Source organism: Periophthalmus magnuspinnatus, chromosome 3 (assembly GCF_009829125.3).
Source record: "Periophthalmus magnuspinnatus isolate fPerMag1 chromosome 3, fPerMag1.2.pri, whole genome shotgun sequence".
NCBI classification, from domain to species: domain Eukaryota; kingdom Metazoa; phylum Chordata; class Actinopteri; order Gobiiformes; family Gobiidae; genus Periophthalmus; species Periophthalmus magnuspinnatus.
Genome location: NC_047128.1, coordinates 12,751,666 through 12,867,549, shown reverse-complemented (window position 1 = coordinate 12,867,549; position 115,884 = coordinate 12,751,666). Strand labels below are relative to the sequence as shown.

Sequence of the window (115,884 nt, the reverse complement as noted above, 5' to 3'; positions counted from 1 at the left end):
TTGCTTAAGTTGTATTTAGTTGGACATATTTATTTGAAAGTATTTGCGTTTGCTCTATAAATCTCACACACGTTGCAGCAATACTTTTTCTACGGAAGATATATATTACAAACAGATATATCTTATTGTCAAAGGTGCAATCCCAGCTGTGTGTGTTGTTGTGTCATTGGGCAAGACTTCATCCCTTTGGCTTTAAAATTAATGTGGTGTTAGTTCTTCCTTGGGCTGGGCAGCTTTGCAGTTACATATAAAATGAGATATTCATTTTAATGTCCATGAATGTCTAAAAAGCACTAGGCTTCAATGCATTTATAGTATTTTTTATTTTTATTTTTTTGAATGAATTTGATCTATAATTTAATATGCCAAATATTTCACAACCAATTTGATGTTTTACCAGTTAATATAAAGTAAATATAAGGAGCCCATCTTGGCCTATCGAGCTACAAATGACCACATCTGACAGTTGATAAGATGCAGCATTTATGATTTAGTTAAATGTGTATGACCTTAAACGTTTGAAAGTATTTTATTTTGAAAACTCCACCAGTCCACTTCCGCTCTGTCCTCTTCTGAACTGCGCCGGCTTCACGTAACTCCGCGCATGCGCAGGAGTCACGGACGCAGACTCCGCTTTTGAATGGACCACATTGAGTTTTACGGGACCGTGCAAAGGTTCTGGAAAAGACACGATTCAAAACGATCTAACGCGTAACTTGACAAAACGCAACATCGCTTTGTTTACTCTATAACAAAAATCTGCAGGAAATATACTTTGTTAGCAACAGTTTACAATAGAGTCCATCAGACCGTCAACTTATAAAATCACTGTAGAATCCTGTTTAAAATGGAGCAGATGTGTTGACTTGGTTTATGGTTAATATCTCTGTAATTACTGGGCCTATCCACATGAAACAAAAACTGGCATAAAGTTCAACGTCTACTCTGTCAGTATAAATAAACAAAAGTTAAATATTTTATCACAATAGCTTCAGAAAGTGGTGCCATTATATCATTTTTGTCATTTATCTATCATTTATTTATACAGGCAGAACCCAACAGGGGTGTCGGACTGGGGGGGGGGGGGGGTAACGTGTACTGTTTACCCAGGGCCCAGTGCAAGGAGGGGCCCCCCACAAAGTCTTCTAATATGCATTTTTAATTAGACAACATGTAGTGTGGGCCCACCAAGATGATTTGTATCTAAGGCCCAAAATTTGGTGCTAGACCTGTGGAGCCCAATGAGAGTACAGAGCAATACAAACAAAATCAAACAAAACACATAACTGCATAGGTCCATTTAAAACATTAAAAACAAACAAGGAGCAAGTGTAATTATAAATGTTTATCACCAGACTATTAAAGTGCATTAATGGCACCAATGTATCCAGTTTTGCATGTCCTTGAAACTTTGAAGAAGCTTTTTTTTTCACCATTTCAGTTCTACAACGGCCAGTTTATAGACACACAGACAATCGTGAAATCTTGTATTAAAAGTTCCCATATCAAAGTTCAACAAACAAGTGAGACATTGAGGCAGCCTATCATCGTAGTCCCTTAAATAAAATACTAAATAAATACTTTTTATACAGTGTTGTTCTCTTCTGACAGATAGCGAGCGATGGGCAAACAACTTTTTCATATAAATGCTCCTGCCCTCCATCGGAAATCATAACATCCTCAGCTGTCTTTAAATCTTTGGTTCAACAGTTTAAGCGTTGAGAGAAGGTTCGCATTAAGCCGGATGCCCTGGATGCTGAAGTGACACGTGTACAGAGGATGGTGTTTGTTTCTTACATAGACATGTCTCTGTTCTGTGGAGTGTGACCTCATCCTCAGAGCTAACGGGACGCCCCGCACAAATGGATCAACATGGAGGACAAGTACAGGAGAAGGGCTTGTAAGGGAGGAAAAACAGATCCATCAGGGTGAAACGAGTAGCCTAATCTCTCCTCCTCTATATCTCTCTTTCTCTCCTCCTCTCTGTCTCAGTTTCTATCTCTCTCCTCCTGAATGAGCTCCCTTTCTCTCTCCCACCCTCTCATCCTCTATCTCTGCTTCTCTCCTCCATCCTGATAGTAAGTGATCCTCCCCCTCTCTCCTCTCCAGCATCTTGGTACTGGGTGATTCCCCTCTCCTTCTCTCCTTTTCTCCTTCGCTTCCACCTTCTCCTCTTCCCCTGCTCCCCTCTTGCCCCCTCTTCCTCTCTTTCCTCGTCCTCTCTTCTCCGTTCTATTACTGAGTGATCCCCAGCTCCTCCTCTTTCCTGTTCTCCACTCCCGTCTTCCTTTTTCTCTCCTCCTTTCTCATTTCACCTCCTCTCTTCCACTGTAGGACTGTTCACTCATCCTCTCCCTCTCTTCTCTCTCCTTCTCTCTTCCTGTCTCACGTCCTGTCTCCCTCTGGTACCAGGGGTATCCTCCTCCTCTCTCCTCCTTTCCTGTCCTCATCTCTCCTCTCTCCATCCAAGAGCTGAGTGATCCTCTTTCCTTTTCCTCTCCTCCTCTCCCTCTCTCCTCCACCCTGGTACTGTGTCATCCCCCTCTACTCTCCTCTCTCCCTCTCTTTTTCTCCTTCCTCTCTCCCCTCTTTTCCCCTCTTTTTCCTCTCTCGCTCTTTGGCACTGGGTGATCCTCCTCTCTCCCCCTCTCTTCCCTCTCTATGGCACTAGGTAGTTGCTCTCTCTTCCTCTCTATTCCTTCTCTCTCTCCTCCCTCTGTCACTTTCTAGCACTGGGGTGATCCTCCTTTCTCTTCCCCCCTTTTGTCATCTCTCTACCTCTCCTCTGCTTTTCCTCTCTCCCCATACTCCGCTCATCCCGCTCCCCCACTCTCCTCCCCTTCTCCTTCTCTTTTTTCTCCCTCTCTCCCCCTCTCATCCTGTCGCCCCCTCTCCTCTCTCTTTCTTTCTCCCCCTCATTCTCTTTTCTCTCCCCTCTCTCCTTCTGTTTTCTCTCCTCCCTCTTCCCCCCTCTCATTCTCTTCCTCTTTCTCCCTCTCCTCCTCTTTTCTCTTCTCCATCTCTCTCCCTCTCTTCCCCTCTCCTCTTCTTTTCTCTCCTCCTTCTCTCCCCTTCTCTTCCCCCCTCTCCCTCTCCCCTCTCCCCCTCTCTCCCCCTCCCCTGTTCTTTTCTCTCTTCCATCGCTCCCCCCCTCTCTCTCTGGCTGTGGGTGGGTGACAGTTGATTTAATTGAATGTTGGTTGGGTGACATCCATTTATCGTCCTCATCACTCCTTCAGCACAAAGCAGCTCTGCACTGACAGATGGTCCCCACCTCCCTCCTCGCCCCCTCCCTCTCCCCCTCCTCCCCTCCCCCCGCACTAAGCCCCCATCCCAAACAAAGAGACGCAGGGTTCATGATAAAAGCGATACTTGAGTTCAGACAGTTATAGTTGGTCTGGAGCACAGTTTGGAGCACAGTGTTTCAGAAGAACAGACAGAGGAGGAGCATCTCTCTCTCTTTTGAATATCTATTTATTTATTAGTTATGTTAAACAGGGACAATGCAATGAGACACATGTCTGTCACTGGCTCATATTAGCACCTAGTTTCTTGTAACTGTAAAAAAAAAAAAGCTAGAGCCAGCTAGATACTTGAGCTTGACAAAAATAAATAAAATGAAATTGTTAATGTTGATATATTGGTTAAGTTTTTGTTTTTTTTGTTTGTTTTTTTTTTGTCACAAGTAGCAAAATATAAGACATGTCCCTGTAAACCTACCAAATAACTCAAATAAAGAAAAAATTTTTTTGCAGTGTAGACCTGGTGCCTGTTGATTAATGCTCACACCTCAGTCTGTTTGTCCCCAGGCGGCCCCCAAAACACCCCCCGCACACCCCCTGACACCCCCTCACATCCTCCTGCATCCACATGCACATACATAGATCCGTAGTCCTTTTTCTCCTCTCTGTCCCCACTTGCTCTCTTTCTGTCTCTCTCTCACTCTGTCTCTCTCTTCTTTTTCTCATCTTTCTCCTCACATACCCCTCTCTCCTCTCTGTTTCTGTCTCTCTCTCTCTCCTCTCACATACCCTTCTCTCTCTCCTCTTTCTAACATCTTTCTCTCTCTCCCCTTTTCTAATTATCCTCACATGTCCTTCCCTCTCTCTTCTCTCCCCTTTACACACACATATATGCACACTCGCACACACAAACACCCATACATACATGCATAAATACATAAATACATACATACATACATACATACATACATACATACATACATACATATATACATACATACATACATGCATACATACATACATACATACATACATGCATACATCGCCCCTTCCTCACATACCGTCCCTTCCTGCCCCGCACCCCGTCCTCCTGCCCCACAAAGACTCTACTTCCCTTTGCAGCAAATCAATGTGATCTGTGAAAGGCCCAGCTGACACACACAGATATGAAGAGATACAGAGACACAAGCCAAACGAATGTGCTATTACTACATCTTCAGCATTCTTATCTCCATATAAAAACCCACTGTTTTACATTATATTTACCAATGATTTTTGTTTGTTTAAAGGTACACTGTGTCACTTTTCTGGTAGAAGAACCACAATCCACTCGTCTCCATGGAGATGTCAGTGCTTTGCCTCAAGTGCTACGCAGCATGACCTTAAACCAATCTCCATGGAGATAAGCAGATGATGCTTCACCAATTAAACAGATGAATTATGAGACGTGTTTGACGCCATACTGTGAAACGTACCAGGCAAATCAGTTAATGTCTCCATGGAAACAAGTGGGTGTGCACCGTCCACCAGAAAAGTGACATAGTACACTTTTATTACTTTATATACTTTTATAGAGTGCTTTTTCACCTTCAAGTCACTCAAAGTCACTCTCTCTCTCTCTCTTTCTCTCCCCCTCTCTCTGTTGCTTTCTCTCCCTCTTTTTCTCTCCCTCTCTCTGTCTCTTTCTCTCACTCTCACTCTCTTTCTCTCTGCCTCTCTTTTTCTCACTCCCCGCCTCTTTCTCTCTGTCTCTCTTTCTCTCACCCCCCTCTCTTTCTCACCCCCTCTCTGTCTTTCTGTCTCTTTCTCTCACTACCCCCCTCTTTCTCTCTGTCTCTCTTTCTGTCTCTCTCTGTCACCTTCTCTCCCTCTCTCTGTCTCTTTCTCTCACTCTCCCTCTTGTCTCTCTGTCTCTCTTTCTGTGGCTCTCTTTTTCTCACCCTCCCTCTCTTTCTCTCTGTCTCTCTTTCTCTCACCCTCCCTCTCTTTCTCTCCCTCTATCACTCTCTCTTTCTCTCCACCTCTCTCTCTGTCTTTCTCCTTCTCTCTATCTCCCTCTCTTTCTTTCCTTCTCTCTCTCTGTCTCCCTCTCTCTCTGTCTCTCTCTCACTGTCTCTTTCTCTCACTCTCCCTCTCTTTCTCACCCCCTCTCTCTCTGTCTCTCTCTCTTTTTCTCACTCTCCCTCTCTTTCTCACCCCCTGTCTCTGGCTGTCTCTTTCCCTTTCTCTCCCCCTCTCTCTGTATCTCACTGTGTCTTTCTCTCACTCTCCCTTTCTCTCACTCTTCTTCCTCTCTTAATTTTGGTTGTCTTAAATCTTCAGTGCTTCTTCTTTGTTTACTCTGTGTTCTCTCTCTGTGTCTCTGTGTCTCTCTCTCTCTCTTTGTCTCTCTCACTCTCCCTCTCTTTCTCCCTCTCCTCCGTCTTTTTATCTTGACTGTCTTAAATCTTCAATATTTCTTCTTTGTTTATTCTGCATTTTCTTTCCCTCTGTCTCTCTTTCTCTCCTTCTTCTCCCTCTCTTCATTTTGATTGTCTTAAATGCTCAGTTTTCTTTTTTGCTTACTCTGAATTCTCTCTCCCTCTGTCTCTCATTCTCTTCTTCTTCCACCTCTCTTCATTTTGATTGCCCTAAATCTTCAGTTTTGTTTCCTGTGTGTTGTGTGCGTTGTGTGCGTTGTGTGTGTGCGTTGTGTGCGTTGTGTGTGTGTGTGTGTTGTGTGCGTGTGCGTGCCAGTGGGTTGTGCAGGTTTTATATTGGTCTTGGACAGTTGTGTTGAAATGTGCCTGATGTGCAGTTCATATGTGCTCGCTCAGCTCCTCCTCTGTCTCTTCTCTGCACTTCAGGGAAATAACACAAATACTCACCCATCCCTTCCACTTCACATCACAGCGCCGCTATAAGAGACGACGGGAGCGTAAAGGAAAAAGCCATATGTGTAACACTCTAGTTTAGAATAGAATGTGAGAAATTTACATGCATGAAATTCAAAGTGGTGTACAGAATAACAAAGACATTGAAATCGCAACAAAAACAGATGCAGAATAAAAACCTTTCAGTCACATGCACAGCTAAACGGAACGCTTTTTGATTTAAACATGGTCAGAGCAGAGGCCTGTCTCACATCTTAAGGAAGACTTGCTGTTTATCTGGTCACATTAAAGCCACACTGTGCAACTTTTAAACCAGAAAATAGACTAAAACAAAAGCACGTATTGCATTTAATTGTGTTTACTGCACTGAAAAACATGTGTCCACTGTAAGGGGGCTTGCATCTCCTTAAACCTGACTCTAACTTGGCCTAGAAGAGAGCTTTTTCCTGTTTATTTCCATGGAAATATCATTAAAGGCACAGTACAAACAACACGTTAATGTTGAAATTCTAAAACTAGAAAACATCAAGTGAACTCATAGCAAATTCATATTTCTACCTCCACAGTCACTGGACTGAGGTGCAAAGTGTCTTGCCCAAGGACAGAGTGATAATATGTAAAGAAGCCATTTTTTGTTACATGATGAAGACTACCTGTGTCACTCTTCGGACATTAGTTTAATTACTTTGTTTATTTATTTGCATTTAAAGTGGGACTAAACATCTAAACTCCGCCCACAACCATATTTCGAACATAGCCACTAAACTGAGCAGTACCTGGAGGACTAAAGGTGAGAGTGAGTGAGGGGGGAGGAGGGGCGGGGTCAAGGACAAAAGGAGATGTAAGAGACAACATCATTGGTCTAACAGGTATCCACACGTCAAACTCCGCCCCTGCAGCCAGCTGTTTGTAATCAAAAACACCTGCTGGGAATCAGGGTATTCATGTGTAATGTCACCAAGTACTGGAAACTGATATTTTGCAGCTGATGCCATCAGCATTCCCTAGGGTGTGATGCTAACTGTAGGCATGCTCTGTCTGAGGCTCTGGTAAACTTTGAGCATTGTTTTAACACAATCTGGCAGTGAATAACTGACTTAGCTGAACTAGAACAGGTGAGATGATTTGTGCTGTTGAACAATTCTCTCTCAAATATTAGCATTAGCCAACACTTTTTCAGTTAGTCACCTTTGTATTGAAAATATAACATTTTTTGGCTGTGTTTGCTAATGTGTGCATTGTCACCATAACAACTGTTGAACATTCTGCTATACACATACATGCACAACACCCCCAACATGATGTCACTGCAAGGTATCAATTTCAGAGGTCACTGAAGGCAGCACAACTTATATTCTGGAGTTTTTGAACAGAAAGCTGCAAATTGACCCAGTTTACACTAACGTTCTAAGACCAGGAGACTCTGCCATGTGCACAGTTTAGTAGTGAAAATGAGGATTTAGTGTTTAATGCCACTTTAAACCTGTATATGACACAATTCACATTACAACATATGACAGAACATGTCAGAGAAACATGGAGGTTTAACCCTAAATCTTTCTGACTCAGACCCTAAATCTAAAGTAAACATGTTTGTTTTGCCTGTGTGGCTCTCCCTCAGCGCACTGCCATTTAGTGAAATAAAGACTTAATGAAGTAGAGCTCGGCTGTCCTCCCTCTGCTTTAAACACTGCTATTAAACTGCACGGCACATCGCCAGGAGACACACAGACACACACACACACACTCTGTCTCTCTCTGTCTCTCTCTCTCATATATATATATATATATATATATATATATATATATATATATATATATATATATATATATATATATATATATATATATATATATATATATATATATATATATATATATATATATATATATATATATATATATTTTTTTTTTTTTTTTTTTTTTTTTTTTTTTTTTCATGCTCGGGTCCTGAGAGATTGAGGGTTCTAAAGTATTTTTGCTGTTCCTAGCACTGCACTTTTGGAGGTCACTGCCCCGAGTGCTCCGTTGACCACAGACTGATGCCTTCACCTACCAGGCCTTCTCCAGCTCTACTTTGAGCCCCTGGCATTTCTAAATCATCTGACTTACCAGTTATGAAGGACCCGAGCTCGAATCCCCCTCTAGGGCGCAATGAGCAATTACCAACTGCCAGCCTTGGGGAAGACCTGTTTGCGCTGCTGCCTGTCTCACACAACGACATGCCCAGACGTCGCTCGATCAAACAAGGTCCGCGTCAGGTGTTGGAGAAACAGAGCATCGTGATGAGACATGGGCTACTGGAACAAGAAGGAAATGGGCGAGATGCGAGAACAAGGCTCTATTGGAATGTTACTACTCCAGTGAGTAGCAGCCAGTCAGAGGGGTTACATGAACAGGATGGGGGGAATACATAAAAAAATATATATATTTATTTGTACATAGTGTTCATGTAAGATTTAGTTGAGAAAATGTCTTCTTTGTCAACTGAAATAAAACTGGGGAGAGCATGGAGAAATGAAATAGTCACCAGTGACTTGCCTGTGCGAGTGGCTCCCTCTTGTGGTTATTATAGCTAACTCACAACAAGCTTGAGAGGGATGTTATTTTTTCCACACGTACTGAGTTTAGTTAACAATGAAATCAGTAAAACATTCACTGTGTAAAATGAATGAATGAATAGATATATACATACATTTTACTGTATTAAAACTTAAAGGTGCACTAGGTCACTTTTCTGGCAGTCTGCTAGTCTCTATGGAGATGTCATTGCTTTATGTGAAAATCTCAGACAATTCTCCACTGTATGGAATTAAACTGATCTATTTTGCATTTATTCAACTATGGGCATTTTATTGCCAAGAAAAAAACAAAACTCTGAAACATGCAACTATAAAAGGGCTCCCTTCTCCACAGATTTGACCCATAACCAGGCCTGGTTGCGTCACCTGCTTTTCTCCATGGAGACAGATATATTTAATGCCATGCTTTGGAACATTTCAGCCAAACAATAACATTGTGGCAAGCAGGTGATGGACCCTCCACCACAGAAGTTACGCTTTACATTTTATACACTTTATAAATACAATACTTGTTTCCTTAGTCTATGACAAAGTTTAGCAATAGTTTTGTTTTTTGTTTTTTTTAAATCACACAAGGCTGAAGCACAATGTTTGAAAATCTCAAACTCTATGAAAAGAAATAAAACAAAGAGTGAATTCTTAAAGATTTGCAGGAAGTGTTTTGGTTCTGATTCAACACAAAGGTCAAAGTGGGGTCATGTTTTTGTGTAGAGAATGAGGTCATACAGTTGCTGATAACACCCTCTACAGTGTTTATCTACAGTTTCAGTCTGATTTTCTGTGAAAGTATGTGAGAAATGCTCCTCCCCTGCAGGTTTATCAGAGACGCTGCTGCAGAGTGAGGAGGCTGTGACCACCTCCAACCATCACATGGCACTTTGACACAAATACGTATAAATAAGTACATAAAACTTTTAAAATACTCATCAGAATGCAGATGACCATAGTACTTTTTCATTGTATTTAACCTTTATTTAACCAGGAAAGTCCCATTGAAGCGATTAGCTGGCTCTGTCCACTGCCTCATCTTTAAATATTTATTCATTTTAGTGTGACTCTGCAAAGACCTGATAGAGATTAAACTGGACAGGAAGTAGTGGCGCTAACAGTGAGGCTGCCAGGTGCTGTTGTGCACAAAGTTTATTCTATTCCTTTTCAAGGGAGTTCTGGCCAAGACAGCAGTACAGATCAAACAATAGATCAGCAAACATTTAGACATTTACATGAATTAGTTAAAACAATTCCAAACATATATGCTACATATAGATATCATTTCAAAACCTTTTAGCATTACTTTAAACTGACCTATTTGGACCAATTCTTATAGTTTCCAGTCACTTTGTAAATGATTCCACGACGTTGGTGCAGAATACTGTAATCCTTTACCAGTTTCTGAATGAACACCCGTTTCTGAGATTAAAAGACATCATTCAAACGCTATGGTTTGAAGTCTTTCTGTTTTATTGGTTTTGCTCTGTCAGTTACAAACGCATCTCAACATCTCAGCATTTTAACATGACCTCTATTGTATGGATGTTTTGATCAAGATACAATGTTGAATTTCCAGGATAGAAACCACAGTTAGTTTGGTTTTCTATTACAAATTATGGGGAAAAAAAATTATTTGGCTTGAAATTTAATTTAAACCTCACAAATATTATAATTTGTGGTAAAATATGTACTATATCTGTAGGCCTAGATAAAATAAAATTGTATTGTGCCGTCAATATTTCTACATTTGTCGAGTAAAACCATAATAATCAAGTCTTTTTTTTTTTTTAAGTGTGTGGAGTAACCTGTTTGAAACCAGCCTCTGATCTCAGTTCATTGGTTCTGTATGATTTTTGTTTGCCAAACTCACTTTAATTTGCTGTATTTTGTGTATTTTATCCCAGTTTCCCCATTCAAATCTCATTATGTTCCACTTCACTTTAGCCTCCAGTCTCCTCTATTCCAGAGTTTGAATGTTTTTAAGGGTCTATATAGTTGCACTCTGACAATAGGAGAATGGACTATGGAGAGTTTAAGAGAGGAAACAAAGCAGACACAGATGAGCTGAAAAACTGGCTTAAGCTTCATTCCACAGACCACAACCAGGAAGAGTGTTTATGAACGCCGGCATAATAAATAAACTATATTTCATGCATTACAATAATACTCATTTTTCTATTTAGGTGTGCAGGATCCGCCACACGCTTTTCTCTGTGATGATTCTATTGCTTTGCCTGAGGGAAGGATGGAGTGTGAGACTGGAAGTGTCTGGGGTGAGGGAAGTCTGAGCGTCCCTGTTTAGACTGCTGCTCCCGCGACCCGGTCCTGGATAAAGGGAAGAAAATGCATTGATGGAGTGTATCTTTATGGTGACTTCTGCAGTTCTGAGGTGGTGCAGGTCCTTTTTATGTGAAGATGTTCTCAGTTCAATTGCAATTAAATTTCTTTTTGTAAAGCCCAAAATCACAACAGCAGGTGCCTCTTGGGGCTGTACATGTCAATTAATTCAACCAACAGAAAGTTAGAAAATCAACAATGAAAGAGAAACAGTCAAGCAAATGAATCAACAAAAAACAAGCAAATAAATAATAACTGTCCCAAGAACATCCTCTGTCCTTAGACTCTCCTTCTCTGCAAGAAAAAAAACAACAAAAAAACCCCAGTGACAAAAAGAGAATCTTCGAGGAGAACCGCAGTGAAGGAGAAATCCACTCCCATGGACGAACACGCTGCAGATGTGTCCAGGACTAATGTGCATCCATAGAGTTCAATTCTATATTCTCAACTAAGGGACAGAGAGGGGCCCACCCACGGCAAGACGGGAGCCACCCCAGCCAGGCACTAGGTCATCCAGCCAGGTGTGGGAAGGGAGGATCGGGGTCCACAGAACAGGATCAGGGCACAGGAGGGCGTCTAGGGTCCAGTCATCACCGGGTCCTCTCATCTCCCTGTGCAGGTCTCCTCCGGATGCTCTGGCTTCTTCTACCACTAAATTCATGCACAGTAGGCTCCTCCTCTCTGGACCAGGACTCTCCTAAAAAGACATTCTCAATCTGAGTGGGTCTGTTACTATGCGCGGGGCTGTTGATAAAATAAAATAAAGCTCATGTCTCGTGAGTGAGCCACACGCGGCTTCTTGAACCTCTGCTGGCACACCGCTGTTCCCCTGAGCTGTTCCCCTGAGCTGTTCCCCTGAGCTGTTCCCCTGAGCTGTTCCCCTGAGCTGTTCCCCTGAGCTGTTCCCCTGAGCTGTTCCCCTGAGCTGTTCCCCTGAGCTGTTCCCCTGAGCTGTTCCCCTGAGCTGTTCCCCTGAGCTGTTCCTCTGAGCTGTTCCTCATTCTCAAACCATGACACCTATTCTACGCATAACTTGTTTTCTGTTCTATGCTGTGTTCTGAGTGTGAGTTTATAAATAGCAGTGAAGAATATGGGTCAGTCACCTCTGAGTTGCTGTGGTTGAGCAGAATGAACTGGGTGTGACTGCTCCTTCATTATCTCCACACTCACTTTGGTTTAGTTTATCTCGAGGCCTGTTCATTTCCTGTGGCAAATGTAATGACATTTCAAAATGAACAAATCCATTGAATACGGAAGATAACAATAAAAAGATCGACATGAGCAGTTTCTTTCAATGTCAACAGTCATTTCCTTGTTGATCATTCTGAATATGCTTTTCTTTAAATGTGGTGAAGCAATGACATCTCTATGGAGACAAGCTGGAAATGTTACACAGTGCACCTTTAGTGAACTGAAATCTGAACTGAAGTCAAAGTGTTAGTCGGTAATTCTGAGGTCATGTTGTTGAGCGGTCTGATGGAGAGAAAGAGAGAGAGCGACAAAGAGAGGATATGAGGGAGGTAAAGAGAGAGGAAGGGAGAGAGACAGGGAGAACAAGAGAGAGAGGAGGCGGAGGAACAGGTTGATAGGAATGCAGCCACTCCAGTACACTCTCTTTCTCTCTTTCTCTTTCTCCCTCTCTCTCCCTCTCCTCTCTTTCCCGCTCTCCCCTCTCCTCTCTTCTCAGTCTCTAACTCTACGAACCGAAGACAGCCGACCCATCACTCTCTCCGCTCTGTGCCGTGTCTTATGGGCACTCACATCGACATGAGCAGGTTCAACTGAGCAGCACTAAATATACAGAGTAAGTACAGTTTATACCTACTTGTGTAACTGTTATAATTTTGTTTTTGGTTGATTGTTCAAAGCTTTGGTGTGGTTGGTTTATTTAAATGATTTTAAATGAGTTTTTATCATGTGTTAATCTAAATTTTGTTACATTTTTGGCATCAGATTTGGCATGTATTCTTATCTATTAGAATTAGAACAGTTTACACACAACATAATGCCATGGGTGTCCTATCTTTATCTAATCAACTTTGTCTTCTTTAAAAGTGTTTCATCCTATAGACATGTTTCAGAACTTGTTTTTGATTTATTGTCAAGTTTTTGGTAATTTTGGGTATACTTGGGAAGACTCATTTTGGATTTAAAGGTTCTATTTTACACAAAACTGAGTAAAATGTTGAGGAAACAACATTATAACATAGATCAGACAATGGAGTAATATGGTCCCTTTAAAGAATCATTTATGATGGAGACTTGGGGACAGTGTACGTTTCATTTATATATATTTCATTTTCTATGTTCTATTCACATGTGATTTATTATCGTGCGGATGATTGACAGCTCTCAGACTCACACAGTCACTTGTTGTTTCTCACATGTATCAGTTTGAGCGAGTCCTCGTCTGTGATTGGCTGTTCTCTCTGTGATGTCATGGCTCTGTGTAAACTCCCGTCTGTCCACATTCCAGTCTCTCTCATTTAGATGAATGGACTCCACCTCTCACACATCTGGCACACTGTACACAGGCTGTACTTGTTTACTTATCAGATCATGTATTTTGGCAGCATGAGGGCAGCTGTCTGAGCAGGCACTCCTGACTTCCCTCTCCCCAGATGTCCTCTCTCTGTGTCCTTAAGGCCAGCGCATGCATCAACACACACTGAACACAGTGTGCCATGGCTCTTAAACAGGCTTTAAAACTACTTTTGTTGTGTTTTAAATCATAGTTTCCTCCGCAGATCACTGACACAGTGAGAGTCCAAATGCTGCACACAGCCAGACAGACCATAACGAAGTCACTTTACCTGCTGTATATTCATTTATACTGTTCATGTGCTGTACTGTTCAGAACTACGGTCAGGCACTCAGCTTCACTCTGATGACTCACTGTTGTGTTTTATATCTGCTATAAATCTTTAGCACCTCTTATCTTGCTGATGGGTTTGATTACATTCTCCTGCTGTTCTTGACCTTTGCCTTGCAACACTGTAATTACCCAATGTGGGACAAATAAAGGTTTATCTTATCTTAGATAAAGTTGTATCTTTGAGACAAAGCTGAGGCTGTGTGAGGAGAGGAAAAGTCCTGTATGGAGCAGGTGGAGACAAGCAGGAGAGGAGGAGGCAGTTCTTTTTCCAGCAGCCGTGTGTTCAGTGTATGCTGAGAGAAAATACGGTGTTTTGCAGCGTGTCAAAAGCTGCAGGTTGTGTTAGTGTAAATGGCCTTCTTCTTCTTCTTCTTCTTCTTCTTCTTCTTCTTCTTCTTCTTCTTCTTCTTCTTCTTCTTCTTCTTCTTCTTCTTCTTCTTCTTCTTCTTCTTCTTCTTCTTCTTCTTCTTCTCCTCTCAGGTGGAGCAGAACGACTGGGTTGCAGGTCTGGGTGGAGGTGTAAATGACGCTGTTCTTCTTGTCTTTGTTCAGGTGAAGCAGAGTGACTGAGCTTCAGGGTTAGCTGAAGGTGTGAATGTCCCTGTTCTTCTTGTCTTCTCTCCAGTGGGGCAGAGGAATGGAGCAGCAGGTGTGGGTAGAGGTGTGAATGATGCTGTTTGTCTTGTCTTCTCTCAGGTGGAGCGGAGCGACTGAGCTGCAAGTGTGGGTGGAGGTGTGAATGTCCCTGTTCTTCTTGTCTTCTCTCACGTGGAGCAGACTGATGGAGCTGTCAATCTAGGTGGTGTGAATGAGCTTGTTGTTTTTGTCTTCTCTCAGGTGGAACAGAGCAGTGGAACTGTCGGTCTGGGTGGTGTGAATGACCTTGTTGTTCTTGTCTTCTCTCAGGTGAAGCAGAGCGATGGAACTGTCGGTCTGGGTGGTGTGAATGACCTTGTTGTTCTTGTCTTCTCTCAGGTGAAGCAGAGCGATGGAGCTGCAGGTGTGCGTGGAGGGCTCTCTCAGGGTGGTGTGTGGTGGTTCCCTGAGCACCACCTGTCAGGAGGTGGTCATTGCTCTGGCTCAGGACCTTGGTAAGTGCAAACCTTCATTTTATTTGATCATTTTATTGCAGTAAAGATCATTTTAGTTCCACACTCTCTAGATAGTGTAGTTTATCAAACCTCACATGTAAATGGGTCAGAGCATGAACATGGTTTATTCATCCAAAAGACAATACGTCCTTAACTGTCAACAGTCACCAATGAATTGATATTTTGTAGTGACATCACGCGGGGTGTTCTGCATATATGTCTATGGCTGAATGGTCAGTAGTTGCCATGGTGACACAATGCACACATTAGCAACCACAGGCAAAAAAAAGTTTTAAGAAGACTTGAAAACTCAAGAAAAAATATTTTCTTTTAAACAGCACATTTTCAGGAGCCTGTGATCCATCCGAGCCTTCATGGTCGTGTTTAGGTGTTCAATTTTCAACAAAAAAGGTGACAGTGACTAACTGAAAAACTCTTGGCCAATGCTAGCTAGCTTGTGACTGTGATTTTAATGGGTGAGAGACTTGTTTAACAGTACAAATCACCTCACCTGCTGTAGTTCCAGCTCAGTCAGTTCTTCTTGTTCAGACTGAAGTGTAACTTGAGTAACAGAGTTTCAGACAGAGCAGTGCCTCCAGTTAGTCCCCAGGGAATGTTGATGACATTAGCTGCAAAGTATTAATAGACAAGCTTTGGTGTCTATTATTTGGCATCATTATTAAAAATGTGATAACATTTAAAATATGGCAATAGTTTGTTGTAGCTTGATTGACTTTGAACTGCTGTTTACCATGTGTGAGTTGATTAGATTATAGATTAGATGAGCCTTTATTGTTTCCTTGGAGAAATTCTTGTGCACAAAAACATGTCAAAACACAATAGACAGCAGACAGAGCAGTCCTCTACACTCACACCTCCAGAGCTACAAGAGAAATACAACGGTGGAAGTTAAAAGAATGTAAAAAGGACTGACAAGATTCCATACAAAAACATTTCTCAAACAATTCATCAATACTTTCTATCCCGAGGCGCCTACAAACTGTGTCCAGTCCTCCTGCTAAAATGAATAAAATAACATTTCCCAGCTATGGAAACATTGGTATAGTCAGCCGTCTTCTAAGTGGTTAGCAGCCTCTATTTTTATGTTTTTATATTGTTTGTGTGTGTGTGTTTTCCCTATGGCCCACAATCTATAAATGCTTCTTAAAAACAATATGCATGAGTGAATAACTAAAATATAATGAATCTACTCCTATGTTCTTATAATTATTACCGTACATAAGGATGCAGCTCTGATCTGTGAAGGTGACCTAAACAGCTCCAACAACGGTTCATCCTGGAAATGCCACACCTAGCTTTCTTAGAACTCTAATTAACTCATTGTTTCTAATTGTGTCTCTGTTCAGGTCAGACTGGTCGTTACGTCTTAACCCTGAACCTCCATGGCTCCGAGAGGCAGCTGCTCAAAGACGAGTGCCCGCTTCAGGAGCTCTCAAACCTGGGTAGAGAATCTGCAGACGCCCTCCTCATCCTCCGCAGAACCGGACCCTCCACAAGCTCCCTGCCCACCCAAAAAACCAAGCACCGACCTCGGACACGCACGCCCGACCCGTTCCCCTCCAACCTCTCGAAGGACATGGAACCAAGCTCTTTGTATGGGACCTATCCAAGAAAAGGCAAAACCAAGAAGTCCAAGCCTCCTGCATCATCTCCGCAGAAAGATGTGGTTTATTTACAACTTCAGCAACAATCCAGAACTTTACAAGAGCTAGAGGAGAGCTTAGAAAAACATGAGAGACAGATCCAAAGCTCAGAACTCAACCAGGACTTTGGACCGGGTCTGGACCGAGACCTAAAGAAGCAGCTGGATGCTCTGGAGGAGAGGCAGAGGCAGAATGAAGAGGAGCTGGGGCAGGAGCAGTACTGGAGGGGGCAGTTTGAGGAGGAGAACCGCAAAGCGAAAGGTAACTACAAATATATTTAAATTTGAATAATACATAGAGATCATGCTTTTATGAGTTTCAGTTTCCTGTTATATGCAATATTTTGAGGGCTTTGAAAAATATAGACTAATATTTAGTTTTCAATTGTTAATCGCTGTGGTAATGTTTCATCATTCAGATACCTATGCACAGTAGATTAACAGGTTCATTATTAAGTAAATTAAGTATCAATCTCAAATATACTTCACATTTTGTTAAACTGGAGGCATTGCAGATACTTTCATTCTTGAACCGGCTATTGTAAAAAATAACTTCATTTTGTGCATTTATACTGACAGAGAAGACGTTGAACTTTGTGAACTTTGTTTCATGTGGATAGACACAGGAATTACAGCTCATAAAACACAAACCAGGTCAACACATGTGCAGATTCCATCATAGAGTTCTGATGTGTCTCCAGCTCAGTTTAGAATTCAGAGATGCTTCAGTGTGCGGGTGTCTCCAAGTCAGGTTAAACTTCAGGGATGCTTCAGTGTGCTGGTGTCTTTGTTCAGATCTGAGCTTTCGTCTGGAGCAGTTGCAGTGGTCTGTGCACCAGCAGAACCAGAGGTTATCCTCCCTCCTGTCCCGCTCCCACGGCCTGGAGTCAGACACTCAGAGACACACTGAACAGGCTCTACTTCCCCTGGAGGATGAACTGCAACAGCGCCGTCAGCAGGGAGAGAAGATCACTGCAGCGCTGGAGGAGACCGAGAGGGAGATGCACAACGTGAACAGAAGGATCAGGGTGAGGGTTCTTCTTCAACCAAACATACATATTCCTATTACACCAAACAATAATACAATTCAAGATATTTTAAAAAGATATAGAGAAAATCAAAAACAAAACAAAAAATTAGTCAAGGAACCCCTCTACTGTTTCATTTCAATATACATTTTGTTTTGGAGCAGCGGCTCTACTGCGAGTGTGCCCTAGAGCTGTTTTAATTCTATTTGTTTTTGTTGCGCCCACATAATACCACAAAAGCAGTTGTCCCGCAAAACTGTTGATTTAACCAAAATAAAACAATGAAGCTAAGGTGGTCTGCATATCAAGAACTTAAAAATACATTTTCTTTGGGAACAGCGGCTCTACTCCGACGTCATGACATTTGATTGAGTTCCTCTCTCTAGCTGTTACACCTATGGGAGTTGTTTATCAGTCATTATTATTATTATTATTATTATTATTATTATTATTATTATTATTATTATTATTATTATTATTATTATTATTATTATTATTATTATTATATTAGTCAGTGCAGCTTTAATGTGAGTTGCAATGTGAACAGGGCGTAAGGGAGCATCCAGCCAACCTGCAGAGGAGGCTCATTTTGTGTCATGTTGGTAGAGTGTTTGACCAGTGAGCTGAAGGTTGTAGTTTGTTTGAACCTTGCTCTCAATATAAACACTATTGAGTGGTCCGGTCCACTGACCCATAGATTGGAGGTGTGATTCCAACTCCCACAGAATGCTGTTGTTGTGTCCTTGGACAAAACACTCGCCCCCAGTGTCTGTGTACACTGGTGTATAAGTGTGTGCGAATGGGTGAGTGGTTCCTTGATGTAAAGTTTGAGTGCCTTGAAGGTGAAAAGGCGCTATAAAATCAATTATCTTTACCCAAAGCTCATGACCCTAGGTGAGAGTAGCAACAAAGACGTAAACCAGGACTAAACCAGGACTAAACCAGGAGCAAACCAGAATCAGAATCTTTGCCTTTTAACTCTGTTCAGTCCTGTGTATCCTTCCTTCATTTCTTTCCTTCCCTTTCAACCTGTTCACTAACTGTATATGTAAAGACAGTGAACAATACCTCATGAGATACCTGAACTCCTCCACCAACTGGAAAATATTATATGCAAATCGTGGAGTTCTTGTCGTCCCCGTACATTTGTCTTTGTCTTTCTCCCAACAGTTCGTATGATGGCACATTTCTAACCCTGTCCTCTCTCATTGACAGAAGCAGAGGCAGATGATGGAGGAGCTGAATAAAGAGCTCAGACAGTGTAACCTGCAGCAGTTCATCCTCCAGGCCTCAGGCTCCACCCCCTCTGACATCATCGTCCAATCAGGAACGGGTCCCGTCTCCTCTGACCTGTTCGTCCAATCGGGACCAGGCTCGGGACCCTATGACATAACCAACCTCCGGCCAGGTTCAGAGATTTACCTCAGCAATGCAGGAATCCTTGACTAGAGCTTGGTGATATGACCACTCCGCCTATTCACAGGACAGAAATGAACCTTTCCTGAACAGCTTTAGAATGACCTTGAGCTGTATCAGAACAAGTATAAGTCACACAGATTAGTACACACCCACGGACCACTATGGAACCTACCTGGACCACTGAGGGATTACACAGATATAAGGCCACATGGGAAACTTCTAAATCTTAATGTCTAACTAAAGAGTGTTCTTATTATCATCGTGGTATCGGAATCGGTATTGAGTATCGAGTCTGTTCCTTAGTATCAATAAGAAGTTGGCTTTAGGAGAACTGTGCTATGTATTTTTTTGTCATGGTCTCAAAGTTTGATCAAAAATGCAGCTCTTTGACGACATCTGGTGGTGACCCTGCAGATGTTTTTTAAATAAACCTTGTCATGACCTACATAGGCATAGACAATACTTTATTAATTTAACAGTTCATTTTGCAATTCTATGTCTTGTTTCATTATTTTACTAGCTTTGTTTTCTTCCATTGTTTTATGAATTTTGTAGTGTAATGGTGAACGGGCTCATATTGCACTATTTTCTAATCTGTGTCATAATGTTGTTTCCTCCTCACAAACAGACCTGGAGTTGTGTTTTGTTTCATTCACACGTTTAATGGACAAACCCTGCATATTTAGGCTGAGTTCTTCTCTCAAACAGAAAACACTCTGTTCCACCTTGTGATGTCATGTGGTAATACAGGAAGTGCTCCACTGTGTTTTTAAACTCCATACACCTTCACTAGAATCATTTGGATAATTTCAGCCCTGGAATTGCCAATCTTTACTGAAATAAAGGTAAAAGGAGCTGTTAACTTGAAAACTACCACTGCATGACATCACAAGGTGGAACAGAGCATTTTGAGCTTTGGAGATGTAGACACAAGAAATAATAAAGGGTTGTGTGAGTGAAACAAAACACAACTACATGTATGTTTCTGATGAGGTAGAGTCCACACTGTGTAATATAGGACCTTTAAAACAGAAGAATATATATATTTTTTTGAAGGAGCTGTGGATGGCCCGTTTGGACTAAGCATAAACATGAAGCAGTTAAATGAAGGTGTCAATATGACTGAAATGTATTTTTATAAATATGATGGCGCTTATATTGTATCTTTTGTACTATGCGTAGTTCATGTCTTTTTTATATTCTTAAAATGTAATATAATAAGCTATTCCACAGAGATAACTTGGACTTTTACTTCACAGGAGATAAGATACAGCTAACACAATGAAGGTAAATTACAACATAAAACATTTGCCCATTGTTTTGTTTACCAAACTTTATACTTTAGTGCACCTTTAAAAGTCATGAAGTTGAATTTACTGTATGGGAATGTCCGTTATATCTGTGTCACTGTTATTATTATTAAACTATTTTTCTTTAACTTTCTGAGAATTTTGTATTTGTATTTCAGTCAAGAAGTTTTCAAATTTGTGGTGTTTGCATGTTCTCTCAGTATCTATGTGTCGTTTGCATGTTCTTTCTGCATCTGTGTGGAGTTTGCATGTTCTCTTTCTGTCTGTGTGGAGTTTGCATGTTCTCTCTGTGTCTGTGTGGAGTTTGCATGTTCTCTCTGTGTCTGTGTGGAGTTTGCATGTTTTCTCTGCGTCTGTGTGGAGTTTGCATGTTCTCTCTGTGTCTGTGTGGAGATTGCATGTTCTCTCGGTGCTCTGCATGCTACCAGAATATTTGAGTTAAATTTCATATGGATTTCTCAAAGGAACAAAAAACTGTGGAAATGACAATTACTGTTTTATCAGTGGTGGAACATAGCGTAAGTAAAAGTAGTTAAGTACTGTACTTTTTACTTTTACTTTACTCATTTCAGAGCAGGTATCTGTACTTTTTACTCCATTACATCTTTGAACTGGACTGAAAAGTAAAAGTATTTTGTATTATTGTTTGAGAGCTGCTGAAAAGTCTAAGGGTTTATTTTTAACATTGAGTGGAGTTTATAATTTGAGCAAACATAAAATATACAAACAAAAACAGAAAGACAAACAACTGAGTCAGTTGTTTCTGTTGATCAAAATTCAGCACAAATCACTACATCTGAAGCTTTATTAAATCTAAAAATCTGCACAAAATAATTTATTCTCTAAGTACATTTTTATACGGGTACTTAAATACTTTTACTTTAGTATATTTTTTCATGTGATACTTTTACTTTTACTTGAGTATTTTTGCTCCGGTATCTGTACTTTTATTTAAAGGTGTATTGTGTAACTTTTCTGGTCCGTCACCCACTTGTCTCCATGAATATGTTACTGCTTTGCCTTGATTATTCCACAGTGTGCAAATAGGTTGGTTATCACAATGGAGACAAGTTTAAGGTCAGATCTATGGAAAAGCAAGCCTACACATACTAAGATTTCATGTTTTCTAGAAATGTTTGAGCTATAAAACACCTGTACTTGAATAAATGTGAGACAGATATGTTTAATGCCATATTGTGGAACATTCCATGCAAAGAAATATCATCTCCATGGAGACAAGCAAGTAGTGGACCCTCCACTTTATAAGTTACATAGTGCACATTTAAGTAACAAAATTGAGTAATTTTTTTCCACCACTGTTTAACCCAATTTAAAACAGTCCTCAGAGTTAGACTATAACAAACACATTCTTTTTATAGTAAAAGCCAAAAGCACAAAATCTGTCAACTGGAGAAAAAGTTGTCCAGTTACTTTGGTTCAGACCTGGACGCCTGAGGGAGGACACAGACATCATTTGTTTTACAGTTTGTTCTTTGTAAAACAGTCTATTGACCTAAAACAACTCAATAATTAAAAAGAGGTACATAGACTTTTTGTTTAGAACTGATATACCTGTTCATAGTGGCATTTCATAGGAACAGGCTACGGCTTTACATTTTTTAAATTGTTTCAGTATATTTGAACCCTACATGTATGAGCTAGAGTATGAATTGTTTGAATAATAACCAGTAAGTACAGAACAGTGGGCGGAGATAGGGGGTCGGTGGCGACAGACATTTTTAGAACATTAAAACTTCAAATTCAGGGCAGTACAAGATTACTCAAATGTGCATGAATCGATCTAAATACAACTTTGAGCAAGATAATGATGAGGGAACACTTTAGGACATTCAAGTACTCCATGGTGACAGGAGTCAGATCCTCCACTAGAAAAGTTACACAGTGCACCTTTAAATGCCGAAAAATGACAAAGGTTATGTGTGTGGCTTTATTTTACAGTTGTCCACTAGAGGGCATTATCAGCCTCAGTTTCTGAAGCTGATTTCCTGAAGAGTAGATCAATTTGTTACACTGTTGGGGAAAAATGTTTATTACACATTCAAACAAGAATTACTGTCATTTGGACACATTAAATACTATTTAGGATCTCTGATAATGACCACTACACACTCAGATAACTGCACAAAAATAGGACTAAACCAGGTTTAAACCCAGATACATCCAGGTTTAAACCAGAACTACAACAGGACTACATCATGCACAACAGATAAAATCCTCCAGTTAAGGTAGTTCTGACTCGGAATCTGGAGATGGGTCCCTGGGCGCTGCACTGTTCCTGCCAAGTTGTCTAAATGGCTTTAAAGAATGGGTCAAATGCAGAGGCCAAATTTTCCAACAGGGACATTAAATGTGCCAAGTCTAAGTCTAAATCAGGACTAAACCAGGACTAAAGCAGGTCTAAACCAGGTCTAAACCAGGTTTAAACCAGGTCTAAACCAGGTCTAAACCAGGTTTAAACCAGGTCTAAACCAGGTCTAACTCAGGCCTATACCAGGTCTGAAATCAGTCCTAAAGAATCTCTTATAGATCTTGACCACAGCTGATCAGAAACAAGTCCCACTTTTTTACATACTTAAATCCAGTTAAATCTAAAGATCACAATTTGTGAAAGTTTCTTCTATCTGTACGATTTCCTGCTTCCAACATGTGCATTTGGCAGATTCATATATATGTTTCTAATTCTGACTTAAGTGGGATATTATCTGGGGTTAATCTTCATCATAGTTTTATATCAGTTAAGTGGCAGTTTGTGAAGAAAAGTAGGAAAATAAAGGAAGGAGCAGTGAGATCTAAAAAAGACACTATTTCCCCAGCTGTCACCAATTCCATCCAAGAGACGATTTATGCATAAGAAAGGCATTTTTCTGACAGTTTAAACACTGATTAAGCTAAATAAAGGTGCTGCCACTTATTTGTCAAATCAGAACTATTGTGTTGAGCTTTGGTCCTTGTTTACATCATAGACTGTGTATATAAATGGACACAGCTAACCTGTTAGCCACCGCGCTCTAAATAGGAAGTGATTATAGGTGCACTTCTGGCACCATCAACTCTGGCTCCAATTCACTTTACATTAGCTCCTCTCTCAGTAAATGCTGCTGTCAGGCTTGTCATTTTGGTCTTAAAATGTTCATATTAACCCGCTCTACATGAACTAGATATTTGTATTTCACTGTTGTGTCCATAAATCAAGATATGAACATTAATAACAGACAAATCAGGTGCCTTCTTTCCCGAAATTACTTCCACTAGCGGTTGATTAACAGCATTGCTGAGTGCCAGCTCCCTGTTAAAGCAGTGGTGCAAGTGGGAAGGGGAGTACCTTCAATTTTTTGACACTCACGGTCAGAATTCCTAATATGGAACTTGGCTCCAAATTGGCCCCTGTAGCTGCTAGCCTTGACAAGCTCACTCACTTATTCCACTTCTTTATACAGTCTATATTTTTTACAATATGGTTGCTAGGTAACAGTTTTGGAATTACCTCTACGTATGTCACATCTGCTGCAACCAGGAAGTAAAATTATAACCTTCACCAAAATTACAAGACTAGAAAAGACTAGGCTAACCTAATGATGTTAATTATGTTTTCGAGAAATGAGAACTCATACCTGTCCTAACTTTAACCTTTTGTTTTCTTTTGACACATAAATAATGTCCTCAGTTAGCAACAGATACAGAATACTGTGACGTCATTTGAACTCAGCAATTCCTGTTGAGTTGTCAATCACAAACAATGTCTTTCCAATGTCCATCATATTTGTCCACATAACAAACAGCACTAGTTCATGTCATATATTGGTTGTGGAGTATGTGGTGGAGAAGTTATCCATCCTGAATCGCTGCACATTTTTGCCTTTGGGTGGAGGTCCGTATAGGGGGCAGCAGTTGAACACTTCCCGACATGCTTTTCGGAAGTTTTCGGAGAGAAATGCGTAGAGGATGGGATTCACGCAGGAGTTTCCATAGGATAGACAGTGAGCCACGATCCGAAAGGCGAAGGAAGCGTCGTTCAGGGGGAAGCGGCCGAACTCGACCCACATGGCGATGATGTGGTGGGGCATCCAGCACAGAGAAAAGGCTGTGACAACCAGGAGCACGGTCTGAGCTGTCTGGGAGAGCAACAAAGAGAGAAACAAAAGGCATTTAAAAAAAAAACTTATAAACTGCTAAATTATTAAAACATTTAGCCAAATCTTGCATTTTAAATGTGCTTTGTGAACTTTTTATCATGGATATTTGAATTTTTGAAAAATATATGTAAAAAAGTAATAGAAAATGTACTTTTGGAACCAGAGTGGACTTTGAAGTGAGGAGGAAATTTGAGCTCCATTGCTAACACATAACATATTTAAATCACCATGTCAGCCTTATTGTTTTGAAAATTCTATATTCACCAAAAACATCGTCTTAAAAAGTTGAATTCTTTCACTTTAATTTTTAGCCCTCTGTCTCTCTGCCGCTCGCTGTGGGGACATGTGGTGAGAGCATGGGGAGTGCTGCCCAGAGCTTCCTGGTTAAGTAGACTTGTGGGTGGAGCCTTAGACAAGGGGCGTGGTCTAGTACACCTAACAGTAAGGAGGGCTCAAATAGGGCCGGGATAGGTTGCAAGATTGCTCAAAAATGCATGAATGATTTAGAAAAAACACTTTTGGCATATTTCTGCTGAGGGAATATTAATATGAAAAACGCTGTGATAAATGAACCATTAAAATGACAAAAGACAGTAAGGTGGTACAATCGTTAATAGGAACATCAACATGATTTGGTACATTAAGAACACTTTTGTGTGCGGAGTTTGCATGCTCAGCCTTTTTCAATTAAATCTATTTCTGTAGATAGCCCAACATCAGAACAGCAGTCACCTCACCGCGCTTTAGAGAACTGCTGATTTAAGATACAGAAAGGAAAAAAAAAACAATGAAACAATGAAGGTCATTGGTCTGAGTTTCCTACTGTTTATATCTAACATGTCTAATCCTCCAGATATATCCTCCTGACCAAGATCCTGTCTCAGACTGTGGTCACTGTCCCTGTTTAACACCCGCACAGTTAAGGATAGGTCAATGGTATAAGACACAGTTTTGTTTTGATGGTAGGTATTGTGATTTTGATCCAATACAAATATCAAAAACTGAAACTACTATACAGAGAATTTTATCAAGTCTTTTAGAGGCTCATTATCTTTGCTCCACCCATAAACTGTATAAAGAAGTGCATTAAGGGAGTGTGATGTCACCCACAGCGTACATCTCCAGTCATATCGAGGATTAACAAACTGATTTAAAAATAGATATAAATATAAATATATGACATTTTAGGTATTGTATTTTTTTATATTCAGTATCGATAAATGTATGTTTTGGCATTGATCCACACACATCACTTCAGACAGAGAAGTGAATCAGGGTGGAGCATGCACCAGTGCACATGTGATGCAGACAACACTCAACGTAGTTTTCATTTTTTGCCCTGTTTCATTTCATTTTGTCTTCTTTTCTCTTTGAGAGGCCGGCAATGCCACACACCCACAATAACACCCACCAACACTTCAGTCTCCATTGCAGAGAAGAGAACATCAGCAGGTGTTAGCATCAAAAACCGATCCCAACCCATAATGTGAAACAGACTGTAAACAAAGCCAAGAAAGCCCTTCTAAAAGAAATCCTTCCAGTTATGATTAACAGGCAAAAATGATGAAGAGCTGAAGTGGAGAACGGAGGAATACGGACAATCATCTGATTTAGCAGTGAACCCACCCACACTGCAGTGAGTGTGCACCCAGCTCCATGTGTGCAGTGTACCCAGCTGCACGTAAGAAGATGGAAAAAGCCAAGGGGTGGTGTATGTCTGTAGGTAAAGGACCGATGCTGTGACCTAAAGTATGTAACTGTCAGATATCTGTATGCCACACAATGAACTTTTGTCAGTGTTGCTATGACCCTTCTATTTGTTCCATGAGATTCCACAGCTTTTTATCAGTGTTGTTTACATACACCCACGAGCAGCAGGTGAATATGTACCAGTGGATGCCATTGCATCCAACAGATCAGTGTGTGGATGCAAAACAACTTTCTCCAGCTAAACTCAGACAAGACTGAAGTCATCATCTTTGGCCCACAGAAACATAGAGAAAGTGTTAGCAGTCACCTCCAGTCTCTCTCTCTAAAACCTTCAAATCAGGCTAAAAATCTAGGGGCAAAAATGGACTCAGACTTGAACTTTAACAGCCACATCAAATCAATAATATCTGCAGCTTTTTACCATCTAAAAACATTGCAAAAATCAAAGGTATATTGTCAAAGCCAGACTTAGAGAGACCTGTCCATGCATTTGTCTCCTGACTACTGTAAAGGCCTGTTCACTGGCCTCTCCAAATGAGCGTTAAGACAGCAGTACATCCAGAACCCTGCTGCTTGGGTCCTGCCTAGAACCAGGAAGTACGAACACATAAGTCCTGTGCTCAGGTGCTTGTGTACAAGTCTCTCCATGGCCTAACTACAAACTACATCTCCGACATGTTAATGTCATATGAACCATCTCGCACATCTTGCTGGTGCTCAGAGTCAGGACTAAACATGGAGAATCAACGTTTCAGTTTTATGCAACTAAAACCTGGAACAATCTTCCTGAAGATGTGAGACAGGCCTCTACTTTGACAATATTTAATTCAGAAGCAAAACAGTTCCATTTAGTTGTGCATATGACTGAAAAGTTTTTATTCTACACTCTTCTATATTAATGTTAATTTTATGATGATTATTTGTGATTACTTATGTTTTGATTTGTGTAATTTTAATGTCTTTCTTATTCTGTAAAGCACTTTGAATTACCTTGTGTACAAATTGTGCTATGCAAATAAACTTGCCTTGCCAAATGCCCCCTCCGCCTACAGCATTATGATGTGGTACAGAAATGAATGTCTCTCTTACCTGATGCACCAATACTCTTGCTTAGAGACTTTAATCATGTCTCCCTGGAAAACACCCTCTTCAACTTGTATCAGTATGTAATCTGTCCAACCAGGCGGGAGAAAACAGTAAAAGATGCATATAAATTTGTGCTATTGTCCCTGCTTGGATCCGGGGATCGTAACTGTGTGCATCTGTTGCCTTCTTACAAAACTGTGCTTAAGAGAGAGAAAAAGAAAATTAAAGACTGGAATAATGAGGCAGTGCTTTGCCTTCAGAAGTGTTATGAATGCACTGGTGTGTGTGGTGATAACTTTCATGAGCTTGCTGATGTCACTTGTTCTTATGTTGTTTTCTGCGGGGATATGATTATATCCTCTAAATTAGTAAAGATTTATCCTAATAACAAAGCTTGGGTCACAAAGTCTGTTAAAACCAGTTTACAGTCTGAAAAACAGGCACACAATAATGGGAAAGTAGAAGATGCCAAGAAAAATGACAAAACTAGAGGAAAAGATGGCTAATAAGAGTCTTGGATCTGCATCTGTAGAGTATGAAAATTATTGCCGGATTTCAATAAACAGTCCAAAAATAGTAGTACCCATCTGAATTAGCAAATTGCACTTTTGATTATTGTCAAGAAATAGTGGAAATAAGGCATAAAATGACAGACAACCAGCACTTTTTTATTTCCCCAATATAGTTTGAAAAATCCTTTCGTGCCTCTTAAAATCTTGTGCTAAGGAGCTCAGCTTTATCTTCCAATACATTTTGAACGTGTCTTTGGAAATGCAGATTGCTGCAAAGATGTGGAAGAATGCTGTGGTTGTTCCTGCTCCCAAAATCAGTTATCCAAAAACCCTCAATGATTTCCGGCCTATTGCCTTGACGTCCATTGTTATGAAACTATTTGAAAAAAAAATGCTGAGAATTGAAATCCTTAATGAAGAGCGACCTGATTTGGACCCCATGCAGTTTGCCTATAGGTCAAAGAGAGGGGTTGAGGATACAACATTTAGTTTAATGAATTTGCTTTTCAGACACCTTGAAGGAAAGGAAACACACTTTTATTTGTTGATTACTCATCTGCTTTTAATACAACTGACTTATGCTGGATTAATAGAGGAGAGAACCATCCTAAAGTACGGAGGGGACACTGTCAATGTCAGTCTGCTACAAGAGAGAGTGTGCATGACTGTAGGACAGACTATAGGACAGACTATAGGACAGACTATAGGACAGCGACACAGGTCATGGCTCTGTTGTCGACAACTTCAAGGACTGGAGTGAAAAGTCTTTCCTGCAGATGAACATTCTAAAGACCAACGATATGCTCATTGACTTTCGGAAAGGTGCACACAATAAGGACTTAACCATTTTAAAAGGTGAAACCGTTACCTTACTTCACAGCACTTATATCTTGGAATGGTCATTGATAACAAACTTACCTTTGAGTCCAGTTGTGAAGCGGTGTGTGCGAAAAGAGCCACCAGAGCTTTTGTCCTTTCACATTGACCAAGCCTTGTTAACCATGTTTTATTGTGATTTTATTGAATCTGTTTAATTCTTTTGTTTTGTTTCATGGTTTGGTAACTTGTCTCTGAAAAATGCAAACTGTATGAATCAGATGGTAAAATGGGCAAGCGAGTTGAGCGGTGAGTCTTAGCTTTATCTTGTGTCTCTTTACTCTGGGCAGGTACAGTGGCTGGCAGAGGACATTTTAAAAGACAACTCCCATCTTCTTAATAATAAGCTCCAACTGCTCCCATTACAACGGAGGTTTAAAGAGCCTCTATGTAAAACCAAGCACTACAAAAGCACTACTACTTTGTCCCAGCAGCCATCAGTGCCCTGAACAAGTGATGTTATTATATTTTTCTTATTTATGCCCCTTTGTACATGTGCAGTATTTGTACTCTTGATTTTAATGTATTGTTTTAATGGGGTTTTAGTTCTTTTAGTCATCACTATGCACCATTGTCATGTTTCCAGATGATGGTATATGTGTGAATGAAAGAATGAGCTGAAACACTGCCAATTTACCTTTTGGTGGGTACCAATAAAGTACCTTGAACCTTGAAGTGTACCCAACTCCATGTGTGAAGTGTACCCGGCTCCATGTGTGAAGTGTACCCGGCTCCATGTATGAAGTGTACCCGGCTCCATGTATGAAGTGTACCCGGCTCTATGTGACCAAGTGAACTGTACCCAGGTCTATGTGTGAAGTGTACCTAGCTCCACGTGACCCAGTAAAATGTACCCAGATCCATGTGACCAAATGAAGTGTACCCAGCTCCATATGTGAAGGGTACGTGGCTCCACTCCAGCTTTATGTGTGAAATGTATCGACTCTCCTCCAGCTCTATGTGTGAAATGTACCCAACTCCATCTGTGAAAGGTACCCAGCTCTATGTGTGAAGTGTACCCAGCTCCATGTGACCCAGTAAACTATACCCAGCTCCATGTGACCAAGTGAAGTATAACCCTCTCTATGTGTGAAGTGTACCCAGCTCCATGTGTGAAGTGTACCCAGCTCCATGTGACCCAGTAAAATATACTCAGCTCCATGTGACCAAGTGAAGTGTACCCAGCTCAAATGTGTGAAGTGTACCCAGCTCCATGTGAAAAGTGTACCCAGCTGGCCTGTCACAATTACTATTTCGATTTAACGTTCAATATATGAAAACTGGAACAATATTTTTGGGGGCTCAATATAAGGCATGCACATTTTCTCTGTGCTAGTGCTTTTTAAATTTATTTTTTGTAGTACCATAAGACTGGAGCAGTTGAGGGTCGAGTCAACTGTATGATTGATTATAGATACAGCTAATGATCTTTAATTTTTTTTAATTTTTATTTATTTCTTTATTTTTTACAATATTGTACATTTACAATATTTTATAGTCCTGCTGTAGGGTTGTTGTGTCAGTGGCATAAATCATATAGAATATTATTGTTTATATATTTTCTTCAGCAATATATCACACTTGAAAAAGTGTTCTCATTACAGGCCTCTACCCATCTGCATGTGAACCAGGCTGCTCAGAGCCAGGAGGGCCTGGTTGTATTACAGAGGCATGGTGATTACAGGATAACATTATAACATTAAACTGAGGAGCAGAGCACACTCCAGATGCCAAACAAAACTTGGGTCTGGTCCAGCGTTTAGTCTGGGTCATTTATCTGCTGCTTCTGCTTTGGGTACAGGCTAATTCCTGGAAAAAACAAAGCAGTTGGCAGGGTATTTATATAAACACCTCATAACCACTTAAGACAAGCACTTAAACTCAACTCCAAAGTGCTAAAATGGAGAATTTGGTACACATATTGCTTTTAGTATGAATGGCATTTGAGATACTTAACCTTCTGTTCACTCTTTAAAGAGCCTAACTTTTGTGCTTTGGGGAGGTTTTGTATCCCAAACAGCCACAAAAACATGTTCCATGTTTTCCATGTTTCATGTTTTTGTAAAAGTTAAAAACATAGATTCTCCATGGAGCTAGATAAGTTTATGCCAGACTGAGGAATATTATAGCCAAAGGAAGAACATTTCCATGGAAACAAGCAGGAAGAGCCCAAATAAGAGTTTGTGGAGATGCAAGCCTGCTCATAGTATGAATGGTACTTGAGATACTTAACCTTCTGTTCACTCTTTAAAAAGCCTCACTTTTTACATCCCAAACAGCCAGAAAAACATCTCATATTTGTGTAGAATAGATTTGTAGAAATATTTCTGCTTGAAGCTATTATACTGTTTGCTATAATAATTACGCTAATGTAATTCCAAAAAGTTAAAACCATACATTATCCATGGAGGCAGCCAAAGGAATGCCAAAGAAGCAACATTTCCATAGAAGCAAACCGAAAGAGGCAAAATACAGGTTTGTGGAGATGCAAGGATGGATGTTTTTCAATGTTTTTTGCAGAAAAGACATCCTTTTATTTTTTGCTCCAGTCCTCAGTGGTCCCCCATCCAAGTGCTAACCAGGTCCAGCCCTGCTTAGCTTCTGAGATCTGATAAGATCAGGCATTGACAAGGACGTTTGGCCAAATAAAAACAACCTCTTACTTGACAGCAATTAAAGCTACAGTAAAAGATCTGGCCATCGTCACATCTCATCACATCTTAATTCAGGAAATCAGCATCTTTGAAATGTCTCCAGTGGTGCAGTTATGAAGGACATGCTCCACTATTTAAACAAACAAAAGACAATAATTGACCCAATTCAACAACAAGAGTTTAGTCACCACAGTTTGTCCCTGCAGGGCTGCCGTAGGAGTGCACAGGGGACCAAACCAATTACAATCTACGCTGCTGATAAACACTCCACTTTATCTGCTCTGCTATAAAAGCACGCTTATTCTTTAATAAGAACCGCTTCAGGAGGTTTTCAGAATCTTAATTTTTCAGGCCATGAGCCAAGATGGCCACAATAGACCTGGCTCACACTCCACAAATGTACTGTTTCTAAGTTAGAAAAAGCAGAAGATTTGCTTGGCCAATTTATGGTTTTCCCACCAGAATATATAAAGACTATTTGACATTTAAAAGTTATGTGTAAAGGGTGATATGGAAAAAAAATATTCAAATTATTTTTACAAAGCATTTGGATTTTATTTTAACCAACCTCATGTAAATCCAAGCAGGTAAAAGAGCGCTTGTTCCCCCACACGAAGGTTAGAGGATTGATCCTGCTCGGAACAAGCTTTGGGGTTGTGTCCTTAGGCAAGACACTTCACCCACACAGCCTAGTATGAAAGTGAAGGTGGTGTGTGAGTGCTGGTTGTAGTCAGAGGGTGTGACAGAGCAGATTGGCAGTCTCCCCCCGGACAGCTTTGGCTACAATAGAAGCTTACACTGGACATGTTTTGTGAAGAAGGCAATTTGAGTGCAGAAAAAGTCTGGTAAAAGTGTTTGGTCTTTAACTGTGCACTATAAAACCTATGGTCGTCTTGGAGATGTTAATTACTGGAATGTTCCACAGTGTGAAATTATACCACAAGTTTTCAACTGCAGGTGTTTTTATTGTCCAAAAATACAACGAAAACCATGCATTCTTAATGTGATTCGGCCCTGTCTCTATGGAGATAGATACGTTTTATGCCAAATTGTGGAAAATTCCATGCCAAAATAACACGGAGACCTTCAATATATCGGCTGATCAGAGCATTGACATAAAGACTCATCTTCTCTGTTTGCTGATGCACCGAAGTAACCAAATCCGCCCATTTTAGAGGCAGTGACTCAGAGCGAAAACAAAACCTCCACCCACAGACTACTCCACAAGGTCAATATAGAGAGAAGAACCATTAAAACTACTGTCTGCTCCACCGGGCTGATATAGAACTCAAGAAATATACCACCAGCCCACTACAACTAACTACAAACTATCTGCTCCTACAGGCCACTACAGAGCATAGAACCATGAAGTACCCACAGAGGAGCTCACTGGGCATCTCAATCAGAAGCTCTATGGCCTCACAGCTCTGTTATCTCACATTTAAAAGACATTTTTGAAAGTAAATCCATAATCCTTACACTCACCCTGGTCCTAACCTTAACCAGAATCACCAGAGCCCCTAACCTTAAAGTGGTTAGTCAAGCATGCGTGAATGAAACAAAACAAAATACAACTCTGGGTATGTTTTTATGAGGTAACAACGTTATAACATGGCTTAAATCTCAGAAGTGTCCATTTTGAATAATATAGGCCTTTTAACCATAATCTTACAACTCGACAGACATGGGAACGTAGAGCCATGGGAGAGTTGACCCCAGAAACCCATGGTGTTTTTTCCAGGGTCAGTTATGTATTTCCTTTTTTTTCCATAAGCAATTTCAATGACCCTGATAGCTAATTCACCTTGCAGATAAGGGCGGTGTTCATCTAAAAGCTTTACAGTTTAATTGGGAGTGGTATATTCATAATCACGGGTCAACAGCCACCCTCTACCTGTCAGATACTCTTAAGTCTTTAACACAATTTAAAACTTCTTCTCCCTGGCTTTTAAAACTAGCTGGACAGGATATCTGGGTGTTTTATTGTTCTTTCCCTATGTATCATGTTATCTATAAATTCGTTTTTTTGTTGACTTTTATGTGAAGCACTTTGGTCAGCTGAAGTTGTTTAAAATGTGCTATAGAAATAAACTTGAACTGAATTGAATAGTGAAAACAACACTTCAATTTCTATCACTAATACATGCTGTTGTTTTTTCTGACTGTTGCAATGCATTATGGTCAATACTCACCAGTTTAGTGACTATCACAACACCAAAAATGGCAGGACCACTATCTGCTGCTCTAGGTAGGAAATAGTGTGGACATTTGAGCACAGTCTTGTATTGTATAGAATTGGTTTTGTTTAGATAGTCCTTGCACCCATTGTCCTATTATGTTTTTTTAGAGCTTTTTTCCTGTTGTAATTTTTTCCTCTTCTCATTTAGCCTCTCTGTATTTAAAGTGATTCATGTTTGAGTAATCTTTATTCACCTGTATTCAAAACGTCATTGCTCCGACCCGTTTTCACCTCCACTGGTTCATGCCCACTGTCACTTTAAAGGACTATTTTACGCAATTTTCTGATCTATGTTATACTATACTATGTTTACACTCATCAAAAATATGCCCAAATACCGTTACCTCTTTAAAAACATATCCTGGAGTTGTGTTTTGCTTCATTCAAACATGTTTCACACATGCATTCAAAACCTGCATATTTAGGCTCTGTTCTTATCTTAAACTGAAAGCACCTAGTGATGTCATGTGGTAATGCAGGAAATGTCCCACTGTCTTTTTAAATGCCATACGCCCTAACTAGAATCATTTGGATGATATCAGGCCCATTCTCTACTCAACTAAAGATAAACTACCACTTCATGACATCACAAGGTGGAACAAAGCATTTTGAGATTTGGAGATAGAAAAACTAATAATGCAGTGTTACTCTAACATGTGTGAATAAAACAAAAAGCAATTCCAGGTAAGTTTTTGAAGAGGTAACAGCATTATAACATGGCTTATACTGTGTTTAGACCACAGTGTCAGGGGCGTCAAGTTTATGTCTATGGTGGCTGTGTGTCTAGGTCATGCTGCATTTCTGTGGCGTGTTTTCAAGCGTCAGAATGGCGCGAATCTGGCATTGACATGGTGTGTCTCGTTTGCATGTCCAAAGCGTCAGACACCAGAGTTGAAAAAGCGGAACTTTTGCTGTTTGAAATGACACGTCAACAAATCAGAGACTACGCTGCAGTGGCGTAGCGACATCATTATCCAGAAGAAGGAGAAAGACGTCAGCTACAAATTAGCGGCGGCTTAATTATGTTGGGCGCATCGGCAAGCCTAAAACCTATTCATAGACCCAGACCCACTGCCGTCTGGACCACAACTGACACCCTGGACGTCATCCATGATGCACATCGGAGGCATCTGCCCTCAAATGCAAAGGTGTCCAACTAGAGGTGTCTGACTAGGAGCGTCCCACTAGAGGCATGCCACTAGAGGCATCCAATGCAATTTTGACACCGTGGTCTGAAAGCAAAATTAAAGCTCACGATAATCCATTTTGTGTAATATAGGACCTTGATCTTTGGACATGGAATATCACTTTGTTGGGTCTTCAAGTCGCACCTCCTGGGAGAGCTTCTTCAAGATCTCAGAGCAGGCTGGGGATATGGATTCCAAGTGGGACATGTTCTCCGAGCATCCGAGAGGAGCTGGAGGAAGCGTCTGGGGTGTGGGAAGTCTGGGAGTCTCTGCTTAGGCTGCTGCCCCCGCAACCAAACCCCAGATAAGCAGATGAAAATGGATGGAGATCAATATTGTGATTTTAAATGTCCAAACTCTAACATAACAATCCACAGGTGTCATAGATTATATCTACCAACCAGACAAAAACACAATATGTCTTGTTTACTAGCTCATTCTCCGTCAGTGCTTACATTTGTGACATCCATAATCCCGTGGCTTTGTCTCCTTAATCTGCCCAAGACTCACAGTTCTGACAGAAGAGAGGCCACTGCTGCAGACCCACTCATTTTGAGCAAATACTGTGATAAGATTTAGAGTGAAGCGTCGCTTCACAGCGCGCATTTTAAACCAGCACCAGTAAAATATGAACTGTTTAAATAATACAAGTATTCTAAACTATAGGGTTCGCAGTAGTAGTAGTAGTAGTAGTAGTAGTAGTAGTAGCAGTAGTAGCAGTAGTAGTAGCAGCAGTAGTAATAGTAGTAACAGTAGTAGTAGTAGTAGTAGCAGTAGTAGTAGTAGTAGCAGTAGTAGCAGTAGTAGTAGTAGTAGCAGCAGTAGTCATAGCAGTAGTAGTAGCAGTAGTAGTAGCAGTAGTAGTAGTAGTAGTAGTAGTAGCAGTAGTAGTAGCAGTAGTAGTAATAGTAGTAGCAGTAATAGTAGTAGTAGTAGTAGTAGCAGTAGTAGCAGTAGTAGCAGTAGTAGTAGTAGTAGCAGTAGTAGTAGTAGTAGCAGTAGTAGTAGTAGTAGTAGTAGCAGCAGTAGTCGTAGCAGTAGTAGTAGCAGTAGTAGTAGTAGTAGTAGCAGTAGTAGTAGCAGTAGTAGTAATAGTAGTAGCAGTAGTAGTAGCAGTAGTAGTAGCAGCAGTAGTAGCAGTAGTAGTAGTAGTAATAATACTCCTCCCTCCCTGCCCCGGCTCCAGCAGCTGCTTGTTCTGTTGTGCCACATACACAGACCTTTATAAATGTGACAGTTATAATGAGAGTGAATCAGCATCAGTCACAACAGTGTCACTCCAGTGCTCAGACACATCAGAATAATACAGGACTATTATGGGATACACGGGTCATCAAAGCCTCATGTTTATTCCACTGTGAGACAAACTGTTACAGCATGTTTTTCAACATATAAAGTCATCTTGTCCTGGAGGAAATGTGTGTGACACAGGCTGCCACACTGAAAAATGCACATAAGACAAACATAGATCAGGCCATAGACATGAGGCTACATACAGAAAACACTATCACTATGTCCAATTATTTTCAGGATATATTTTCTGGCGGAGAGTCTAAACAGTCTCCACAGTGAGGTATTTTATCTGACTCCATGGTGTCGCCACCAGGCCAAGTTACAAGTCAGGTAGAGAAGCCAACTTACCCAGCCATTAACAATGACTAATCTCACCCTACATCAGAAATTAAGCAGGGCTGGGTCTGGTTAGTATTTGGATGGGAAGCCAGTATTACTGTCTCATCAGGAGCCACAGTGGAGCAGTAATAGCACTAATGGGCAGGACTGTTGGACTACTATTGTGTCCTTAGGCAAGACACTTATGAATGTGGTGTAAGAGCGTTGGAGGTGATTGTAGGGGCCCATGGTGCAGATTGGCAGCGTCACTTCTGTCAGCCTGCCCCACAAGTAGGTGTCTAACCCTCTACTAGAAATGCTACATAGTGTGCTTTAATTTGAATGGTTTGCTTTCCTACCATATGCGCTTAAAGAACACAGCATTGAGAGAAGAATCTCAAACTATTTTAAACAATGGTGTCCACCTCCTGGTTTATTTCAGTTCTGCTCCGGAGGCAGATGGCTCCACTATCTCGTCCGCAGCTGTGGGACTCTAAATATTTGTCCCAGGATGGAGCGTCGTGTGCTGGGTGCTCTGATGGATGACGTGCCCCGCTCTGGTCCCTGGGTCTACTGCCTCTGCCTCACTCCCCTCACTGTCACAGGGGAGGAGGGTACTATTCCCACGCTCACAATGACATTACAAAACTATGCTGTGAAAATACATGGGTATTTATTTAGTACAAGTTAAAACTTGTACTATCTTGTGAGTCCATTGCCAATGTCAATCTTTTCATCACATAATAAGAATAATGCATTGGGTTTATATAGCACTTCACTATTCGTTCACTCAATACGTAGAGGTGTGAAATTACTATTGTAGCCAGAGCTGGCTTGGGACAGACTGACAGAAGAGAGGCTGCCAATCTGCACCATCCACCCTTCCAACACCGACACCAACACACACAGTTTTTGCTACTGCTGCCCCACTGTGGCACCTGGAATTCCCAGCAGACTCCCATCCAAGTACTAACCTGGCCCAGCCCTGCTTAGCTTCAGAGATCAGACAAAATCAAACTTTGACAAGGAAGTTTTGCCATTATTACACAGGAGAACAGGGCTGGTGCTACATAGTCAAGGGACAGAACTGACGAAATAGCACTTGCGATTAAAAAGTCAATCAGAAAGCCCTAAGACTCAAAATCACAAACCTTACTGCTCTTAAACTTTGGCACGGAAATATCTGCACATGAGCTTAATGAGATGTGTTGTGCTAGTAAATAAATACGTGAATTAATAATTAATTAGCCCGTGATTAGCTCTGCAGAAAATCAAGCAGTTCAGGTCTGTCAACTCAACAAGAGAGCGTGACAGGCTTTTATGATTCTCACATTTTGAATATGTTTGGTGGGATAATACTTGTTGCAAATATAAATGATATTTTTACATTAATCAATAAGAAATCTGCAAATATGTTGAAAATAAAACTGGTCGAAAAATTTGAGGAAGTAGAGAGTTCTTAAAATTACTGATGGCATCACACAACGGAGGATTCTATGGTAAATGGTAAATGTCCTCGTTTTTATATAGCACTTTTCCACCTTCAGGACGCTACATTACCCTGGTCATTCCCAAAGTCTGCACAGCTTTTAGCCGCTCATCATTTCAGTTCTCTAGAGCAAGAGACTGGAACGACTTACAGCAGACTTTAAAACTTAGTTCATTTTTTACCTCTGTCAACTTCTAAAAACTCACCCCAGGGTATTTTTCAGGATCAGTGCACATGCCTTTCACACTTTTATATCTTTAATCTGCGTACCTTTCACTGTTTCATGTTCGGATTCACTGTTTAACATTACGATTGATGTGTTAGTGTTTGTGAGTGTATTCTGTGCTGTATTGTGCTGCCACTTGGCCCGGTCGTCACTGCAAATGAGAAGGTCTTTTCAATTAACTTACCTGGTCAAATATTGAATAAATAAATAAACAATATTCAAAGTGCTTTATATCAAGGAACCACTCACACATTCACACAAACTGCCAACCTTCAGGTGAGTGAACAAACACTTTACCATCTTAGCAACTGTAACCCAAAAGTTAGGCACAGAAAACTATTTTAAGGTGGGACAATATAGGTGAATAGGAAAAAAAAAATTGGAGATAATTAATTTCTTATGTGATACAATTTGAGAAAACACAGTGGCAGCTTATAAGTTTAAAAATAATATATATGCATGACCAGAATCAGAATGGGTTTCAGCTTTAAAAACTCAGAAAGTCCAAATGGTCAAGAGCACTAGACTAATAATGTTATTTTAAATATACAGCTTTCACAATGCCCGAATCAGACAGCTGGCATTTGTACTTTTACCATAGATCAAATGTGTATTTTGCAGCGTTCTTTTCCCTGTAGCTCTTTCTTTCTCCTGCTTTTAGTGACACACGACAGCCCCGGGTCAAAGTTTCTCCTCAAATCCAGACCAAACAAAACCAAAAGATCTTCAAACTGAACAAAAAGTAAAGTTTGACTCTCATCTTGTGCCAAACGATGTCCTTAAAATGATGTTGTGAGACATGAGAGTGACAGTGTTTCAAAGCTCGGCAGCAGGAGGTGAGCCCTGTTGTGTTCTGTGGATTTAGTTTGATGATATTCGCAGATTTTTTTTAGTTCAGGGAGTTCGCTTTTGTGTGCTTGCCTCTTAAAAGCTTAGGGGCAAAGTGGCGGGCTTAGTCGGATAAGGGCAAAAAAGGGTCTGTTACTAAAGAGTTAGAAGATTTGAGGAAATAATTCTATTGTTCTCCATAAAAAGGCACTCTACGTGGTCAATCAGTCTCCAGGATCTAAACGTACTCTAGTATCCAACCCAATCACTAAAAGAGTATTTCTATTTCCTGTCACGGACAACCAACAGCCTGCTACCTTTGCCTTTCAGTCAGTGACATCTGGAGACATTCATAAAAATATACTCTTTCCTCCATCATCCTACCATTTCAGTCACAACCCTCCTCTGCAGCAGAACCCTCAGCCTCCTCAGCCTCTCCCTATTCACCTTATTCTGGAAGTTGCCATGGGCACTGCCATTGTTATTCAGGTTGTGTTATTTTGCATGGAGCTGCTGATCTTGAGAGCAAATACATTCTATAGGGACTACAGAGCCGTTTTAAAGGCTTAGAGAATCGGTGCAGTGCTGACTCCACATAAACGCTGAATGTTTTACACAACTCAACAATACTTGATGCCATATTTCAGCTGCAAAACTTTTCTCAATGAATTAACGATTGAAACGAATGGATTTTTGCTTAACTGGAATTGCCAAAACACACACACACACAAAAAAGCACAGTTTAATTGCATTTTATAGGCAAAAGATGGCCGAGTTGAATAAGGTCAATAACAAAACTACTCCTTCATCACATCACTGTTGTCCTTTTCTGCTCCTCAATTTTGGTAAATGGTCTGTGGAAGTGACTGAGTTTGGCTGACGATAGATTACAGATGGTGGGGAAAGCTCAAACACATGAGGGTCGTAGGTCACACAGGGGTCATAGGCGACAAAAATAAAATCATTCTACAACCGAAGCTGCAAATGGTATCAAGCAATATGTGATATTGTAGGATCTTAGTCGCATTTTCGAGTGGATTGCTTTTATACAGTCAAAGAGTTAGTGTTGTTTAGTTGCGTGGGTTTTCTGAGTTTGATCTAAACCACATTTAGTATGAATTCATCAGTCCTATGTGGTACATTATTCATTCAGTCCATACCATAGACTGTATAAAGAAGCGTACAAAGTGAGTGTGATGTCACAGATAGCGTCCGGCTCCAGTCAAAAGCAGCTCATCCAGGCTAGCAGTTATAACGACCAGTTGGAGTCGAGTTCGATATTTGGAATTCTGACCAGTAGTATCAGAACAGCCAAAGAGCCAATCCGGAGTGAGGCTGTTGAAGGTAAAGCCCCTTCCCACCCACACTGCTGGCTTAGGAGGGAGTGGGCACTTAGCAACGCTGTCACTCAAACCTGTTGGTAACACTAGCGGGAATGTGGCCTCGGGGAAAGAAAGCGCCTGATTTGCCTTTGTTATTAATGTTCAAATATTGATTTACAGACACAATAGTGAAATAAAAACACCAGGATCATGTGGAGTGGGTTAATACGACCACTTAAAGACCTTCTAATATGTTGGAAAAACAAAATGTACAAGAAAAAGCTTAGGTACTACAGCTTTATATACAGTCCCCATACTGAAAGGTGGTAAATGACTCCTCCTATAGCCACAGCTGCTCCGGGACAGACTGTTACAGCTGAGGATAATCTGCCCCAATGTCCTCTCTGAGCACTCTCACCACATACATACAAAGACAAAGTGTGTGACGTATTCTGGCACCTGTCGAGTCACATAAATGCACTCTCTCTCCCATCCATTAAGCCCCCTTTGCCCCAGACAGCAGCAGATCTCCAGGAATCATTTTAATGTTGAATTTACTTGAAACCAGGCGTCATTCATCTCACTTGATCTCTCATATAGTCATAATGAGCCTGAGGTATAATGTTCCGTATATGATTAGTTTTATGGATTTCACATCCAAAATGAACCAGGAACACCAAGGCATCAGAGAGAGGTGTCAAGATAGTGTAGAGTGAAGCTTTGAATAGAGTTGAGTTTGTTAAAATTTGAGGGACTAAATATTTATATAAGGCTTGTTAAAATGATGAGCTGAATCCTTTGGACAGACACTTGACTGAAGCTCATGTGAGAGAAAGAGCTATGCTAAATGTACAACGGGCGACACACTTTCATTATCACGTTTTATTGTAGCTGAAAATGTGAAGCTAAATGGGAAATATCTCATTGTGATTTTTCTGACAAGCATTGAGATTAGATTTGCGATGCATGTTTTAATAATAGCATTCTGTTCAAAGTTCACATTTTAAACACGTCCAGAAGAATTGACAAAAAAACTGAAATCTGAAGTGACAAACTAATACAAGAATCACATTTCAGAACATGTTTGTACCGATCTAAACCACAGGGTTCGATGTTTTTATGCAAAATAAGACAGGAGAGTTTATTGTTCGTCAAGGAAGTTATGCTACTTAAAAACCGCAGTCTTTGCAAAGTCTATCCAGTTTGAATGTGATTTCAGTTTGAATGTGATTAATCTTGCAGAAGATGTGAAGCAATGGAAGTGTAATAAGATCTGGAAGATGAACCAAAGATGTGTCGTATAGTTTTCAATGGCCTGGGCTCATTGGTGCATGGATCCAAAAATCTTTCAACATGGCTCACACCTCCCACCAGGTGACATCAGAACGTGCACCGCATCACCAGTTCTGACCGATCAGGTGCTAGCTGCCAGAATGGAGCTAGTGTGGAGTGGGGCTAGACTAAATCTCACAAAGCTAACTTGTACGCACTTTGAGGATTTAACAATTCTAAAAAGTTCATGATGTGAAAATACAGATGAATCTCTACAAAATTCAGTCTTTGTGAAAGCTGTGGATGCCCTGTCAGCTGAACAAAATGCACTGTGCTATCTGGGAGAATTCTCTCTGGGCCGAAACTCTTGGGAGCTGCAGTATCTATGGAGCGGCCACTAATCGATCTGGCACAGGAACAGATCCAGTATTAATTATAGAACCATGTGTGAAACGGGTCTCTGCTAGAAAAAAAGTACTAAATCTAAACTCAAAACTATAACTGCACTTTTCTCTTAAAAGAAAATATTGTGCTTTTGTCTGTCAGTCATAATCGTACAGTTTAGACCTTTAAATCATATATTAATAAAAGGACTTCCTGTTGAAAATTGCTGTGCTGATTTCCGCCTGCCCTTTTACATTACGTCTCCGTCATCACCATCAAAGTGTCAGATCTTAACATAAGACATTGGTAACACTGAGTTATTTCTAAACATCATTGCTTTTGTCTTTTTGTCTTTAAATGTAATGGCTATTTATTAACATCCATTCATTTTTTGTTTTATTTTGCTCCACATTTATAGTATTAATAAGTTCACTGTAATTATGACAACTATAAAGGACATGCTTTAGTGATGCCTTAAATATATCTTTAATGTATCTAATATAATGTATGTACTGAACAGTTTCGGCCCCAAAGCAAACCACTGGGGGCACATCACAAGCAACATCAAGATCTACAGATGTATATAGCCCCATATGTGCATACTGCACTCTTTACCCCTCTACCCCCTATTATGATATCATAATGTTTGAGTTACCATTTTGAGCAGAAACTGGAGCTGTCTATCTTTTGCAAAAAATTTTACACCTGACTCTGCAATGTGCTACAGACATAAATGTTTCTCGCATAGTTTGGATGCAAACTGCTGAAGAAGTTCATGCACCGGGGGAGATGGAGTATAGACACTGCTCCTCCAGCAACACAGCCTCTGGCGTCTGATTTAGCCTCATTCTCTTTACATAAGTGGCATCTGGACAAATGACCTCACTTCATTGTTACTTAGAGCTTCTCTATCACCAAATGTCTTTTGAGTTATACGGTATGTTTGAGTGTTGTGCTGGAGGAACTGTATGTACGATTATGATTTTAAATGTTATAAAATTGTTCTCTCTGTGTCACCCGATATGAAGTAAACATGTTCAAATCAAATATAGCTTTTACTGATAACAATTCTAATGTTGATTTATTCTATCCATCCATTTTCTTCTGCATTATCCGGGGCAAGGTCATGGAGCAGTCTGAGCAGGAAGGCCCACACTTCCTTTTCCCCAAGGCGTTCCCAGGGCAGCCGAGAGACATAGTCCCTCCAGCGTGTCCTGGGTCTTCCCCAGGGCCTGCTCCCGGTGGGACATGACCGGAACACCTTCCTAGGGAGGCGTTCAGGAGGCATCCGGAACAGATGCCCTAGCCACCTAAGCTGGCTCCTTTTGACGTGGACGAGCAGTGGTTCTACTCCAAGATCCTCCTGCATGACCGAGCTCCTCACCCTATCTCTAAGGGAACACCCAGCAACTCTGTGGAGGTAACTCATTTAAGTGCTTGTATCTGTGATCTTGTTCTGTTGGTCATTGCCCAAAGTTCATGAACATAACTGAGGGCAGAACATAAATCGAGAGCTTTTTCTTTGGACTCAGCTCCTTCTTTACCATAACAGTCCGATACAGCAACCGTAACACTGCAGACGCTGCACTGATCCAACTGTCAATCTCATGCTCCATCCTTCATGCTTACATGTGATTCATTCTCAGTTACAAAAATATTGTACACAATGTCCCATTTATTCTAATATAATTTGGTATTTTGGTATTTTCAAGCTTATTATCCAATCAGGTAATCACAGAATGAGCCTCACACCAGCCTCTCATTTGAGTTTTCAGTTTCAAAGCTTAAATCCAGTTGGTTGAAACCTAAAAGGACTCTCATCTGAATTACCTGAAGCCTAGCTGCAGCCAGTCATGAGTGCTAGTGAAGCCTCTGCAGCTCAGTGAGTTCTGGAGGTTCTGAGCTTTCACACAAGGCCTGTCCATATACTGAGAATGAGGAAAACCTGTATGTGTCCTCTATCTGCAGGTTAAGGCTCTGGACACACAGGGAAAATAAGATGATGCAATTTTATGTAACTCTTTCCTCCTCCGCATCATTTGACTCACTCGCTCCTGGCTGATCCTGTCTGCTCCTGTCAGGCTCAGCAGGTAGGACTCAGGGGGGGATCTTTCTTTTGGTCTTTTTCTCTCTCATCGTTGTTTGTTGACAGGGTTTTGCTGCAGACACTAAGATCATTTCAACCTCCCAGCAGGAAAAATATCGATCTGTAACATTTTTATGTTGTTGTCCATAAAAATGTGGTGTTTGGCTGTCCCACTGTCCCAACCTCTGCAGATATATAGGGCTGCTTTTCACTGGAACTTATCTGCATATTTAGATAGCAAATTTAAAGGTGCACTATGTAACTTTTCTAGTAAAGGATCCGCCACCTGCTAGATGTTATTGCATTGCCCGGAATGTTCAACAGTATGACATTATACTTATCTATCACCAAGCCAAGTTACAGGTCAGATCTGTGGAGAGGCGACCCCACTGACAGTAGGAATGCATGTTTTTCAATGCGGTCCTGTCTGCTCCTGTCTGCTCCTGTCTGCTTCTCCAGCTCTGCTCCTCTGGCTCTGCTCCTGTCTGCTTCTCCAGCTCTGCTCCTCTGGCTCTGCTCCTGTCTGCTCCTCTGGCTCTGCTCCTCTGGCTCTGCTCCTCTGGCTCTGCTTCTCCAGCTCTGCTCCTCCGGCTCTGCTCCTCTGGCTCTGCTCCTCTGGCTTTGCTCCTCTGGCTCTGCTTCTCTGTCTCTGTTTCTCTGGCTCTGCTCCTCTGGCTCTGCTCCTCTGGCTTTGCTCCTCTGGCTCTGCTCCTCTGGCTTTGCTCCTCTGGCTCTACTCCTCTGGCTCTACTCCTCTGGCTCTACTCCTGACTATGCTTGTCTGCTCCTCTGACTCTGTTCATCTGGCTCTGCTCCTCCAGCTCTACTCCTCTGGTTCTGCTCCTCCAGCTCTGCTCCTATCTGCCCCTATCTCCACTTGCTCCTGTCAGGTGCAGCAGATGGGACACAGGGGGATGAGAGGTGGAGGGGATATAGACCTTTCGTTTGGTCTTTCTCTCTCCCACCGTTTGTTGACACGGTTTTGCTGCAGACAGTCAGGTAATTTCAACCTCCCGGCACGAAAGCTATCAACCTGCGGCACTCGCCATTTTGTTGTTGTTCATAAAAATGTGATGTTTGACTGACCCACTGTCCAGCCTCTACAGACACAAAGAGCCGATTTTCAATGGAACAGGCTTAACTTATTTAGATATTTATTTACCGGTAGATAGAAAAGGTGCACTATGTAACTTTTATGGTAGAGTATCCACTGCCTGCTGGAGATTAGGGCTGAACAATTTGTGGGAAAAAAAAAGATGAGATTTTAATAACACAGCCCTAGTTGGGATGTTATCATGTTTCCTGGAACGTTCAACAGCATGGCATTATCTATCTCCATGGAGATTTTTCCACCAGGTCAAGTTACAGGTCAGATCTGTGGAGAGGCAAGCCCGCTCACAGTAAGAATACATGTTTTTCAAGGTATTCCGGGACGATAAAAATACCCATAATTAAACCAGGGCAGAGTTGTGCTGTCACAATAAAGCTAAAAAATACTAACATGCTAACGCGCACCTTGTGATTATGGACAAACGAAAAAATACATTATAATTAGATGCAGATAGAACACAGTGGACTTATTTTGACCTCAAGAGCTGCTTATACAATATATGTACTGGGACATATTTTGCTCAAACACATGGAAAAAAAAACGACAGGGCCTTCAATACAAATTACTTCTTCTTTTGTGTTTTTTTAATGTTTCTACCAGACTTAAAAATATGAAACTGTGCTTTTGTGAGTAAATTGTACTTGTCAGGAATGTTCAGACTTATTTACTGTAAAAGAGTGTGTAAGCCCCACTGTGTAAGAATCACACTGTGTAGCCTGTGCTGTTCTCCACGCTGACAAGTTGACAGAGTTTTTTTTTTTTTTTTTTTTTTTTTGAGGCACTGCTTTGGAATTAGTTCTAAAAATAAAATGTTACAAATGTGACAGCCACTAGTCTGCTCCATCTGAATAAACAACCACCCTCTCCAAGGAATTAAAGGATGATGCAAAATCACCCTCATTATTTACTCCATCAAGGTTTTATTTAGAGTGATTTGTGCATGTTTGTGTAATCCCTCAGTCATTCAGGTGTGATCCAGTTTCTGTTTGTTGTTTCTGTTTGTTGGCTGGGTCTTAGTTAGTGTAGGTTAGGTTAGCGTAGTTCAATAAGCCTAGCCAACAAACAGAAGCTGGAAACACGTAGGTGTGTTAGTTACAGTGTAGTTAGCTCCTCCCTTCAAATAGATATAAGGCAGTGTCCACCAGTAATCTGACCAGAACTGAGGAAGCGGCTTGAATAAGCAGTAAAATGTCTTCACTCCTACAATGTTTGTCCAGTGACAGATTTGAATTTTTCTTTTACTACGTTTGAGTTGATCAGTGCATCATCTGCACTTATGCGGTCGCTGTATTGGATTGTTGTGGTAAAGAAGGAGATCCTACCCTCACCTATGGTCATGAGCTTTGGGTAATGACTGAAAAGATAAGCTTGCTTGGCTGGGGACTGCCTTAGAGATAGAGTGAGGAGCTCAGGCACATGGGAGGAGCTCGGAGTAGAGCCGTTGCTCTTCCATGTCGAGAGGAGTCAGCTGAGGTGGCTCGGGCATCTATTCTGGAATGACTCTTGGAAAAGGCCTCGGGGAAGACCCAGGACACACTGGAGATACTATGTCTTTCATCTGACCTGGGAACATCTTGGGATCCTCCTGGAAGAGATGGAGGAAGTGTTTGTGGAGAGGGAAGTCTTGGCCTCTCTGCTGAAACTGCTGCCTCCACGACCTGGCCCCGGATAAAGAAGAAGAATATGGATGGATGGATATGTTTGAGTAATCTTTGTTCTCCTGCATACAAGATGCCATTGCTCCGATCTACCTCTGTTTTCACCGCCACCAGTACACACCCACTGTGACCTATGCACTTTGTTTTCCAATTTTATTTTCTTAATGTGTGATACACATAGGATTCAGCAGCACCATGTAGCCATTTTGGCACAAATGGAAAAAAAAAAAAAAGCCTGCTGCTCGCTAGTGTGATCTGCAGATCATGGTCCAGGAGAGTGGCACATTGTTGTAATGACGTTTCAAGCTTTACAGTTTACAGGTTCGAAGTATATACATTTTATTTAAAAAAAAACAACAACATTTACTGCTGGATCCATCATAACAGACTTCTGCATTGCTTTACTCACCTACATGACCTCATTAAAATGACTCCAGATCCTTGGCCCAGTCACAGATTTGGATGAAGCAGCAGAAATACTGGAGCATCCCGCCAACTCTTTGTGAATTCAATCTCTCCTGAACGATCTATACTTCTACAAAATTAGGCTCATGGTAGAATGGTTCCATGGAGGACAGACGCTATTACACTGAGCATCAGAGCAGGGAAAGATGTCAGCTCAATGATAAGCCAGAAAAAGTTCTATGGTAAATTTGTGGAGCCAATCTGTAACAAATAATAAAGTTCAACATTTGTGGATTTTTAGTTTGGGCTGCCTGGGATTCAGAAACATTTTTTTTAATAGACAGTTTTGTTTACAGGCCTGAGTTGCAACAAATAAATAGAAGAATGAAGTCATAAAAGTGACTTATTCAGCCCTCTACAGCTCAAATCTTATAGTACAAAAAAAAAAAAAAAAAAATCTCACCATTACTGCAAAGAACATGTGTATAAATATTGAGTCTCAAAATATATTGTTCCATCTTTCACATACTCAACGGTAAATCGATATAGTGATTATCATGACAAGCCTAAATGCTGGTGAATCTCCCTGTTTTCAAATTGATGTGAATGACAGGTGGATTAGCCAATCAGGGACACCCATTGTCAGAAAAAGTGAAAAAAAGTGAAAAAAAACATCAGAGGGCTGAAAAACATCTTGAGGTTCAGCAGAATTAATGACCAGAGCACCAAACTCTGTTCATCTGAGGTGACATCAATGTGATTTTATTTGTAAATGACAGGTGACCAATGAGCTCCTTCATTTCACATGTGTCACTGAAAAAAACAAATCTGATGTTTAGTGAGATGTAACAGGGAGTGTGGACCAAACTGATGTCACTGTATAAAAAATAGAGAGATATCAGTCTGGATTTGTCAGGAAATAGTTTGGGTATTTCTCCCCGTAAATCTCTCTTACAATAAAGATCCATACACTGCGTTCATGTTGTCCTCAGGAACTCATGAGACTGTTCTTCTGTGTCAAAAAATGTAAATAAACGCCCGGACATGTCAGAAAAACAATCAGCTGCCTGCTTAAAACCCTGACATGCTGACTAAAGGTTACAATATTTAGGGGTTTAGTTACTTCACTTTTACTACTTACTTTAAACACCCGCACTAGGCTACTGTTAAATGCATTACGTAATAAACATTTAGCTTTGGGGAATCAACCAGTCTTAATCGTTAGTGCTATTAAAATCCACCCTTACTGAGATAAAAACAAATGAATGAAAGCAAGTCGGAACCCCAGCTTCCCATCTGGAACCCGAACACCCGAGGACAAACATGAACAAAGCAAGTCCATGCCCTTATTTTGAAACTATAAAATAAGCCTGTCACTATAACAAATTTACCAGTACGATCTATTGCCAAAGAGAAATATAAGGTAAACGATAACAATGAAACTCATTTATGCCACTGACACAAACAAGATAATCCCACTAGAGTCCAGTGGTTCTTAACCTGGGTTCGATCAAACCCTAGGGGTTCGGTGAGTCAGTCTCAGGGGTTCGGCGGAGGTCAAGACACGCACCTGCCTCATATGATTAGCGGACTGCGAGCGTCTCCAGACGTTGGCCCAATTCAACAAATGCACCCTTTGATGTGTCTATCGAAGTACCTGCCCAACTTAAATGAGCCGTTTGAACACTGCTCACACCTCACAGACACAGCTCACAGTCCTGCGTAAAGACACAGCCCTGATTTTCAGACGCTGTGCGCAGGAGCAGGAGGATCAGGAGGACGTAACTTTCGCCCGTCCCTCATGACGCGCTAAAAAGCTTGTCTGTAGATGTATAATGAAAATCCTGATAGGAAATCGCCACAGAAATCTATTTGATGTAGTAACAAGTTTATTATATCTGTGATAGATCTGCTCTTGTCTCTGCAATGACGTATCACGTATAACACATCAGACATGTCGCCCAACAGTAGAGCCACAAGCGAGTGAAAATGAGCCAAAACAAAAGCCTTTGGAGAGCTTTTTAACAAAGGAGAAAAGGCCAACTGAGGAGCCAGAAGAGGAAACTACGACCTCCAAGAAAAAGGAAGATAAATTTAAGAGACAACACCAGGAGTCCTACTTAAATATGGGTTCGTCCGTGAAAATAAAACCTACATTATTCCGTTGCATTATTATTATAATTATATACAGTGTTATCTTCATTTTAGATGTCAAAAAGTATTTGCAGCTCACAGTGTTTTATTTTCTGTGGAAACTGGGTCCAAATGGCCTTTTTGCGTGTTAAAGGTTGCCGACCCTGTAGCGTGATGGAAATTAGGTGATGGGTGTGTGTTAAAATGTTAAAAATAATAAATAGCATAAATACAATAAGTTCATTATTGAAATACATAAGGTTCAAAATTTAAATAATTTCAGTGTGGCAGAATTAAAAAAGGTTGTGTCTTTGTAGAAAGGTATATATGTAATTTGTTGTGAGTTCATGCATTTTATTGGTTTTATTCTTTGAACACAGTGATGTTAATGCACGGTTCATTTTGTGCACCAGTAAAACATACATGCGTCTTGAATTTGAAAAAAAAATATATATATATATATTTTTCAGTAAACAAGAGTTCGGTGAATGTGCATATGAAACCGGTGGGGTTCAGTACCTCCAACAAGGTTAAGAACCACTGCACTAGACACATTAAAAAAAATAAAAAAACTGCATCATTAAAAGACATGAGCTGGAACAAGTAAACAGCTAAATGAACCAAGAATTAGCCATAGAAGTTACTTATTCAACCCTCTACTGTTCAACTCTTACCTTTTTACAACAAAAATAACAAAAATCTCATCATTACAAAGAAAATGTGCACGTGATAAATATTGAGCCTCAAAATATATAGTTTCAGCTCCCATGTACTGAACCGTAAGTCTATATAGTATTATCATGGCAATGCTGGGCCTCATTCATCAGTGTTTTCTTATACAATGTTCATAACTTCCACTTTAAAAAGATGTTGCGAGAACTGTGCAGCAGATTCATGACATGTTCTAAAGCAGACAAATATCTTCTGAAATGAGAGCTATGCCCAATTCACCAACATCAAGCTACAAAAACCACCACACTTATTTACATTTCACTTACATAAAACATACACACACACAAACACACTGTTACGGCCCTAGACCTTAAGTTATTTTCCTGATTGTATATCTCCATTATGTTCTGTCTGTGTGTCCCTGAATGACCACTGACCACTTTCCCCATAATCATGGCTGTTGCAGCCCATGGCAGTGATTGGAGGACTGTTTCCCAGCCTGGCCAATTCTGGGGCCCACCTTCAGCCGCCTCCCACCCTACTTAAGAAGATTCACCTGTTTGGGGTTGCTGGCCTGTGTGTGTCTCTTTTGGTTAAGTCACTACAGGGGTAGTGACTCTGTTATGAGACACTTTGTCGTCACTACTGACTCTGTTTGTCAAGATTATGTTATTGTGAAATTTGTGTTTTCATTAACTTTTGTTTTTGTTTAAACCTTGCAAGGTATTGTATGTTTGAATATTTTTTTAGACCACTTTTGTTTAGTTTATCCTTAACATCCCTGTTAATTAAATTACTTCTTAATTTACCATTTTCCATCTTGGTTTCTTTTGTTACCTCCCTGTCCCCATCACACGAGCTGGTTCATAACACGCACACACATACACACACATACACACACCTACACACCCCTACACACACAGACACACTCCTCAAACTCCTGTGTTCAGCTTTAGTGAGATTGAAGGGGAAAAGGGGGAACGGAGCAACATGCCAAAGCACATTTAAAAGGTTAAGCACAACTTCAGACTGTTTTTGCGTACATGGATATGCAAATTAGCCATATTCATCTGTAACGAGGCATTATGTGCTTGCATCTGCACAGAATCTCCTTCCCCACTGCTGGGTGAAAACTAAAGCCAGTAATGCTCTTTGTCCACAGGGCTTCCACAGAAAAGTGAGCTGTATATAAAAACATGTTTAAGACACAAAAGGATAGCTGGATGTGACTGTTGATTTTGCTCACACCACAGTCAGCCTCAATGTTAAAGTACATCAGAAAAGTGTCTGCTAGAAGGAAACAGCCTGATCCTAATTTGAAAATAATAAAAGTGCCTGATGTACATTTTATTAAGCTTTTCATTTGAGCAAATCACTCCTTATGATCTAGTAACTAATGTCAAGGGAAATAAGTGTTGTCCTAACGAGTCCTGGAGTTGTGCAGAGATACAGGAGACTCTAGATGTCTGAGGCAGCATAAGTTTATTTACCATCAGACAGGGAGTTTAAATAGGAGCTAAGAAGGACAGCCTGGAGACAAGCTGGCCCAGATAAAACGAGCAGTGCAGCAGGGCACTTTTGTGAGATGAGTGACCGAGGAAACGGATAATGGTAAAGAAGGACAAACTCTGTAGTATTTGGATGGTGCCAGAAACAAAGAAAAATGCCAACTATGAACTTTAGGTGTCCTTGCTCAGACTCTGCAGGGGATGCCCAATTCAAGGGGGGCTGGGTGGGATACAGGGGCTCTAGTCAAGGGGGGTGATGGGGGTGTGGAGGTGTTGAGTCCTGGGTGGTGACCAGGGCTGTAACAGGGGTCCATATGGAGAGCACTAGGGCTGGGACAGACTGAAGCTGTTACTGCAGCCTGTATGGTCTGTTAGACCAAATAGACCACAAAAAAGAACATTTCAAAATATATAACTTACAGTTGGGGGGAATTAGACTTTTGTGTGGCATCAGCAGAGTAATAATATTCTAAAACAGCAGGTTGTCACTTTGAGCTCAGCGCGGTCTAGAGAACCTGGCTGGAGGACCATGTGCATGTTTATGGTCACTGGGGTAAAATGGATTACCTATTGCGAAGCCAGGACTGAAACAGGATTTAAACAGGACTAAAGCAGGATTAAAGCAGGAGTGAGCCAGGACTAAAACAGGACTAAAGGACTGAAGCAGAGCAGGACTGAAGCAGGACTACAGCAAGACTAGAGTAGGACTAAAGTAAGACTAAACCAGGTCTAAATCAGGACTACAGCAGGACTAAACCAGTTATACACCAGGCTTCCTAAAGCCCACCACAAGATGAGAAGAACATCCAAACTCCACACAGAAAGGCCCATCCAGAAGAAGCACTGAGCACTCACACACCAACCATCTAAAAGCTAACATACATGAATTTCAGCGGCTTTTAAAGGGGAGGTACCGTGAGGCACTTTTTGTCCTCAAACTCAAATCTTCCAGTTCAGGGATTTTGGGATTGAATGCACTGAGTTACATGAGCACTTACCTCTTGTGAGTGTATTTCAAATAAAAGTTAGTTATAATGTAGAACTACTAGCTGTGCTCTACCAGTTAAAGAGCTGCAACTGATTTTAACTATATTAAAAATGTGAAAAGCAGAACTAGTTCATTTTAAACCGTTTGCAGTCGTCCAAAGTTATTCCTCACTTACTTTATGCATTCAGAGCATCCTAATTATTTACCACAATGAGTTTATAGGCATTTTCCACAACTCTCAGAGAGCAGAGCAGAGTTATGCGGTCACAGTAACCCTTTGGTCAGGTTCACCTGTGCTCTCCAGTCTTCTTCTGTCAACCCAAAGCTGGCACAATATCAGGCTGCAGTAATGTAGATAGATTCTAGTGGTGGTATGTCAACATCATCATCTTGTTAGGCAAAATCCATGATGTGTCATGTCTGTATGTTATTACTACTGACCCCTGCTCCAAGTCAAATTTCTCCATGAGGAGACAGAAATAAATGAAAACCTGAGAACCTGCAATGGAGGTGATTGTTCAGATTCCGATGAGCCATCTTAGAAGCCGCAGGTGACCAGGAAACAACTGGTCAACACAGGCTTATTTAGCACTGAGTTTACTGATAATAATCTCTTGTGTTTAAAGTACAGCCAAAGGGAACTCACCTTTTTCTTGGAGCGCTCTGACTTCTTGGACATGTTCTTCATCTTTTTGTGCAGATGAAACAAAACCTGGAAGAAGTAAAGTGAAGTGTTTAGGGACAAATACTGGAAAATCAAGACTTCAGGAAGATGACCACACACTGCATAGTGGTGTCCAAACTATACAAGTGTGTTTCATTCTCAGTATATGGACAGGCCATTCAGATCAGAGAGAGTCCTTTTAGGTTTAAACCAACTGGATTCAGCATTGGAACTGGCAAAACAAATCTGCTTTCTGATTAGATTAGAACTAAAACACCAAATTATAACATAAACTTAGCCATCATGTCCAGTGTTTTGTAATGAAGGATAAATGAGCATTACTGTTATTACTGTAAAAGCTGAATTTCATTTAATCTGGGGGCACAGTTAGTTCATGTTTATATGGAACTCATCATCGTACAGACGGGTCCTTTAAGACAAAACACTCCAAAACAAACCCTATCACTTTAGAGACAAGCTCATTAAAGACTCATTGATTTTCTTTGTTAACTCTGTTGTGTTCCCACAGCTGTGAGGTCAGTTATTATTTAGACACTGGAAAATACAACAGCAAACATAACAAAAGCAAGACATATTGGTTATGTTTTAGCAGCTAAACTCATCACAGCCCTTTGACTTTGGCTGCTGCAAGTGTGTGTCTTGGATTTGTTGTGAATGAAAGTGGAAACTGTATAAGCGCCATATTAAAAAAACCACAAAAAAACCCAAACACAACAGTTGGTGTTCATTCTTTAAAGAGGGGTGTCGTAACGGCAGGTGCAGGTGCGGACCAAGGAGTGCAGACTCGGGGCAGATTTACGATGTTTATTTACAGTTTGTGCAGAAATAATAGTCAATAGTTCATTAAACACACACAAGAAGCGGGGAGCGGGAGGCAAACCAGGTGGGCGTAGTGTAGAGCAGGAACGGGGACCGGAATGAGGACAGGATCGGGAACGGGACCAGGGCAAGCCGAGCAGGGGTAGTCCAGAGCGGGCACGGAGACAGCCAGGGCCGGAGCAAGACAGGACCGGGAACGAGACCAGGGAGGACCGAGCAGGGGTAATCCTGAGAGCGGGAGCCAGGGCAGGAGACGGGAAGCAATCCGGAGACCAAGACAGAACAGGAAGCGAAGACAAGGGGTGGACTGTACTGGAGCTGGAGCGCAGGGTCAGGAGCAGGAATGCGCGAGAGAGCAGGAATGTTTGACACTGGCCCCGAGCGTCTGGTTCGAGATGGTCCTGGAAACAGGGTGAAGACGAGCAGACGATCTGGCCCCGAATGTCTGGTTTCAGCTCCTTTTATCCATGGCAGGAGGTGGTGATTGCGCTGATGAGTTCCAGGTGACCGCGGGAGGAGCCAAGAGCTCAGTCCAGATCCGGCAGGTGAGGGAGGGAAAGAGCAGGACAGGAGGAAAACTAGGAGCGGAATCCATGGATCGTGACAAGGGGGTACTATGCAGAATTTTTTTTTTTCAACTTTCTACCATGTTATAATGCTGTTCCCTCATCAAAAACATGCCTGAAGTGGTTTTAGATGTCATCCATGCATGTAATTAACCCTGAGCCCTATTCAACCCCCCTTATGGTTAACTCTAAGATTCTGTTCAATGCTCCGCCCACAAGCCTACGTCACCCATGCTCCCACACAGTATAATATTAAACATGAGGCAAAATACAAAAACATTACAAAACTGTACACAACAACTTCACAAACCTGACACGATGTGCAGTAATTTTATTAGCGGGATGCACGCTGATTGTGTTGTGATCGCTCTCTGAAGGTGGAGTTGTTTTGTCTGGAATGTTCAACTGTCTGGCATTAAACATATTCATCTCTATGGAGACTATAGTGAGTTAGTTATTGGTCAAATCTGTGGAGAGGCCATCCAGGACTAAAACCAGGTCTAAGAATGTATGTTTTTCAAGGTATTTTTAGTGATCAAAATTAAATAAAAGTACGTAATCTTAATGTCATGCTGTGCAACATTCCAGACAAAACTACTTTATAACATCTCTGTTGTGGTGTCAGACTCCCGAATAGAAAAGTTGCCTAGTGCAGCTTTAACTCTTCTGAAATTCTTCCAATTGTCACCATGACGCACCTTCATAGATGTATTAATGAATAGTCTCTGTCCATTATTTGTCTTTTATCCAGTGTTCTCCTGTCTTCTGCCAGTGAGTTGTAATCTTCACACTGAGAAGGAGCCGTTCATCTGAGTTGTGGTGTTTTAGCGACAGTTTATGGTCAAGTTTCATTTGATTCTATTTTTACTTTATTATCACTTGTCACAACAGCCCCCCCACCTCCTAACAGCTCTACTCACACACACACACATGATTAGCACACACACTGTATTAAAGCACACAATGTCAAGAATCAGGATAACTATAGCTGTTTGCATAATGCACCATAACGGTGAATGCTAACTAGCAACTCCATGGCACAGTGGTAAATGTCTTACAGCAAGATGGTCTTGGGTTCCATCCCTAAACTTGACTTATCCATGTCGCCAGATCCGGGGTAAATATGTTCAAATCAAATATATCTTTTATTTATAACTGTAATGCTGATTTATTCTTGATAACAAAAACGTTGGACATGATGGACAAAATGAGCATGTTATAATTTGGTGTTATCTAATCAGAAAGCAGAATGCATTGCCAGTTTCAATGCTGAAATCCAGTTAGTTTAAAGACTCCGTCTGATATCAGTCTTCACTAAACCACAATACCAAAACATGCATACTGCAATCACAACTGAACCTGTGTGTCCAAGGGCTTAACCTGAGTATAGAGACTGGCATTTAAAGTCTTTAAAGCTCCACTGTGTTTGTAAATTCCACATTTGCTAGTCTCAGATCATTTCAGAGTGTACTTTGACTTGAAGCTATAAGGAGAACTGGGCACGATAATTACAATAACGACTTATCATTCAATACATAACAGATGGAACAATACTTCTCTAAACAATTTTATCATCTGCACCTTTTCCTTTGTCCTAATGGGAACTTTAGTTTTTTTGAGCTGTAGGGGGTCGAATAAATAACTGCTATGAGTCATTATAGACACTAACTGACTACTAAAATGTTTCATTCTGCTGTTAATGCATTGCAGCTCATACGTTTGAATAATAGCAAACCTTTAGAATATTTCTGGAGAATATTTGTGCTGTATGTTTTGGTTTCAATATATAGCACTTCAAAATGTGTTCTTGTGACAGGCCTAAGGAGGACATTGAACTCAGGACCATTTTGTTACACGGCAAGCAATTACATCACTGCATCATTGCTCATATAACCATTATTCTCTAATTACAATGCAGTATGTAATCAGCTTTAGTTACTGTCATTAATCGGTTTACACCAGACTTGTGTGTGCTAATCCTGTGTGTGAGTAGAGCTGTGAGGAGGTGTGGAGCTGTCGTGACCAGTTAGTGATAACGAAGTTATACGTAAAAAATAGAGTGAAATGAAACTTGACCATAAGCTGATGCTAAAACATTATAGCTCAAACAAGCGTCTCTTTCTTAGTGTGGAGATTACAGCTCCCAGACAGAAGACAGGAGAATGCTGATTAAACAAATCACGGACAGACACTATTCATTAAAATATCTATAATAAGGTAGTTTCACAACATTTTAAGAAGGAGTATTTCACTTCTATAGGGTATTATTAAAGAATGAATTTATTTATTTTACTACTGTGTCTTGCATACAAATGTGCCCAGCCGTTTCATGGGCTTATAAGACACCATTAACAAAATATAATATGCCAGTTGCCAGACTTGCGTTACAAACACAAATGGATTCATTTAAAGAAACTAGTACTGCTTCTGCCCAGCTTTATACAGAAATATAACTTATAAACATTAGACTTAACCATTTCATCATGTGGTCATCATTACACCAGAACATATCATCATCACAGTCACAGTTTGTCCATAATGAACATCATGTTTTAGTACAAGGATGTCCATCACTGCACGTGGCACCAGGACACCCTAGGTCGGACGTCAAGGATCAACTTTGTGGTCGTGTCATCTGAACTACGACCCCATGTCTTGGCCACTCAGGTGAAGAGAAGGGCAGAGCTGTCAACTGATCACCACCTGGTGGTGAGTTGGATCTGCTGGAGAAGGAGGAAGCTGGACAGACCTGGCAGACCCAAGTGTATCATGAGGGTCTTTTGGAAATGTCTGGTGGAGCCCTCTGTCAGCACAGTCTTCAGCCCACACCTCCGGGAGAGCTTATCCCAGATCCCGGGGGAGTTTGGGGACATGGAGTCTGAGTTGGCCATGTTCTCTGCCTCTTTGTCAATGCGGCGGCTCGTAGCTGTGGTCGTAAGGTCTGTGGGGCTGATCGCGGCAGCAACCCCCGTACCCAGTGGTGGACACTGGAGGTGAGCATAGGGATACCGTCAGGCTGAAGTAGGAGTCCTACCAGGCCCTGTTGGCTTGTGGGTCTCCTGAGACAGCTGACAGCTGAAAGGTGCCAACGGGCCAAGCGTGCAGTGGCCTGTGCAGTCGCAGAGGCAAAAACTCTGGGTTGAGAGGAGTTCAGGGAGAGTTCTTGGAGGAGGACTATTGGTCGGCCACAAAAAAATTCTGCCAAACCATTCGATGCCTCACGAAGGGGAAGCAGGGCTTCACCAACACTGTTTACAGTGCGGATGGAGAGCTGCCTACCTCAACTGGAATGTTGTTGGACAGTGGAAAGAATACTTTGAGAATCTCCTCAATCCCACCGGCACATCTTCTGAGGAGAAAGCAGAGACTGAGGACTTGGAGGCGGACTCATCCATCACCCTGGCTGTGTTTGTATTCGACTCCACCAACGCTGGCTTTCTGTTCATTGTTTTTATGAGGCCATGGTTCTCGACCGGAAAAAGGTGGCTTGCCCTCTGCGAGTGGGTCGAGGCATTAAGTGGAGGAGTTCAAATATCTCGGGTTTTGTTCACGAGTGAGGGTAATGATGGAGCATGAGATTGACATGTGGATTGGTGTAGCTGCTGCAGTGATGTGGTCACTGTATTGGACTGTTGTGGTAAAAAAGGAGCTGAGTCAAAATGCAAAGCTCTCAATTTACCGGTCAGTCTATGCTCCTACCCTCACTTATGTCTTGTCCTTTGGGTAATGACCGAAAGGATATGGCATAAAGTTCAGTCTTAAACATATCTTTTAATTGAATATATGTGCACAACTTTGGTTGAGCCAAGATCCCATTCAGCTACTACTCTTCAGAACTGACATCATCAAAGCCAGCAACTTGGCTTTACTTCAGTCAAAGACTCTTTAGATGATCTGTTATCGAGCAGATTAATAATCTGATTCCACAGTCTAACCATGTCAAACTTTCTTTGGATTGAGCCAGGGACCCAGCCCATATCACCGTGCTGCCAATACTGGGTCAAACTTGTGCACTCCCAAGAAACAGCGGATGGCTCTGTTTTCCACAGGATCCAAGGCTGAGCTCTGTGAGGGCCCCACACACCAGCAGCATAGTTTAAAACAGGAGATGCACATGCCTCATACAACTCTGAATGTTTCATAACTGAAATCTTTAAACATTTTCAACTTGTTAATCACAGAACCTAAAGCGCGGCTGAAGCAAGAAGGATTTTTACCCCGCTGTCAAAAATCATGAATTGATCAAATGTGAACCCAAAATATTTGAAGTGGAGACATAGTCAAGATTTAGATTTCCAAATCTTTGTGGAGTTGGCTTGTTTTTCTGAAGTGCATTATTTGGGTTTTAGCTTGATTTATGGAAAATCTCCATTTATGGCTGTATTAACTGTAACACATAAAATATTTATATCACTATTTTCCCTTTTATTGTTTTCAAAATGCTATATTCACCGAAAACGTGTTAACATGTTTTACAAGTTCCACTTTCATTTTTGAAGCTCTGAGTTTCCCCTCCCTTTGCACGCTGTGCTAAGTCACTTCCCGTTTAGTGTGTTATCACAACACAAACAGTGTGCATCTCACTAATGAAACTACTGTACATCGTATCAGGTTGGAACAGAGGAACAGAGGATGCAGAAGAAAGGGTCAGATGCAGCAGAGGATGCAGAGGAGGATATATAGGACCATCAATAACAGTCTAAGGTGTTCATCCTAATCATAATCTTTAATTTAATTCATAACCAACATAACTTTGATCTTTGATCATAAAAAAGATACTTGTACAAAATCTGGTGCACTGCTTCCCCAAACAAGTAGAGAATACGCATGATCCCTCTTAAATTTTGAAAACATTGGAGAATCCATTTATGAGGACTCTCAGAAATGGACTGTCATAAATGGACTCTACATTAGAAAGAAAATTTGACAGAAAGAAAATTAGAAAGAAAATTAGACTGAAAACACGTGCATGTGTATCAGACATCACAACGACATAAAAACGTTGGATCATTGTCGCTTCAAATAATGCGACCGCGGGGAAATATGGCTCCGGTTTAATGAAAACAAAAGTTACTTAGCGCGTGGAGTCGTGATAGCTTTTTACAATGTAGGTCAGAAAATCACGGAACAGCACTGTTTATCTCTACTTTTATTACCAGTCCTTTTGGACTTTCACCGCGCAGTGACGGCGTCTGATAAACGCACTGTTTCTCGGCTCGCTGCTTGGCATCATCCAAACAACCAGCACGGAGTGATTATTAACGTTATTAACCGAGTAGATGGGGGAGTGATTATGTCTTGGCTCAGCTCTTCGCAGTCCAAAGACCGTAACGCATCAAAGCGCACTTCACCGCTTTGGAGAGGACGCATTGAGCTATGGCACTGTGGGTACATTATTCATCCAAGTCTCTGCAGACTCTGGACACCCGTATTAACAATACTGACGGTGCCAACACTCCCCTCCGGCATCATCGTCATCCTGATAAAAGGCTTTATCAGGATGTTGTTGTTGTTGTTGTTGTTGTTGTTGTTGTTGTTGACAGAGAAAAACAAAGTGTTTCCCGTGGAAAATGTCCCTAGTGCTTCTGTTTGTGAAATAGATTCATGGTGTTCTTTACTGCGTTTTGCGCATTTTACGCACAGCCACTTTACGCGCACTTAGCCCGTGAATGCGCTTGAGTGTATGAGTGCGCGCGAGTGAGTGGGGCACTGACCTTTGCGTAGCAGCAGCTGATGAGCAGCAGCGGGAGCAGGTATCCCAGTACCAGTATGGACACTCTGTAGACGGAGCGGGACGGCCCGGGCCAGCGTTCCCAGCAGAAGGTGCTGTTGGGGGCCGTGGGGTGCCCCGTGAGGACCTGGTGCTGTGCCACGGGCACCGACAGCACGAGCGCGAGGGTCCAGATGAGCGCAACTCCGAGCAGCGCGTTCCGGCGGCTGCGGATAAGCGCAGACTTTTTGGAGAGGACCACGGCCACGTAGCGGTCCACGGACATGGCCGTAAGGGTGAAGATGCTCACGAGCATGCACACAGTGAAGACGTAGTGTCCGAACGTGCAAAGGAACGCCCCGAACACCCACTCGGGCAGAGAGTATATGGTGGCGTGCACGGGCACGCACACGAGCAGAAAGCAGAGGTCCGCCACGCTGAGGTTCAGGATGAACAGGTTGGTGGGGCTCGCGGCGCGCAGAGCACTCGCGGACCCTGCGATGCCCCCGGTGCCATACCGGGCTCGGCCCACCACCGCCAGCACCAAAGAGTTCCCCACGACCCCCAACACGAAGATGACCCCGAACAGAACCGGCACCACCACTGCCTCAGGGCCGGGACCCTCCTCCGCCTCCGTGTAGTTCCCCTCCGCGGCCTCGGCCCAGGACTCGTTCCCGGGAAGTAGCATGGGCCCCTCACTGCGCTCCGGCTCACCACGGAGCGCACGATGTGGAGCGGTCTACAGCCGAACTCTGACTGGACTCAAAACTCGAGTAGAACGCAGCGCGGCTTCCTGTCAAACCCTTTCAGAGTAAAACAGCTCAACTTTGAGATGTACTAAGAGCGCATACTGTGCTGTTCAGTGTGCTGCCTTTCAGATATGTTCAGATGCCCTTCCAGCTTCAGACAATGTCACAAACTGTCCTTAAAATGATTTCTTCCCCCTCAGTGAAAAACGAAAGACATGCACACGTGCACAGAACGATCATTTACACTATGGGTTCATCCGCAACAGATAACAGCTCAATATTTCCCAAAATCAAAAAAATAACGTGGCTCTATTTCACCTGTTTCCCAGCTGTGCGGCTCGTGTTTGCAGATTCTCTTTTCCGGTCTGGTCCTGTTGAACTTGATTCGGACTGAGGCGCGCTCACGATTCTGGAGCGTGTTATATCGGGAGCGTGCATTAATGAAGCGTTATCAGCGCGTGTGAGGACAAGCTCCAACGCACACAACAACAGCCATAAACGCGCTGCACTCACACAGACTCATTTCCTCTTATTATGTTTATGTTTCACACGTGTCCCGTCTGCTGTTGTCACATAAACCAAAGGGAAAGTTTGGTTTTATTAACTCTTAATTTGAAAGGACAATAAACAGAGATATTAAGCTTGTAAAAGAGATGAGATGTTGTGCACCAGATTAGGTTTCTCTGGTATTCTTCAATGGACTACTGTTTCATAGTGAAATAAAGTAAAGAAATACTTGGGTGGTTATAGTGGCCTTGTTGGTGATAATAAACGCATCCACAAACCAGTGTTGACAATTTCAGCTTCAGCACACCATTAGTTGCAACAGGAAGGGCATCTGGTATAAACAAACCAAATCACAATGCATCTGTTTAACTTTGCCCAATCCTAACATTACATATCCAAGGAGCATGATATTAACACCAGAATCGGAATACATGATCCACTACTGGCATCTGATATCAGCACCAATACTGAAACATTTGCTGGATCAGATATCGGCTTCCAAATATCGGTTCAGTCGATATCCTAGTTGGACATAAATTGATGTAATGAGACGATTTACTTGTACTTGGTCCAGAAAGTCTCAGAATGCTTGAACTTCTATGTATACAAAGTTTTTTTCTGTATTTGCTTGAAAGTTAAACAACAGCTGCATAACACATTTGGATCAGTTTTGTCTTATTTTATTTGTGTCTAAAGGCTGCTCTGGTATCACTTGAAAATGGAAATCGGCAGATATTTAAACCTATAGTATCGAGATCAGTATCGGAAGTGAAAAAGCTATACCAGCGTCATTTAAAGTAGTTTTATTGATTGGTTGATGGACATCCATGACAATCCATAGAAAACTAATTTTTCTGTACTGTGTCTATTGTACTGGCTGCTGCCTTGGCCATGAAAAAATATTTTCTAAATCTGGGACTTCCTGGTTAAATAAAGGTCAAATAAAAAATAAAAAAATATTGTTGGTTTTTGTTTAGCTGCTTCCACCAAAGATAAGACACTTTTACAGCATCTGACACAGGTGGATTATGGAGATTTGTAGGTGTGTTCAGAATGATACAGGATACGTGCCATTTGGGAGAGACAGCTATAAATAAACAGCTGAGATTGGACCTGAAATTGGACCACAGTTGTCCAGAATTATGGTCTAATTCCAGACTGAACAAAATATTGGAGGAACTGGCTCTTCAGGACTAAATCAGGAGTAAACAAGAACAGGTCTAAGACACGATTAAAACAAAGCATCTATACCACTAGAACTAAACCAGGATTTAACAAGTCCTATACCAGAACTAAACAAAAACTAAACCAAGACCAAAGCAGGACTAAGTGGGGACTGAATCGGAACTAAACCAGAATTAAACAAGGACCACACACTGAAAACATGTCCTGAGGATGGCTGCTCAATTAACACTGACATGACTTCGATTCTCTGTCCAGCATGTTGATGTCTTACTAAGGCAGAGTGATTGTGGCCGATTCTGGACCTCAGTAAAAGCCGATTCGAGAGAGCTTCAAACAGCAGATCTCAGAGTGGCTCCACCTGCACTCTGGAGCGGGGCGAGTGCGCTGTGAACACGGCCGACCTCGGGCCGACTTACCTACAGTGACAGTAAAAGCGCTTGGAAGTGAGAAAAAAAAGCGCTCAGATCACTTGTATGTGTGTGTGAATGGGAGTGCAGGGCTGCTGTTTGACACGTTCGTTTAAACGTGCACAACATTGGGGGGGATAATCATGTAATCATGTGTTATTACTGTATCCACAGGCAGAGACCAGAGTCTTCCCACTGTTCAGCTCCAAACAGCCTGCCCCTGTGCTCTTTCTGTGTTTGATTCATTTAATGTGGCTTTCACACATAGTGGCTCTATGGAGCGGCCCCAGTGCGCACCAGATTTAGTTCTGTTTACTTCTCTTACTTCTCAGTCGGTCTTGTTCACACAAACTGCGCATCATTCATCCCAAACACCATGAGCCACGTGAGAGTCCATCAGCTGATCAAAGAACTTATTTCTATGACAACGCGCTTCAAGTTGATGGAGCCCCGTGTTTACGCGCGCACTGTACGCTCACCTGCGCAGACATACCCAAGACTGAACTGGACCAAACAGGGAGTACACAGGACTAAACAAGCACTAAACCAGGACTAAACCAGAACTAAACCAGGACCACATGACTAATCCAGAACAGATGGTAGTGAGTCATACTTGGTTCACTGTTGTTGCTTTATAGAAGTTTTGAAATCCTTCTTAGAGAGCAGAACAGCAAAGTGAAGGAATGCAGCGTTTGATTTGAGGTGGGGATTTAGATCTCAGGCACAGAAACAGGTTTGACACCAACTCTAAACGTGAGAAATCTGCACCTTATTGGGCACTTTTGTCCCTGTGTCTCACAGGTAGAAAGATGAGGCTATGAATAATAATGAGTGATGTTCATTTGAGTAAAATTATAAAGGAAAGTGTACCGCAGTGTAATCATGTGTCTCTGCTTAGACATTAGGGAGTCTGTACCTGATGATAATATATTCTACAGACCATTACTGAACCAGGACTGAGCCAGGACCAGGACTAATCCAGGACTGAACCAGAATGGAATCAGAACTGAACCAGAACTAAATCAGAACTGAACCAAGACTGACCCACCTTTACATCAAGCATATATCATAAAGCTGCTACATGAAAAAGAAATTGAGACTTTAATACATAATGCATGCATTCTATATGGAATTTTGTTTTGTATCAGTTAAGTCCAATCAGGCACAATGTTGCAAAGAATCTTGGGAAACTGCGTGGCGGACTCTATCCCAGACACTGGATTCTCTGCCATGGTGCATTTTCAAGAGTGACCAAAAGGCAAATAGTAGCAGAGATGTGAGAACTACATGGAAACCACTGCCGACACTATCTGTTGTTGCTGCTTACACCCTTATTATCCTGTACAATTGTAGGTTGCCCCCTTGTGGATATTGGAGCTCTATGCATTTGCAGAGTCTGCCTATGACAAGAGTCCAGTATGAGTCAATAAGTGCACTATTACAAGTGCAGCAAAGCGCACCTGCTGCTTTCTGCCACCAGGTGTCGCCTATAAAAGAGCACTCCCTATTGTCTATTGCCTATGTGGCAGGTGTAGTCTGTTGTGCCACCCCGTCTAGCTCCAGACAAACAATGTAGGCTATGCCAACCCCAGTTCATTTTATAGATAATCAGAGCTGTGCTGGAGCCAAGGACATGGAGCAACCAGCTGCTGCTTTTGTCTTTGTTTCTGTCCCAATGTATAGCCCATGTTTAATGGCAATTCTATTGTCGGTTAATGTGCCAAAAAAGTACAAAAGCCTGAACCTGCCTGTGATATGGAAATGTGTCATGCGACTGTTCAGTGTATTCTTTTAAACTAAACCCAGCCAAAGAAATGAAAATAATACATTATAGATACCTTTATGTTAATGTCTCTGGTCACTTAAAACATGTATATTTTCTGGGCTCTGTCCTGTGGTGTTGGTTTTATTTTTATTTCATTTAGGTTTTATTTAGTTAGTCATCCACTCCATGTGCCACATTTGGCGTTGCTGCAGGATCATTGACTGTATGTACAGAGATGTGTACATTTCTTCTGGTTTCACATTGGAGTCTGATGCTGAAGTTGTGAAGTGGAGCCTTGTAGCTCAGTTAAATGCTCCATGTCCCATGTTTAACCTGAAGCCAATATTGTGTTTGTGTGTTAACTTGTTTGGTATTTTTACAATTTGTGTGTTTTCATTTTAAACGTTTGTGGACACATTTGCTTCATAATTTGGCCAATAGCACGATGTTGGCTGGTTTTCTGTAGAAACAACTAATACTGTGCTCATTGCTACTGAAATGTTCAAGCTGTAATTAGGTGCCAATTGTTCAGCTACATTGTACCAAGTTATCGACCTGTCTGTTGTTTTCTTTTGACACAAAGCAGCAGTGGGGCGTGTATCTGTAAACAAGAGAGTGTCAGGTCACAGCATCAGTCCCAGAGAATGTGTTGCACCAGGAGGCTTCAGTGGGTGGCTCATGCGCCTAGGTCTCTGTAGATGTTTGTGAGATGTTAGGGGCCACTTGAATAAAAGGTTCTGCTTAGTTCCTCACCTGTTGTCGCTGTGAAGGTGCTACAGGTTTCTCTATAGGCACGTAGGTCAGTCCAGGTATAGCAGTCTCTAGGGTGGTTGTAAATGTTAGCAGTCAATAGCTTCATTGCACTGCCGTAACCCTCAGGGCCCTCATCTGTAGGGTCTGGGATGAGTTGAGTACTGTTGAGTGAGCTGGTTTCACTGTTTTTATTCTGTGAGGGGACAGGCGTGTGTAACTGTGACACAGGCCAGGTCCTGTCAGTGTTCTGGACCTTCTTAGAAAATTCAATGGAATAAACTATCTACTAAATGACTAATTTATGGAGCCCTGTGCCTTGCTCCCGTCAGACCTGTGTCTGTTGTGCTGTTGTGAAAGGTCAGCAGCATAACATAGTTTACTTTAGTGTCCAGGTTGCTAAGCTAATCAGTTTTTTATCTGTAGCTCCTGTAGTGTGGTCAGTCCGTCTGTCTTTGAGCTCAGCTCCACGGCGCCGGTCGGACTCGCGGCCATATGTGCCCATCAACTTTATGTCCTGGCCCACTGGGTAGCTGTGCCTCTGTGGTAGGTGTGGTGTAGTGTAGCCCAATGTAGACAATGTAGACAATGACAAAACAAAGTAGGCTATGCTAACCCCAGTTCATTTTATAGGTGATCAGTGCTGTGCTAAAGCTGTGCTGCTCTTGTCTGTATCATCTGTTCAGCATATACTTTTAAACTAACTAAGAAAACTAATAATGCAACAAAAATAATACATTATAAACACCTTTATGTAAATGAACTGTCTCAAGGCACTTAACAAACCTGTGTGAGTGTCTCCTTCTTTGTGAGTTCTGTTTATTTTCTAGGCTCTGTCCTGTGGTGCTGTTGGTTTTATTTAATTTAGTGTTTTATTTATTTAGTTAGTCATCCACTCTGTTTGTCTCACAGGTCAGAGGTGTGCGCTGACTTCTGATCCCTTGTGGTTGCATATATACATATTTATTTCTGAAAACGTTTGTACTACTAATAAAATTATAGTATTAAATGTCATTTGAAGAGGTCATTTGTAAAAAGAGATGAGCGCCATTTACTTTTTTCATAACACTATCTCTCCTTGATTAAATCCACCGGAAAATATATTCATTGATAATACTTAGAAGATGGTTACAAATAAAGACATTTTGGTCATTATTTCAGAACGAAGATATCTGTTTGCAAATTAACTTTTCAGTTATTAAACGTCCTATATTACACAAAAGTGACTCTTATGAGTTTTAAGCCATGTTATAATGTTGTTACCTCATCAAAAACATACCTGGAGTTGTGTTTTGTTTCATTCACACATGTTTGAGTAATCTTGGTTTATTAATCTGTGTACATCTCCAAAGCTCAAAATGCTCTGTTCCACCTTGTGATGTCATGAAGCGGTAGTTTTCAAGTTAACATTTTCTTTTACCTTTGGTTCAGAAGAAATTGGCAATTCCAGGGCTGAAGTCATTCAAATAATTCTAGTGAACGTGTATGGAGTTTAAAAAACACTTCCTGTCTCACCACATGACATCACAAGGTGAGTGTTTTCTGTTTGAGAGAATAACTCAGTCTAAATATGCAGGGTCTGTGTGAATGTGTGTAAACATGTGTGAATGAAACAAAACACATCTACAGGTATGTTTGTGATGAGGAAAAAACATTATAACAAAAAATAACATAATATGGGCCCTTTAAAGAGGAGGTATTTTACTTTACTCTGGGGTATTAACTGCAAACACATACCATATTTAGATCACCATGTTACCTTTCATTGCTTTGGAAGTGCTATATTTGCCAAAAACAACATATTAACATGTTTTATAAGTTTCACTTTCGTCACTCTGAGTCCAAACTACCTTTGCTCCCTGCACCAAGTCACTCCCCCTTTAGAGCGCTACCCCAACGGAATCACCGTGCATCCCACTAATGAAACTACTGCACATCACATCAGGTTTGTCAAGCTGCTGTGTACAGTTTTGTATCATATTTTTGTATATTTATGAAGAATTATCATGTTGGAGCATGGGTGGCGTAGGCTTGTGGGTGTAGTATTGGACAAAATCTTACTGCTAACTGTAAGGAGGGTTCGAATAGTGCCTGAGAAAGATCGCTAAATTAGTGAACCATGCACGGATTATGTCTAAAACCTCTTCAGGCATGTTTTTGATGTGGGGACATTCTAATGGTAGAATGCAGTAGTGCTGATTTCCTGCTGACACTGATATCATGAGTTCCCAGTGCTGATTTGTTCACAGTATATTCCTACTTAATAAACATAGATTTTTAACCACTTGCTGAATCTTGTACCATTCACTTTTTCTTGTTCACTTGTCTGGTGCTGTGTCCTCTCTGGGGGGCCACAGTTTCCACAGTAACGCTCTGTCTCTCCATTCCAACAACTGTCCATTTCTTCTGTCCCTGTGTGGCACTCCCTCATCTCTCTCCCCCACCTTGTGCATCTCTCTCTTTCTCTCTCTCTCTCTCTCTCTCTTTCTCTCTTTCTCCCCTCTGTCTTTGTCTCTCCCTCTCCTCTTCTCTATCCCCTTTCTCTCCATCTCTGTCTACCCCCATCTCTCTTTCATTCTCTCTCTCTCTCTTTATCCATCCCAACAACTGTTTCTCTCTGCCCCTGTCTGTCTTATCTCCCAACCCCTTCTCTTCCTCCCTGTCTCCTGTCTCACTCTCTCTGTCCCCCTTCTCTATGTCTATCTCCTTCACCCCTTCCACCATCACTGTCTCTCTCCCCTTCCTACCTTATATCTCTCTCTTTCTATGTTTCTCTCACACACACACACACACACGCACACCCCCGCGCGCGCGCACACACACACACACACACACAAAACACACACATGCTCCCTGTTTCCCTTCTGCATCTCTTGCTTTCTGTCCCCCTTCTTCATGTCCTCTTCCCTCCGCCTTTCTCTACTCCCCACTCTCTCTACCTCCATCTGTCTCTCTCCCCCTCTCTCTTCCTCTCCGACCTTATATATCTCTCTTTCTGTATCTCTGTCTCTCTCCCTCTCTTTTTCACTCACTGACTCTCTCTCCCTCTCTCCATTCCTCTCTCTCCTCTCCCTTCTTCTCTCACTCCTTCCCTCTATTCCTCTCTCTGTCGCTTGTCTCTGTGTGTCTTATTGAGTCCATCCATCAGCCTAAACCAGTTTGGAGCTATGTTTGTAAAGGACATTTGAGGACACATGCTCATGTTTGATAGATTTAGATTCAGATGTAAGAATATTTCATTAAGCCACAGTCTACCATCCAACAGAGAACTTCCACTCCTCCGTGAGCTGTCAGGAGCAGAGAACCACACAAGAACAGCGCTCTGGGATCCATCTCCATGACGATCAGGTAGAACACTTACCCCTATACTCATTTCTTTTCCATGTATTTCTGAAAAAATGTCAGGATTTGGGTGTTTTTGTGTGTTCTGAGCTGTGTCCCCCCCCCCCCAGTTCTGATCTAGTCTACATCAGAACTAGATCAGAACTAAAACTTCCATTTCTCCTCCTCCTCTCTTCTGTCTTCTCTCTCCCTCTATTTGTCCCTTCTTCTTTCTCTACCTCTCTCCCTCTACACCCTTTCTCTCTTCCTTCTCTCACTTGCTTTTTCTCTCCCTCTTTCTGTCTCCCAAATATCCCTTCTCTCTCTCCCGCTCTGCCAGCCTTCTCCGTCCTCCTCTTGTCTCCCCTCTCTCTTTCCCTCGCTGTGTCTTTACCCCACAACTCTATCCCTTCTATTCCTCATTCCCTCTCTCGTTTAATTCTCTTTTCCTCTAAACCTTCCTCCATCTCTCTCTCTGCCTCTATGTCTGCACTTGAGCAGGACCAAACCAGTATACATCAGGACTAAACCAGGACTAATCCAGGACTAAACCAGGATAAGTATGACTTGGCAGAGGAGCAGAGCAGGTGGAGTCTCTCTGAGGGTCGGGGCTGAAGTGGAGCATCGCTGGTCTCCATGGAAACGGCCTGACTCCAGTGGTCAGTGCTGAGGTGGGAGCTGCAATGAACACTGGAATCTCTCTTTTTTCTTCTTTCTGTCTATCTTTTTACCTCTTTCTCTTTTTCTATATCTCTCTACTCTCCTGAATCATCTGTCCCTTTATATTCCTCCCTTCTCTTTCCCTCTCTCTCCCTCCTTCTACGATGTGCCTTTCTCTCTTTGTATTTGACCTCTCTGTCTCTTGATCATCTCCCTCTCACTCATTTTCTATCTCTTTTCTGTTTTTCTCTATTTCTCTCTCTCTTTCCCTCCCTCTGCTCTATCTCGCTCTCCTGAATTTGACACCTGCTCTCTCGCTCTCTTTCTCTCTCCCTCGTTCTACCCAGCATCTTTCTCTCCTTGTATTTTACCTCACTGTCTCTCAATCATCTCTTTCTCATTCATTTTCTCTCTCTTTTCTGCTTTTCTCTTTCCTTCTCTCTCTCTCCCTCTTTCTACTCTACATCTCTTTCCTTGTATTTGACCCCTACTCTCTCAAATCTCTTTCTCCCTCTTTCCCACATCTCTCTTTTCTCTCTATGATGCAGTGTAAATATTTGATAGTTTATATAGTATTTGACGAAGTCAGACTTTTGCCTCGAGACAATCCTCACTCTCCACAGACCTGACAGCACATCACAACTGCATTTTCCCTTATGTTCATTTCAGGTTTTTTTTTTTTAAAGCCACAGTAAATACATTTTTGGCCAAAAAACAGTTTCCATGGACATGCTGTTCCTTTGGCTATAATATTCCACATTATGACATGAAACATATCTATTTCCATGGAGAATGTTCCAAAGTATGGCTTTAACTTTCTATTTCCATGGAATTATACAAGTGATGTGTCATCTCCAGAAAGTTACATACCGTATCTTTAAATTCCACCCTAAAAGAGAGGCCTTGGTCACATTCATGACAAGTCAAAAGTGTGGACACACTTTTTTCTTTTATGTTCTTCTATATTTCCATGATTACATTCACTGTAGATTCTCACTGAAGCATCAAAACTATGAATTATATGTATGGAATGTAGTCAACAAAAATAAACTTATAAATAACTCCAAACTTGTTTTGAGTGGTTGTGTATTTCTGCAGAGATGGACTAAACCATGGACCCACACTCTGCTCCTGTCCCATCTGTGTTTAAATAAAAAAAAAAAAAAACCCAACTCTGCTCCTGTCTCATCTGTGTTTGAATAAAGACCTGACTCTGCTCCTGTCTCATCTGTGTTTAAATTAAGACGCAAGTCTGCTCCTGTTACATCTGTGTTTATATAACAGCCCAGCTCTGCTCCCATCACATCTGTGTTTAAATAAATTCCAAATTCTGCTCCTGTTACATTTGTGATTAAATAAAGACCCGACTCTTCTCCTGTCTCATCTGTGTTTAAATAAAAACCTGACTCTGCTCCTCTCTTATCTGTGTTTAAACAAAAGCCCAACTCTGCTCCTGTCACATCTGTATTTAAATAAAAACCCTACTCTGCTCCTGTCTCATCTGTGTTTAAATAAAGACCCGAGTCTGCTCCTGTCACATTTGTGTTTAAATAAAGACCCGAGTCTGCTCCTGTCACATTTGTGTTTAAATGAAAACCTGACTCTGCTCCTGTCTGATTTGTGTTTAAATAAAGACCTGAGTCTGCTCCTGTCACATTTGTGTTTAAATAAAGATCATGTCTGCCCTGTCTCTGCTTAATAAGGCCTGGACTGACAAAAACTGTCTGAAACAAAACTACTGACTGAAATCTTTTCAAACTAGAGAAAGTGCAGTGTGAAACTTTACTCATAATGAATAGCTCCTGATTTAGAACTTGTAGGAGTATGTTGACAGATGCTGTCTAGAGTTTTGTAATTGTCAGGAATTTCCACTCAGGGATGGATAAATGTCATTTGGATTCTGATGTTTTGTCCTATGTTTTTATTCTGCTTGTGGATCTGATTTTTACTGCATTAAAGAGGTGAAAAACAAAACTAGTTCTTTTTAAATGGTTTGCAGTGGTCCAGAGTTACAGTGGCTTGCAAAAGTATTCATCCCCCTGGAACTTCTTCACATATTGTAACGTCGCAACCACAAATTTAAATACATTTTCTGAGCATTTTATGTGAATGAGCAACACATAATGGCACACAAGTGTGAAGATTTCCAAAGTTTATTAAAAAAAAAAAAAAAAAATTAAAAGTGCAGTGTGCAAAAGTATTCATCCCCCTTTTTCTTGAATGCAGCCAACTGCTTTTAAAAGTTGCCTGATGATTTTGGAAAGATTGAATGTTCACCTAATGACTAAAAAGAGTCCACCTGTGTGTAATCTTGTCTCAGTATAAATGCAACTGTGCTGTGAAGGCCACAGAAGTTTGTTAAAAGAGTGTTGGGGAGCAAACCAAAAAATAAAGTCAAAGGAGCACACCAAACAGGTCAGAGAGAGAGAGAGAAAAAAAGATTTCCCAAGTGTTGAACATCTCAAGGAGCACAGTTCAATCCATCATCCGGAAATGGAAAGACTATGGCACAACTGCAAACTTACCCAGACATGGCCGTTCACCAAAACTTACAGAACGAACAAGAAGAAGAGCACTCATCAGAGATGCAGCCAGCAGGCCCATGGTGACTCTGGAAGAGCTGCAGAGATCCACAGCTCAGGTGGGGGAATCTGTTCACAGGACAACTATTAGACATGCATTACACAAATCTGGTCTTTATGGAAGAGTGGCAAGAAGAAAGCCATTGTTGAAAACCATCCATGAGAAGTCTTGTTTACACTTCACTAGAAGTCATTTGGAGGACACAGCAAACATGTGGCAGAAGGTGCTCTGGTCTGATTAGACCAAAATCGAACATTTTTTGGCCTAAAAACAAAACTAACTCTGTGTGGAGGAAAACTAACTCTGCACATCACTCTGAACACACCATCCCCACAGTCAAACTCGATGGTGGCAGCATAATGCTGTGGGGGTGCTTTTCTTCAGCTGGAACAGGGAAGCTGGTCGGAGTTGATGGGAAGATGGATGGAGCTAAATACATGGCAACATTGGAAGAAAACCTTTGGGAGTCTGCAAAAGACTTGAGACTGGGGTGGAGGTTCATCTTCCAGCAGGACAATGATCATAAACATAAAGTCAAAGTGACAATGAAATGGTTTAAAGCAAAACATATTCATGTATTAGACTGGCCCAGTCAAAGTCCAGACTTAAATCCAATTGAGAATCTGTGGCAAGATCTGAAAACTGCAGTTCACAAACGGTCTCCATCAAATCTGACAGAGCTTGAACTGTTTTGCCCGGAAGAATGGGCAAAAATGTCAGTCTGTAGGTGTGCAAAGCTGGTGGAGACATACCCCAAAAGACTGTAAACTGTTACAGTCAGCTGTAATTGCAGCAAAAGGCGATTCCACAAAGTATTGACTTGGAGCTGAATACCTTTGCGAGCTGCACTTTTCAGTTTTGTATTTTTTTCTTAAATCTGAAAATTAGGTATAATTTTCTTTCTACTACACACTACACAGTAGAAAGAAAAGTACTTACTTATTCACATTAAATGCAAATTAAAAAAATATTTAAATTTGTGGTTGTGACTTGAGAAAATCTGAAAACGTTCCAAGGGGATGAATACTTTTGCTAGCCACTGTGTTCCTCACTTACCTTATGCATTCAGAGCATCCTAATTATTCACCACGATGAGTTTATAAGCACTTTTCTCAACTTTCAGAGACCAGAGCTGAGTTTTGCTGTCACAATAATCCTAACAACAACCAGCATGCCAAGCAAACTTCCTGATTATCTGACAATAAAATGCTTTATAATTAGATGCAGAGAATGCTCAGTGGACTTATTTAGACCTCAAGAGCTGCTTATACAATATGTCTGTACTGGGACAAGACACATTTAGCTCAGAAATATGGGATTTATATTTCCACAATTAGCTTTCTTTGTTATGCAGTGTGCTTCTGCCATATTGGTGAGGAGGCCTTTGACCTCACCATACAGTCTCACACTCGCATGAGGGTGTAATAACACCTTACATCCATTTTCTCCCACTTATTCAGAGCTGGGTCACGGGGGCAGCGGTCTAAGCAGGGACTCACAGACTTCCCTCATCCCAGATACTTCCTCCAGTGCCTCTGGTGGGACCTCAAGACCAGGCCAGCTGAGAGACACAGTCCCTCCAGTGTGTCCTGGGACTTGCCCGGGGTCTTCTCCCGGTGGGATGTGCCTGGAACACCTCCCTAGGGTGGCATCCAGGAGGCAGATGCCCAAGCCACCTCAGCTGGCTCCTCTTGATGTGGAGGAGCAGTGTCTCTACTCCGAGCTCCTCCCATGTGACTGAGCTCCTCACCCTATTTCTAAGGGAACGCCCAGCCACCCTGTGGAGGAAACGCATTTCAACCACTTGTATCCACAATCTTGTTTTTTCTGTCATTACCCAAAGCTTATGACCATAGGTGAGAGTAGAACATGGATTCAGCAGTAAATTGAGAGTTTTGCCTTTGAACTCAGCTCCTTCTTTAACCACAACACTTTGATGCAACGACCACATCACTCCAGACGTTGCAACAATCCAACAGTCAATCTGCTCCATCCTTCCCTTAAATAAGTTATTTCTCAAATGAGACTTTCCCAGTACATACAAAACACATGTGAGTACACATTACTGTGCGACAATAACAAAGTGTGTTTTCTGATAGAGTTTTGGTGCTTAGTGTACAGTTTATCTCTGTTTGAGCCCAGATTATAATTTCACAAACACTCCAGGAGTGTCCAACTGTAGGTCTGAGGCAAAAATATGCAAATGAGTTCATCTTACAGTTATCTGTTCGAAATAACTCCCAGAATCTTTGTGTTGTTGTGTTTTATCATGTATTTTCATTGGTACATTTTGTCTATTTAAACCAAGACTATAATCTGGCATAGAAGTAGGTGTTACTGTCTTATCTCTGTCACACATTAACTGACTCCATGAGTTTGAGTCACATGTACCATCGCTTTTATTTAGGCTTCTGTTTTATTAAACATAAACTATTATTGTACCTGATACATGTAAAGCAGCATATGACATAAGCAGATCCATTTCACCATGATTAAAGTTTTAGCAGATGAGTTCATTTCACTTGCAGATTTTTACCCTTATCAGTGGTTTTCAGTTACTAGAATATGATGATGACAAGAGACAAGAGACAACTTTACTGATTCGCAGCAATATTCATTTTAGCTGCCCTCATCTATATTAAACATTATTGGCCTATAGACATTTATTCCAATCTACAGTGGTATAATCACATTGTAGCCACAGCTCCCCTGGGGTGACTGATGAAAGTGAGGCTGCCAATTAGTTTTGGTTTTTTTGGGTTTTTTTTTGATAAAACTGTGATAATTGGAGAAGTAAGCAAACGAGTGTGGTCCTGCCATATAGTGCTTAAGACTTCATTAGATAGAGCATGCCTTTTATAGCCTTTCTGTTTGGTCATAACTCAGTCCCTAAATCTCATGTTTAGTGATTTGGCAAAGAAGGTTCAAGTGTCTGTTGATCAGACCATCCCGCAGACAGCAACTTCACTTCTCCTTATATGTACCCAAAACATTTTAGGCAGGATTTAAATTCTACTGTTCCTCTGTGCAGAAGGCAAAACTACAGAGCCTCAGCTTCACAAAGAGCTCTGTTACTATAAGGGTTCAGTCATTTTAACAGTTTGAACAGGGGTCAGTATTAAGGAAAAACTCATCCTGAACAATTTGAATGCGAGCAATAATAAGTCTAGAGCCCAAATATATCTCTGTACCAGCACGTACGAGAGGAACCAGATGGACTGTTCTAGTGGAAGTGCTCAATGCTATGTGCTTTTGGCCTCAGCTCATTTGAAAAGACACACAAAGAAAATGAGTAATTACAATATAACACAAGATTTGAAGTTCTTGTCATCTCTATAGCAATAACACACAGAAAGAGCATTAAACCAAATATATGGACTACTCTTCATTCTTATAAAGAAGAAAGAGTTATAATCTATGACACCTATGCATAATTATGTTATATTTTGGACATTTTGAGTTGCATTATTCATCTAAAATTTATCTTAATAACAGAAGCAAGGGTGCTGACTTCTGGGTTGGAAAATTGCAGGGCACAATGAGCGGTCTGTAGATCACACTGGTGAGCCTAGGATTTTTTGTTTCATTTGTGCCAAAATGACTATGCAACACTGCCGAATTCTACATGTATCATGTAGAAAATAATATCAGAGAATGATGTAAATACATCATAATGGGCATGTAGTGGTGGAGGTGAAATGGGCAGATCGGAGCAATGGCGTCTTTAATACAGGAGAATAAAGATTACTCAAACATGACAAGTGTCTAGATGAGAAGGGCAAGCTATTATAACATGGTCTGAAAAGCTCTCAAAGGTCAAGTTTTCAGAATAAGTCTGCTTTAATATTAAAATGATCTGGTTCTAAATGCATTTTATGTTTGGGGGTTTTGGGAGAGAGTAGTGCCTCACATATTGTTATAGCCACTGAAATTTTGACATCAAATTCAATAATGTTCAATTCAATAATGTTCTGATGCTGCTGTTGTACATATTTTCTCCCTTTAAGTATTTCATTTCATTTGATTTTTTTTTTTTTTTTTTTAAGCATATCTTTTTAACTTTGTGCATGCCCTTATTTTTATTTTTATTTATTCAGTGTGTTTATGTTGCACTTTTTCACCGAATCAAGCTCCTAGTTTGTGAACTGTGTTCACAGACTATGGCAATAAAAGTCTTCTGATTCTGATTCTGATAACATGAACTTTTGGATTTGCTGTTTCTTAAAATATCCATCCATCCATTTTCTTCCACTTATCCGGGGCCAGATCACAGTAGCACCAGTCTAAGCAGGGAGTCCCAGACTTCCCTCACCCCAGACATGTCCTCCAGCTCCTCCGGTGGGAACCCAAGGCGTTCCCAGGCCGGCCAGGAGACACAGTCCCTCCAGCATGTCCTGGGTCTTCCCGGTGGGACATGCCCAGAACATCTCCCTAGGGAGGCGTCCAGGAGGCATCCTGATGCCTGAGCCACCTCAGCTGGCTCCTCTCGGCATGTAGGAGCAGCGGCTCTACTCCCAGCTCCTCCCATGTGACCGAGCTCCTCACTCTATCTCTAAGGGTGCACCCAGCCACCCTGCGGAGGAAACCCATTTCGGCCGCTTGTATCTGCGATCTTGTCCTGTCGGTCATTACCCAGAGCTTATGACCATAGGTGAGGGTAGGAACGTAGATTGACCAGTAAATCGAGAGCTTTGCCTTCCGGCTCAGCTCCTTCTTTACCACAACGGACCAATACAGCGACCGTATCACTGCAGATGCTGTTCCCCTCACTCGTGAACAAGACCCTGAGATACTTGAACTCCACCACTTGAGGCAGAGACTCACCACCCACCCGGAGAGGGCAAACCACCTTTTTCCGTTCGAGAACCGTGGCCTTGGATTTGGAGGAGCTGATTTTTACCCCAGCCGCTTCACACTTGGCTGCAAACCGCCCCAGTGCCTGCTGCAGGCCCTGGCTTGATGAAGCCATCAGGACAACATCATCTGCAAACATCAGAGATGATATCCTGTGGTTCCCGAACCAAACCCTCTCCGACCCCTGGCTGCACCTAGAAATTCTGTCCATAAGTATAATGAACAGAACCAGTGACAAAGGGCAGCCCTGGTGGAGTCCAACAACAACTGGGAACAGGTCTGACTTACTGCCGACAATGTGAACGCAGCTCCTGCTCCGGTCATACAGGGAACATACAGCCCTTAGTAAAGGGCCCCGGACCCCATGTTGCAGAGACGTGTCAGTCAAGACAGCCCCACAACATCCAGAGACTTGAGGTCCTCGGGACGGATGTCGTTCACCCCTGGAGCCTTGCCACCGAGAAGCTTGCCAACCACCTCGGTGAATTCAGCCAGGGTCATGAACGAGTCTGCCTCCGTGTCCCCAGTCCCGGCTTCCATCTCGGAAGACATGACGGGGGATTGAGGAGATTCTCAAAGTATTCCCTCCATCGCCCGACAACATCCCCAGTCGAGGTCATCAGCTCTCCACCCACTCTGCAAACGGTGTTGGTGAAGCACTGCTTCCCCCTCCTGAGGTGTCGGACGGTTTGCCAGAATCTCTTTGAGGCCGTCCGACAGTCTTAATCCATGGCCTCCCCAAACTCCTCCCAACCTCAAGTTTTTGCCTCTGTGACCACACGAGTCGCGGCACGCTTGGCCCGCTGGTACCCATCAGCTGCCTCAGGAGTCCCACGACCCAACAATACTCGATATGACTCCTTCTTCAGCTTGACAGCATCCCTTACTTCCGATGTCCACCACCAGGTTTGGGGATTGCTGCCGACAAGCACCGCAGACCTTATGACCACAGCTAGAAGCGGCCGCATCGACAATAAAGGTGCTGAACATGGCCCACTCCGAGTCCATGTCCCCAGCCTCTCTCGGGATCAGGGAGAAGCTCTTCCGGAGGTGTGAGTTGAGGACCCCCCTGACAGAGGTCTCCACCAGGCATTCCCAATAGACCCTTACGATACGCTTGGGCCTGCCAGGTCTGTCCAGCTTCCTCCTCCACCAGCGGATCCAACTCCCCACCAGGTGGTGATCGGTTGACAGCCCTCTCTTCACGCAAGTGTCCAAGACATGCGGCCGGAGGTCAGATGACAGGACAACAAAGTCGATCATTGACCTCTGACCTAGGGTGTCCTGGTGCCACATGCACTGATGGACATCCTTGTGCTCGAACATGATCTTCGTTATGGACAAACTTTGACTGGCACAGAAGTCCAATAATAGAACACCGTTCGGGTTCAGGTCAGGGAGACTGTTCTTCCTAATCACGCTCCTTCAGGTGTCACTGTTGTTACCCACATGGGCATTGAAGTCCCCCAGGAGTCCCTGGTTGGTGCACCGTCCCAGGGACTCTAAGAAGGCCGGGTACTCTGCACTGCTATTTGGCCCGTAGGCTGCCACAACAGTGAGAGACCTGCCCCTGACCCAAAGGTGCAGGGACGCGACCCTCTTGTTCCCCGCAGTGAACTCCAACACAAGGTGGCTGAACTGTGGGGCAATGAGCAAGCCCACACCAGCTCGCCGCCTCTGCCCGCGGGAAATGCCAGAGAAATGGAGAGTCCAGCCCCTCTCAAGGAGTTGGGTTCTAGAGCCCAAGCTATGCGTGGAGGTGAGGCTGACTATATCTAGTCGGTAACGCTCAACCTCCCGCACAAGCTCCAGCTCCTTCCCCCCAGTGAGATGACATTCCATGTCCCCAGAGCTAGTCTCCATGTCCGGAGATCCGATCGTCGAGGCCCACAACTTCTACTGCCACCCAGATCTCTCTGCACCGGCCCCCTACGGATCCTCCTGCGGGTGGTGGGTCCACGTGAAGACGGCTCCATGTTGCTCCTTCGGGCTGAGCCTGGCCGGGCCCCGTGGGGAAAGGCCCAGCCACCAGGCGCTCGCTGTTGAGTACCCACCCCAGGCCTGGCTCCAGGATGGGGCCCCGGTAAGGCCGGTCCAGATGATGTAACTAGCTTTGATTGTTCTCTCGACATAAAGGGCTTCTGAACCGCTCTTAGTCTGACCCGTCCGCCTGGACCTGTTTGCCATGGGTGACCCTACCAGGGGCATGAAGCCCCCGACAACATAGCTCCCAGGATCATTCGGGTACTCAAACCCCTCCACCACGTTAAGGTGGTGGTTCAGGGAGTTTCTGTTTCTTAAAATAAATTAAAGCAATATCTTTCATTTAGAGAAAGATATTGTAAATCATCAATATTAAAGGTGCTCTATGTAACTTGAGCATTGTCTCCATGGAGATGTTTTTGTCTTGACTGAAAATTTACATAACACAATAAAGGTGCTGTACCTGATTTAAAAACAAATTTTAAACAGTTTGCAGTGGTCCAAAGTTATTCCACACTTACCTTATGCATTCAGAGTATCCTAATTATATATATTATCATGTTTTACAACTCTCAGACACTAGCATCCAAACCAAGCTCTTCCTGATTCTCGGACAATAAACACTTTATAATTACAGTACACAGCAGCTTATACAATATATCTGCACTGGGGCAAGACAAATTTTACTCAAATACATGGAAAAAACAAAACAAAAAACTTGTCTATTTCCATGGAGACATCCAGGCTAAATTACGGGTCAGATCTGTGGAGAGGCGACCCTGTTCACAGCATGTTTTGCCAGGTGTTTTGGTGCACCTGGAATTGAATATAGTCTGAAGCCAAAATTCCAGACAAAGCTCTTTGGAGACAAGCAAGTGATGGATGGACTTGCCAGAAAAGTTCTACAATGTGCCTATGAGTAAAATCCTCATTGAAAACACATAAACACCATGCATTTAAGCTGAATGCTGACACTACAGTTCTTGATCAAATGTACCATCTACATATCGACCAATGAGAGTGCAGCATTGGTGTGACTCCTGCACCTGTATGTTAAACTTATGGGAGCTGTACCATGATAAGCAGCTGGATCTATAGCACTGGAACAGCCTTTTCTGATTGGCTGAGGGTGCATATGGCGGAGCTCTCTGATTGGCCAAGAGCTGGGGGTTCGAGACATAAAAAGGGGTCTGGTTTAACAGTTGAGCATCGTCACAATGGCCTTCTTGTGGATCGTCTCCTGCCTCGCCTTCGTCAGCGCCGCCTACGGTGAGAGAGTGCCACAGCACGCAAAGGGTTAACAGGGGGAAGCAGTACCCTTAGACTAGTCAAGCAAAATATTACCACAAATATCTGACAATGGTTTAGTTCTGGTTTAGACTTGGGTTAGACCTGGTTTAGTCCTGGTTTAGTCCTGGTTATTCCTGCTTTAGTCCTGGTTTAGTTCTGTATTTTGCATGCCTTCTCTCTCCTCTGCATATGTAAAGAAGCTAGTCAGATGCATGCTGTTTTGGCTGAAATGCATTCTGTCTCTGGCCTTGACACTGGGCCAAACTACCTCTGAATATTTCAACAGTGGATTTTTTGGAGATTTGTGAGTTAATAAATCCATATTTTAGCTGAAGGCTCTGAATGATAAACAATGCAGCAAATCTCTATGAGTTTAACATTGTGCTACAAACAGATGCTCTGTTAGCACTGAGCTGCAGTCAGCTGTAGAAATCACAGTCTTCATATTGGCAAGTGTTTAGGCTTACGTGTAGGTGGTTTGAGATTTGTATCATAATTGTCCATCTGCAGTTTATTTTTTATACTGTAAAACCAACAACAACAACATAGAGAGTGTAGTGTATTAAAGTAATATGTAGCCTGTGCCCCTACAAGTTTTAAAAGAGTTACAATCACAACTGAACCTGGGTCATCAGAGTCTTCATAAGTATATGGATTCATGATTGGCTGCAGGTGCTGGGTTTTGGGTAGTTACCATTCAGATCATAAAGTAGCTGCATATTTGCAGGCTGCGGGACCCCTGCCATCCCCCCTGAGGTGACTGGCTACGCCCGCATCGTGAACGGAGAGGAGGCTGTGCCTCACTCCTGGCCCTGGCAGGTGTCCCTCCAGGTCAGACTCTACATTTATAACAAACTTATACTGTAAACATCACTGTTTATAACAATCAAAAACATACAAATCTAACTCTCTGTGTCTGTGCTCTCAGCAATCCAATGGTTTCCACTTCTGTGGTGGCTCCCTCATCAACGAGAACTGGGTTGTGACTGCTGCCCACTGCAACGTCAGGTCAGTCTGACAGGTTTTTCACATATCTATTTTAATTCACGTAGAAAATAAATTGAAACACATAGATGAAAAATATGAACTCTGGTCAATGACTTATCTGTACTGTCAGGAGATATTCAATATTTGTCCCAAAGACCTACACAATGACCCACTCACATGAATCTGTCCCAAGGCCTCTGTGGCTGCAGAACTTATGCACTGCTGTATTTTAATTGCATATGTGTCTTTGTGTTGATCAGAACTTACCACTATGTGATTGCTGGAGAGCACGACAAGGGCTATGGCTCCAGCGAGGTTGTCCAGAAGATCAAGCCCGCTAAAGTAAGGCTTGTTCTATAGCATCTTCATATACTTACTGAACAGATATTATGCAAAATAGACCTTTTTGAGCTTTTCACCAACCATTGCTTTATCACGAAAACATACCTGGAGCTGTATTTTGCTTCATCCACACTCTAGGCCCCATAAACACAAGCAATTTTGAAATTCCTAGTTTTGTGACATAACAATTCCAGAAGTCTCCTGATCTGTTTTTAAGTCAATAAACCAATGTCTGATTGTTTCTGCCTTAAATCACATATGTTACGTGTTTCTGCTGTGGGTCAGGATAAGCTGATTAAGTTGTTGAGTGTTAACTGAATAGTAATTGCCCCTAATGCCAGCAGATAGCTTTCTAACCCTAGGTCCCAGTATTGTTGAGTTTCAGATGACATCACAACATTCTATAGGCCAATAATATTTGATACAGATGAGGTCTAGAAACAAGAAGTCTAAAGGGTTAGGTATTCGAGCTTGCTTAAAGGCCAAAAAGATCCTGCAAATACTGCATTATATATGTTGTTTAGCTATTCTATTCATCTTACTCTAACCCGTGCCTTCTGTCTCCCAAAGGTGTTCACTCACCCCAACTGGAACCCCCGCACCATCAACAATGACATCGCCCTGATCAAGCTGTCCACCCCCATGCGCATGGGCAAGACTGTTTCCCCCGTGTGCATCGCCGAGTCCAGCGATGTCTTCAGCCCTGGCATGACCTGTGTGACCTCTGGATGGGGACTCACCCGCTATAACGGTGAGACTATAACAGGACTGAACCAGGACTAAAATACAGATATATGTGGTCTAAAACAGGGCTAAAGCAGGACTAAACCGGGACTAAACCAGGACTTAACCAGGACTAAACCAGGACTTAACCAACGTCTTCAGCTCTGGCACAGCCTGTGTAACCTCCAGCTGGAGACTCACTTGCTATGAGTGAGACTATATGTGTGAACCAGGACTAAACCAGGACTGAACCATGCCTAAACCAGGGCTAAAGCAAGACTTAAGCAAGACTGAACCAAAACTAAACCACAGCAAAACCAAGACCATTAACAAGGATGAAAGTAGGACTGAACCAGGACTTAACCATGCAATAAGAAATTATGTATGATGTTGTGCAGATAAAGTCCAGCAGATTTTGAGAGATCATTTTGCAGAAATGTGGACAAACGTAAATGTATTTGTGTATTATAGCTCCCAGCACCCCCAACAAGCTGCAGCAGGCCGCTCTGCCCCTTCTGTCCAATGACCAGTGCAAAAGACACTGGGGCAGCAGCATCTCCGATGTGATGATCTGCGCTGGAGCAGCTGGAGCCACCTCCTGCATGGTGAGGAAGCTATGTATACTATACTATCATATACTATACTATCATATACTATACTATACTATACTATACTATACTATACTATACTATCTATATTATATATATATACTATACTATACTATACTATACTATACTATACTATACTATACTATACTATACTATACTATACTATACTATACTATACTATACTATCTATATTATATATACTATACTATACTATACTATACTATACTATACTATACTATACTATACTATACTATACTATACTATACTATACTATACTGGAGCTGGAGCGACCTCCTGCATGATGAAAAGGCTATAATCTGTATTTTCAAGTCTGTACTATTTATACTATACTATACTGTACTGGAGCTTTACCACAAGGCAACTAACCTCGAGCTAGCATCATCTACACTCCTCAGTGTATGACAGAGCAGGTCCCTGGGGCTGCTTTTACTTTTTCATACATTTCTAAACATTATTTTCACTCAAAATATGATACTGATGCAAAGATTAAAAAGTCTGCATATTATGTCTCAGGGTGACTCTGGTGGCCCTCTGGTCTGTGAGAAGGACAATGCCTGGACCCTGGTGGGTATTGTGTCCTGGGGCAGCAGCAGATGCTCCACCTCCACCCCCGCTGTCTACGCCCGCGTCACCAAGCTCAGAGGGTGGGTGGACCAGACTCTGGCCGCCAACTAAACTTGGACCAGACACATTCAGAAGAGTGAGCGACAACACCTGAATCATGGCGACAGAAGGAAACGGAATAAAGTTTCAATAAGATCAAATATTACTCTTGTATTTGTCCTTATTAATTTTAAATGCAGACTTTTGGGAGCTTTCTACTGTGTTATAATGTACACTCATAAAAACATGCCTGAAGAGGTTTTATATGTCATCCCTGCATGTTTGAGTAATCTAGCGATCTCTCCTGGGCCCTATTCAAACCCTCCTTACAGTTAGCTGTAAAATCCTCAGCCCACAAGTCTATCTCAGCATTTTTTCATAAATATAAAAAAGAAGGATACAAAACAATACACTACAGCTTTGCAAACCTGAAGTAATGTGGAGCAGTATCATTAGTGGGATGCACATTGATTGTAACCGCATAGCACTCTGAAGGGTGAATGACTTAGCCAAGAGAGCAAAGGGAGGGGAGACTCAGAGAAACTTGTTAAACATAAATATGTTGTTTTCAGTGAATATAGCAATTTCGCAACAATAAAAGGTACATGGTGATCTAGATATCTTATGTGTTATAAGTGTAATATCCCACCTTGAAGCTTTGGGTGTCTTACAAGCCACTATATGTATCCAACGCTTTATTATTTTACTTCATTTCAATACACAAACTGTAGAATAAACACAAGAATATCCAAGATAAATAAGGATGTAAAGATGACTATTACAACTTGACCTTTATACAGTTAATTAATTGCAGCTTTGTTTATAGACATTTTTAAAACAACATGAATGTAATGTAGTTTCCTCATCAAAACACAGTTGGAGTTGTGTTTATTTTGAGTAATTTAGTGCTCAGAACACTTGGCCCCACTGCGCAACATCATGTTGCCACACTTCATGTGACTCATTCTGATCATTGGAGTGTTCCTAATGTCTTAACTATGATGCTAAAGGTAATAATTATAATGCATTTGATTTATACAGCGCTCTTAAGGACACTCAAAGACGTTTTACAGTGCATTCTTCATTCACTGCACACTACTGTTGTAGCCACAGCTGGGGTAGGCTGCCGCACTAACACACACACCACAGTCATATTAAGCAATGTAACCAGGACTAAGGTCTTGAAATGTTCGTATCGACCCGGTCTACGTGATCCTGGTATTTTTACTTCGCTATTGTGTCCATAACTCTCTAGTGTTAGCAACAGATATGATTTACAGAGCTGCTAAGTGCCAACGACCTGCTAAACCAGCGGTGCGGGTGGAAAGGTATGTTACCTTCAACAGTCTCGCTCCAGATTGGTTGACTTTGGTTGCTATGATACTCGCAATCAGAATTCCTAATATGGAACTTAGCTCCAATTTCACCCCTATACCTGCAAGCCTCAATGTCACACTTCATCCACTGCTTTATACAGTCTATGCTAAGGACACCACAATAGTTTTGTACAAGAGCCAGTGCTGATATTCCCAGAGGTCTCTCATCCAAGTATTAACCAGGCCCAGCCCTGCTTAGCTTCAGAGATGTGACAAGATTGGCACAGACATGGAGGACTGGACATATTCTCTCTACAGTGCCTTTAAGTGTTTGGGCTTTTATGAAAACTAAGGCTTTTACTCCAAAAACTTTAAACTAATGCATTATAAAAAATAAAATGGTGACAGTCTATGTTTCTTTCCCTTCAGCAGACATTAAATGCTTTCTACTATACTTTTTATACTTTCCAGGAATTAATTTCCCTCACAAATATCAAACAAATATAAAAATGAAACCGTTTGGCTCATCATTTTGAATATGCTCTTTAAAACTGGACATATTTATTCCATCACTCCTCTAGGTCAGCTCATTTGGAAGTTGCAAAGACGTTTTGTGAATGTAATTTCCAGTTTTTGATGGAAACTGAAAGATGCATGTGGACTTTGGCTTGGGGTTAATTCGGCATTCAGTAAAATGAGTTCTTTAGCTTGCACCAGTCTAACCTTGAAAAGCAGTGGGCGCAGCAGCACTCTGTGGATGTAATAAACAACAAAACTATTTTCACTTTGTCTCTGAATGTCTCTGAATTAAACACTTAGACTGAACAAAGCTCATTTGAATTTTGACAGACAGAACCCAGGAATTAGCCATTGTCACTGATGTCAAAGCTCAAAGAAATCCCATTATCTTTTTCTATTATATACAAAATAGTTTGAGGTCAGTGGAACATTTAAATATTTATTCAGACTTTTTCTCCCTGTCACTCCCTCTTTGTGACTGCACGCATCCCGGTAAATGTCACTACTGCACATCGCATCAGGTTTGTTAAGTTGCAATACCGCTTTAGTATATTTATGGAGAATTGTCATGTGTGAGCATAGGTGATATAGATTTGTCTAGGACAGAATCTTACAGCTGACCATAAAGAGGGTTCAAATAGAGCCGAACAGAGATCGCTAAATTGCTTGAACATGCATGGATGACATATAAATCCACTTGAAGCATGCTTTTAATTATGGAACAACATTATATAACATAGTAGAAAGCTCCAAAGTTGATTTTGCACAATACCCCTTCTTTAATATACATTTGGGCACATGTGAATTGCTATTACATAACTTAAAGGAGAACTATGTAACTTTTCTGTTGGAGCGTCCCCCAGCATAGTAAGTTGAATGAATGAGGCTTGAACTGATGACCCTTGTTTGGCTGGTAAGTAAATGCTTAAAGCCCCAGCGTGTAACATTTCAGCCAAAAAAATACAGAAAAAAAGCTTTCACTTCACTATACTTAAAACCTTTAAAAAATTGCATCCTTCCTGGCTTGCCGTTCCACAGACCTTACTCATAAAGGCAATGGGTCTGCCATCTGCTCATCTCCATGGAAAATCACTAATCCATTTTCTTCTGCTTATCCAGGGCCAGGTTGCAGGGGCAGCAGTCTAAGCAGGAACTACCAGACTTCCCCGCACCCCAGACACTTCCTCCAGCTCCTCCATTGGGACCCGAAGGCGTTCCCAGGCCAACATGTCCTGGGTCTTCCCCAAGGCCCCCTCCCAGTGGGACGTGCTCAGAACACCTCTCCAGGGAGGTGTCCAGCAGGCATCCGCAACAAATGCCCGGGCCACCTCAACTGGCTCCTCCCAACATGGAGGAGCAGCGGCTCTAGTCCCGTTTGACTGAGCTCCTCACTTCGACCACTTGTATCCACAAACATGTCCTTTCGGTCATTACTCAAAGCTCATGACTATAAGTGAGGGTAGGAACATAGATTGACTGGTAAATTGAGAACTTTACCTTTGGACTCAATTCCTTCTTCACCAAAACAGTCCAATACAGCAACTGCATCTACGCACACGCTGTAATGATCCAACTGTCAATCTCATGCTCCATTCTTCCCCTATGCAAGAGATACTTGAACCCACCCAGAGAGGGCAAACTAACTTTTTCTGGTTGAAAACTATGGTTTCGGATTTGGAGGAGGTCAATTAAGTTTATTTTTACCAAGCCCCAAATTATAACAGCAGTTGCCTCTTAGGGCTTAACAGAATCATTGATCTAAACAACAGGAAGTTAGAAAATTAACAGCGAAACAGACATTGGTCAATAACAAGAAAACAAGCAAATGGATAACTGTCCCAGAACATCCCCTGTCCTTAGACCCTCTTTCTCGGCAATGAAAAACTAAAAAAAAGCAGTGGGAAAAAGAGAAATCTCGAGTAGAACCACGGTGAAGAAGAGATCCACTCCATAGACTGAAACAGGACTGAACCTTGCAGGCTGCAGATGTGCATCCAGAGTAAATGTTGTTGACAGGAAAAGTAGGAGGAAGCAGAAGATAGAGGTCAGGTTACTTTCCCCAGCAGAGATGCTCTTAAGGCAGCATAGCTAAAACTGCAGGTTTTATTTCTGCTTCTAACTGGCCTTGCCATAAGCTCATTCAGAGAGGAACATTTTAAGCTTGTTCCTAAAAGTACAGACTGTGGGAGTCTCTTTAACATGGGCAGGAACTGATTCCATAACACAGGAGCTTGGTAAGTGAAAACTCTCCCTCCTACTGTGCTTTTAGACAATCTTGGAACCACCAATAGTTCAGCATTCTGTTTGGATGATAAGGTACGATAACATCTTGCAGATAGCATGGGGCCATGCCTTTTATGGCTTTATATGTCAGGAGGAGGACTTAAAATTGTATTCTAAACTCAACAGAAAGTCACTGAACTAGGACTAGAACTTTTTCTTTGAGTTTCTGCTAAGAAATTGGCTCCTGAATTTTGAACCAGTTGAAAGATTTTTATACAGCTTTTAGGAGCTTTTTTAGAACTTTTAACGTAGTCTTGATTGCGTGACTGCATGGCTACTTTTAGACAAGAGTTTTCTGATTTTGCCGATATTACGCAGGTGGAAAAAGGCTGTTTTACAGGCTTGGTTCATATGTGGTTTGAATGAGAGCTCATGGACAAATACATTTCTTTACAGTAGTGCCGGAGACTACGCTGACATTTTCCAGTGTGACTCTCTGGTCAGATAGAGAGTCTCGCATGCCTTTGGGGCCTAGAACAATGGCCTCTGTCTTTTTAGGATTAAGAAGCAGATAGTTAAGTGTCATCCAGGTTTTTATGTCCTTCACACAGGCACTAAGTCTACTCAAACAGTCTGATCTGATTTCATTGATAAGTACAGCTGAGTGTCATCAGTCCAATTGTCAGCAGTAATTTGTGACTTTAAGTAGCTCAGCTTCTGTGCTGTGGTGAGCTCTGAATCCTGATTTAAAAACTTCAAATAAATCAATAGCCTGTAGGTGGCAAGAAACCTGCTTAACTACAACTTTTTCAAGGACGTTTGAGACAAAGGGAAGATTAGAGATGAGTCTATAGATGGCTAAAAGATGAGGTTCAAGATTATGTTTTTTCAGAATATAATTAGAGGGAGGATTTCTTTGACGAGTGTGCTTGGTATAGGGTCTAAGTTGATGTTTTTTTGATGTGGGTCACTGGTGGGTTTATATGGGACCCTAGTTTTACAGCCTGGGCTTAGGAGTTACCTGCTGTTGTTTTTGTATACTTCTATTAGAATTGAATAATATCTGGTTTGGGCCTTCTGCAGAGCCTTCTTACAAGTCAATAGGCAGATTTTCCATACCTTTAGGGATTTTTCAGTGTGGGAGTGGTCTCTCTAATTTTCGGACCTTTTGTTTGAGTGAGCGTAGTTCTTCAATGCACCATGAGGAGGCATAACAGCCTTCTGTTTTAAGGAATCTACTATATCAAGAGTGGTTTTCAGGAAGTGTATAGATCTGACAACAAACTCGTCACTTGTATTTGGACCAAAGCTGTTTTCAGCAGGGTCACATTGCATGTCCCTAAATATTGACTCTATTATTTCTTTGAACTTGAAAAGAGTGTTTTCAGATATTGTTTTTGTTTGTTTTTTTCTCATATAGTTTTATTCTGAGGAGCAGGATAATCTTTAAGGATAAACTGAAAGGTAATTTGAAAATGGTTTGATAACATTTGGTTTTCAGGGAGGACATTTAGGTCACTGATCTCTACACCATATGTTAGAACAAGATCCAGGGTGTGCTTGTGACTGAGGGTTGGTTTATTCACATAAAACTGATACCATCTAGTAGGGCACTGAAGGCATTACCAAGGCGGCTGCTATTGTCAAAGTGTATGTTAAAATCTCCAACTATAACAATCCTTTCCCAAAGTCAGAGAATTCAGTCAAAAACTCTGAATATGGACCAGGAGGTCGGTGGATTATTATCAATAAAATAGCTTTCTTTTTGGTTTCTTCAATCTGGACAAGTGATTGACAGTGTATTGTGTATTGCAAGTGTATTGTTAGTCTTACTGTTATAGTACTGTGATTTTACTGTCTTTCTTATTCTGTAAATCACTTTATATTACCTTGTATACAAATTGTGCTATACAAATAAACTTGCCTTGCCTTGCCTAGTCTTAGCACTGAGCAGTAAACTGGAGTGTGAATGACACACCACCACCTCAGCCTGAGCTCCAGGCACTCTAAAAAGTCAAGTGACTAGGTGGAGTAGACTCATTTAGTCTAACATAGTCATTTTGCAGGAGCCAAGCTTCAGTTAGAGCTAGAAGATCTAGGTTGGTCACCAAAGAACTCAATTACTAAAAGAGATTTGGAGGAAAGGGATTTAATGTTTAGCAGTCCACATTTTACATGCTTATCAATTTGTTTGTTAATGGCACAAGTCAGTATTTTTATTAGGTTTTGTGGTCTGACACCTGTAATAGCATTCTTATAACATGGCTTATTGTTGTTTTTTGAATGAGGGCCACACAGTCTCTATCTGCCCTTAGTCTGAACATTTGACAGTGCAGAAACAGAGCCGATTTGCACTTGGCTGCAAACTGCCCAGTTCCTGCTGCGGGTCCTGGTTCAATGAAGCCATCAGGACAACATAATCAGAAAACAGCAGAGATGAGATCCTGTGGTTCCCAAACCAGACCCCCTCCAGCCCATGCACATAGAAATTCTGTCCATAAAAACAATGAACAGAACCAGTGACAAAGAGCAGCCCTGGTGGAGTCCAACATACACTGGAAACAGGTCTGACTTACTGCCCGCAATGCGAACACAGCTCCTGCTTCAAACAGCCCTCAGCAAAGGACCCCATACTCCCAGAGCACCCCCAAACAGACACCACAAGGGATACAGTCAAATGTGTTCTCCAGATCCACATGTGGACTGGTTGGGCAAACTCCCATGAACCCTTACGCACTCGATGGGATGAAAACCACACTGCTCCTCCTGAATCCAAGGTTCGACTATTGGTCAGATTCTCCTCTCCAGTCCCTGGAGCAGACCATACTGGGGAGGCTGAGGATTGTGATTCCCCTGCAGTTGGAACACACAATGCTTTCTTATACAGGGACTACCACCCCGATCTGCCAGTCCAGAGGTACTGTTCCCAATCACCACACAATGCTGCAGCTCCACAACATCCAGAGACTTCAGCCAGGGTGATGGATGAGTCCACCTCCAAGTCCTCAGTCTCTGCTTACTCCTCAGAAGATGTGATGGTGGGATTGAGGAGATCCTCAAAGTATTCTTTTCCCTGTCCATCAACATCCCCAGTCGAGGTTAGCAGCTCTCCACCCACACTGTTAACGGTGTTGGTGAAGCACTGCTTCCCCCTTCTGAGGCGTTGGACAGTTTGCCAGAATCTCTTTGAGCCGATAGTCCTCCCAACCCCTAGTTCTGTCCAGCTTCCTCCTCCACCAGCGGATCCAAATCACAACCAGGTGGTGACAGCTATGTCCCTCTCTTCACCTCTTCAGCCGAGTGTTCAAGACACGTTGCGCAAGGTTAACGATGATCGAATTTGACACAACAACAAATTCGATCATTGACCTCCGACCTAGGGTGTTCTGGTGCCACATGCATTGATGGACACCCTTGTGCTTGAACATACTGGACAAACTGTGTCTAGCACAGAAGTCCAATAACAGAACATTGTCTGGGTTCAGATCAAGGGGGCTGTTCTGCCCGATCACCACTCCCCAGGTGTCACTGTCATTACCCACGAAGGAGTTGAAGTCCCCCAGTAGAAGTCTCAATTAGTCTAGCAGCCTTTCCAGGGACCCCTAGAAGGCCAAGTACTCGGCACTACTGTTTGGCTTGTAGGCTGACACAGCAATGAGAGACTTGTCTCTGACCAAAGCTGCAGGGATGTAACCCTCTCATTCACCGAGGTAAACTCAAACACATGGCACCTGACAAGCCCACACCAGCTCCTCTCCCCGCAGGCAACACCAAAGAAGAGTCTCCTCTTCTTTGGTGTTGCCTGTCCCCTCTCAAGAAATTGGGTCCCAGAGCCCAAGCTGTGCGTGGAGTCAGTGAGGCCGACTATATCTAGTCGGTAATGTTCAACCTCCTGCACAAGCTCAGGTTCCTTCCTTCCAGTGAGGTGACACTCCATGTCCCCAGAGCCAGTTTCCTTGTTCGGAGATCTGGTCATCAAGGCCCCCGCCTTCATCTGCCACCCAGACTTGCTGACGAGCACTTACCCCAAGCCTGGCTCAAGAGTGGTGTTCCGGTAACGCCAATCTGAGTGATGTAAGTGGCTTTGATTCCATGGAAATATTATTATTAAATGTATGGATTTAACTTTCTACCTCCATTGAATCTTGAGGGAGAATGGCCACTATCAAAAAGTTACACACTGTTGCTTAAAAATGAAATCCTTGTTTCTGTTGTGATAATAGTTTTTAAGAATATTTTAGAATTCTTGTCCAAAATGATTCCAGCTCAACTGAAATTATTTTGGCAGTGTTCCATGTTGACCATGCACTACTTCATATGTTTTCTGTTTCTATGAGCAATTTTAAATGATACCAGATTGTAGAGTCACCTTCATTCACTTATAATTCTTGGTGTTTCTTCCTATTAACTCAATATCTTACTGTGAAATGAAATGAAATGAAATTAGGTTGTTTGTTCTGTTTCTGGCACAGAGCGCGGCTTCAAACTCGCTGAAGGTCAGTGAATGTGGCATCTGTCATTTTCCACAAACATCTCCAAATTAAAATTAAAAAAAAATCTGAATGCCAAAGAAATACAGCTATTAATACAGCTATTTGTCCTTAACACATTTTACCAAAAAGCTGCAGACCATGACAAGAAAGAATTCTGCAACAAGAATCTGTCCACATTTTCACAAGTTAAATTTGATGGTTAAAACTCCAGTGTGTAACTTTTTAACCAAAGAACGCATTAAAATTAAAGGATGTTGCTTTTTTTTTTTTAAATTGCACTTAGAAAAACATGCATCCTTATTGTGAGTGGGTTTGCATCTCCACAAACCTGACTCTTATTTGACCTGGAGGAGGCCTTTCTTCTTGTCTATTGAAATGTCATTCCTTTGGCTATGATATTCCACTGTATGGCATAAAATGTATTCATCTCCATGGAGAATGTTTTTCAATTGACTTTTCCGGAATAATTTTGTCATAAAACCTCAGTTTTAGCAAACACAGATAACAAAACTCAACTTGATTAGCCAACAAATAAATAACATGTAATATAAATAACATGTTTTATCATAAATATATACTTCTATGTCACTTTTCAAATCAGTAGTAATCTTACTTTTACATAACTTAAACAGTAAGACACTCAAGTTTGCCAAAAATGCACTTATTACACTTAATTATAAAAATGAGTGGGAAGGATGTATTGGCAGAAGGTTTAAGCTCCCAATAAGCTCCAATATTCCTTTTCAATTAAAGAGCCTTGTGCAGATCATAAACCAACTCCGCATCCAAGTAAGTCTGGTGGCCTGTGCAGCAATGTGATTACATATACTGGCATGAAAACAACTATATTAAAGGAACTCTAGTAATCTGCCTGTCTCCATGGAGATATTATTGCTTTGCCTGTTCCACACTTTGGAAGTAAACTCATCTATCTTTCACTCATTTCATTATTGATTTTGTTGCTGAAAAATACCTTGAAAAACATGCCTACGAGTGGTCTCGCTTTTCAACAGATCTAACCTGTATGTTGGACTGGTGGGGTTATTGACTGTTTCCATGGTCATAGGTAAGTTTAATGCCAAACTCTGAAACATCCCAAGCAAAGCAATATCTCCATGGAGAAAAGCAGGTGGCTGACTCACCAGAAAAGTTGTATAGTTCACCTGTAAATATAACAAGAATTAATCCACTAGGTTTGTGTGCATTTACACTTGTCTTGATTTGGTCTTAGTTTGAGCCCAGTTGTTACAGGGCCCCACAAGACCGAAGGTGCGTTCTTCCATTTTCCTTGTAAAAGAGGACGTGGGTCTCTGTTAGTGATCTGTTTACCCTGGATGCTGTCCTCTTTACATATTCAGTGCCTCTGCTTCAGAGCATTAGATACAGTTATGTCATGGCAACATGACCCCAGATATTTTTAAAAACAGATATTGCTTTAACTTGATTAAAAAACATCACAGTCCGTTCAGTGATGACGCAATTGTTCCATTTTTATTCTGGTCACCAGTATTCATTCATTACTTATTTTAGCCTATTTCATTTGTTACTGCATTCATGCGTTCAAGAGTAGAAATTACAAATACCAAGGACTCATGTACGCTGCATACATGGCATCAAAAGCTGAGAGATTTCCACCGTCTATTAAACCAAAAATAGTTTCTGAAGTTAGAACACTGCCTATTGCAAATTCCAAGGGCCAGTGCTGATTTTATCATTTATAACTAACCACATGGCTGCCCAAATAAAACAGATAGCAACAAGAGATTGGCAGAATGCATCTGCCTCACCTTGCTCACTGACCACTGAGGCACACAGATCCACGGCACGATTGAGTACGCAGTTGGAAGTGGTGTTTGTAGAGTGTACAGCAGGTTAGCTGTCGACCCCTTTATTCATTCAATGTAAAAATGTTTCACAGGATCACAAGATACTTTCACAGGATCACAAGATACTTTCACAGGATCACAAGATACTTTCACAGGATCACAAGATATTTTACAAATCAGAGTGTGGACGCAAGACAATTTTCTCCAGCTTCAAACAAGACTGGAGTCATAGTCTTTGGCCCATAGAAACATACATAAAGTGTCAGCATTCACCTCCAGTCTCTTGCTCTAAAACCTTCAGGCTAGAAATCTAGGGCTAATAATGGACTCAGACTTGTCCTTTAACAGCCACATTAAATCAATAATATCTGCAGCTTTTTACCATCTAAAAAATATATCTTGGAAAAATTAAAGGTATACTGTCAAAACCAGACTTAGAGAGACTTATCCATGCATTTGTTTCCAGTAGGTTAGACTACTTTAATGGCCTGCTCACTGGCCTCTCCAAATGACCGTTCGACAACTGCAGTACATCCAGAACCCTTCTGCTCAGGTCCTGACTAGAACTAGGAAGTACGAGCACATAAGTCCTGTGCTCAGGTCTCTGCACTGGCTCCTGTGGCTCAGAGAATAGACTTTAAAACAGCTCTGCTTGTGTATAAGTCTCTCCATGGTCTAGCACCAAAGTACATCTCCCACATGTTAGTGCCATATGAACCATCTCACACTCTGAGGACTTCAAGGACCAGCCTCCTGCTGGTGCCCAGAGTTAGGACTAAACATGGGGAATCAGTGTTTCACTTTTATGCAGCAAAAACCTGGAACAGTCTTCCTGAAGATGTGAGACAGGCCTCTACTTTGACACTGTTTGAATCTAGGCTCCAAATGGTTGTTTAGCTGTGCATACGACTGAAAGGTTTTTATTCTGTACTCTTCTCTTTAATGTTCATTTTATGATGTCTTATGTTCATTTATGTTTTGATTTGTTGTATTATGATTTTAATTCAATTCAATTCCAGTTTATTTATATAGCACATTTAAAAACAACCTCAGCTGACCAAAGTGCTTCACATAAAATAACTAAACACATAAAACATCACACAATGAGGTATAATTACATTATACAAAAAAGAGCATAAAATGCCATTCTTATTGTGTAAGGCACTTTTGATTACTTGTGTACAAATAAACTTGCCTTGCCTTTCACAAGATCAGGAGATACTTTCACAGGCTCACCAGATAATTTCTCTGGATCATTTCTTGGGATAGTTTCTGTTTTGGTTTTGTCTTGGTTCGGTCCATGTTTAGTTCTATGGTTAGTTCTAGTCTTGTCCCAATTTTCACGTGTTTAGCACATTTTTGGCTAAAAAGTTACATACTGTGGCATTAACAACACGGAAACAAAATGAAATTGTGTCTTCAGAATCTGCCCTGATATCCCCTGTGTTTGTAAATGATTTACATTTGTCCTCAGTCCCAGATGGAGCGGTCCCACCTCACACCTGGCTCTATCTCATCCTTCTGGACCCTCCTCTCAGCCAATCAGAGCCCTCTTCTGCCTGTGCCGTCCAATTACAGCGCAGCTCTGGGCACATAAAAATCAGAGGAGTTTCGGAGAATTCATGATTGAGCCATGGCGTTCTTGTGGATCCTCTCCTGCCTCGCCTTCGCTGGCGCCGCCTATGGTGAGACTGGAACGCTCTGTAACACTCATGATCAATACTTTAAAGGGGCCACATCAGGCTATTTTCTGATCTATGTTATAATGTTGTTTCCTCATTCATGTGTTCTGTTTCATTTTGTTTCCTGCATATTTAGGTTGAGTTCTTCTCTCAAACTTAAAGCACTCTGTTCCAGCTTGTGCTGTCATTACCAATGGTAATTCCAATCAGACTGGTAATGACATCCAGTAATTTTTTCTACTTAACTAAAGGTAAAAGGTAGCTGTTAACTTGAAAACTACCACTATGTGACATCACAAGGTGGAACAGACCATTTTAAGCTTTGGAGATGTAGATAGACTAATAATACAGGATTACTCAAATATGTGTGAATAAAACAAAACATAACTCCAGGTATGTTTTTGAGGAGGTAACAACATTATAACATGCCTTATAGCTAGCTCACAAGAGTCTATTTTGTGTAATAGAGGATCTTTAAAGGAGACATATTATGCAAAATGATTACTCTGATTCAATTTTGATATAATTATAAGATACTTGATTTTTACCGTCTTAAAAACTTGAAAAACAGAACTAGCTCATTTTAAACTGTTTGCAGTGTTATTAGTTATTTTAAGTTATTGCCGTCACAGTAATGCTAACAACAACTAGCATGATAACTGTGCATTTCCTGATTTTGTGACAATTATTTACAATTTGATGCAGACAGTACACATTGACTCATTTTGACTTCAAGAGCTGCTCATACATTATGTCTGTACTGGGGTGAGACACATTTGGCTCATGGAACCAAACATGGGAAAAATGGTTTCTGAGGCTTTAAAGGGGCGCTATGCCAAAAGATAGACAAGATACTTAATAGAACAGTGTTTTCATAGGACAAGCAGGTGATGCACTGCCATTTCAAACTTTGATAGTGATGAAATGGCTTAACACACAATAGTCATTTTTAAAACCATAATGATAATAAAACCAAATGTTGGTAGTTTCTTGTCAAAGTTTGTCCTATTTATGTGATTTCTTTGTATTAATTGATACTTTGCTGCTTTAACTGAGAGTGTGAAGCTAACTGTAGACTTTACTTTGTCTGAAGCTCTGTTACTCAAAACTAAAGTTTGAACACAGTCTGACCAGAAAGAGTTACCTTGTTTGGAACTACAACAGGTGAGCTGATTTGTGCTGTTAAACAAGTCTCTCACGCATTAAACTACAGCCAGAAGCCAGCTTTTTCAATTAGTCACACTCACCTTTTGTTGAAAGTCAAACGTGTAAATGCTCGCATTGATCACAGGCTCTTGAAAATGTATTGTTTAAATCCATTTTGTATTTTGCATTTTTTCAGACTATCTTAAAACATTTTGACAGTGTTTGCTGATGTGTGCATTGTGTTGTATTAGTAATTGCTGAACATTTTGCCATACACATACATTTAGAACACCCCCAGTGAGCATCAATATGCATTCAAATGAATATCTAGTATTTTCAGTATTAGTTTTTGTATCAAATAGTATTTGGTTTTTGTTTTGTTTTTTAGAACTCTAATTTGAGTAGTCCTAGTTTGTCTGGCTTGAGTGCTCAGAAATGTTCACCTATCCCCTATCCCCGCCCACTGCTCTGTATTTTTACTATTCTTTGAGAAATCCATAGTCATACAGAAATGTTTAAACATGTTGTTTTTGCTTGTCAGGGTGCGGTACCCCTGCCATCCCCCCTGTCATCACTGGGTACGCCCGCATTGTGAACGGAGAGGAGGCCGTGCCCCACTCCTGGCCCTGGCAGGTGTCCCTCCAGGTGAGGTCCATGTGCTTTGGATGAACTTGTTTCTGTCTGCTTTATGATGGCACTGTTTAAAGCTCACAAACATGTACTCTCCATCCTCTCCCTCTCCCTTTGTCCCTCTCTCCACCCCGTTCTCTCTATCTTTCTTTCTCTTTCTTTTCTTTTTTGCCTATACCTATCTTTCTTTCTCTTACTTCTCTTTCTTTCTCTCTTTCTTTTCTTTGTTTCTTTTTCCTCACTCCCTCACTATATTCTCCCTCTTTCTTGCTCTCTTCTTCTCTTCTCTCTGTCCTCACCTTCTCCCTCTTTCTCTCTCTGCTCCTTTTTCTCTCTTTTTTTTCTTTTCTTTTCTTGCTTTTTTCTCACTCCCTCTTTATTGCTCTCTTCTCTTTTCTCTCCTCACCTTCCTCTTCTTTCTCCCTCTGTCCCCTTTTCTCTATCTCTCTTTTATTTATGTCTTTTTCTACACTCCCTCACTATTTTTCCTTCTCTCTTCTTCTCTTCTCTGTCCCTTTTTCTCTATATTTCTTTTCTGCCTACTTCACTTGCTTTTTCTCCCTCTTTCTTTCTTTCTTTCTTTCTCTCTGCAGGACTACACTGGCTTCCACTTCTGCGGTGGTTCCCTCGTCAACGAGAATTGGGTTGTGACCGCTGCCCACTGCAACGTCCGGTAAGTGCAAATATATGACAAGATGCTGGACATATTCTGATGTTTGAATGAATGACGTTTATATTGGTTGTTTACATTTTTTGAAAAAAACAAAACAAAATAATACATTTTTCTTCATGAATTGCAACCAAACAAGGATTGATGCTTATGTAAGCCTATCCTGATCATCACATGACCACTCCACAATACAGTCACAGAACAAAATACATTTACTTTAATCGATATCTTAGCCACAGATGTTCTGACTCATATAAATCTACAACAATGTACATGTATGAAGTAATTCATGTTTTAAGTTAAGTTTAATTCACTTAAATTCGTCATGGAGATCATCAAGTCTTATTTCTAAAACAGACACACATTTTTGCCTCACATTAGTTCTTATTTTACTTATTTTACTTACTTGTTCAAACTGAAGCAAACCTCTTATGTTATAGCAACTACTTCTTAATTTAAAGAAGGACTGATGCCTACAGGAATATCCTTGTTCACAACACAAAACAGGATTAGCAAAATTTTTAACTTAACTATGCCCATAAATTTTTATATTTTCGAGTTTATAAATAGTTCATTAGTAGGATCTAATCCTGCTTTATTAATTATAATTATAGGATCTACAGTTTTACAGGCATTTCCCCCAAATTCCCGAGCAATAAGATAGATAGGGATCTAAAGATGCTGCACCTGATTTTGACTTCTTAAAAACAGTATGGTTCTTCCTCACTTACCTTATGCATCCTGAGCATCCTAATTATTCACCACAATGAATTCATAAGCACTTAACTTTCAGAGACCAGGGCGGAGTTTTGCAATGCCAGTTCAGCTAACAACTACTAACATGCTAACATGGATTATTGGACAGTAAAACACTTTATAATTAGATGCTGACAGCACACAGTGGGCTTATTTTGACCACCTCAAGAGCTGCTCATAGATGTATTGGATCAAATACTTGGGAAAAAAATCAGCTAGAGCATCTTTAAAGCCTATTTATTTACAAATAGATATATCCTAATAAGGAGTATGTGCTTAGAGAGTACTTTTATATACATACTACTACTTGAGTAATATATTGAGTAAAAGCTCCTCCTCCCACTGTGAGTAAAGCTAAAGTAACTTTATGTCAACAGTATGAAATAATTTGAACATTTATGTTTCTTGCTGCTCCTTCAGATGTGATTTAGTTTGGATCATGTTTGTGTCTATTTTTTTTTTTTTTTTTATACCAGATTTTGTGCATTATTTCATGTTTAGTTCTTCAGATTACGTTAACTTCAACTTAAAAATGTGATGTTACGTCCCAACAGTTACTCTTAAAGATACTTTTACTTGACTAGTACTTTCCCCAAATACTTTTTACTCTTACTTGGGTCATTACTTGGACCTCTGCCTAAGTAACATTATTATGTAGTGACATAATTCTTACTTGTGTACATTTTTTTTAGCTCTGTGCAGTATGTCTCTGTCATCCCTCATGTCTGCAGTGTTCATGTACTGTTGTAGTAATCACTGATGTAATATAAATGCATTTTTGTTACTTCCTGTAGGACTAGTCACCGTGTGGTCCTGGGAGAGCACGACCGCTCCTCTAACTCTGAGGCCGTCCAGGTCATGACAGTCAAAGCGGTATGCAATGCCACTACTACTATTACTACTATTACTACTACTCTGACAACTGCTACTGCTACTACACTACTATGACTATGACTACTATAACAACCACTGCTATCACTACTATGACAACACTACTAACACAACTAATAATGCTACACAACTAGTACTGCTACTACTACTACTACTATTATTGCTACTACTACTACTACTACTACTACTACTACTACTACTACTACTACTACTGCTATTACTACGGTAGAGCAGCACTACTACCACTTATACTACAAGTACTATTACCACCATTGCAACTACTATGATCACTACTACAACCTCTACTAACTCTATTCTCTCTCTGTCTCTCTGTCACTCTCTCTCCTTCTCTCTCGCTCCCTCCCTCTCTCTCTGTCACTCTTTCTACCTCTCTTACTCCCCACTCTCTCCTTTCCTCCCTCTGTCTCTTTGTCACTCTCTCTCCCTCCTTCTCTCTTCTTCTCTCTCGCTCTCCATCTCTCTTACTCCCCCCTCTCTCCTTTCCTCCCTCTATCTCTAAGCCAATCTATCCCTCTCTCTCTCATCGTCTCTCTTGCTCCCGCCCTCTCCCATTCTCTCTTACACCCCCTCTCTCTCCCTCGACCTCCTTACCTCTCTCTCTGTTACTCTCTCTCTCATGCTCCCTCTCTTTTCTTCTCTGTCCCTCCCTCTGTCTCTCTTTAAATCTCTCTCTCCCTCTTTCTTCCTTACAGTAATAAACTCTTCTAAGCCCTCTCCTCTTTTTCACATAGGTCTTCAAGCACCCCCAGTACAATGGCTTCACCATTAACAACGACATCCTGCTCATCAAGCTGGCCTCTCCCGCCCAGCTCAACACCAGAGTGTCCCCTGTGTGTGTGGCCGAGTCCGGAGATAACTACCCCGGAGGCATGAAGTGTGTGACCAGCGGCTGGGGCCTCACCCGCTACAACGGTCAGGACTGCATTAAAAAAGATAATGTTAGCTATAGCGCGATGGAAACCATAGTACTTTACAATAGAGTTTAGGTGTAAAAAGTGAGGGATTTAAAGGGGAAATATGCAGCTTTTTAGTGGAGATGCTATTGCTGGGCTGACTAAGTGAGTGTTACATCACCCATAGCGTTCCACTCCAAATTAAGTTTTCAAATGAAGCTCATCGAGGCTGGCAGTTATAGGGACCTATTGCTAATGCTAGCGGTTGATGTTTGTAGCTTGATTTAGAGAAACAATTTGTCAAATAAAAACACCAGGATCATGTGGAACATTTTAACACCAAAATTACAAGGCAGACAGCAGTAATTACAGAGAGATGGGTGACAGCTTTTCAATAGAAAGTGAATTGGAGTCAGCAGAGATGGAGCCGGAATTATTTTTGAATAATTACCAGACTAAACCTAGTTTACTGTAAAACTAAAATGGCTCTTAATATGATATGACATATGATATGATCCCAAGATCAGTTCATCTAAACCAGAAGGAGCACATTTAACCTTTTTGACCTTGCTTCAAAATGTCCTTTTCTTCTGTTTTTGTTTTTAACAGTTATGACAAAAGTAATTTAACCAAAGTTAACATAGTGTTTCTGTGTTGCAGCCCCTGACACTCCTGCCCTCCTGCAGCAGGCTGCTCTCCCTCTGCTCACCAACACTCAGTGCAAGAGTTACTGGGGCTCTAAGATCACCGACCTGATGATCTGCGCTGGAGCTGCTGGGGCCTCCTCCTGCATGGTACTGTGTCACTGTAGTCTCACATCACAACTCAGAGAACAAGCTAATACATACAGTTTAAAGTGCATAAGACAGGCTAGACTACTCACAAAATCATTCAATATCAGCATCATTATATTTAAGATCTTACAAAATGATTGTCCAAACAGAAATCAGAATGAGCCTCACATTTGTGTTGCCAGTTTCAGTGGTGAAATCCAGATGGTTTAAACATGAAATGATCTGAATGTTCACTACCTAAACCCCAGCACCTGCAGCCAATCAATTCTTTCACATGAGGCCTGTCCATAAACTGAGAATGAGACACACTTTAATGTCTCTATCTGCAGGATAAGGCTCTGGACACATAGGTTCAGCTGTGCTTATAGTACCTTTTAAAAACAGTTAGAGCTACATACAGCTCCTTTAACCTGCTGTGCTGTGTTTCAGGGTGACTCTGGTGGTCCCCTGGTCTGCCAGAAGTCTGGAGCCTGGACTCTGGTTGGTATTGTGTCCTGGGGCAGTGGCACCTGCACCCCCACCATGCCCGGAGTGTACGCCCGCGTCACCGAGCTCCGCTCCTGGATGGACCAGACCATTGCCAGCAACTAAACTGCACGTTAGGACTCCAACCCAATAAACCACTAAACAAAATATGAAATGACTACTTTGTGTTTCTACATGACACTCTATAAAGCATCTGAAACACATTTGATTAACAGTTATAAATTTAAAGAGGTGGTATTATTGCCAAAACATAACATTCGTAATATAACATATTTAGATTACTATGTTACCTTTTATTGTTTTGAAAATGTTACATTTGCCAAAAACAATGTATTAAAATGTCTACCCCCTGACAGTGACTAGACAATCGGTGTGCATCTCGCTACTGAAACTACTACACATCGTATCGGTTTGTGTTTTGTTGTGTTTTGTACATTTATGGAGAATTGTCATGTGGGAGCATGGGTGATGTAGGCTTGTGGCCTGAGTGTTGTACGGGTTCAAATACGGCCCAGGAGGGATTGACAGATCACTCAAACATGCATGTGTGACATCTAAAACCTCTTCAGGCATATTTTTGAAGAGGGAATAGCGTTATAACATGGTAGAAAGTATGATACCCCCTCTTTAAACACATTTCCATACGAGGTATTACAGGTGCAGTACACATTTAGTTTGGGCTGTCTGCCACTTGCTTGTCTCCATAGATCTGTTGTTGCTTTGCCTGGAATGTTCCACTGTATGGCATTAAACGTGTCTATCTAGAATGTAGATAATTATAGGTAATTTTATTGCTGAAAAATTCCTTGAAAAATATGTATTCTTACTATGAGCAAGGTCACCTCTCCCCAGATCTGACCTGTAACTTGGTTTTGACATGCTTGTCTCCATGGAGATGAATGAGTTTAACGCCATACTGTGGAACCTACCAGACAAAGCAATAACATCTCTATAGGGAAAGTAGGTGACATACCTTCCACCAGAAATGTTATGCAGTGCATTTCTAAAGTCTTATATGAAAAAGCAGTAAAGGAACAGACATGTAGCATTCGTATTCCCTTTATTCATCCACAAAATGAAAACAAAATAATACTGATGAAGATACAGTTGATTCAAGTTCAGCCCCATGATTCATCAGTTTGAGTCAGAACCAAAGCTTAGCTTCTGGTCACTACAGCAACACATTTAAAGACACATCCAGCTATGTACAATATGACAGCACTTTCTTGTACTCTTTAAACATGTTTATTTATAATTTAAATATGAGCTCAAAATGAACATAAATCTGAGGAAACCGATCAGTGCAGTGGATCATCTGGCTTAACTGGTGATCATGGCAAATACGAGATTTCAGGTGTCTTTATCAAAAAAGAAATGTTTTAAAACTTTCTTAGGAAACTCCATTTAAAGATTTGTAAGCATTCTTGTGGCTTTAACTCTCTTTCAAACATGCTTTTGGCCACCTTGGGATAAGTATTTCATCTTTTCTAACTTAAAATAATGTCTGCATTTGGCAAATACACTTCATAAACTATGCCTCAGTTTCTAATGAAGTGTTTAGGCATTAGAGCTCCCTCTGCTGTCAGCAACGAGAATGAACAATAAGAATGTAAATAAATGAAGTCCTTATGTCCCTTGAATGCTATGCTAATGCTAGAGCCATGTGTTCACTGTGAACACAATTTGAGCGTGGAATGAGTCCAGTGATAGTTTATGGGTTTAAAAACTGCACGAGATGTCCCGACTTTTACCTGTGATGCAACAATCTGGGCATAATCCGAAATTAGCATTTTTGAAGCTCAGAGAAGAGAGTTTTGGATGAAACAAGCATGTATGATGCAAAATATAACTCCATGTCTATTTCTGACCAGGAGAAAACATGGTTAAAAGCTCAAAAATTTGAATTTGCCTACCGGTAATATATTTGAATGAATGGCAAACTACAAACTGACACCATTTTACTGTTTCTGGCAAGTAAAACAATGAAAATATAGTCAAGCGAATGACTAGAATAAGTTGATTGACATACATTTGGTAAATGACTCAAATTGTGGATTCATATGCTCTTCTCAGCCGCCCTCCCCTCATGGTGCACAGGGGTCAGAGGTCAGGGACTGCGTGGCGAGCAGGCATGGCCCACTCGTCGACAGTAGCAAAAGGCGTTGAAGAAACGGCAGTAGCACTGGTCACACGGGTCGCAGCACGGCAGTTTGGGAACCCCCAGACACGACTGCTTATGGAGGATACAACGCCGAGGACCTCGCATGGAGCGTCCAGAGAGCTGCATGGAGGTGCTTGGGTCCTGGGGAGAGGGGGAGCAAATATCTTACCTCCAGCTACACACAAGTTATATTAAAGTGGGACTAAACACCTAAACTCCTCCCACAAGCACAGTTCAAGTAGAACGGCTCAACTGCCTGAACGACTAAAGAGGAGAGTGAGTAAAACTCCGCCCCCGCAGCCAGGTATTTGACATCAGAAACACTTTTGGAATTGAAATTGTGGTGGCCACTGGGGGCAGCACACACACAAAGAACATGAAGTTGCAAATTCACCCAGTGATTACAGAGACTTTTATCACAAACAGTACAGGCCCCATGTTTTGTTATCACAATAGAACTGAGCTGGAGAAGATACTTGAAGACATTTATAACTTTTGTTCACTTCAGAGAAGTGAACAAAAGTATATTATTCAATTCCAATACCTCATCGTAGGAGCCAGTGTCCAGGAGGAAGTGGTCTTCTATGGGGTCATCAGGGAGGTCCACAGACAGAGGGGCTGGCTCTCGCTCTGTACAAAGTCAAGTTAACTTTTTTTTTTGTTTATTTATATATATATATACTGACCATCATCTGAGAGAAAGGGAGGATGTACAAGGCGGGCTCCCCCTGGACCTGGGTCCAACTGGAGGTTCTGGACCAGAGCTGAGCTGAGCCTAAGCAGAGACAGAGAGCACAGGAGCAGGAACCACCTCTGCATCTTCAGCTGGAACACAAGACCAGAGGGACACAGAGACAGAGGGAAAGAGGGACAGAGGGGGATAGGTAGAGAGGGATGCAGAGACAGAAGGACAGAGGGACACATAGATGCAGGGACAGAGGGACGCAGAGAGAGAGGGACACAGGGACAGAGGAACACAGAGACAGAGGGATGCAGAGACAGAGAGACAAAGGGACAGAGGGATAGAGGGACACAGGGAAAGAGAGACACAGAGACAGAGGGACAGAGGGATGCAGGGACAGAGGGACACAATGAGACAGGGAAACAGGGACACAGCAGAGCGATTATGACATGATCGAAATCACAAGGACTTTAAAGGCTTATTTCTATAGGCAGTGTTGGGTCAAAACAAATCTGTAAAGAAAGTATAGGTCTTATATATTTTATTGTAATGTTTTATAACACTTTTGTTTGAATGTAGATTTTAAAAAGTCTTTTGCTTTGTTTTGAGAGACAGAACAAGCATATGCCATTCTACACATGAATTGTATTTTCCACTACATTTTGTTCTGAATAGAATAGAGCAATAAGTCAAATCACAATTATACTTAAGTTTCATTGCACAGGTTTTCATTTTTTCATTCTTAAAAAAAGTAAACAAAAGTCAGGTATTGGGCATTTAATATTATCAATTTTATAAAAATGTAACGATAACAGCTATTTCTCTCTTTCAATATTACACAGTCTTAGCATGGACAGTTCAAAATAAATTAAATTGGCAGCTTCCCAGTCTGTTTCTCCGCAAAAACATTGTAATTGAATAGATGCAAGATCAATAATTAATGCCGTACTTTGGACCATTCCAGGTAAAGCATTACCTTCTTCAAGGAAAGATGCTGGTGACCAAACCCCCACCAGAAAACTTACAAGATCTTTGGTCGTTTCTCCAAACATTATTGCATGCATAGTATTGTTCTTTACATCAAATCTATAGGCAGGTCAGTTCACTTATGGTTTATCTGTTGATCATGAATAAAGACATTCTTTTAAAGCCTTTCAATTACATACGTGACACATATAAAGTTGAAATTGAAATTAATAGGACAAAATGGCATCACATTCTAGTCATTTCTACACTAGAGAAAACTGTGGTATTCTAATCCATATAACTCATCTGTAGTCTTAATATCATAAAGTGTACTGAAGTCACACTCACCTGTTGTGCTGTGTCCAGTGTTGCTGCTATAGCTCGCATTAGGCTCCATTTAAAGAGTCCAGAGGGGGCAGGGTCTCTGAGTCATAATGGCAGGGGCAGGGTCTTCACCTGTCAATCATCTCACGTCTATAGATTCACAGTCTATTGAGAAAAATGCTAATGACATTAGAAGGGACTTGAAGTAAATCAATTTCAGTAAATGTCCTTGTAGTACTATTTGACTACTAATCCATGTATGACATCACTACATTCTATAGGCCAAATAATGTTTAATACAGATGAGGACAGGTACAATGAATATAGTTAAAACACAGGTTATTGCTGCAACGCAATAAGTGAATGGGTTAAGTCATTAATAAAAATGATCAGGTTCAACATTTGTAAGTGTTTTTTTTTTTTTTTTATTAAAAGGGAAAACTGTGGTGAAGAAAGAGCTGAATCCATTTACCGCTCAGTCTACATTTCTACCTTTACCTGTGTTCATGAACTTTGGGTAATGACCATAAGAACAAGATCACAGATACAAGCAAACAGTCCAAATAAGTTTCTTCTGCAGGGTGGCTGGTTGCTCAGTCACACGGGACGAACTTGGAGTAGATCTGCTGCTCCTCCACGACAAGAGCATGCAGCTGAGGTGACTCGGGCATCAGTTCCTTATGGGACACACTGGAGGGACTATGTCTCTGGAAATGCCTCGGGGTCCCACCGGAGGAGCTGGAGGAAGTGTCTGTGGTGTGGGAAGTCTGAGAGTCAGTCGGTTTCTGTCCTGTTGCATGAAGAACAGGCAGAGAGGCAAGGGGGTCATTCTGTAGATCTTTGTTGCCGGTTACAGCAATACAGTCAGGTTAAGGCAACGTCCAGCAAAATTCAAAGCAGAGTCAAGTGAGTAGTCCTAGTGTTTCTAGCAGAGTCTAGTGCAGAGTCTGGTAGGATCTGGTGCAGAGTCTAACAGGGTGAAATTGTAACAGGGTTTTTATACTATAAGAAGAGTGAGGGTTAAACATTCTATAGGTAAGAAATTTAAAGCAAGGTCGAACAAGGTGAGTGTTTTATAATCCTCCAAGAGTGGGGGTTACAGAGTGAGGGTTACACATTACTGAGGTGAGAGGGGCTACAGATATGTTCCAGAACATAGCTCCTTTACTGTGATGGCCACTGCTGCATGGGAAATTGAGCGTTTTGCACCTTTGTAAGAAAGTAAGCAATATCTTGCATATTGTCCACAAGTCCCTGCTTAGACTGCTTCCTCCATGACCTGGCCTCGGATAAAGAGGAAGAATATGATGGATAGATGTCTCTTGCCCCTCATCTGGGAGTATGACATCATCACATTCTAAAATCTGAAAACCCCCAATTGATCATATTTATGGGTTTCAGTTTCCTGTTATAGGCACCATTTTGAGGACTTTGACCATTCATATAATATTTAGTTTTGAATTGTTAATCTCTTGACAACTCTTTTGTTTTTGTTTTTGTTTTTGTTTTCACTCTTAACTTATGCAAACACAACTGCATAAGTGCTCATTTTAGGATTGTCCTATCAACATACTGGGTTTTTGAAAAAAATAAAACTATAATTTAACTTCTAATTATTTTGTTTTATATGACCCATATTATAAATACCATTATCAAAACCTGTCTAACCCTAACACTAACCCACATCTGACAGAGTGACATTATCACATTCACAATTCTGAAACCAAATTACCCATGTTTTTTTCTTATAGATTCACAGTTCGTTAAGAGAAATGTTCATCAGAATCTGTAAGTGACTGTAACAAGACTAATTGTACTATTGTGTGTCTATTCTGGCGAGTAGCATAGTTAAGTAGTTGACAGTTTCACTACTTATTTCTATGCTGCTTATATGACCAATGTTGTAATATTTACATTTAAAACTGCATTAAATAGCGGCTGTTACACTTCTATGGGGTATTAACTGCAAACAGTCAACATATTTAGATCACCATGTTACCTTTTATTGTTTTGAAAATGCTGAGACACCGAACAAACCAAAACAAGACAGACATATATCTTCAGTTTTAGTAGAAAGACTATTTTGTTTGTGCAAATGTTTCAGAGGGAAGTGATTTGTGCATTTGTGGACAGGTAAGATGCCTATGCTGTTCTCTTAACTGGATTTAACTCAAGTTTAAGTTCTCAGCTTGTTCCACTGTTGTGACACTTTGACCAAACAGTGTGAAGTATGTGTTTGTACAATGCAATCACTTGTACCAATGGCTTTCAGCAAGACGTGTTCCAGATTCATAATGTGTAGAACTCAATTCAGAGGGCACCACCTACAGTCCACAGGGAGACATGCTAATCACAACCTCTAAGAATACTGTCAGTACACTTGTATTGCGAATGTCCTTGGAATTCAAATTGACACTTATATTCTGTATATTGTATTATATGCCTCACCTAAAAACATTCCAGGAAAAGCGTTACAATCTCCATGATGACAAGAAGGTGCTGACCCCCACCAGAAAGGTTATGCAGTGCACCTGACTCACTTTAGTCCTTCAATTTTAACAAAGCATTCATTTCATTATGACAAAATCCATCCAAACACAAATAAATGTATACAGCAAATATTACATTTTGTCTAATATAATGTCTTCACTCAAAGCTTTTGTCCAGTTCACAGCCTTAAATTTTTTTTTGCTGATACAAAGAGGTAAACAGAATTTGACTGATGTGCAGTGAATAATATCATTTATACATAATCTCAAACTCCCTTTGCAGTTGTACCATTTTGCATAACACTGTCCTGCACCAACTTGTGATAGTTACGATTATAAAAATATAGAAACAAGATTGTACCTTATTGGTAATATATAAAAGCACGAATGAATGGAAAAGATTTTTATGAATGACTCTCCTTTTATAATCTATTTCCTCAATAAGGTTTTGTTTAGAGTCACTATAAACTATTCTTTTCTAATAAATAAATGCTCCTAGTTATGAGAATGAAATGTTGGAGGTTTTCACCTGAAGCTCAAATGCATTTTACTGGCTGTTCTCTGGGTTTGATTGGAAAACATCAGGGACATGTATCATTTATTAAAACTGTACAAACATGGCTTCTCTTAAGTGCATCAACAGCGTCACTGAGGGGATGCCATTAGCTGTCATGAGGAGCTCATTCTGCCTGATCATTTTTGAAACACAAAATGTAAACATCACAACCACCTTTTTTGTGAATAAATAAACTTCACTATTTATTAAGGAACATTTTATAGAAAACTGAATTCTCTGCATTTCATCCATCCTTCAGTGCCGCACTAGCTTGGTCAGGACTACCTTATAGCTGGAGGATTTGACCTGTTCTGCATATTTTGGGTTAATAACCTTGTGCTGATTGTGAATTCTCACAACATTTGTGAATTCACTATCCATCTTGGCATACTCCTGTTGGTGTGATTGGGCCCGGCCACCGGAGACTGGACCAATCATGGAGCAGCGTTATGGTTTGGGGAGAAACCAAAAGTGAAGCAAACAAACCAAATGAACCAAAACAAACATGGGAATGCCAGCAGACTTACTTCAGCCTATTTTACTGAACTACTGGACTATTTGGGCTAGTGACTGGATCCGTTCTCTTCATAGACTGGCTCTTTTACTATGTATTTATTTGACAGAGGCCAACCTGAGAACTTGTTTTAGCTACAAAATAGTGGCTAAAATGGTACAAAAAAAATAAAAATAATAATTATATATATATATATATATATATATATATATATATATATAAATTTATTGTTTTTAAACTAACTATTTTTATGATGTTTTTGTGCGAAAAGCTCTCACTCGTGTTGCCTGCTCTGCTTCTGAGCTGATTCTTGTGTTGGTTTAGAGTTAATGTGTATAAAAAGGCATACAAATTTGAAAGATGTTGATCTTTAAAAAAATTTGCTCCAGTTCCAACAAGTCACATTAAAAAGAGCCAACTGTGAATGTCACATCACTGCAGGGGGAAAATGTGCATTTGTGGAGGTATTGGAAGATGTCTGTGCTTTTCTCTGGTTTAGATGTAACATTTCGGCTTGTTCCTCAGTTATGATACTTCGACTAACCAGCTCAGAGTAGTTGTTTGAAAGTCCCAATAGAATTTGATCCCTTTCAGTGACAATCATCTCAGATTGTTGTGCAGAACTCAGACACAACACCTTCTCACAGTGAAATGGATAACTAATTAGCCGGTGTCACTTTCATATGAAGTAAATATTTGATTTTAGCTTCATATCTGAGATGGGTTATGTTATGAATGATTTCACAAAACAATTCAAATCAGTTACTCCTGCATTATCCTGATTGACACTAAATTCAATATTCTTGGTTTAGTGCTTGTTTAAACTTGGTATAATCAACATATACACCTGCCTTTTTTAGACAGAGTTTAGTACTAATACTATGGTTTTGTCCCAGTTTATACCTGGTTTAGTCCTGGTTTAGTCCTGGTTTAGAGCTGGTTTAGACTTGGTTTAGTCCTGTTCTTTCCTGGTTTATACCTGGTTTAATCCTAGTTTACTTCTGTTTTGTCCTGATTTAGACCTGGTTTAGTCCTGTTCAGTCCCGGTTTAGACCTGGTTTAGTCCTGGTTTAGTCCTGGTTTATTTCTATTTTGTTTTGGTTTAGACCTGGTTTAGTCCTGGTTTAGACCTGGTTTAGTCCTGGTTTAGTCCTGACTTAGTTCTGTTTTGTCCTGGTTTAGACCTGGTTTAGACCTGGTTTAGTCCCAGTTTTGTCCTGGTTTAGTCGTGGTTTAGTCGTGGTTTAGTCCTGGTTTAGTCCTGACTTAGTTCTGTTTTGTCCTGGTTTAGACCTGGTTTAGTCCTGGTTTATTCCTTGTTTAGTTCTATTTTGTCCTGGTTTAGACCTGGTTTAGACCTGGTTTAAACCTGGTTTAGTCCTGGTTTAGTCCTGACTTAGTTCAGTTTTGTCCTGGCTTAGACCTGGTTTAGACCTGGCTTAGACCTGGTTTAGACCTGGTTTAGTGCTGGTTTAGTTCTGACTTAGTTCTGTTTTGTCCTGGTTTAGACCTGGTTTAGTCCTGACTTAGTTCTATTTTTGTCCTGGTTTAGTTCTGACTTAGTTCTGTTTTGTCCTGGTTTAGACCTGGTTTAGACCTGGTTTAGACCTGATTTAGTCCTGGTTTAGTCCTGGTTTAGTCCTGACTTAGTTCTGTTTTGTCCTGGTTTAGACCTGGTTTGGTCCTGGTTTAGTCCTGGTTTAGTTCTGGTTTAGTCCTGGTTTAGTCCTGGTTTAGTTCTCACTCAGTTCTGTTTTGTCCTGGTTTAGACCTGGTTTGGTCCTGGTTTAGTCCTGGTTTTGTCCTGGTTTAGACCTGGTTTAGTCCTGGTTTAGTCCTGGTTTAGTCCTGGTTTAGTTCTGACTTAGTTCTGTTTTGTCCTGGTTTAGACCAGGTTTAGACCTGGTTTAGTCCTGGTTTAGTCCTGACTTTGTTCAGTTTTGTCCTGGTTTAGACCTGGTTTAGTCCTGGTTTAGTCCTGACTTAGTTCTGTTTTGTCCTGGTTTAGACCTGGTTTAGACCTGGTTTAGTCCTGGTTTAGTCCTGACTTAGTTCAGTTTTGTCCTGGTTTAGACCTGGTTTAGTCCTGGTTTAGTCCTGGTTTAGTCCTGACTTAGTTCTATTTTTGCCCTGGTTTAGACCTGGTTTGGTCCTGGTTTAGTCCTGGTTTAGTTCTGGTTTAGTCCTGGTTTAGTCCTGACTTAGTTCAGTTTTGTCCTGGTTTAGACCTGGTTTAGTCCTGGTTTAGTCCTGACTTAGTTCTGTTTTGTCCTGGTTTAGACCTGGTTTAGACCTGGTTTAGTCCTGGTTTAGTCCTGACTTAGTTCAGTTTTGTCCTGGTTTAGACCTGGTTTAGTCCTGGTTTAGTCCTGGTTTAGTCCTGACTTAGTTCTATTTTTGCCCTGGTTTAGACCTGGTTTGGTCCTGGTTTAGTCCTGGTTTAGTTCTGGTTTAGTCCTGGTTTAGTCCTGACTTAGTTCAGTTTAGTCCTGGTTTAGTCCTGGTTTAGTCCTGGTTTAGTCCTGGTTTAGTCCTGGTTTAGTCCTGACTTAGTTCAGTTTTGTCCTGATTTAGACCTGGTTTAGTCTTGGTTTATTCCTGGTTTAGTTCTGTTTTGTCCTGTTTCGTCCTAGTTTAGTCCTTACATAGCATATAAAATGATGCGTATATCACCATGGACACATTCTGTTGTTGTTTTGCAGTTAAAGGTACATTGAGGTAATTGCAGGGATGAGAGTTTCTTTAATATGAGCGGAGTATTTTTAGGAAACATTCTGTACGTCAACAGTGGCTCAGTAAAACGTATTTGATGTAGTAATGGATTTTAGAGCCAGCAGGTCATTGATGGCAGATTAAGCTGATTTCCTCTTCATTACCCAGCGCTTATAAATATTAGTGGTTAAACTGACAAAGGCACAAGTTGGTCAGGTTTGTGTTGTGTCCTTTTGAATGAATAAACTACACCAGTGTTTCTCAAGTGGAGGTGCAGGGCTGCTGCTGGTAGACTGCCAAGTCAACCCCTTCTACTTTCTGTTTGAATGCATTAGTTTTGTTATGATACTAAAATGAAATATCGACCCATTTCTAAATTACCTACGCTTTCTAAAGAACTGGAAAAAGATGGCAATAAAAAATATTGTATTTGGCTTTTTAAAAAAATTCAATATTCTCAGCCCATCACAATATGATTTCAGGAAGAAAAGCATCACTTGCATAGCAATCCTGGATCTCAATAAAAAACACATGATGATATTGAGAAAGGTGAGTGTGGAACTGGTGTCGTCCATGACTTATCAAAAGCGTTCGATAGCACTGATTTTAATATTCATAGAGGAGCATTGGAATATTATGATGTTAGGGGCTCAGCACTCACTTGGTTCAGAAGCTATTTAAATGAAGGGGAACAATATGTGCAATAATAATCAATCTAACTATAAAACTATTACATGTGGGGTATCACAGGGCTCAATTCTGGGTCCACTTCTCTTGAATTTGAAAAATCATAATGCAAATGGTTTTTCAAATTACTTCATGATTCTCCATAAAGTCATCTTTGTTGATGAGACAAATGTAATTCTGTAAATCCATCCATCCATTTTCTTCCACTTACCCGAGGCCGGGTGGGGGCAGCAGTCTAAGCAGGGACTCCCAGACTTAATTCTAATATCTTCAAAACCAAATAAATGGTGAACTGGTTAATTGAATTGGTTGATAATTGGTTTAAATGTAATAAATTATTGTTAAATATTAACAAAAGCAAAAATGTTATATTTCACTCAAGTAGAAATTTTGATCATCCACAAATCACAATAAACAGCAGAGACATCGGAAGAGTTGACTGTATTAAAATTTCTTGGAATCCAAATTGATAAATTCTAAAATTGATTATTTAACAAAGAAACCAAAATATGTAGGCCAAATTGAGACAAGCTCTGCTTACTTTGTTCCAGGCCTTATTTGAACCTCATCTAAATTATTGTAACATCATTTGGTATAACATCTATCCAAGTTATCTTGTAAAACAACAAATTTTACTAAAGAAAGCTGTACGCCAAGTTTAACAGTCCCCCTGATCCTCTTTTCTACAAATAACATTTTCTGAAACTCATTGAGTGCAACTTATTCCACAAGGTAGGTAGGTATAAAGTACCGTAAGATTTATTTTTAGACTCAATGATTGGGTCATCTCTAGCTCTACAATCTCTCTTGACCACAGCGCCAGGGGAAAATCACTCCTGAAGGGAAAGAAAAGTGTACTAGTTTTAGAGTGACATGTTTTATTGTGTGTCAGGGTCTACACTTTGGAATGAGCTGAGCAGTAACATTAGACTGTCCTCATCTTTGTTAATGTTTAAAAAGAAATTAAAACTAGAGCTTCTAAAAAATACAATGAACTAAAACCACATTCAGCTGATGGCTTCTAAACTATTTAAACTCTTCAATTTGACAAACCCATGTGTCTGTGTATCAAATATCTTTATGTGGTTATTTCAAAACACCTAAAATCAAAGATAGCTCAATGTATACATTTTGTTTTCTTGGTCTCTTGTAGTAATAGAAAAGATGTAAAAATGAATTAGATAGGTAGGTAACAGTAGTAACAATAGTAGCTCTAGTTAGGTAACTGTAACTGTATTTTAATTACTATGGGCTCAGTTATAAGATAAGGATTGCTTCATTGGTGTACCATTTACAAAATGTTTTTACTAAATTGAGCTTAATATTTACTGTATATTTTGTCATTTAATAAACTAAACTTAAACTAAACTAAAATTGTATCTTGATTTTGATGCTAAGTAATAGACTTGATACTCAATACCAATTCCAACACCTTACCGATACTTTAATAAACAATAGAATGTGATTTTCAACATTGTTTTATATTCCCATGTGGCCTTATATCTGTGTAATCCCTCAGTCGTCCACATACGTTCCATAGTGGTCCATGGGTGTGTACTAGTCTATGCGTCTTATACTTGTTCTGATACAGCTCAAAATCATTCTAAAGCTATTCAGGAAAGGTTAATTTCTCTCACGTGAATGTGACTTTTTTAGTATCGATACCTGCTCAATTAAATATCTAGTTTCATTACTAGTTTTAGTATGGATTAGAGTCTGATTTTCGATCGATTTTCAATTTGACAACCCTAGAATTCATGCATGCTTTAGTTGAGTTTAATCTTTATTTGTCAGGGTCCATGTACACATTGGGATCATATTCTGTCCAGTTATTGAACAGTCCATTTAGATTCACATGTCTCTCAAGCAAGACATCTCCTCTCAAATAACCTTGTATCATACAGAACAAAATATAACTTCTTACATTTTGGGTTGTTTTCATATGATCAGACAGAGCAGGTTACAAGATTGTACCCCTAACAGTCTAAATGATTGACGTTCTTCATATCCTGGTAGCATCCTGTTTAATTACTTTTTGCGGCAGTTTGAGCTTTTCAGCCTTAAGCATTTTAAATTTTTACACTGACAAATGATTCCTTTGACGATAACTTGTTCTCACAAAAACAGCAGACAAAATGCACTGTGAATCTGTAACTGTGAAAAGTGACTGGGACCTGCATGTCTCCCTGTGTGTGGGGTTTCTCATCCTCACCTTCAGGTACTTCTGGCCATAACACAAACATTTTTTTTTTTTTACCAAAAGAGATACCAGTTGGTTAAGCCTAATAGACTATAATCTAACACTGAAGTTGACCATTCAGTATCATATGACTCTTTCCTCCATAATTACTGCCTTTGTTGCTACTGTGAATTCCCTTTTAGAACACTGTTATTATTTCTTTAGGAGAAGTAAATCCGGGGGGTATGCAAGTAAAAAAATAAAAATACCTAGGCTACATAAATTATCCACTGTTCAGAGTGATATGTGTACTCATTAATTTTACCCTGCAATAACTGGAGTTTAGCCACAGTTTAATCTATTAAGGTTTAAAAAAAACAAAAAAAAAAACTAATGGGTTGTCAAAAGTATCGAAAATCAGATACTAATCATATTAATCAATATTAAAAGTTGTATCAAAACTAGATCAAGTATCAATACTGAAAATACAAACAAACACATAACTGTATAAAATATGACCTTTTCTGAACAGTTTCATCTTGAGTTTTATCAGAATTAGTGTAAGATCACAACCTATAATAAACAGATTTATTATTAATAACATTATCGTCTAAAAAAGACCTTTTCC

At 41.1% G+C, this 115,884-nt stretch overlaps 5 protein-coding genes across 6 annotated transcripts; 3 read left to right on the top strand and 2 right to left on the bottom strand.

Annotated features, from left to right (window-relative positions):
• Window positions 1-12,660: 12,660 nt before the first annotated feature.
• LOC117390463 (ras association domain-containing protein 7-like) lies at window positions 12,661-20,503 on the top strand. 2 transcript variants are annotated; one of them, XM_033988210.2, is made up of 5 exons: window positions 12,661-12,829; window positions 14,876-14,991; window positions 16,359-16,916; window positions 17,450-17,682; window positions 18,898-20,503. In XM_033988210.2, the coding sequence occupies exons 2-5, from the start codon at window positions 14,889-14,891 to the stop codon at window positions 19,129-19,131; spliced, it is 1,128 nt and encodes a 375-aa protein (XP_033844101.1). In that variant the 5' UTR covers window positions 12,661-12,829; window positions 14,876-14,888; the 3' UTR covers window positions 19,132-20,503. The 2 variants fall into 2 exon arrangements, with proteins under 2 accessions (XP_033844101.1, XP_055088124.1); XM_055232149.1 differs by having other exon boundaries at window positions 12,661-12,833; window positions 14,882-14,991.
• Window positions 20,504-24,051: 3,548 nt separating this feature from the next.
• On the bottom strand, window positions 24,052-61,306 carry galr1b (galanin receptor 1b). The gene is made up of 3 exons (XM_033987404.2): window positions 60,307-61,306; window positions 53,169-53,234; window positions 24,052-24,544 (listed from the first exon to the last, which is right to left on the bottom strand). Exons 1-3 carry the CDS (start codon window positions 60,988-60,990, stop codon window positions 24,224-24,226), a joined length of 1,071 nt encoding a protein of 356 aa, XP_033843295.1. The 5' UTR covers window positions 60,991-61,306; the 3' UTR covers window positions 24,052-24,223.
• Window positions 61,307-80,283: 18,977 nt separating this feature from the next.
• LOC117388827 (chymotrypsin B-like) lies at window positions 80,284-83,712 on the top strand. Its single transcript, XM_033986373.2, has 7 exons — window positions 80,284-80,335; window positions 81,084-81,187; window positions 81,285-81,364; window positions 81,604-81,685; window positions 82,256-82,436; window positions 82,880-83,013; window positions 83,551-83,712. Exons 1-7 carry the CDS (start codon window positions 80,284-80,286, stop codon window positions 83,710-83,712), a joined length of 795 nt encoding a protein of 264 aa, XP_033842264.1.
• An 11,910-nt stretch (window positions 83,713-95,622) lies between these two features.
• LOC117388817 (chymotrypsin A-like) lies at window positions 95,623-102,133 on the top strand. The gene is made up of 7 exons (XM_033986362.2): window positions 95,623-95,702; window positions 97,387-97,490; window positions 98,069-98,148; window positions 99,696-99,774; window positions 100,545-100,725; window positions 101,367-101,500; window positions 101,930-102,133. The coding sequence occupies exons 1-7, from the start codon at window positions 95,651-95,653 to the stop codon at window positions 102,089-102,091; spliced, it is 792 nt and encodes a 263-aa protein (XP_033842253.1). The 5' UTR covers window positions 95,623-95,650; the 3' UTR covers window positions 102,092-102,133.
• Window positions 102,134-104,093: 1,960 nt separating this feature from the next.
• Window positions 104,094-104,966, bottom strand: agrp (agouti related neuropeptide). Its single transcript, XM_033991807.1, has 3 exons — window positions 104,834-104,966; window positions 104,692-104,777; window positions 104,094-104,288 (listed from the first exon to the last, which is right to left on the bottom strand). Exons 1-3 carry the CDS (start codon window positions 104,964-104,966, stop codon window positions 104,094-104,096), a joined length of 414 nt encoding a protein of 137 aa, XP_033847698.1.
• Window positions 104,967-115,884: the final 10,918 nt, after the last annotated feature.

What these genes read in the sequence shown, in the direction of transcription:
- LOC117388827 (XM_033986373.2), top strand. Translation starts at nt 80,284, where the DNA reads ATGGCCTTCTTGTGGATCGTCTCCTGCCTCGCCTTCGTCAGCGCCGCC. An exon ending in CCTGGCAGGTGTCCCTCCAG is followed by an intron (nt 81,188 to 81,284) that starts GTCAGACTCTAC and finishes CTGTGCTCTCAG; the next exon opens with CAATCCAATGGTTTCCACTT. An exon ending in CTGGAGCCACCTCCTGCATG is followed by an intron (nt 83,014 to 83,550) that starts GTGAGGAAGCTA and finishes ATTATGTCTCAG; the next exon opens with GGTGACTCTGGTGGCCCTCT.
- galr1b (XM_033987404.2), bottom strand. Translation starts at nt 60,990, where the DNA reads ATGCTACTTCCCGGGAACGAGTCCTGGGCCGAGGCCGCGGAGGGGAAC. An exon ending in TCAGCTGCTGCTACGCAAAG is followed by an intron (nt 53,235 to 60,306) that starts GTCAGTGCCCCA and finishes TACTTCTTCCAG; the next exon opens with GTTTTGTTTCATCTGCACAA. An exon ending in CAGAGCGCTCCAAGAAAAAG is followed by an intron (nt 24,545 to 53,168) that starts GTGAGTTCCCTT and finishes TTGCTCTCCCAG; the next exon opens with ACAGCTCAGACCGTGCTCCT.
- LOC117388817 (XM_033986362.2), top strand. Translation starts at nt 95,651, where the DNA reads ATGGCGTTCTTGTGGATCCTCTCCTGCCTCGCCTTCGCTGGCGCCGCC. An exon ending in GGGCCTCACCCGCTACAACG is followed by an intron (nt 100,726 to 101,366) that starts GTCAGGACTGCA and finishes TCTGTGTTGCAG; the next exon opens with CCCCTGACACTCCTGCCCTC. An exon ending in CTGGGGCCTCCTCCTGCATG is followed by an intron (nt 101,501 to 101,929) that starts GTACTGTGTCAC and finishes GCTGTGTTTCAG; the next exon opens with GGTGACTCTGGTGGTCCCCT.
- agrp (XM_033991807.1), bottom strand. Translation starts at nt 104,966, where the DNA reads ATGCAGAGGTGGTTCCTGCTCCTGTGCTCTCTGTCTCTGCTTAGGCTC. An exon ending in TCCCTTTCTCTCAGATGATG is followed by an intron (nt 104,778 to 104,833) that starts GTCAGTATATAT and finishes GACTTTGTACAG; the next exon opens with AGCGAGAGCCAGCCCCTCTG. An exon ending in ACACTGGCTCCTACGATGAG is followed by an intron (nt 104,289 to 104,691) that starts GTATTGGAATTG and finishes CCCTCTCCCCAG; the next exon opens with GACCCAAGCACCTCCATGCA.
- LOC117390463 (XM_033988210.2), top strand. Translation starts at nt 14,889, where the DNA reads ATGGAGCTGCAGGTGTGCGTGGAGGGCTCTCTCAGGGTGGTGTGTGGT. An exon ending in TGCTCTGGCTCAGGACCTTG is followed by an intron (nt 14,992 to 16,358) that starts GTAAGTGCAAAC and finishes GTCTCTGTTCAG; the next exon opens with GTCAGACTGGTCGTTACGTC. An exon ending in GGAGAACCGCAAAGCGAAAG is followed by an intron (nt 16,917 to 17,449) that starts GTAACTACAAAT and finishes GTCTTTGTTCAG; the next exon opens with ATCTGAGCTTTCGTCTGGAG.